We start from the raw sequence: 144,179 nt of genomic DNA on the forward strand, positions 1-144,179 counted from the left end.
GATCTCTATTGTCAGTAACAGTCTCTGCTCTCTCAGTAAAATGTACGTCTTCGGCAATGGCTGCTGAATATATAGGGCCTGGCTGGCTGCTTATAGGCTGCATGCCTCCATGTGATTCAGGGTGATCCTGCCTACCCGCCTTCCCAGAGTTCCTTGCCCCATGTCCTCACACGTGTAGCCGCCATTTTAGCCCCCCCGGCCCACATAAAATGTAGTAAATGAAGCGATTCATTACCACAAAGCACGAGGAAATTTGGAAATTTGGAGAAAATTCATGAAATTCGGAATGAATTTGACTTCGTCAGCTTCGATTCGCTCCTCTCTAATCTACATCTGAAATATTGTAGTTGGAGGCAGACTAACAGTGAAGGTATGAGAGCTTCTGCTGGATGGTGTTCCCTGGCCAGAGGCTATAGCCTTACTCACTAACATATGCTTTAGGTCCTTTCCCTGTCCCTTGGGACTGGGGTGGAGACAAGACAGCTCTTAGTCTTTAATTGGCTGATTGGTTATCAGCTTTACACAGTGAAGATCAGGATATTGCACTTCTATTGGCTCAGTGTATGCAGAAGATATATACAAATATAGAAAAATACCCTTGCATAGCAATACATTTACAGAATGAAAACTGAAACTGAGCTTGGCACCTTTAAGGCAACAGCTTCCTGAACATTGTTCATATTGCACAAGGTGACCATGTTACTGGACATCACAACTGCCCGATAGAACTAGTGCAGCATATTATTTCATTGATCTGGTGATCACTGTCAGTCCCTTTGCGGGACTGGTAAAAAGTAAAAAAAAAAATATATATATATATAGTAAAAACCTTCTGCCGGAAGGTTATTGTATTACCAAAACATATGTTGGGGCTGGTGCTCCTTCGGCACGCTGTCAAAACATTACATTGGTGGTATAAACTGCACTTTAATAGCACAGTACTGTTTTCACTTTATGTTCTTTTTAGCCTGACACTGTAGTTTAGTGCCATTGCATTCTTTGTACTTCCTAACTACTTAGGCTAGGTTCAGACTACGGAATCTCCGGGCAGAAAATTTCCGCCCGAAGATTCAGAGTGCGGCCAGCACCGACTGAATCAGTCGGCGCTATGACCGCGCGGACACTGCAGTCTCCAATAGACTGCAATGTGTTCCGCAAGTATTTCCGCCTGAAGAAAGAGCAACGCCATTCTTCAGGCAAAAATTTCCAAGCAGATTTTCCGTTCACAAATTCCGAAGTGTGAATTTGTGAACGGAAACCAGTTCACTACACTATACATTTTAGCAAGCAGAATTTCTGCCTGCAATTTCAAAGCGGAATTGCAGGCGGAAATTCCGTAGTCTGAACCTAGCCTTACAGTTCCATGTAAATTTTTCTTGTAGGTTTTTGCCCTTCAACAAAGCAGAAAAACACCAAATGAGTGAACTTTTTCGCAAGGCACTGTAGTCTTTATAAAAGAGAAATAAAAGATGTTAGGTGTGCCCAATCTGATGGGTCATCCGAGAGTCCAGTAAGTGCAGAGCCCTATAAACTACACCAAGTTTATACAAGCATAAAACTGTATGCACAAAAAGAAAAATTGAAAAGAAAATGTACTGGTTCTCACTGACTAATTTGGTAATATGGGTGAAGTAGATAATATGGGTGAGATTTATCAAAACCTGTGCAAAGGAAAAGTTGTCCAGTTGCCCATAGCAACCAATCAGATCGCTTCTTTCATTTTGCAGAGGCCTTGTTAAAAATGAAAGTGGAGAGCTGATTGGTTGTTATGGGCAACTGGGCAACTTTTCCTCTGGACAGGTTTTGATAAATCTCCCCCTATAAGTATATATATGTAATAGACTACAGGGATATAGCCTAAAATGAAATTGAATTGGCCACTCTTGCCGTGCTGTTGTTCTGCGCGCTGGATATGCGCTAATGCGCTGGATGTCCAATCCGTGTACTCAATAGATCCATAAACATGTAAATATTTAAACAATTCCTGTGACGTTGATGGTGGGTGAAACACTGTGGCGCAACTCTGCGGTCGGCAGAAATGAAACCAAATTCACTCACCCACCCTTGGTTCCAGGCACAGGACGTCTTCAAACTCCGGACCTCAGCAGATCGCGCCAGTGCTCTAGCTTGAAACAGGGAAGTCTGCTGTTAGCGAGCGTTGTCTTGGCGTGCAGGATACTTGGCTGGGTCGGTCCTTGTGGAGACATGCAGACGTCAATGAAGCACTGGGTATGCTGTTAGTCTTTGGCAGGTTGTTTAGAATATCTGATTAAAAGTGTGGCGTGGATTCAGTTCAGCATCAAACGCGTTTCAAGCCTCCTGGGCTCTTCCTCATTGATGTGTGGACTAGATGTGATTGTAGTTCTATTTATAGTTCTACTAATGGGCATACAGGAAAACCTGTAGTGGAACACTGTTATATAAATGCTTTCAGTGGCTCCATATAAAAAAAGGACTGGATACAAAAATAGAAATTTCAAGGACATGTATAAATAATGGAAAGGAAAGTGTAAATGAATGTGCATAAATACATCTGGGAATAAATAGATATTAAAATCCTTGTCCATGTCTATTCTGTTTATAAAAAATGCTCTTTAAACAAACAAGAGGTGTGGTAGTATGAACATGTAATGAGATATATATAAGAAATACATAGTAATGGAGAGATGTAAAAAGATACGGGTGAGCTATAGAAGCAACATGAGGAGAAATATGTCATGATAATATTAAAAAGTATATATAAAAAAAAAAATCATGTTAGAATGAAAATAAAATGTCTAGGTCTGCATTCAGGCCAAAAGGTGCTAAGGTGTTAAACTCAAATCATTTCACTTTCTTCCCTTGACATTTTCAAGATATGGTCTCCTCCTCTCCAATTCTTTTTTACTGTTTTTAAAGCTGTGAAATCCCAGATGGGTCGCAGTTATGTGTCTCTTTGAAATACATGGATAAAGAATGTTTTTTGAAGCCTATCCTAATATTATGTATATGCTCGCTCACTCTGGTTTTAAGGCTTCTCTTGGTCCCACCGATATACTGTTTCTGACATGGGCACGTGATCATATAAAGTATCGAAGTGCTTGTGCATGTTAAAAACTCTATAATATCATACCGATAATTATTGCTGTTAGATTTGATAGTCACCGTCTTTTTCTGAATCTTTGTTATTTTACAATTGCTGCATTTCTCACACTTCTAAAATCCTTTCAGGGCTAGCCATGTATTCTGTACCTCTTTTGTTTCCGAAATTGGCTGTTTGGTGGTGGGTGCCAATTTTAGACCTAAGTTCTGCACCCTAGTATATACTATTTTCGCTTTGTTAGGTAAAAATTGGAGCTAGTATTTTATCCTGATGGAGTAGGGGCCAATATTTGTTGATTATGTTCTCCACCTTTTTATATTGATTGTTAAAAGGTAAAATCAATTTCAACTGTTGTTCTCTTTTGTCTGCCTTGGTTTTCTCTATGAAATTGTCTTCTCTCTTTTGTTCTCTAATTTTCGCCAATGATTCTACTAATAGTGCTTCTGGGTAGTTCTTCTCTTTAACCTCCCTGGCGGTATGATTATGTGTGGAAATTAGTACCAAAACCGGTACAATTTTTTGCATTGAAATTTCACATCTCCCCTCGCCTATTTCACATCTCCCCCGTCACATTCCCCCTCCCTTGTCACACTCCCCCCCCTTATCACATTCTCCTCCCCCTTGTCACATCCCCCCTTTGTCACATCCCCCCCTTGTCACATTCTCCCCCCTCCTTGTCACATTCTCCCCTGTCCTTGTCACATTCTCCTCCCCCTTGTCACATCCCCCCCCTCCATGTCTCATTCCCCTCCCCCCTGTCACATCCCCCCCTTGTCACATTCTTCAGCCTTGTCACATTCCCCCCTCTGTCACATTCCCCCCTGTCACATTCCCCCCTTTGTCACATTCTTCCTCCCTCCATGTCACATCCCCCCTTATCACATTCCCCTCCCCCTTTGTCACATTCTTCCCCCCCCCCTTTGTCACATTCTTTCCCCCTCCCTTTGTCACATTCTCTCCCCCCCCCCCCCCCCTCGTCACATTCATTAATTCATTGTCACCTTGTCCTGCAGCAACACACACTAGGTTTGCCGGGCAGATTTCAAACCTAGTGTATTTGCTGCAGAACAAGTCCTTTCCCCTTCAGCCAATCACTGGCTTGACAACACTGCGGCTGGTGATTGGATGAAAAGGTCCTACAAGATGAATAATGAAGTGAGGAGACACCGGACCGCACAAAGGGGAACGGCATCTGCAGGGACCAAGACTAGGTGAAGAGAAGGTTTTTTATTTTCCTCCTTTTTCCTTTTACACTTAGCTCAGTGTTTTTCTACCAGAGTGCCTCCAGCTGTTGTGAAACTACTACTCCCAGCATGCCCGGACAGCTTTTGGCTGTTCGGGCATGCTTAAAGTTGTAGTTTTGCAACATCTGGAGGCACCCTTGCTGAGAAACACTGACTTTTAGTATTTGTCTTTACCTGCTCTGGCAGGCCCCCGCCACAGGAGCCGACCCGAGCAGATAATCGCATGTTTTCCCGGTGGCCGTATCACTATATCACAAAAAGCAAAAATCGCAATTCGATTGCTTTTTTGATATATCGTGCAGCCCGGCCAGCAACTCTGCAATTCTACACCGAGCGTGACTCGGGGTTACCGCTCCTGGCAGGGAAAATTAACCCCGAGTCACGCTCGGGATAACCGATAAGGAGGTTAAAGTCAATCTTAGAGCTTCTTTTTCAAACACTTCTTCATTGGTACAATTTCTTTTCAGCCTTCTGAATTGGTCTTGCAGTACATTTGAAAGCCAACATGGACTTCCGGTTCCGGCGCCATGCTGTAGAGACGTATGCCGGCTGAGCTCCTCACCTGCTCGCATTCTCCGGCGATCTAAACCCGCAGTAATTTGCTCGCAGCCCCCCCCCCCCCCCTCCCTGAGTACCTGGACGGAGGTGGGTCGCTGTATGGACCATTATCTCCTCCACACGGGCCGGAAATCCAGCAGAAGGAACGCGGGCCGTATCTCAAGTTGCCGAGGCGGTGTGGCCAAGATGGCAGACTCACCGGCCTCCAGCAGGGCCGCATCTCCTGAACCACCTGACCGACCCGAACTCTTGAATTTTGATTCCTCTGATATACCTTTTCTGGACTATGCTAAACTGGCGGTGGAGGTGGCAAAAGTTATAGTCCTGCGGGTGCAAGAAGCGGTGGTGGCCGCGATGCAAGATACCCTGCAGCAACTACAGCAAACAAACCAGACTGAGTTCTCTAGAGGACTGGGCAGAAGTCTCAGACTGGAAGGTGACGTCCCTGGAATCAGAATGCCGCCGACTATGGGACAAGGTCAAGGACTTGGAGAATCTGTCCCAGCGTAGCAACCTGAGGATCGTGGGCCTTCCGGATTCCGTCCCGGGTAAGGAACTGCATCATATCTGCGAGTCCCTGCTGCCCAAGGCTTTGGGCCTTCCCTGTCCCTGCAAAGTAGTGCAGGCGCATAGACTGGGCCCCGACCTGCGCTCGGTGGACGATAAATCTGCACCCCCGGGACTCATCATAACAGGCCGCGCCAGGTCATAGTCAAATACCTAGATTTTACAGATAAAGTAGCACTCCTCAGAGCCTTCCATCAGTGACGGGATGATCTTCTCTTTGATGGCTATAGACAACTGCTCTTTGCCGACTTCTCTGCAGAGGTTACATGCAGACGAAAATTGTTCTCCCCTCCTGTGCACCATGTCCACAAGAAGGGGATTTAATTTGCCCTGATGTATCCTGCTATTTTACGCATTTTCTACCCTAATGGCTCTATCACTACATACCGATCCCCTGAAAAGGCGTCTGATGAATTTCGGGCTTTCCTGCAGTCTCCTCCGAGAACGTTGCCGAGGGAATTGGTGCTTGATCCTGCTCGTTTACCTGGCCCTTCCTGTGGAGGGTTTTCGTACATGGTTCTTCGCAGGACACCATTAATCGCTCTCCAGCATGGGATGTCGGTCCTTGATCTCTGCTACATGATTGCGCCCTGTCATCTACCTCCAAGATTTGTCTCTGCTGGTCTTTAAGCCCCTGCGGCTGTCGTGACACCTGAGACCTTCTTTGGCTGTCCCTGAGGACCCTTCGTTTACTGACTTCTATGATTTAGCAGGTTTTTTTTTGGGGGGGAGGGGGGACTTTCGAGTAGTAGTAGTAGGGTTAGTTGTATGGGAGGGTGTTACTGGGCTGGGATTCAAGGGAGTTCTGTGGTGATGTGAGAAGAGGTGAAAGTCCTGGGCTCGGGGATGGTGAAGGAGGGGGTAGGGCTTTGGTTCTTCTATACATTCCTTTCTAGGGGTACTAATGTTGGGAGGGGGATGGGGAGGGTTATAATTTGGGGAAGCTGTCACAACTGGAAAATACCGAAAATCCAAAAATCGAGAAAAACTAAATATTGGCACTTACTTGTTATGTGTTCACTGTGTCACCTATTGTTTTACCATACTACTGTTGTGTCTGTTGCATAGGTCTCTGGGACCACAAATGGTACCTCATGGGCTACTCAGGATTAGGGGGGGCCATCTTGTCTATGACTTAGCCAAATGCTTTTGTCGCACAATGTGCTAGGGTGAGGGAGGGAAGCCTCCTATTGTTGGTATACGCTCTTAGCTTGGGAAGATGGAAGTCCATAAGGCTGCCAGAACCCAGATGGTGGTGGGGAATCTATGAGTTCTGCCTCAGCTTCTTCTGGTGGGAGGGGTATTGCTTTGGGGGTGGGGGGGTGTTTGGTTTTTGTTTGGGGAATTTTTGTTTCTTGATGTTCTGTACTACCTCTGAATACTGGTCTGCCACATTTCATACTCAGCTAACACCCCTTTTTCTTTTATTGTTTTATGAAGGTAATTTCCTGGATCGTTAAGGGGCTGCGGTCCCCTGGCAAAAGTAGCTTGATTCTGCGCCATCTTAAAGGTTTGTCTCCAGATGTGGCTCTGTTATAGGAAACGCATCTGAAGGAAGCAGATTTTTTCTGCATGCGAAAGTGGTGGGTGGGGAGAGTTGAGGGCTCTCCAGCAGTCCACCGTAAGGCGGGGGTGTTGATCTTGTTTCTTAAATCATTTAACTATGAGTTGCTGCTGGTACATAAAGATGAGGACAGGAGGCTTTGTCAGGTCCACATTTCCACATCGTCTGGGGAATTCACTATCTTTAATGCTTATAGCCGAAATGGTGATGATGGCTCGTTTTTCGAGGGTTTGGCCCAGAGGGTGGTGGGGTGCCCAGGGGGTCATGTCCTGGGACTTTAATGTGGTAATGTGCTCTGCTGAGGATAGGCGGGGCAATAGATCTAGACATTTGCCCGTGAGACCTTATGACCTCCTGTTACCTAGATGGGCGTCTTACACTGGCATGTTAGACCTGTGGCGCACGCTGCAGCCCGAGGCACGGGACTATACCCATTACTCCCACGCACACGACTCTGGTCAGGGCTTATTTCTTTTCCTCCCATTCCTTGCTCCCTAGGGTGCAGAATGTGTCCATAGATGCCCTGGTTATCTCTGACCACTTCCCCATCCTACTCCATATAGCTGACATAATGCCGAGGGGCACTGATATCCTCTGGCGGTTCCAGTGGGGCTGGAACACGATGAACAGTTCCATACGTTGCTCAAAGGGTGTGGCTGGAATATCCCCAATCTAATGCCCCACATGTTGACGCACCCCAGCTGTACTGGGACACTGCCAAGGCTGTCTTGAGGGGACATATAATGGGGTACACAGCGGCCCTAAAAAAGACCTTGGCCTCCCAATTGCCCTCCCTAAGCCAGGCGTTGAGATAGGCTTACACCCACTTTCAGGACTCCCCTTCAGAATCGTCTAAGAAAGCATGGGCTGTAGCAAAGGCAGATTACGATGGGCTGTAGCAAAGGCAGATTATGAGGCATGTGTTGAACGAAGGGACAACTACAGATGCTCTCAATTTGAAGCTACTCTATTTTGTTATGGTGGGAAGCCGGGCAGTCTCCTTGCCAGGTTCACTAAGGGTATTACCCCCCCCTCCCATATCTCTGTACTGAAAGATAGCTCAGGCATGTTACAGGGGGACCCCAAGAATATCAATGATCTTCTCCAGTCCTGCTTCCAATCCCTTTATGCTGAAGACTGCATACCGACTTCCTCTTCCTCTTTAACGGGGATGAAAAAGATGCTCTGAATGCCCTGATATCTGGAGAGGAACTTGATAGAGCAATCAAATCGCTGGTGCCTAGTAAAGCGTCGGGACCGGATGGGTTTTCGGGCGTTCTTTAAAATGCTGAGGGACCAAGTCTCGTTGACTTTGCTGTGCATGTTAAATTCTTACCTGCAGGGGGTGATCATTCCTTTCACAATGAACACCGCTTATATCAAAGTCTTGCCCAAACCGGGGAAGGACCTTTTGTCTCCTGATGGTTATCGCCCTATCTCACTTGTCAACGTAGACCTGAAATTAGTTTCTAAGAACTGGCGGACTGCCTGGCGCTCCTTTTGCCGAGGTTGATCTCGCCCCTGCAGGTGGGTTTTGTTAAGGGACGTTCGACAGTGGCAAATATTAGGCGTGTGATCACAGTGCTGGATGGGATCCAGCTCCGTCCGTCCCTCCACCCATCCCTGGCCATATTGTCGATTGACGCTGAAAAAGCTTTCGACAACGTTCGCTGGGGGTGGTTGTGGAAAGTGCTTTGTTCTATGGGATTCATGGGTCCTTTCCTGACGTTTCTTCAGGCGCTATACACAACCCCTCTGGCCCGTATCTCTACCACTGTCTTCCTATCCGCCCCGTTTACTCCCCAAAATGGCACACGACAGATGCGACAGGGGTGCCTCCTGTCGCCGCTGCTTTTCAACCTGGCTATTGAACCACTATCTAGGGTGTTGTCCACCACAGGCAGTGTTGAGGGAGTGTCGGTAGTTGGGGGCTCCATCACTCATGCCCTGTTCGCAGATTACTTCTTGTTTTTTTTAGCTGATCCGGCCCACAACGTGTCTGCGGTGTTCAGCCTCTTTTCAGACTTTGGGTTGGCATCGGGGTTCAGGGTAAACGTGGGTAAGAGTGTACTCCTAGATTTTTCCCTGAGGGGTGGTAGGCTAGAGGGGACGGATCTGGACTACATCCTCTATCCGGTACTTGAGAATAGAAGTAGGTAGAACGGCGCGGTCCCTCTATTCCCTTAATTTCCCTCCACTGATCCGCAAAATAGTTGCAGAGTTGAAGAGGTGGATCTCCCTTCCTCTACCATTACTGGCACGTTGCCATTTGATAAAAATGCTTAGATTTTCTAAACTGCTATATCCCCTGCATACTATCCCTGTCCTGATGAAACGTGCAGACGTAGCCACCCTTACCTCCGCTTTCACTAAGTTCCTCTGGGCTAACAAATGCCCCCGCATTGCCCTGAGCAAGCTTATGCTCCCCAGAGACAATGGGGGGGGGTGAACTTTCCTGATGTCCGACACTATAACCTTGCTTGCTTATATAGGCACTGTATCGATTGGGTGCGTGGGGGGGAGGCATTTTAGTAACATAGCAACATAGTTCATAAGGTTGAAAAAAGACCAGAGTCCATCACGTTCAACCTATACCCCTAATGAGTCCCTACTGAGTTAATGCAGAGGAAGGCAAAAACCCTCATACTAGAGGTTAAAAAAAATCCTTCCTGACTCCAAATATGGCAGTCAGAATAAATCCCTGGATCAACGTTCTGTCCCTATAATTCTAATATACATAACCAGCAATGTTCTTACTCTCCAAAAATGCATCCAGACCCCTTTTAGATTCTTTTACAGAGTTCCCCATGACCACCTCCTCCGGGAGAGAATTCCACAGTCTCACTGCTCTTAGAGTAAAGAACCCCCGTCTGTGCTGGTGTAGAAACGTTCTTTCCTCTAAACGAAGAGGATGCCCCCTTGTTATAGATACAGTCCTGGGTATAAATAGATTATGGGAAAGATCTCAGTACTGTCCCCTGATATATTTATACATAGTTATTAGGTCTCCCCTAAGCCTTCTTTTTTCTAAACTAAATAACCATAATTCTGATAATCTTTCTGGGTACTGTAGTCCTCCCATTCCCCATATTACCCTGGTTGCCCGTCTTTGAACCCTCGCCAGCTCCACTGTATTTTTCTTGCACACTGGTGCCCAGTACTGTACACAGTATTCTATGTGTGGTCTGACTAGTGCTTTGTACAGCGGTAGAATTATTTTCTTGTCGTGGGCATCTATGCCCCTATTGATGCACACCATGATTTTATTTGCCTTGGCAGCAGCTGCACGACACTGGTCACTGCAGCTAAATTTACTGTTAACTAAAACTCCCAAGTCCTTTTCCACTTCAGTCGTCCCTAGTGTGCTCCCATTTAATACATAATCCCAGGCCGGATTTTTCCTCCCAATGTGCATTACCTTACATTTATCAGTGTTGAACCACTTCCCAGCCCAAGCCTCCAACCTATCCAGATCCATTTGTAACAGTGCCCTGTCCTCTATTGTGTTTACCGCTTTACAGAGTTTAGTATCATCTGCAGAGATTGCTACTTTACTATTCAACCCCTCTACAAGGTCATTAATGAATATATTAAATAGGACAGGACCCAATACTGACCTCTGTGGTACCCCACTAGTTACAGTCACCCAATCAGAATAAGTACCATTAATAACCACCCTCTGTTTCCTATCACTGAGCCAGTTACTTAACCATTTACACACATTCTCCCCCAGCCCCATCCTTCTCATTTTATGCACCAACCGTTCATGTGTCAAATGCTTTGGAAAAATCCAGATATACGACATCCAGCGATTGCCCGTGATCCAGTCTGGAGCTCACCTCCTCATAAAAGCTGATCAGGTTAGTTTGACAGGACCGATCCCTCATAAAGCCATGCTGATATGGAGTCATACATTTATTTGTATCAAGATATTTCAAAATAGCATCTCTTAGAAAACCCTCAAACAATTTACATACAACAGAGGTTAAACTAACAGGCCTATAATTTCCGGGGTCACCTTTTGTCCCCTTTTTAAATATTGGCACCACATTTGCCATGCACCAGTCCTGGGGAACAGTCCCTGTTACTATAGAGTACATGAATATTAAAAATAGAGGTCTGTCTATTACATTACTTAATTCCTTTAGATCACGGGGGTGAATGCCATCTGGACCTGGTGATTTGTCTATTTTGATTTTTTGTAGGCTGCACTGTACTTCTTCCTGGGTTAGACAGGTGACCTGTAAAGGGAAGTTTGCCTTATCTCGCTGTATTTCACCTGGCATTTCATTTTCCTCGGTGAATACAGTGGAGAAGAATTTGTTTAATATATTTGCTTTTTCCTGATCCCCGTTTATAATTTCTTCTTTATCATTTTTTAAAGGGCCTACACTTTCATTTTTGACCTTTTTGCTATTTATATAGTTAAAAAACATTTTGGGGTTAGTTTTACTCTCTTTGGCAATGAGTCTTTCTGTTTCTATTTTTGCGGCTTTTATCTGTTTTTTACATATTTTACATTTTTCTCTATAGCTTTTTAATGCTTCTTCACTGCCGTCCTCTTTTAGTAGCTTAAATGCTTTATTTTTGTCATTTATTGCCCCCTTAACATTTTTATTCGTCCATATTGGTTTTCTGTTATTTCTGACCCTTTTATTCCCATAAGGAATATACATCTTACAGTGAGAGTATAAGATATTTTTAAAAGTCTCCCATTTAGTGTCAGTATTCTTGTTTTTGAGCACATTATCCCATTTTATATTGTTAAGGGCTTCTCTGAGTTGGTCAAACTTTGCCTTCCTAAAATTCATTGTTTTTGTGGCCCCTCGAGAGATTCCCTTATTGAAGAACAAGTTATATTATGATCACTATTTCCCAGGTGTCCTTCTACCTGCACATTAGTTACTCTGTCAGGTCTGTTGGTTAATATTAAGTCTAGTACGGCACCCCCCTCAGGTCGGGCTCTGCACCATGTGGACAGATAATTGTCTTTAGCTATAGTCAGAAACCTTTTTCCTTTATGAGATTCACAGGACTCAGTCTCCCAATTTATATCAAAATGTATTCTATGGAGAGAAAGATAGAGCAGAGCTCCTCATAGGGCAATACGTTTGGAACAATGTAAATATGTATAAGGTGAGGCAGTAAAACAAGTAAGTAGTCTCGCTCACCTTGTACTGTTGTGTATATAGACACAACAGCAATAAGCGCGTGGTTCAAAGTGATGGTGGAGCAGCTTCCTGGGATCAGCAGCAGGTGAAACCTGTCTGAGGAATATGATGCAAGTACTGGTGCTAGGCAGGAAAGGTACCAGGTTCTATAGTGCAATCCACCACTCAGGCAACTTCTTGGGATAAAAGGTTCGATTTATTTAGCCAAAAACATAACGCGTTGCGAAGGTTTAGACCTTCTTCATCAGATGTGCAGGCAATGTGCAATATGCATTATATACATTGCCTGTACATCTGATGAAGAAGGTCTAAACCTTCGCAACGCGTTATGTTTTTGGCTAAATAAATCGAAACTTTTATCCCAAGAAGTTGCCTGAGTGGTGGATTGCGCTATAGAACCTGGTACCTTTCCTGCCTAGCACCAGTACTTGTATCCCAATTTATATCGGGATAGTTAAAGTCCCCCATTATTATCACCTCATTCTGGTTTGCTGCCTTGTTTATTTGCCTCATTAATTGATCTTCTGCTACTTCCATTATGTTTGGTGGCTTATAGTAAACCCCTATCAGCATTTTATTATTTTTATCTCAATATATTTCTACCCATAATGACTCCACAATATTGTTTCCCTTCCGTATATCCTCCCGCAGTGTGGCCTTCAGACTGGACTTTACATAAAGACAGACTCCTCCCCCTTTCCGTTTTGTCTGATCCTTCCTGAATAGACTCTAGCCCTGTATGTTGACCGCCCAGTCACAGGTATCATCCAGCCAAGTCTCTGTTATACCCCCTATGTCATAATTCTCCTCAGACATCAACCACTCCAGTTCATCAGTTTTATTGGTCAGACTTCTGGCATTAGTCAACATGCAATCCAATGGCATATGGTTTTTCTTCCTTTGAAGCCTATCCCTATTAATTATTCTAACCCCTCCCTCCGCTCCACCCCCAGGTACATTAATAAGTCCCCCCTCTTTATCTACACTATCTTCCCCCTCTATGTTGTAGGTTCCCTCCCCCCAGTCCTTAGTTTAAACACTCCTCCACCCTTCTAGCCATCTTCTCCCCAAGCACCGCTGCACCCTCCCCATTGAGGTGCAGTCCGTCCCTACAGTAGAGCCGGTAACCGACAGTGAAGTCGGCCCAGTTCTCCATGAACCCAAACCCCTCCTTCCTACACCAGCTTCTGAGCCACTAGTTTACCTCTCTAATCTCCCGCTGCCTCTCTGGTGTGGCTCGTGGTACAGGTAATATTTCAGAAAATATTACCTTGGAGGTCCTTGCCTTAAGCTTGCGGCCTTAGTCCCTGAAATCGTTTTTAAGGGCACTCCACCTACCTCTTACTTTGTCATTGGTGCCAATATGTACCATGACTGCTGGGTCCTCTCCAGCCCCACCCAGCAACCTGTCAACCCGATCCGCGATGTGCCGAACTCGAGCGCCAGGAAGACACAGCCTTAGAATCCGAGTTGATTAAACCATGGGCACTGTCGGGTCTTTAACATACTAAACTAGGGGTCATCCCTCATACTCTTAGGGGATCTCGTATTGTACAGGACACGTTAGCGGCGTGGAAAACTGGTAGGGCTCTCATGCACTTACCCTATTCCCTTAGCAAACATATGCCCTTGTGGTCTCTCCCCGAATTCCAGCAGGGCAGGGAAAATGCTATGTACCGTCACTGGAACGCTGCGGGCATACGAACTGTCCAACACCTCCTATGCCCGTCTGCCTTGCACTACCTCTCGTATTTTGGAGGTCTTTTCGACATATGCATTGGGGCCAAAACGTATCCTCCCTTACCAACAAGTCATGGCCTTTTTGAGACCCCATCTCAGGGATCTTTCAAAGGAACACACTCACACGTCGTTCGATCACTTTATCTCCTTGACGGAGAGCACTCACTCTCTTTCAAGGTTATACCATCACCTTCAGCATAGGGGGGCGGAGGGGACCCATTCTTCTTTATTTCAGTACTGGGAGGGCAAATTGGGAAATGTGGATCTGACAGTCCCTATCCTAGAAGGGTGGTCGAAGGTATGCAAATCGGTGATTAGTGAACACTGGAGGGAGACTCAATTCAGGATAATGCATCATGCCACCTATGGCTTCACATTCCCCCGCACACCCGAGCGCCCAGATCGCATTGAGGGTTGCCCAAAATGGGGCGAACACTGTACTGACCTGCTACAGGGTCTGGTTACGTGTCCTTTTTCTCATGGCTTTTGGGCATCCCTCGGTTCGCTCCTGAACGACCGACTGCAAATATGCCTCCCGCTAGACAATGCACTACTGGTTCTCCATATTGTTCCTGGGGATAGGAGGCTGACCTTGCTTCTACATACCTTTCTTCTGCTGGCGAAGAGATGCCTTTTAGCACACTGGCTACAACCATCTGTGCCCCCTGTATCTTAGGTGCTTGTCCAGATGAAAAAATATCTCTTCATGGACTTTACTGAGATTGCCAAAACTAAAAAAAAGTCAACCAGATCCTTTTTTTAAAAATGGAGGACCTTTCTGGTGTCCTTCTGCTCTGACGCAGAGATCAACAGGGTTATGTGTCCATTTCAACATACCACGTGGTATCTGAACAGGTCATTAGCGGGATCTTTGGGGAGACTGCGAGTTATACACACCTAACTTCCTAGGGCCGTGTTCCTACTTTCCAACTCGAGCAGAGTAAAGCTAAGTTCGCCATACCACTTTCTATTGCACTATTCAACTTTTCGCACCTTCCAAATGATTGGCTTGGACCAGTTTCTATTTATGAGTAAGGGATGGCCACTTTGTGGCCTTTACTGCTTTGTCTTGGGGGTGAGGGGAGGATTTCTGGGGTTGTTTTAACTTTCATTTTGTGCCATGTATATTTTACCCTGACGGTTGCTTGACGGCGTCCATCAGATAAACTGTTTATTTGTGATTAATGTCCTTATGTTATTTCTTTTATGTGCTCTCTTGTCAGGTGACTGTCCTGGTTCACATAATGTTTGTTCTATGTCATAAGAATCCCAATAAAATTTTGTTTAAAAAAAAAAAGCCAACGTGGTAGGTGACAACTAGAGAATAAAATGAAAGAATTCCTGGTTGTCGGTTTTCTAAAAGTTTCACATTCCTGCTTCGCCTTATTTACCTTGATGGTCAGATCCAGAAATTCCACTTGGGTTCTACTTATTTGTGGAGTGAAGATGAGATTAAAAACATTATTGTTCAGCATGGTTAAAAAAGTATCCAAGGATTTGTCAGTATCTCTCCATATCATAAAAATGTCATTGATGTACCTTCGCCAGAGGACCAGGCTCTTGCCAAGTTGGGGGTTGATGGTTATCTCCTCCCAAAGACCCATGAAGAGATTTGCATAACTTGACGTGAACCTGGTCCCCATGGCGGTACTGAAAATCCATGCTGTCAGTTAAAAACCCAATTTGCAGGTGTGGGATTTCTCCTTGCTTGGTTAAAAAGTGAAAGGCAGCTTGAATTCCTTGTTGATGATTTATGCACTTATAAAAGGAACTTACATCCAGGGTACATAAAATCCAATCGTTTTCCCATTGTAGGTTTTCTATAGCTCTGATAATATCTGCTTTGTCCTTTAAATATGAAGGGATTTTTCTCACTAGTGGTTGGAGGTATTGATCCACATATTCTGAGAGATTTGTAATCAGAGATTGTATACCGGAAACAATGGGTCTTAATAGAGGTTGTTTGGCATTTTTGTGTACTTTTTGTAGTGTCTAAAATATTGAAAGTCTTTTTTCCATGCCTAATAAAAAGTCTTTCTCTGGTTTGTTTAAAATTTGATCTATAAAATCCTTATTGCACATTATTTCCATCTTGTCCGAGGATTCTTCTGTGGGATCTGATTGTAATTTTTCATAAATGTCCTGGTCCTGTAGCTTTTGGTTACATTCCTGGATATAGTGGTCTGTATCTAGGACCACAATTGCTCCTCCTTTATCCGCAGGTTAGGAAAGGATTTTATAAGTGTGGGAAATGCAGAAATTGTAAAATAACAAAGATTCAGAAAAAGACGGTGACTATCAAATCTAACAGCAATAATTATCGGTATGATATTAGAGAGTTTTTAACATGCAAAAGCACTTCAATACTTTATATGATCACGTGCCCATGTCAGAAACAGTATATCGGTAGGACCAAGAGAAGCCTTAAAACCAGAGTGAGCGAGCATATACATAATATTAGGATAGGCTTCAAAAAACATTCTTTATCCATGTATTTCAAAGAGACACATAACTGCGACCCATCTGGGATTTCCTTCACAGCTTTAAAAACCCTAAAAAAGAATTGGAGAGGAGGAGACCATATCTCGAAAATTTCAAGGGAAGAAAGTGAAATGATTTATGAGTTTAACACCTTAGCACCTTTTGGCCTTATTGCAGACCTAGAAATTTTTGGCTTTCTAACATAATTTTTTTTTTTTTTTTTTTTATATATATAATTTTTTTATATTATCATGATATAGACATATTTCTCCTCATGTTGCTTCTATAGCTCACCCGTACCTTTTTACATCTCTCCATTACTATTTATTTCTTATATATATCTCATTACATGTTCATACCACCACACCTCTTGTAAGTTTAAGGAGGCACTGTCATTGTTAAAAACTTTTCATATATTGCAGGATTATAATATGACATTTCACAATATACACCTGTTAAAAAAAATGTTACATTTTCACCTAAAACTCAAGCTCAAAATAGCTGCCACTAGGGGTCGCCTGTCTTTTAGCCAGACAGACTAGTCTAGATTTTACAGCATACTGGATACCGGCCGTAAAGCCTACCGGTATCCAGTATAGGAGATTTCTATTGAGTGTATGCAAAACTACAGATAAAGGATGTGTGGAAATGCTGGGAGCTGTAGTTTTACAACAGCTGGAGGCAACACTGCTCTAACACAGTTATTTACAAACATTGCATCTTCAGTTGTTACTAAACTACTACTCCCAGCATGCTGAAATAGTCAAAGCTTTCTCGGACTCCTGAATGACAAAGAAGTTGATCAGACATTCAGGAGTCTGTGAAAGATGAATGACACACATAGTGACAGCTATGCTGATTAGCATCCAGCTTTACTAGAAGAAGATAAAACAGATAGAACATGTATTCATAAAAATGCTGTACTTTTATCTAATAAATCCTTGCACTAATTTTATAAAGATCTATTCTTATATTTATAAATTTTATCCTGTTATGAATTCACCATAATGTCTTCTGATTACTGCAGGCAAGCTCCAAGTATCTTCCTCTGACACATGACACAGCATAAACAAGAGAGCAAAGGGTTACAGAGTAGAGAGTACTGATTGGCTGACTGCCCAGTCTTGCTCCTGTGAGGGAGACAGACTGACACGCCCCCTCCAGCCTGAACAATGAAAAAGTAACTCCCCAGCAGATAAATGCTTATATCTCTGGATATATAGTGTTACGCCGAGCGCTCCGGGTCCCCGCTCCTCCCCGGAGCGCTCGCTACACTCTCACTCCCGCAGCGCCCCGGTCAGATCCACTGACCGGGTGCGCTGCGATACTGCCTCCAGCCGGGATGCGATTCGCGATGCGGGTGGCGCCCGCTCGCGATGCGCACCCCGGCTCCCGTACCTGACTCGCTCTCCGTCGGTCCTGTCCCGGCGCGCGCGGCCCCGCTCCCTAGGGCGCGCGCGCGCCGGGTCTCTGCGATTTAAAGGGCCACTGCGATGCTGATTGGCGCAGTGGTTCTAATCAGTGTGTTCACCTGTGCACTCCCTATGTATACCTCACTTCCCCTGCACTCCCTCGCCGGATCTTGTTGCCATTGTGCCAGTGAAAGCGTTCCCTTGTGTGTTCCTAGCCTGTGTTCCAGACCTCCTGCCGTTGCCCCTGACTACGATCCTTGCTGCCTGCCCCGACCTTCTGCTACGTCCGACCTTGCTTCTGTCTACTCTCTTGTACCGCGCCTATCTTCAGCAGTCAGAGAGGTTGAGCCGTTGCTAGTGGATACGACCTGGTCACTACCGCCGCAGCAAGTCCATCCCGCTTTGCGGCGGGCTCTGGTGAATACCAGTAGTAACTTAGAACCGGTCCACTAGCACGGTCCACGCCAATCCCTCTCTGGCACAGAGGATCCACCTCCTGCCAGCCGGCATCGTGACAGTAGATCCGGCCATGGATCCCGCTGAAGTTCCTCTGCCAGTTGTCGCCGACCTCACCACGGTGGTCGCCCAGCAGTCACAACAGATAGCGCAACAAGGCCACCAGCTGTCTCAACTGACCGTGATGCTACAGCAGCTACTACCTCAGCTTCAGCAATCATCTCCTCCGCCAGCTTCTGCACCTCCTCCGCAGCGAGTGGCCGCCTCAGGCCTACGACTATCCTTGCCGGATAAATTTGATGGGGACTCTAAGTTTTGCCGCGGCTTTCTTTCACAATGTTCCCTGCACTTGGAGATGATGTCGGACCAGTTTCCTACTGAAAGGTCTAAGGTGGCTTTCGTAGTCAGCCTTCTGTCTGGAAAAGCTCTGTCATGGGCCACACCGCTCTGGGACCGCAATGACCCCGTCACTGCCTCTGTACACTCCTTCTTCTCGGAAATTCGAAGTGTCTTTGAGGAACCTGCCCGAGCCTCTTCTGCTGAGACTGCCCTGCTGAACCTGGTCCAGGGTAATTCTTCCGTTGGCGAGTACGCCATCCAATTCCGTACTCTTGCTTCAGAACTTTCCTGGAATAATGAGGCCCTCTGCGCGACCTTTAAAAAAGGCCTATCCAGCAACATTAAAGATGTTCTGGCCGCACGAGAAATTCCTGCTAACCTACATGAACTCATTCATCTTGCCACTCGCATTGACATGCGTTTTTCCGAAAGGCGTCAGGAGCTCCGCCAGGATATGGACTTTGTTCGCACGAGGCGTTTTTTCTCCCCGGCTCCTCTCTCCTCTGGTCCTCTGCAATCCGTTCCTGTGCCTCCCGCCGTGGAGGCTATGCAAGTTGACCGGTCTCGCCTGACACCTCAAGAGAGGACACGACGCCGCATGGAGAATCTCTGCCTGTACTGTGCCGGTACCGAACACTTCCTGAAGGATTGTCCTATCCGTCCTCCCCGCCTGGAAAGACGTACGCTGACTCCGCACAAGGGTGAAACAGTCCTTGATGTCAACTCTGCTTCTCCACGTCTTACTGTGCCTGTGCGGATATCTGCCTCTACCTTCTCCTTCTCCACTAAGGCCTTCTTGGATTCCGGATCTGCAGGAAACTTTATTTTGGCCTCTCTCATCAACAGGTTCAACATCCCAGTGACCAGTCTCGCCAGACCTCTCTACATCAATTGCGTTAACAATGAAAGATTGGACTGTGCCGTGCGTTACCGCACGGAACCCCTCCTAATGTGCATCGGACCTCATCACGAAAAAATTGAGTTTTTGGTCCTCTCCAATTGCACTTCCGAAATTCTCCTTGGACTACCCTGGCTTCAACACCATTCCCCAACCCTGGATTGGTCCACAGGGGAGATCAAGAGTTGGGGTACCTCTTGTTTCAAGGACTGCCTTAAACCGGTTACCAGTACTCCCTGCCGTGACCCTGTGGTTCCCCCTGTAACCGGTCTCCCTAAGGCCTATATGGACTTTGCTGATGTGTTTTGCAAAAAACAAGCTGAGACTCTTCCTCCTCACAGGCCTTATGACTGTCCTATTGACCTCCTCCCGGGCACTACTCCACCCCGGGGCAGAATTTATCCTCTGTCCGCCCCAGAGACTCTTGCTATGTCTGAGTACATCCAGGAAAATTTAAAAAAGGGCTTTATCCGCAAATCCTCCTCTCCTGCCGGAGCCGGATTTTTCTTTGTGTCCAAAAAAGATGGCTCCCTACGCCCTTGCATTGACTACCGCGGTCTTAACAAAATCACGGTAAAGAACCGCTACCCTCTACCTCTTATCTCTGAACTCTTTGATCGCCTCCAAGGTGCCCACATCTTTACCAAACTGGACTTAAGAGGTGCTTATAATCTCATCCGCATCAGAGAGGGGGATGAATGGAAAACGGCATTTAACACTAGAGATGGACACTTTGAGTATCTGGTCATGCCCTTTGGCCTGTGCAACGCCCCTGCCGTCTTCCAAGACTTTGTTAATGAAATTTTTCGTGATCTCTTATATTCTTGTGTTGTTGTGTATCTGGACGATATCCTGATTTTTTCTGCCAACCTAGAAGAACACCGCCAGCATGTCCGCATGGTTCTTCAGAGACTTCGTGACAATCAACTTTATGCCAAGATGGAGAAATGTCTGTTTGAATGTCAATCTCTTCCTTTCCTAGGATACTTGGTCTCTGGCCAGGGACTACAAATGGATCCAGACAAACTCTCTGCCGTCTTAGATTGGCCACGCCCCTCCGGACTCCGTGCTATCCAACGTTTTTTGGGGTTCGCCAATTATTACAGACAATTTATTCCACATTTTTCCACCATTGTGGCTCCTATCGTGGCTTTAACCAAAAAGAATGCCAATCCTAAGTCATGGCCTCCTCAAGCGGAAGACGCCTTTAAACAGCTCAAGTCTGCCTTTTCTTCTGCTCCCGTGCTCTCCAGACCTGACCCATCTAAACCCTTCCTATTGGAGGTAGATGCCTCCTCAGTAGGAGCGGGAGCGGTCCTTCTACAAAAAAATTCTTCCGGGCATGCTGTTACTTGTGGTTTTTTTTCTAGGACCTTCTCTCCGGCGGAGAGGAACTACTCCATCGGGGATCGAGAGCTACTAGCCATTAAATTAGCACTTGAGGAATGGAGGCATCTGCTGGAGGGATCAAGATTTCCAGTTATTATTTACACCGATCACAAAAATCTCTCCTATCTCCAGTCTGCCCAACGGCTGAATCCTCGCCAGGCCAGGTGGTCTCTGTTCTTTGCCCGATTTAATTTTGAAATTCACTTTCGGCCTGCCGATAAGAACATCAGGGCCGATGCTCTCTCTCGTTCCTCGGATGCCTCGGAAGTAGAGCTCTCTCCGCAACACATCATTCCTCCTGACTGCCTGATCTCCACTTCTCCAGCCTCCATCAGGCAAACTCCTCCAGGGAAGACCTTCGTCACTCCACGCCAACGCCTCGGAATCCTCAAGTGGGGTCACTCCTCCCATCTCGCAGGCCATGCGGGCATCAAGAAATCCATGCAACTCATCTCTCGTTTCTATTGGTGGCCGACTCTGGAGACGGATGTTGTTGATTTTGTGCGGGCCTGCACTGTCTGTGCCCGGGATAAGACTCCTCGCCAGAAGCCCGCTGGTCTTCTTCATCCTCTGCCTGTTCCCGAACAGCCTTGGTCTCTGATTGGTATGGACTTTATTACAGACTTACCCTCATCCCGTGGCAACACTGTTGTTTGGGTGGTCGTTGATCGATTCTCCAAGATGGCACATTTCATCCCTCTTCCTGGTCTTCCTTCTGCGCCTCAGTTGGCAAAACAATTTTTTGTACACATTTTTCGTCTTCACGGGTTGCCCACGCAGATCGTCTCGGATAGAGGCGTCCAATTCGTGTCAAAATTCTGGAGGGCTCTCTGTAAACAACTCAAGATTAAATTAAACTTTTCTTCTGCTTATCATCCTCAATCCAATGGGCAAGTAGAAAGAATTAACCAGGTCCTGGGTGATTATTTACGGCATTTTGTTTCCTCCCGCCAGGATGACTGGGCAGATCTTCTACCATGGGCCGAATTCTCGTATAACTTCAGAGTTTCTGAATCTTCTTCCAAATCCCCATTTTTCGTGGTGTACGGCCGTCACCCTCTTCCCCCCCTCCCTACTCCCTTACCCTCTGGTTTGCCCGCTGTGGATGAAATAACTCGTGATCTTTCCACCATATGGAAAGAGACCCAAAATTCTCTCTTACAGGCTTCATCACGCATGAAGAAGTTTGCTGATAAGAAAAGAAGAGCTCCCCCCATTTTTTCTCCCGGAGACAAGGTATGGCTCTCCGCTAAATATGTCCGCTTCCGTGTTCCCAGCTACAAATTGGGACCACGCTATCTTGGTCCTTTCAAAATTTTGTGCCAGATCAATCCTGTCTCTTATGAACTTCTTCTCCCTCCTTCTCTTCGTATTCCTAATGCCTTTCACGTTTCTCTTCTTAAACCACTCATCATCAACCGTTTCTCTCCTAAACTTATCTCTCCCACTCCTGTCTCCGGTTCTTCAGACATCTTTCCTGTAAAGGAGATACTGGCCTCCAAAAAGGTCAGAGGAAAAACCTTCTTTTTGGTTGACTGGGAGGGCTGTGGTCCTGAAGAGAGATCCTGGGAACCTGAGGACAATATCCTAGATAAAAGTCTGGTCCTCAGGTTCTCAGGCTCCAAGAAGAGGGGGAGACCCAAGGGGGGGGTACTGTTACGCCGAGCGCTCCGGGTCCCCGCTCCTCCCCGGAGCGCTCGCTACACTCTCACTCCCGCAGCGCCCCGGTCAGATCCACTGACCGGGTGCGCTGCGATACTGCCTCCAGCCGGGATGCGATTCGCGATGCGGGTGGCGCCCGCTCGCGATGCGCACCCCGGCTCCCGTACCTGACTCGCTCTCCGTCGGTCCTGTCCCGGCGCGCGCGGCCCCGCTCCCTAGGGCGCGCGCGCGCCGGGTCTCTGCGATTTAAAGGGCCACTGCGACGCTGATTGGCGCAGTGGTTCTAATCAGTGTGTTCACCTGTGCACTCCCTATGTATACCTCACTTCCCCTGCACTCCCTCGCCGGATCTTGTTGCCATTGTGCCAGTGAAAGCGTTCCCTTGTGTGTTCCTAGCCTGTGTTCCAGACCTCCTGCCGTTGCCCCTGACTACGATCCTTGCTGCCTGCCCCGACCTTCTGCTACATCCGACCTTGCTTCTGTCTACTCCCTTGTACCGCGCCTATCTTCAGCAGTCAGAGAGGTTGAGCCGTTGCTAGTGGATACGACCTGGTCACTACCGCCGCAGCAAGTCCATCCCGCTTTGCGGCGGGCTCTGGTGAACACCAGTAGTGACTTAGAACCGGTCCACTAGCACGGTCCACGCCAATCCCTCTCTGGCACAGAGGATCCACCTCCTGCCAGCCGGCATCGTGACATATAGGTCCAAGACACATAAAAATTATATGCACATGATCAGGATTGGGTCCTGAGTAACATATCACTTTTTTTCTTTTTTTTGCACTGACAGGTACGCTTTAAAGAGCATTTTTTATGAACAGCATAGACATGGACAAGTCTTTTTAATATCTATTTATTCCCAGATGTATTAATGCACATTCATTTACTCTTTCATTTCATTTATACATGCCCTTGAAATTTTTATTTTTGTATCCAGTCCTTTTTTTATATGGAGCCACTGAAAGCATTTATATAACAGTGTTCCATTACAGGTTTTCATGTATGCTCATTAGTAGAACTATAAATAGAACTATAATCACATGTAGTCCACACATCACTGAGGAAGAGCCCACTTCTGAACTGAATCCACGCCACACTTCCAGTCAGATATTCTAAACAATCTGCCAAAGACTCACAGCATACCCAGTGCATCATTGATGTGTGCACGTCTCCACAAGGACCGACCCAGCCAAGTATCCTGCACACCAAGACATTGCTCGCTAAAAGGGCTTGTCTTTCTAACGACAGACTTCCCTGTTTCAAACTAGAGCACCAGCGCGATCTGCTGAGGTCCGGAGTTTGAAGACGTCCTGTGCCTGGAACCAAGGGTGGGTGAGTGAATTTGGTTTCATTTCTACCTACCGCCGAGTCGCGCTACAGTGTTTCACCCACCATCAACGTCACAGGAATTGTTTAAACATTTACGGCAAGTGTGGGACAATTCTTGTGGTGCTCCAGCGCTTCATTAACTTTACATAATCTACCACCTTTTTCTATCTTTTCATGGATCATCGTTTCTTTTAAAGCTGTGATTATTTTTAACACAAATTGGAAGCTTTCTGTGGACAGGGTTTTTTTTTTGTTTTTTTTCAGATCAACTGGTGCTAGAAAGTTAAACCGATTTGTAAATTACTTCTATTTAAAAATCTTAACCCTTCCAGTAGTTATCAGCTGGTGTATGCTCCAGAGGAAGTTGCAAAGTTCTTTTCAGTCTGACCACAGTGCTCTCTGCTGGCACCTCGGTCGGTGTCAAGAACTGTCCGGAGCAGAAGAAGTTTGCTATGGGGATTTACTTCCACTATAGACAGTTCCTGACATGGAGAGGTGTCAGAACAGAGCACTGTGGTCAGACTGAAAAGAACTATACAACTTCCTCTGGAGCATACAGCAGCAGATAAGTACTGGAAGGGTTAAGATTTTTTAATAAAAGTAATATACAAATCTGTTTAACTTCCTAGGACCAGTTAATCTAAAAATTATTTTCCACCGGAGTACCCCTTTAAAACAGAATTTCATAATAATCTAATATTTGAAAATGGGTTTTATAATCTAGAGACAAAATTAAACATATTTGGCAAACCTGCCAAAAATAATTGTAAATGCTTTCTTTTTTTTTATTGTTTTACTGACATTTGCATTCTAAGTAATTATATGTAAACATTATGTCAATAAGGAAATCTCAGTATCTGCCAATAAAGAAAACAATTCCTTAATCCAGTATATATATAGAGTTGCAGTAGAAGTTTCCTTCACTCCAGTGTCTGAGTGTCTGATGTACTGAGATGGTATGTATCATCAAGGGGGGGGGGGAGAGAATGTGCAGCATTAGAAAATAGCAGGGGTATAGATCTTAAATTTACAGCGCGTCAGTTTTAGTGTCAGAAAAACTTCAGATTTTCTAAATGTTTCCGAGCTCAGCTCTTCGCTGGCTATGCATGCTCACTGCCACTCCCTTCATTCATTCATGGACGGTCAGACCCCCACCGATTCGCCAGTTATCCTTTATGCCGTGGATAGGGGATAACGTAATAATAATATTAAGAATGCTCCTTTAAAGGGGTACTCCGGGAAACTAAACCCATAGCCCATTCTTTCCCCCTCACCAACCTATTTGTTAGTCTAAATATATTTCTTTAGCTATATAGAGCAGTTTCTCTCTTTCAGCTGTCACTTACATGCAGGGAGTGAGAGAAAGACATCATATTCAGATCCTGCTTTTCTTGCAGGAGGGTGGGGGCAAGGTCTCAGTGAGGGGTTTACACAAAGACAAACACTATGTGATTTCTTTACAGCCCCAGCTCCTCTCCCCCTCCCCTCCCTGTGTGAGGAGCTTGCCGGTGAGAGAAGCACAGTGAAGATTCTCAGTCACAACTCAGCACATAACGCTGCTCTTTTTCTGCTGTAGATCTTATTACTGACTGCTGCCATTCAGAGCATAGCATGATTTATTTTTGAGGGGGGAACGATAGTTTAAAAGAAAAGACATGTAGTGTGTGCTGCTGACAGCAACACAGCATGCACACAGATGGTGAAAGCAATGGGCTGGAAGCTACACAGAGCTGCACTGACTTCTGGGAGTTGTAATCTGGGCTGCAAGCAAGGAAAAAGAATATTAAGGAGACAGGGCCCAAAGGATCTGCTAAAACCACATGTATAACTACAGGGGACACAGAACAGGTATCGTGGTGGCTTTGGGGCATTTTTATTTTTCTTAACTTCACCAATGCACCCCTTTAAGGAAAACTATCAAACTATGTTACAGTTCTGTTTGTCAAGTTGTAGTAGCTCAATTTTGTCAAAAGGATGCTTTCCATCACAGTAACTATTGAGATACTTTTATTAATTTTCTTATCTGTCCTACAAAAGCAAAAACTGTATTCTGATTATTATGAGTTCCAGCGTCCCTATTGTTCCAGTGAGCTGCCAAAGGCATAACAGAGAAAATAAAAGAAAGGCATAGAAAATGTCCTCAGACAGTAAACGTGTTATATTTGAAAGTGATAAAATAAAATGCATATTTAGAACATAACTGAAGGAGTTTACGGGAGATTTATCAAAACCTGTGGAGAGGCAAAGTTGCCTAGTTGCCCATAGCAACCAATCAGATCGCTTCTTACATTCTTAACAAGGCCTATGAAAAATGAAAGAAGCAATCTGATTAGTTGCTATGGGCAACTGGGCAACTTTGCTTCTCCAGAGGTTTTGATAAATCACCCCCAATGGCCCTCATTTACTATTGCAAACCCGACATGTTTTGTCGGGTTGTGCACCAGATTCTGTTGCATTGCGCCAGAAATTCTGTCTTGAAAAAACTCTGACTAACTCTCCATTTTGCAAAGAAAACACGAAAAGGGGCGTGTTCTCGTCATTTTCACAAAAACCCAACATATTTACTAACGTTTCCACATAAAATGTGGTGGATTTGAGCTGAGCAAAACCCTACGGATCAGAGCCTGTGTATAAAAAAAGCAAGGTGTAGGGAAAGTGGAAAATGAAGAAAACCTTAGTAAATACCGTGAAAAATAAATTGTAGGGAATTAAAAACCACAAAGAAACCTACACTCCACTCTTAGTAAATAAGGGCCAATGGGGGACATGTATCAAAGATTTTACCCCGTTTTGTGTATTTTTTTGTGCAAAATTTTGCGCAAGCCCTTTTTTGCGCATTTTTTTGCGCACGTTTTGGTAGAGCATGCCCTCCAGATGTGGCCGAATCGGGGTACCTTGGAGTGACATCTATAGTATGCATGGATTTATTAACTGTGTACTTTTCCTTTACACCAAAAATTTTGCCGCAAGAGCTGTTTATTTTGCGCAAATATAAGCCATCTTGGACTTAACGTAGCAAGATGCTCTAAATCATCGATTCTATTTTCCAAAGAGTGGATTGAGGAGATTACTATAGTTACCCGCAATTTATGAAGCTCATTGAGCTTGATTGATAAATTTAGCGCTCCTGCGCATAATTTAGAATTCAAGAAAAGGGGTAAACAGCTTCTACCATACACAAATAATGTTAGATGTCCCCCAATGTGTACATATTTAGAATGGCTCTCTGAAAATTTTATTTTTAGTTTTGATGAAGCATTTTATCTGTATTTATAATCTATCTAATCCTAGTCTCTCACGAACAATATTCCTCTACAGATGCACAGTGTTTGGAGAATGCGACCTCTATTGGTTCTCTTCTTCCTGCTGTTCAGTGTGTCATTTGCTACACAGATATGTAAAGAAGGGGAAACCTGTTCTGTATTTACATGTGGGGCTCCGGGGAAGGATGGTAAACCTGGTGTCAATGGGAAAAATGGTCTTAAAGGGGACAAAGGAGACCAAGGTGAATTTATATTGTTACAATTTCTAAGGAATTATTAAATTATACCATATACCATATATACATGGAATGTTATATCCGTGAACTATTTACCATATTGATCGCAATTCAAATGATTCCATTAATGTTGTAAAAATAAACAGCAGTTTATCCCTAATTTTCATTAAGCCTATAATTTTATTTACTTTAGGACTACCTGGAATAAAAGGCACTGCTGGGCCACCTGGACCACAAGGAAAACAGGGGCCTCCAGGACCGAGAGGTGAAAAAGGAGATAGTGCAACTGCAGGTAAAAAGTCACTATAGTGTACATTTGTCTTTAACCCCTTAAGGACCCAGCCCAAATATACCTTAAGAACCCGGCCATTTTTTGAACATCTGACCACTGTCACTTCAAGCATTAATAACTCTGGGATGCTTTTACCTTTCATTCTGATTCAGAGATTGTTTTTTCGTGACATATTCTACTTTATGTTAGTGGTAAAATTTTGTTGATACTTGTTTCATTTCTTGGTGAAAAATTCCAAAATTTAATGAAAAAATTGAAAATTTTGCATTTTTTTTACTTTGAAGCTCTCTGCATATAAGGAAAATAGACATCCCAAATAAATTATACATTGATCCACATACACAATATGTCTACTTTATGTTTGCATCATAAAGTTGACAAGTTTTACTTTTGGAAGACATCAGAGGGCTTCAAAGTTCAGCAGCAATTTTCCAATTTTTAAAAAAATTTTCAAAATCGGAATTTTTCAGGGAGCAGTTCAGTCTTGAAGTGGATTTAAAGGGCCTTCATATTAGAAATACCCCACAAATGACCCAGTTATAAAAACTGCACCCCTCAAAGCATCCAAAATGACATTCAGTAAGTGTGTTAACCCTTCAGGTGTTTCACAGGAATAGCAGCAAAGTGAAGGAGAAAATTCAAAATCTTCATTTTTTACATTCGCATGTTCTTGGAAACCCAGTTTTTGAATTTTTACAAGGGGTAAAGGAGAGAAATCTTCTTAAAATGTGTAACCCAATTTCTCTCGAGTAAGGAAATACCTCATATGTGTATGTCAAGTGTTCGGCGGGCGCAGTAGAGGGCTCAGAAGGGAAGGAGCGACAATGGGATTTTGAAGAGTGAGTTTTTCTGAAATGGTTTTTGGGGGGCATGTCACATTTAAGAAGCCCCTATGGTGCCAGAACAGCAAAAAAAAAACATGTCATACTATTTTGGAAACTACACCCCTCAAGGAACGTAACAAGGGGTACAGTGAGCCTTCACACCCCACAGGTGTTTCACGACTTTATCTCGAATTTGGATGTGTTAATAAAAAAAAAAATTTCACTAAAATGCTAGTTTTCCCCCAAATTAAAAATGTTTACAAGGATTAATAGGAGAAAATGCCCCCCAAAATTTGTAACCCCATCTCTTCTGAGTATGGTAATACCCCATATGTGGACGTCAAGTGCACTGCGGGTGCACTACAATGCTCAGAAGAGAAGGAGTCACATATGGCTTTTGGAAAGCACATTTTGCTGAAATGGTTTTTCTAGGGCATGTCGCATTTAGGAAGCCCCTATGGTGCCAGAACAGTTAAAAAAAAAACACATGGCATACTATTTTGGAAACTACACCCCTCAAGGAACGTAAAAAGGGGTACAGTGAGCCTTAACACCCCACAGGTGTTTGACGACTTTTCGTTAAAGTTGGATGTGTAAATGAAAAAAAAAATGTTTCACTAAAATGCTGGTTTTCCCCCAAATTTTACATTTTTACAAGGGGTAATAGGAGAAAATGCCCCCCAAAATTTGTAACCCCATCTCTTCTGAGTATGGTGATACCCTATGTGTGTACGTCAAGTGCACTGCGGAAATTTTGGAAACTACACCCCTCAAGGAACGTAACAAGGGGTACAGTGAGCCTTACCACCCCACAGGTGTTTGACTACTTTGGATGTGTACATTTTTATTTATTAATTTTTTTTACTAAAATGCAGTTTTTTCCCCAAATTTTAGATTTTTAGAAGGGGTAATAGGAGAAAATGCCCCCCAAAATGTGTAAGCCCACCTCTTCTGAGTATGGTAATACCCCATGTGTGGACGTCAAGTGCACTGCAGGCGCACTACAATGCTCAGAAGAGAAGGAGTCACATTTGCAAATTTTGTTGAAATGGGGGGGCATGTCGTATTTAGTGCCAGAACAGCAAAAAAAAATTACATTTGTAAGTACATTTCTTTGGAATAAGGACTTACCTCATATCTGGACCGGTCACAGAAGAACAGGAGTGCAGTCAGGGGCCTTGAGCTTCAAAATCGCTGCCTGTGGAGCCAGAGCAGTGGGACCCCCCCTTAAGGGGCATTACATGGGGTAATTATAAACATTACATGGGATAAGTTACTAAAATGGGGTACAGTGGGACATAAAATTATAAAACAGGTTATGTTCCTAGAATGATGACCCAGAGCATAGCCAAAACTAAAGAATATGCCCACCCCAAACCCTATGCTCTGAATCATCATTCTGGGAATGTGATGTGTGTGGCCGTCCCTAACCTGTTACCTCAAATGCGCACCCCGCTCAGGTGGAGAGAGAGCGCTGCGCATTTGAGGCAACATAAAAAGTCCCTGATGATAGTGACTCAGTGACCTATAACCCGGTTTTTTGAAAAAATACCACCAGAGGTCTTATCAGTTTATTTATTTATTTTTTGCTGAAATTTTTTTTGGGCCAATTTAGTGGTTTTATGGGGTTAAAATTTGGAATGTACTCTGGACTTGGTACATTGGGGTCAAATTATGGAAAATTAAAATGAAAAGGGAAAATCTAGTACCGCATGGAAGTGTGATACTCCATGATTCAGTTTTTAATGCAGAGGCCCGGATGATCGGGGCAAGTGTCACATTGATAGGTGGTATCCTTCCGTATCCCACTCCTGTGACACACTCTGCATTTTTTCTGGGTTCTAGGTTCGTCCCTTCTTTCCAGTGTGGGGAATCTCACCTTTAAAGTGTTGGCCTGGGACGATGCTGGCACCTATTACTTCAGTTCCTTCTGAACTTCGGCCTGCTCTTTCGCGGTCAGCAAAGATCAGGGCCTTTAGGACTTCTTCTTGAAACTGGAGGAATGTCCCTGTGCTGCCAGCGTTCTGGTACAGTACAAAAGAGTTGTACATGGCAGCCTGTACCAAGTAGACCGCAACTTTCTTGTACCATATACGTGTTTTCCGCATGGCGTTATATGGCTTCAGGATTTGATCAGAAAGATCAACTCCCCCCTATATACCGATTGTAGTCCAGAATGGTGTAAGGGTGTGTGTGGGGGGGGGGGGCGGGGATGTATGTAGTGAGTGCTTGGTGTAACTATTAGATATAAAGGTGTGTGATTAGAAATCACACACCGTTATATAAGGGAGGGAAAAAAATTGCGGACAAAAAAAAAAATGGGGGGCAAATGCAGCCCCCTAAACCCCTAATAGGGCCCGGGTCACACTGAAAAATTTGTGGTGGATCCTTGGGGACCTATTAGGGGGTCAGGAGGGGGATTATTTTTTTTTTTACTTTTTTTTTACTTTTTTACACTCACTCCTACTTTGCCCTGGAGTGTATTCTTTCCCTGCTCTGTCCCTGCAGATCTTCTTCCCTGAGGGGGCTCTGATCGCACAGAGGGGGGTCCCTGGCACCTTCGAGCAGCTTTGCCCGCTGACTGAACTCAGTTAACGGGCAGAGCTGCAAGAAGATGCAGTTAACCCCTCCCCTGCCGGCTGCTATTGGCTGGACGATCGTCCAGACAATAGCAGCGCTCCTGGGGGGGTGACGAAATCGCCACCTCCCCATAGATACAGTGGGTGATAGGGGGTGTATTGTACACCCCCGATCACCTTGTAGCTCCGGGTCATCGGGTCACACGTGACACGTATGACCCGAATCCCGGCAGATCGTTAGTGTGAATTCACTAACAATCTGCCACGATTGCCGACACGGGGGGGTCTGATGACCCTCCTCGGCATTTGCACGGGATGCCTGCTGAACGATATCAGCAGGCATCCCGGTCCGGTCCCCGCCCGGTACGCGGCAGGGACCGAAATTCCCACGGGCGTGTGGATACATCCTGGGTCCTTAAGTACCAGAAAGCCAGGCCGTATCCATACGCCCTAGGTCCTTAAGGGGTTAAAGGGAACCTGTTACTCGGTTTTAGCTTATAAGACTTCTCACACTCTGTCATGGGTCTTTAAAAAATCATTCCTACCATGTCCATAGTTTAGCAAGCTGTTGGTGCAACCACAGAAAAAGAACTTTGATCCAGTTACACGGTATATGATAATTACTACCAAGTAGCCATCGGGGCAAATTCATTACTGTAACTAGTCAGTTCCTACGTCACTAACAAATAGAGAAACAATATGGTTGCACATCCACAACTTGTGCAATGATCTAATTGCTTCTTACCATAATTTCAAAAACTAACAGGTTGTTTGTTTACTTTTTCCCACGTCAAGGCTACATGATAAGAACGGGTCTGTAAACTAACACTTGCGTAGCGCCAGATGGAGACCACTGCTGCTGCAACACCAAACCCACAAAGGGAATGACCCAGTGGCTAGGCAGCTCCACTGCTACCCGACCACCTACCATGAGCTCCCTGCCAGAGGGCTGGGAGAATGCTAGGAGGAAACTGTGGTGAACCACCAGGTGAAATGGCAGGACCACAGATGTAGCGGTGTGAGTGGTGGGATCAGATGGTATTAACCCTGGGGGCTGGATGGCATTAACCCCTAGTGTTCATGACGCCAGTGTGGTTTTCAGGTTCCGAAACACCACACGCCCAGATTCTCAGCTATCCCAATTGCTAGAAGTGAACTGAGAGTTCACAACCAGTTATGGTCAAACGGAGGCTTTACTGAGTAGAAGACAGGTGTAATTATCTTCACAGCTAAGGCCAGAATTCCCAGAGAGATGAACAGGACCCAGAGGACTTCACAGCTTGCTGGACCAATATACTTGTAGTTAACTTGACTTGAAATTAGACATGACTTGACAATGTGCAGGACTTGACTAGTTGTAGTGACAGCAGACATAGACTTGAGACTTACTGGAGAGACTGTAGCTTTTGGTGTCTTCCAGATGCTGATCACTTGCACTGAGATCTCTGTTGGTTGCTGTCTGAGCAAAGACTGGTGGTACAAGAGAAAGAATTGTAATGGCCACCCCTTTATATAGTGGGGGGCTGGACTAAAGTGCATTGGGTCTAAGGTTAAGCTGGTGTTCTCTGGGAGAACATGTGACAATAAATCATGTGACAACATAACATGGGACAGACTTACACAGGTCCTTGAGACCCCCCCACAGGTCCCCTATACATAGGGATCCTGTCTACGCATTAAAGTGACACACACACCTTTATAAAACCAACAGGGGGAGACCTTGCAGGGGAGCCCCTAGGTCACTGAGGGACTCAACCTGACAGGGCCTAAAGGTAGTACAGGATCATGTCCTGTACTGGGACATCACAAAACCCTTATGCAGTCTCCTGCTGATTAAAAACACCTGAGCTAAATAGGTGGTGTTGAGTGCTGGCTATGAAAGAGGGGACAGAATACAAATGTAACGCACGAATATTGAAACAGAACATGATCGCACATCCACAACTTGTACAATGATCTACTTGTTTCTCCGCATAATTTCAAAAACTAACAGGTTGTTAGTATACCTTTTGATAAAAACATGCAAGCCCACTGAAAAGTCAAGTTACTAAAAAAAAAATATATAACAGCCTAAAAACACTTTGGCCCTGATTTACTAATGTCAACCTGACTCTTTTTCTCGGGTTGTGCGACCAAATATGTGTCGCATAGCCCATGCGACACTTTGTGTGACACAATTTCCCAACAAAAGATATCATCACTCTGGTTTGGGCATGGTTAGCCCAAAAAGGGGCGTGTTCCCGACAAAAAAGAAAAAACACTCAGAGTATGATGAAAAACTAACAGGAAAACGTGTGAATTTTGCTTCAGCAAAACCCGACAGCTCTGAGCTGTCGGGAAATTACCCAAAACCAAGTGAATCCTACTCCCATCATGGAACAGGGTTTGTTCCATGTTGTGGGTAGTAGTACAGGGGCTGAGGGATTGATCGCATTGGGTCTCACTTCTGAGACCCGATCCCATCAGAAGTTATTAAGCAGGGGAGCCGGCAGCATGCTCCCCAGCGATGTACGATGTATTTTACTTTCATTTTTAAATTCCCCGCCAGGAACCCTGATTGGCCAGTACTGAGGAGCCATTCAGGGCTCCTTACGGGTTCTCAAATAGAAGAGCTGTGGTGGGGAAAGATATGTAGAATCGCTGGGGGGTGGTATATGTCTGGCCCCCCACAGCTTCTATATATCTTGCCCCCTTCTGCGCTATCATATACTCATCACAGTGCATGTGTATATATATATATATATATATATATATATATATATATATATATATATATATATATATTCCCCCACGCTATCATGTTCCCCCCCGCAGTGCATGTGTATATATATATATATATATCCCCCCGCAGCGCAATCATAAGCTCCCGGCAGCGCTATGATTGACAAGCATTCTTTTAGCAGTGCATCTGGCTGGGAAGCCGGCTGCCCGATGCGCTGCTCAAAGAATACTTGTCATTCATAGCGCTGTGGCGGCATATGTGTTTAGATGCGTTGTGGGGGCCAGATAATGCTATATGTCTACCCCCCACATCGCTTCTATAATCATATGCCTCTGCAGCGCTATGAATGAAAAGCATTCTATTACCAGCGCATCTGGCTGGGAAGCCGGCTGTCCGATGCGCTGATAAAAGAATACTTGTCATTCATAGCGCTGCAGAGGCATATGTATATAGAAGCGATGTGTGGGGCAGACTTATAGTGTTATCTGGCCCCCAAAGCACATCTATACACATATGCCACCAAAACCCTATGAATGACAAGTATTCTTTAAGCAGTGCATTAGGCAGCCAGCTTCCCGGCCAGATGCGCTGCTAATAGAATGCTTGTCAATCATAGAGCTGCCAGAGCATATATGTATACATGCACTGCGGGGGGCATATGATAGCGCTGCAGGGGGAATATATATATATATATATATATATATATATATAAACGGGCTGCGGGGGGCATATGATAGTGCTGCGGGGAATATATATATATATATATATATATATATATATATAATATACATGCGTTGTGGGGGAATGTATATATACACATGCGCTGACGGGGGGAATGAATATATACACATATGCTGCAGGGGGACAAGACATATAGCGCAGCAGGGGGCAAGATATATAGAAGCTGTGGGGAGCCAGACATATACAAAACCCCCAGTGATTCTATATATCTTTCCCCACCGCAGCACTTCTATTTGAAAACCTGCCGGGAGCCCTGAATGGCTCCTCAGTATCGGGCATTCAAGGCTACCGGAAGGTAATTTAATAATGAAAAGTAAAAACACACTGTATATGGCTGGGGAGGAGCATGCCACCCGTTCCCCTGCTTAGTAACTCCGTGCGATACAAAAAAAACAGATAAGGGCGACAGATATCTTCCCTGCGACAGAAAATAAAATAGAGACATAGAAACATAGAATGTGTCGGCTGATAAGAACCATTTGGCCATCTAGTCTGCCCAATAATCTGAATCCTATCAATAGTCCCTGGCCCTATCTTATATGAAAGATAGCCTTATGCTTATCCCATGCATGTTTAAACTCCTTCACTGTATTTGCAGCGATCACTTCTGAAGGAAGGCTATTCCATGTGTGGTATGCCTCGGGGGTATGTAGAGTAGTTGGGGTGTTGCTGTTCTGGATAATAAAGGGCGCTGTTAACCCTTGTCACTCGTGATGCCAGGGTAAGGGTTAAATACTGTAATGGTGCTGGGCCTATTGCCACCCTTCCCAAGAGCGATATGTGAGTGCGTAATAAATGGATTGTCCATAACCACTGTTTAACTGAAAACTTGCAGGAACTTTTACTGAAGACTTTTGGTAGCAGGCAATATCAATAACAGTCCAGATAACAAAGTCTTTGTAGTTGAGCAGCGATTGACAGTTGGTTGGGATCAGATAAGCTCAGTTTAGCTTTAGGAAGATTCTGTTGCATAGATCTGCTGGATTTAGGGGTGCGTTTAGGTCCAGTGATCTTGTAGCGGGGAATTATAGATATATAACCGCTGTGGTATAGGCCGAGGCCGCAAGGCTTTGGCCTAGTAAATGTACTTGTAAGTTGCGGAGGTCCTACCTCATTCAGTGACAGAAACCCAAGAGAGCGATCAATGGCCGCAGATCCCTTATATGGGCAGGGGCGGGCCGTTTTGGATTGGTTGATAACAACTGTCACTCACTGTTACACGGCATTATGGGTGAACACGTGACTTAAGAACCACCTAAGGTCCTTCAACATACCATAGAGTTCTGAGTAACGGGTCAAATGTTCTAAGGTCCTGCGACGCCAAACAAGTGAGTAATGAAATATACATATTTACAATGACAATATTTATAAATATTAACCTACTAAGGGGTGACTAGGGGCTAACCAGGGAAGGGGACCCCCACAGTCCTAGAGACTCTGACTTTGGGGACCCCCCCATCAAGGCACAGTATGAAATACGGTGCCGTGACACCACACATGCATCCACTACTGTCTCAGTAATGTAATACTTCCTGATATTACTTTTAAACCTTTGCCCCTCTAATTTAAAACTATGTCCACTTGTGGTAGTTTTTCTTCTTTTAAATTTGCTCTCCTCCTTTACCATGTTGATTCCCTTTATGTATTTAAAAGTCTCTATCATATCCCCTCTGTCTCTTCTTTCTTCCAAGCTATACATGTTAAGGTCCTTTAATCTTTCCTGGTAAGTTTTTTCCTGCAATCCATGTAGAGTATCTATATCCTTTTGGAGATACGGCCTCCAGTACTGCGCACAATACTCCAAGTGAGGTCTCACCAGTGTTCTGTACAGCGGCATGAGCACTTCTCTCTTTCTACTGCTTATACCTCTCCCTATACATCCAAGCATTCTGCTAGCATTTCCTGCTGCTCTATTACATTGTCTTCCTACCTTTAAGTCTTCTGAAATAATTACTCCTAAATCCCTCTCCTCAGATACTGAGGTCAGGACTGTGTCAAATATTCTATATTCTGCCCAAGGGTTTTTACGCCCCAGGTGCATTATCTTGCACTTGTCCACATTAAATTTCAGTTGCCAGAGTTCTGACCATTCTTCTAGTTTTCCTGAATTATTTTCCATTTGGCATATCCCTGTTACATATCTTTGTGTCATCAGCAAAAAGACATACCATCGAGACCTTTTGCGATATCACTAATGAAGATATTAAACAATATTGGTCCCAGTACAGATCCCTGAGGTATCCCACTGGTGGCAAGACCTTTCTCTGAATATTCTCCATTGACTACAACCATCTGTTGTCTGTCATTCAGCCACCGTCTAATCCAACAATATGGGAGTCCAAGCTCAGTGACTGTAATTTATTGATAAGTCTTCTATGTGGGACAGTGTCAAAAGCCTTACTAAATTCTAGATATGCGATGTCTACTGCCCCTCCGCCATCTATTATTTTAGTCACCCAGTCAAAAAAATCAATAAGATTTGTTTGACATGATCTCCCTGAAGTAAACTCATGTTGTTTTTCATCTTGCAATCCATGGGATTTTAAATGTTCCACAATCCTTCCCTGCGACAGAAAATAAAATAGAGACATAGAAACATAGAATGTGTCGGCTATTACGAATATGCTAATTTAGCGAATATATGACGAATATTCGTCCATATATTCGCGAAATATTGCGAATTCGAATATGGCCTATGCCGCTCAACACTACTTATAACTTGATTTGCCTCTTTCTGCCTAGTCTTGTAGATTTCCCTATCTTCATTGCTCTGGGTTGTTTTATAATTACTAAATGCTATCTTTTAGTTTTTTATCATTTTGGCCACTTCTGCTGACTACCACAGTGGTCTCTTCCTTTTCCTGCTTTTACTGACAAGTCTAATGCAGTTTTCTGTTGCCTTCAATAATGATTCTTTTAAGTAGTCCCATTTCTCCTGGATTATATGTAATCCATTCCAGTCTAATAGGGACTCATTTTTGACTAATCTCATTTTTGAAAAGTCTATTTTTCAAAAATCTAAAACTTTTTTTGTTTTTGTTTTAACTCCTTCACTGTTCTTATATTAAACCACACTGACTGGTGATCACTAGATCCCAAGCTTTCGTCTACATAACATCATATACCAAATCCCCATTTGTGAACACCAAATCCAAAATGGCCTCCTTCCGCGTTGGCTCCTCAACCACTTGTTGTAGAGATAATCCCAGTAGAGAATTTAGAATATCTCTACTCCTGGCAGAACTAGCTATTTTGCTTTTCCAGTTTATATCCAGAAGATTGAAGTCTCCCATAATGATAACTTCTCCTTTCATTGTCATTTTAGCTATTTCTTCAACTAGTAGATCATCTACTTCTTTAACTTGGCCAGGTGGTCTGTATATCACACCTACACGAGTTACTGCATGATTACCAAACTGCAATGGGTGTCAGATTAGTAAATCAGGGAGAAAAATACTTGGAGTAAACCTGAAATCACTCCAAAATAAACACTCCATTCTTAGTAAATCAGGGCTTTTATGTATAAAAAGCTAGGAACTCTAAATATTCAATAAACCCCACTAATAGAAAACAATGTATTTAAAACTTAACATTTAATACGTTCAATTTAGAAACTAGATAATATTAAAAAAAAAAAAACTATTAAAAAGACAATAATGTTAACTATAGCAAAGTTATCACCTAGGCCCCAGTAAATGTAAACAGTGTGTACTATTACACTCATCACCCTCAGGTATAAAATGCTGTCAACAGACAAGTATTGGTGATTAGGTCTCTGTTCACATTTGTAGTAGCGGTGTTAAAGAAGAAGGTCAACTCCAGGGATCAAACATGGAAGGGGAAAACTCATCAGCAAACTTCCATAGGTCCTGTGGTGCAGTGTTTAGCATGTATCGTGCCCAATGAGTGGATGGCAGGGTAGGTTAAGCACAACCTCTCACTTTGGGTCTCACTGAACCCTCTACTGGGTGCTTGCTCTTAAAAGGGCCACCCCGTAACACTTATCCCTAATTATACCCTACACTGGCCCTGGTGACACCAGTTCAAACAAATGGCAGCAAAGGCCAAAAGAAAGAACAGCTACCAAACGGTAATTATTCTAGACACAGGTTTTCACTGGCATGTCCAGTTTCCCAAGTGGAACCGTATGGTAGCAACTGTAATAAACAGATACAGCCTGGTGTTAACTTGTGGCTAATGTGTGCCTCTGAAATCAATACAACACTCTCTTATGTTTAAAACGTACCTGTTATATCACAGAAAAAAAGGAATCTTATATATCACTAGGTCATGCAGATGCTTTACATTTCTTTTTTTTTTTGTCTAGCTTCTGAATATGGCTTTGTACTGCTGCTCACTCATTCTGTAATCCACTGCTCAGGAAGGGGTGTGTCTGAGGCAAGCACTGAGCCCGCCCTCACTCACCATGCATTCACTTCCTCCCTGAGATTGCTGTGCTGGGTCTCTTTATCCAATCAATACAGGCTACTTTGCAACCCTCTCCTTTCTGTTTTTAGATAGGAGTCTGATAAGACAGGACAGGGTGTGAGCACAGAGGAAAGCTAGTCCTGCTCTAACTTCCTGGACCTTGTCACAGCCTGTGCTTCAGCTAGGACATAGATGATACTGCAGCCAGACAGAATTATGTTTTGGATGGTATGGGGACCCCTAGTGGTCTTTTTTTATAAGACACTATTTCAGAAAAAAAAAAATATATATATATATATATATATATATATATATATATATATATATATATATATATATATATAATATGTATATATATATATAATTTATAATAGGAATAAATTATATTTGAAAGGTTAAAGGGTTTATCCACCATAAGGTGATTTTAGTATGTACCTGCCAGACAGTAATGGAAATGCTTAGGAAGGATCTGCACTTGTCTTGGGGCTAAATTGCTATGTTATGAGATTACCATCACACTGTGGCTTTGCTTTTTGTGAACTGGTATTTCTTGTTTGCATTTTCTTCTTTGCCAACAAATCCCAGAATTCCATTTTCCTCCCTCCCACACATCAGCTACCCCACACATTGAAACATAAATGAGCTGCATCCATTCAAAAGTCCTGTGGTTTTCAATCAGGGTGCATACAGCTATTGCATTAGTTGCAGATTGATCTCTCTCCCACGAAGCGACCGCTCCATCCATTGAAGCAGGACAGGCTACTTGTCATCAGCTGACTAGTGATGTCAGATCTCGGCCGCATTGCAACTTGGAAAAATCTGAGACAACAGTCATTTTGTATGCTGTTAAAAATATTGGTGTAAAAATCACAGAAGAATTGTGAGAAAACCGTCACACACAGGTACAGACACTATATTATGAACTACACTAACTTTACAGCCCCTGTAACCTAGTCAAATAAAAAAAAAATCCTGGAATACCCCTTTAATTCTGTGCCAAGATGTACAACATATAAAAAGTTTTTGTGAATTTAAATAGAGAAAAAAAAGACATGGTCGCACATCTACAATTTGCACAGTGATCCTAAACTTCTCAGCAAAATGTATTAAACAGGTGGTTAGTTTACTTGATGATCATGAAGTGCAAGCCCACTAGCCACATCACGGCCACCTGTACGTAGCGGGTCCCTAACATCCCTAGCATAAAATGGCTCTGCACTGAGCAGCAACCACCACCGCCGCAACACCAGTGTCCACAGTGAGAACAACTCTCTGGCAGAGCAGCCCCAACGCCACCCCACAGACAGCACCATGGAAGCAATGGCTACCGCAAAGCACAGTGGGCAATTCCCCCTGTTTGCGGTGTTGTGACCGCTTAGTGCAGTGCCATTTTATGCTAGGGATGTTAGGAACTGCCTACTTATAGGTGGCCGTGACGTGGCTAGCAGGTTTGCACTTCATGATCATCAAGAACACTGGCAACCTGTTAGTTTAATACATTTTGCCAAGAAACTTAGGATCACTGTGCAAATTGTAAATGTCCGACCAGATCTGTTTTTTTTCTCTATTTGAATTCACATTATCAAAGTTTTTGATTCTGTCAGTGCCCATTTTAGTTATCCTCCAACTTCCCCGACCAATCCTAATAGAGGGTACGTGGTCACCTATTTGATGTGAAGTGAAAAAATACAATAGAATATACAGCTGGGTGGCTAAATTAGGCATGTTTAACTCTCTGTTCATTCCAAACAGCCCCTCATGACGTCAAACGTCAACTGAAGGGTTGTATATTGCTTGTTATTAAAGCATACCTGTCAGAGCCCCCCCCCCCCCAAAAAAAAAAACAGTTATATGTTGCTCAGTATCTCATCCTAATCATGTATATCTAATCTTTATGTTTCTACGACCTATATTTCTTTCAGAATTACCACAATTGCTGAGTGAGGTTTCTATCCATGCAGAGGCATGGAGCGTGTCCCGCTCTTCTCCTCACTGTGATGACTCCTCCCACTATCTCACTCTGGTCTGACTCACAGAGGGCCCTGCAGCCCTGTCAATCACTCATGGTGTTCATGACATGTGTCCCAGGAGGCAGGGGGACCACTAGTGGCCAGTTTTTTGACTGGCCTTCTCAGTATGAAATACTGAAAATTTTCTGATGCAAGAAATTAAAAAACATATTGAGGGACATTTATCAATCTTTGCTTATGTATTCTTTTTTTTAGTAATTTTTTCCTTACCTTTTTTTTGCTTATGTGGGACTTATTTATCAACTGGTTTCAGCCTGTTGATAATTTTCTTTCACGTAAGCAATTTTTCCTTTTTTACTTTGGTAGTAGCTTTTTCTGCTCCATGTTTGAGATGGAGTAAATGTAGTCAATTTTTAACCCTGTTGCGACTGTCGCAGTTAATAAATACCAGACTACCCGTAGTCCATTTTAAAATTATTACTACGTAGTTAATTTTTGGAAAATTTGCTTTTCTCGCTTTCCAGTCAAAATGTCGCACGAAAAATCGCGACAATTATAGTAAAGAAAACCTGACTAACCCCGTTGATAAATGTCCATAATTGTTTTTGCTAGCATTATAACATATCAAAAGTTATTGTATCTGACAGTGCCAATTTAAGTTCCTTCCACCAGACTCACACACTTCCTTTCCCATCATGGACCCATACTCTGTATCTCTGCAAGTGCATGATAGGTATACCCAGTGCAAATACTGTGCACGTGATCTCTTCATGTGACCTGGTCATAAACTCTATCCATAGGAAATCTTAAGTTCCAGGCCATTAGTTCCCCATACGAACAGCTAATCTCGACCTTGTGTGTTACCGTAAGGGCTGTCAGCCCATGCACATATAATCCAACAGCCTATGTCCCTGCCAGCTGTTATCCTAGCCTAAATGACGGAGCTACACACTGGATCATTTGGACTGTAGATAACTTTTTCAATAAACAAATTGGTTAACATAAGTAACCGGATGTTGTTGATTTATTATACCTTAAAGCGTACCCATCAGATCCAACAAAAACACATTTTTTTACCATATCACTCAGTACCTAATCCTGACCATGTACATCAAATTTTTATGTGTCTAGCCCCTTTATTTTATTGCACTTTTAATTTAGCTCACTAGTCTGAATTCCTCTCATAGGGAGGGGGCGTGGCCTCACTTTGCAGGTCTCCGTCCCCTTCCTCAGTATGCTGTCTGCTCACATGTCCCCTAGCATTAGCAAAACTACAACTCCCAGCTTGTCCTCACTGACAGTAGCGGGACACAACCTGACAGTGGGAGGATTTTTCCTCCAGCTGTGAGCCCTGCGCTCACAGCTGTCTATCAAGGAAGTGTGTCCATGAAGTAGTTGGTGACGCATGGACACAGCAGGACTAGTATGTGTCCAAGCAGGCGGGGGGGGGGGGCAGTTGTTTGACTGGCTTTTTCAGTATGAAATACTAAAAATTTTCTAATGAAAGCAATTGCAAAACCTATTGGTTTTGAATGCTTTTCATACGGGTCCATGGTGACCCGGAATATAAGGGGGATCGCGGTTGTCCAAGACAAGGGATAGGAGTGAAGTGGCAGGGGTGCCACCCCTTCTATCCCTGCTATTGGTCGTCTAGAGCGACGACCAATAGCAGATCGGGGCGGGGGGGTTAACTTTCGGTTTCCCCATTCTGCCCACCCACAATAGGCCGGACAGAACGGGGAAACTGAGGACCGGCACCGAAGTCCACTTTGGAGGCTGCGGGTGGCGATCGGCAGCGGAGATGGACGGCGATGCAGCTCCCTGGATCCTACGGAAGCCGGTGAGTTGCCTAGCAACATCTGGAGGGCTACAGTCTGAGACCACTACACAGTGGTCTTTAAACTGTAGCCCTCCAGATGTTGTAAAACTACAACTCCCAGCATGCCCAGACAGATGTTTGCTGTGTGGGCATGCTAGGATTTGTAGTTTTGCAACAGCTGGAGGGCTGCAGTTTGGAGATCACTTTGCAGTGATCTCTAAACTGGGCCCTCTAGATCTAGCAAAACTACAACTCCTAGCATGCCCACACAGCAGTTTGCTGTCTGGGCATGCTGGGATTTGTAGTTTTGCAACATCTGGAGGGTCACAGTTTGGAGATCACTGTGCACTGTGATAACTGTAGCCCTCCAGATGTTGCAAAACTGCAAATCCCAGCATGCCCAAACAGCAAACAGTGTTCCTCCAGCTGTTGCAAAAGTACAACTCCCAGCATGCACGGTATGTCAGTACATGCTGGGAGTTGTAGTTTTGAAACAGCTGGAGGTTTGCCCCCCCCCCCATGTGAATGTACAGGGTACATTCACATGGGCGAGTTTACAGTAAGTATCCTGCTTCAAGTTTGGGCTGCGTTTTTTGCCGCAGCACAAACTCCTGGCGGGAAACTCACCATTACTCGCCAGTGCGAATGTACCCTAAAAACACTACACTACACTAACACATAATAAAGAGTAAAACACAACATATCCACCCCCTTACACTGTCCCCCCCCCCCCCCCAATAAAAATGAAAGATGTATTGTACGCCAGTGTTTCCAAAATGGAGCCTCCAGCTGTTGCAAAACAACAACTCCCAGCATTTCCGGACAGCCACTGACTGTCCAGGTATGCTGGGAGTTTAGCAACAGCTGGAGGCACCCTGTTTGGGAATCACTGGCGTAGAATACCTCTATGTCCACCCCTATGCAATCCCTAATGTTGTCCTCAAATGCGCATGGCGCTCTCTCACTTCGGAGCCCTGTCGTATTTCAAGGAAACAGTTTAGGGCCACATATGGGGTATTTACGTACTCAGAAGAAATTGCACTACAAATTTTGGGGGGCTTTTTCTCCTTTTACCACTTATGAAAAGGAAAAGTTGGGGGCTACACCAGCCTGTTAGTGTAAAAAAAAAATTACACTAACATGCTGGTGTTGCCCCATACTTTTTTATTTTCACAAGCGGTAAAAGCAAAAAAAGACCCCAAAATTTGTAACGCAATTTCGGAAATACCCCATATGTGGGGGTAAAATGCTCTGCGGACGCACAATAAGGCTCAGAAGTGAGAGTACACCATGTACATTTGAGGCCTAAATTGGTGATTTGCACAGGGGTGGCTGATTTTATAGCGGTTCTGACAATACCCACATTTGACCCCATTTTGGAAACGACACCCCTCATGGAACATAACAAGGGGTATAGTGAGCCTTAACACCCCACAGGTGTTTGATGAATTTTCATTAAAGTTGGATGGGAAAATTTCACGTAAATGCTGGTGTTACCCTAAATTTTTCATTTTCACAAGGGAAAATAGTAAAAAAGCCCCCAAAAACTTGTAACCCCATTTCTTCTGAGTAAGAAAATACCCCATATGTGGATGTAAAGTGCTGCACTACAATGCTCAGAAGAAAAGGAGCGCCATTGGGATTTTGAAGCGAAAATTCGTCCGGAATTGAAGTCCACGTGTGTTTAGAAAGCCCCCATAGTGCCAGAACAATGGACCCCCCCCCCCTCCACATGTGACCCCATTTTGGAAACTATACCCTTCACGTAATGTAATAAGGGGTACAGTGAGCATTTACGCCCCACACGTGTCTGACAGATTTTTGGAACAGTTCCAAAGATCTGTCAAACGTCAGTGGGGTGTAAATACTCACTGCTCCCCTTATTAAATTCTCTGAGGGGTGTAGTTTCTAAAATGGGGTCACATGTGGGGGGATCCACTGTTCTATTCTTGTGAAACACCTAAAGGGTTAACACACTTACTAAATGTCATTTTGGATACTTTGAGGGGGGCAGTTTTTATAATGGGGTGATTTGTGGGGTATTTCTAATATGAAGGCCCCTCAAATCCACTTCAAAACTGAAAACTGGTCCCTGAAAAATTCAGATTTTGAAAATTTTGTGAAAAATATGAAAATTGATGCTGAACTTTGAAGCCCTCTTATGTCTTCCATAAGTAAAAACATGTAAATTTTATGATGCAATCATAAAGGAGACATATTGCATATGTGAATCAATATATAATTTATTTGTAATATCCATTTTCCTTATATGCAGAGAGCTTCAAAGTTAAAAAAAATGCTAAATTTTCACTTTTTTCATCACATTGTGGAATTTTTCACCAAGAAATGATGCAATTATCGACAAAATGTTACCACTAACATAAAGTAGAATATGTCATGAAAAACTATCTCAGAATAAGAATGAAAGGTAAAAGCATGCCAGAGTTATTAATGTTTAAAGTGACAGTGGTCAGATGTTCAAAATATGGCCGGGTCCTTAAGGTATAAATGGGCTGGGTCCTTAAGGGGTTAAAAACTGGGATACTGACTACAAAGATAAAAATGAACTTTTATAAAGAAGTTATTATAAATTGACATGTAACACCAAGAAACAAGATACCAATACTTTCATTGTGTTGTACAACCAAAAAATTACCGCATAAGATGCTGGATAAATTGTGGAAAAATAGTCACTCAACAAAATGAATTGATCCTATTGCAATTAATTATAGAGTAGGGGGGATAGCATCAGATGGAGCCCGGGCAGCTGCAGAGTGATGCCAGCCCGGGCTCCTTTTAACATCTTACAGTGCCGCAGAGTTTCTATATCCCATACTGTAGTATCAAATTTCCCGCCGGGTCCCGAGATTGGCTGCTCGGTCCCGGCCAATCACGGGACCCAGCGGGAAATGTGAAATTACAGTAGAGACTAGAAAAACTCTGCGACTCCGAGGTATGTTAAAAGGAGCCTGGGCTGACATCACTTTTCAGCCGCCCAGGCTCTGTCAGATCCTAACGTCGCTACCCTAACTTAATGACAGGGACACTGATTTACATCCCACCATTGTCTCTCACCTGCCCGTGCTGCACATCTCCCGCCCGCTACCTACTACAATACTTCAACTCCCAGCATGCCCTCACTGTAAGGGCATACTGGGAGTTGTAGTCTTGCAACAATTAACAGACAGATGGGAGATGTGCGGCATGGGCTAAGCTAGGGTAGCGGAGTTAGAATCAGACAGAGCCTGGGTAGCTGCAGAGTGATGCCAGCCCGGGTTTCTTTGTACAGTTGTAATATCATATTTCCCGCTGGAGCTGTGATCACGGCTGCCAGAGGGAAATATAAAAATTTGCTCTCAAAAGCCGTTTTGTAAGCCAGCTCTGGGCTGGCTTACATTTACAGAGTTTTTGAGGAGTTGCGACTTTTTGTGCGACTTTTGCACTTGATAAATCCCTGACCACTGCAAAGTGAAAAATGAAATTCACTTTAGTAAGCTCTTTTGTAGCTTTTTGCTAACAGCCAAAAAGTCGCACAAAAATTTGCTTAGGTGCTAATGCGACTTTTTGTACAACTTTTGTAAGCATAAAAAGAGCTCTAAATCCCTTGATAAATCTCCCCCTAAGTCGTTTGCTGAACCACAGTGCAGTCAAGTCCAAGGTGTGTGTCTGGAGTCCAGAGGAGGCCTAAAATCTGTTAAGCAGCCACAAGTCTACAAGTCTATTACCCCCAAGTCTCAGTCAGAGCTGGTAAGCTACAAACGGGGTATAGTCAGTCACAGTCAGTCAAGTCAAAGTCAACCTGTCTTCAGTCAGCGTGGTCTGCATCACAATTGTCCCAGTCCACTGCAAGTCCCAGCAAGCCCTAAGGTCTCTGAAGTCGCTGGTCACCTCCGTGGGCCTGGCAAAGCTGTATAGACTTTTCCACCTGTCTTATTCAGTAAAGCTACCGTTGTTCTGTAACTTGGCGTCGGAGTCATTATTGCCCCCGTGCCTAGCCCAGGATACCACCTTCGAGTGGTATTGAGGATAAACCCCACCCTGGCATCATGAATACAAGGGGTTAATGCCATCTTCCCCTAGGGTAATTCCATCTACCCTGCATTACACCCTCTACCACAACTTTTCGCGTCACGAACAGGATACGGGTGTGCGCCTTATGCCTAAAATACCCCTCTAGTCTGAACTGTGTCCAGTATTGCAGAGTAAAACACACGAGCAACAAAAATTGCACCAGAAAGTGTACGGGACTTTGTCTGTGAAAACTTTATATCAAGAGGCGCTTGTGAAATAGAGGGGGAGGTGAAGAAAAGACAGTTTTTTGCCATTGTGAATTGTAGAGAGCCTGTAGCTGAAAGGGTTAACTTGGTCCTCCCCATCATTCTCCCCCAGTGACACCTCTTCAGTACAGCGAGGAGGAACCAAAGAGTGTTGCACAGGGGAAGATTTTTCCGACCGGACCAAAACCGGAAGTTCCCTGGGCGCAGCCATATTGGAGGCTCCGGCTGCTGCGCTCTTCTCCGCTGTCATCTGTCAAGCACCCGCTGCAGCGCAAACTCTGCAAAAACCAACAATTGTCAGTATCAAGTCTCCGATGCCCGTAGCCATCAGTATTACCACATTACTGCCTGAAAGTCTAGTCGCAAGACAATCCATAACCGGGTGCCTGCAAAATAGAGGGGGAGAATCCATTACAGTACCCCCATTAGTCAAGTCAAAGCTGCTGCAGCGCTTCAGCAAGCATCTTAAAGGGGAACCCACCTTATTCCTCTTAAAGCGACAGCGCTCTCAAAAATCAACAGAATGTCGGAACCTAGCACCACAGATCAACTGGGTACTAGCACCCCTTCATCTCCAGCAGCGAGGTCATCACCTGCTCCAGTATCCAGGGCCTTATCCCCCCTGCCTGTAGTCAACATCAACAGTCCTGGTGTTCCAGCGCCTGCACGGTATTCATGGGGAACCCTGTTCTCCCTACCTACAATGGAGACCCCTTCATCTTGAGGGATTTCAAAGAGTGGATCCAGAGTTTGTTTGTTTTTTACTCTTTTCCTCCTAACCAACAGTTGGAATTGCTCACAGGACAACTCCAGGGACCAGCGCTAGAAAAAGTCTGCACCTGGCCAAAGATATGTCTCCGGTTATATATATACCTTGAGAGTGTATGCTGTAGCTCTGCAGAATGCCCTAGAGACTGTATAGAAATTAGATGGTATAACTCCCGAGCAGGACAACAAGGTGTTAATGGACAGATTTATTGATGGGGCTCATAATAAGTGAGACAAAGCCAAGCTGAGAATGTTAGAGGTCCAAAACCCCAACATGTCATTCCCCGCTTTCAAAAGACTGGCTATCCAAGTGATTGAGTCAGGAACTGAGTTAGAGGAAGTTTGTACACCCCTTACACCTGTTCAAGAGCCACTAGGGGTGGTAGCTAGACCTATACCACCACTGTCACCAGCCATCGCCCCAGTGTCATCTACTTTGCCAGTCACCACAGCCTCAGATCTACAGAGTGCTAGGCAGGACATTGAACAACTGACTAAGCCTGTGAAGGAGCTTGCCACCCGGGCCACTCCACCTGACCGTGAACTGCCCTTGCCTAGAAACCTGCCCCTGCTCCTGCTCCCCGCAATTTCAATTACCGTAATCCCTCACCCAATAAATACTCAGAGACTCAAAGACCTTTTTGCATCTACTGTAATAAGTCAGTACATTGGAAAATGAGGTTGAGGACCGACCCTCAGGAAAACAGTCATCAGGTCCAACCCCCCCCCCCCCCCCCAATTATCTTAATCAGGACTCTCACTTCATGTCGCCCCTTTGTAAAAGTAATTGTAGAAGGTGTACCTTTAGAGGCATTAATAGGGTCACAAGTGTCTACCATACCTAAAAGTGTTCTTTATCAGCATTGGGATTCTAGTTTATTGTGTGAGCCTGATGATGTTCATTTCAGAGTAGTTGCGGGTAATGGGCAACCAGTCCCCAAACATGGATACTGGGAGCCAACAATTCTATTGGGAGAGCATGTACTTACCGGGCAGGGAGTTATTGCAACTAATGTGACAGATAAGGGGTCTGCTGAGTTTATATTGGGTATGAACATTATGAAAAAAATTTCACTGAAGTGTTGGATGCCTTGCATGCCTCTCTTCCCCATATGTCCCCTTCAGGCCAGCGGGCTGTGCAGCACCACTCAAAAGTTCACAAACAAGGTGAAATCTGCAGAGTACGAGTTCAAGACATCAGGTCGGTGACTTTACAACCCTATACAGAGACCATCATCTGGTGTTGTGCACGTCCCGGAGTCAAGAGTAGGGACTATCAGGCCTATGCAATTAGAAGATGATCCTCTTGTTCGAGCTGAAGAAGCCTTGTCACTGTCATCAATGGCAGAGTCCCGGTGTGGTTAGTGAACCTGTCTGATTCTGCTACTCAGCTCAGTTGTACCTCCTACAGTTAAAGGACATTGTGACAGAACGCCTGGTGGCCCAACAGCATGCCGACCAAGTGGCCAAAGGATCAAGTGCGAGCCCTCCAGAGCCCTGGTGGGCGCAACTCCAGGTGGGAGACGACACTACTCCAAGGGACCAAGTCAACAGCAGGAAAAATTTACAGCTTTAAAACAGGGTTAGATACATTCCTGGAACAAAATAACATTAATGCTTATGAAGAAATATAAAATCCCATCCCTTCCCCAATATCGCGCCACACCCCTACCCTTCAATTCCCTGGTTGAACTTGATGGACGTATGTCTTTTTTCAACCGTACTAACTATGTAACTATGTAACAATGTCACCGAAAGGTACCATGAGGCTTTCAACAAACACCCCACAGACTTCGGGCATGTTTCCATGATCCAGCACCGAATCCTCACAGGTGACAGTCCACCTATCAAGGAAGACATCGCCCGGTCGGGCCAGGCATGTACCAGACTGTCAAGAAGATGCTGGCCGACATGGAAGAGGTGGACGTGATCCAAGAAAGTCAGAGTCCCTGGGCGGCGCCACTTGTCCTGGTCAAGAAGAAAGACGGAACCATCCTCTTCTGTGTCGACTACAGGAAACTGAACAATGTCACACATAAAGATGCCTACCCTTTGCCAAGGATCGAGGAGTCACTCACGGCCCTCGGGTCAGCCACTTACTTCTCCACCCTAGACTTAACCAGTGGATATTGGCAAGTGCCCATGGCTGTGGAGAATCGGGAGAAGACCGCCTTTGTAACACCCATGGGATTGTTCAAAGTTTGAAAGTATGCCATTTGGGCTATGTAATGCCCCCGCTACGTTCCAGCATCTGATTGAACATTCAGATGGGCCAGGCACGTTTCCAAGTGTCTTATTGTACCTGGACGATGTCATTGTGTATTCCAAGTCCTACCAGGAACACCTCAGTCATCCCTCAGACATCTTTCAAGTCTTAATCAAACATGGACTGAAGATTAAACCGTCAGAGTGTCATTTGCTCAAACATCAAGTCCATTAATTGGGTCATGTAGTCAGCGCAGAGGGAGTCCAGCCCAATCCTGAAAACGTGGAAGCTGTCAAGAACTGGCCTACCCTGCATATGGTGAAAGATGTCAGGAGCTTCTGGGATTTGCCGGCTACTACTGCCGCTTCATTCCACACTTTGCCCAAATTGCAGGACCCCTCACAGATCTCCTGCAGGGTACGGTGAAGGAGAACTACAATGGAAGACTACCTATTGAATGGGCCGAAGAGCAAGCGACAGCTATATACTGATGCCAGTTTTGGAGGTCTGGGAGCTGTCCTGTCCCAAGTCGAGGAAGGACAAGAGCGAGTGACTGCCTATGCCAGTGATAACCTGCGAGGAGCAGAGAAGAATGATGAGAATTACAGCTCATTCAATTTGGAACTTCTCATCCTGGTATGGGCCGTGACCAAAAAGTTCAAAGACTATTTGGCTGCCAAGCATTTTACTGTCTACACGGATAATAACCCGTTGGCCCACCTGAACACTGCCAAATTGGGTGCCATCGAAAACAGCATTGGGCTTTGAAATCAGCCAATTACAGTTTCACCATCAAGTACAAATGTCAATGCCGATGTACTGTCTCGGATGACCCCCGGTGAAGAAACACCCGTCGAAGACGGGGAGATGCCCCCATTTTACCAACAGTTCGTGAAACAGAATGTTGTGACCGCCCTCATGGACAGTGAACCCAGTTCTGAAAAGGTTAAAGAAGACCTATACACCTGGAAGACTCTTCAGGCCGAAAGCTGAGTCATGGGGGATCTTTTGGACTAACTTCTAGCGAAAAAGGTACCAACCTGTCTATGCCGGGCCCAGTGTGATTATGAGCTGAAACGTCTGTGCTGACAGAGGAAGCAACTGTTTGTGCACAAAGGACTGTTGTACTGAAATTCTTTGGATCCGGTCTCTGGTGATTGACTTCATCAGATTCTGGTTCTCCGAAGAGACGCGCCGATGGTCCTCAATAGCTACCATGACCAGTCGGGACACTTTGGAGTCCACAAGACCGAAGCTACTGTAAGGCAAAGATTCTATTGGATCAGAATGGGGAGTGACATTGAGAAATGGTACAGTGAGTGTGCAGTCTGCAACGTCACCAGGAATGTGCATAAGGATGCAAGAGCACCCCTCCATTTCATCCAGAGTGAAAGGCGCAACCAGTTGGTCGCGCTAGACCATGTCAAACTGTCTCCTAACCGGTCCATATATACTTATGTGTGGTGCTGGGCAGCGTCCGTTGCTGCCATGGCGCTGTGTCTGCGGGCGGGTGCGGCCCATAGACTGGTTTGAGTGGCATTGGGGCCGCTCTGCTAGTGGGTCGTTCCCCCTGTGGGCACTGGTGTCGCGGCGGTGGTGGTCGCCGCCCAGTGCTGCGCCATTTTATGCTAGGGACGTTAGGGACCCACTCTGAATAGGTGGCCTTGATGGTGGATCATTACTCCAAATGGGTTGTCGTAGTACCCATTAAAGATCTCACAGCCAAGACAGTGGCCCAGATGTTCTACTCCAAATATGTGCAGATCCTTTAGTGTCCGGAGTCTGTCCTAATGGACCGTGGAATGACTTTCAAGGCCCAAGTCTTCCAAGAGCTATGCCAATTCCATGCCTGCAAGAAACTCCGGACCACCGCCTACCACCCTCAGGGGAATGGTCTCTGTAAATGCATCAATCAAGCCTTTATCCATATGCTGCGAGCAGCCTCTGTGTAAAGACAAGAAGAGTGGCCCTGACTACTGCAAAAAATGCTGGAGATCTATTATAACACAGTCCATTGTTCTACGGGGTATACCCCTTTCTACTTGATGATGGGGCGACATGGGCAGTTGCCTAAAGACCGGACGTTTGGGCTACAGGCCCCGATCAATAACTCTCCGCAAGCCTCTCTTGAGTGGATCTCTTACCATCAGAGAAGGATCCAAGAAGCCAAAGAAATTGTCAGTAATAAAATGGGCGAGGCTCAACAGGGACAACAAGAGGATTATAACCAGCATGCCTCTGCCAAACCCTTCAATTGGGTGATAAAGCCTTGCTACGAAAGTTCCCAAGAACTCACAAATTGGACTCCATCTGGGAGACAGAACCCTATATAGTGACAGCCATACCTTACCCCAAATCCGATGTATATGAAGTATACATGTATATGAAGTACAGAAACCTAGGTATGAGCCACAGGTCGTATCAAGTTTTGTCTCAAAGAAGATCTACCTGTGCTCCCAGCATCGTCTCATCCAGATGTCAGACCTGCGAGGGAATACATTCCTGGTGAGGGGATCCACCCATCTATGGATTTCCCCATGTTTTCTCCAAACCAGCCGGCAATCTTCTGTGTGTCTCCAATCTCAGGACTAGTTCAACCCACGTTAGCCACCACACCAGTCCTGTCACCGTTTGCTCCGGCCTATACACCTGCCTCTCGAGTGCCTACCATGTCCCCAACATCTCCTGCACAAATGCCCGCTATTTTGAGTCCAGCAAGTCCTGAACTGATCCCAGCTCCTGAGTTCGTTGAAGAAGAGTCGGCTGCAGCTCCAGAAGTCCCAAGAGCTCCAGATGCTCCAGAGGTGGTGCTGCGCAGATCCCAAAGGTCAACATAGGGACAGTTACCAGCCAGGTACAGAGAATAGTGATAGTACCTCACATCATATTTAGTCAGTCTAGCATAGTTAATGCTAATGTCAGTTCATATATAACTAATTTAGTGATGTACATAAAGTTTTGTGCATAACACAGCTAACTAGAATGTCTAGATTAGGACTGTAGCTAAACTGTGTATTTCCAGTCCATAATGTCAAATGTTCACATATCTAACCTCTTTCCTGTTCTCGTGTATAGGGTGCTCTACTGGCCAGAGGGTTCCCCTGCAACTTAAGTAAGGCATGTATAGTGACAGAGATGCTATGTATAAAGGTAATACTGTTCTAATGTCTATAACATGCATAGAGTTTTGGGGAGTAATAGCTTTTGCCGATGGGACCCAGCAGCTAAGGCATCGGGTAGAAAGCCTCCAGCAACCCGGTCCGCACCAAAACGTGTTATGTCTGCAGTTACAAGGTTCATAAATCCACATGTTGTACTCCCCTCACCAAGGGAGCATGTATGGACATTGTTGATTAATGCTACATGGACTCGTCCCAGTTTTATTGTCCACTACTCAGACCTGTGAAGGACATTCTGAAATAATGCCCCAGGAAATGTTGTCACCACTAGGCCTCAGTGGCCACTTTCAGTCGTCTGCCCTCCAGGACTTGGCACCGAGGATGGCTGTGTTTAAGAGGGAGAGTTTGTGGTGGTCCAGTACAGGAGTTGTACACTTGTACCCATGCTGCCTGTCAGGAAGCCTCCCTGCAGTGTCCCTTGCATCTGTTCCCCTTGTACAGTTATTTTTATGCTATGTAATGTATATAAAATGTTGTAGCTTTGAGAAAAGTTGTCATGTGGTTAAACATCTGTAATGTTATTATAACCCAGCTAGGTGTCAGTGACCATTTGACCAAAGGGTTACCTATGGGACCTCACCAGAGTCTCCCCTATATAAGCCCTGAGAGGAGTCTCTTCACTCTCTTGGAGCTCTGCTCTCTTTGGAGACTAAGTCTTTGCTGAACCACAGTGCAGTCAAGTCCAAGTCAAGTCCAGAGGAGGCCTAAAGTCTGTCAAGCAGCCACAAGTCTACAAGTCCACTACCTCAGTCTCAGTCAGAGCTGGTAAGCTACAAACGGGGTATAGTCAGTCTCAGTCAGTCAAGTCAAAGTCAACCTGTCTTCAGTCAGCGTGGCCTGCATCACAATTGTCCCAGTCCACTGCAAGTCCCAGCATGCCCTAAGGTCTCTGAAGTCACTGGTCACCTCCGTGGGCCTGGCAATGCTGGATAAACTTTTCCACCTGTCAAATTCAAGCTACCGTTGTTCCGTTCCGTGCCTAGCCCAGCATCCAGCGGTATACCTTCGGGTGGTATTGAGGATAAACCCGGCCCTGGCATCACGAATACAAGGGGTTAATGCCATGTGCCCCTAGGGTAATTCTATCTGCCCTGCATCACACCCTCTACCACAGCTTAACTTAACTGGAGGATGAGAAGTGGGGGACCAGCTTTCTTTGAAATACCTTGGCCATATTGGCCATATTGAGGACATCACACACGAGTCTGGTGTAAGTCATGGAAAATTAAAACAGAACGTAGCCTTATTCTCATGTGCAAATAACCAATTTTTAATAAAGTGTTTTGATAACAAGAAATAGCAGGTAAATTCAAACTGATTTAAAGGGGTTATCCAGGAACAGAAAAACAGATCTAATTTCTTTCAAAAACAGCTCCACATCTGTCCTGAGGTTGTATGTGGTATTACAACTTGGCTCCATCCACTTCAATTGAATTAAGCGGCAGAAACACATATTTGTTAACAACCAATGTAAAAGGGATGGATCATATCTATTACATCAAACAATAAAGCAAAAAGCAAACAAGCAAAAAGAGAGATGCAGCATAAAGTAGTGGATTAAATGAAAGTAGAAAGTCAAAGTCTCATTCAGTCCATTGGGGCAGACTGATTTCATCCAAAAAATCTGCCTTGTTTCATGTTGTAAGATCACTCTATCCCAATGGGAATTTGACAGGCTTAATGCCACAAAAAACAGGAAACAATTTTACGTGATAGGAAATACATGTATCAATTTCTTTCTGATATCTTCTGAAAATAATTACAGTTAACATATTTCTAACCTTTTCCTCACATGTGGACATAATTGTGCCTCCATTTTTTTGGTCCTTGCAATAAATGAGCATACAGTTACATGCAGGCAATGGACACAGGGACAACATTTTGACATTAGCTGCCTGAGATAGCTAACAGTCACAGCTAGCTAGCTCAGGAAAAGTCAGAATAGTCTTATGTACGCAGTTGCTATGAGTGGCCAGTTAAAGAGTACCTTCCATGATCTTGTTAAATGTTATAATCCTCCCAGTTTACTGGCCACATCGTGATGAACCACCCCAGCCTTTATTTTAATTATTTTTTTCATTTTCTACCTTGATATTGCTCTGTATTTTCTGCTCAGTCTCAGATTCACAGACTGGGAAGGGGCATTACCCATGTGACATCATATGAAGCCATACAGGGGAGAACTTCCTCCCTCCCTCTGCTACACACAGCCCAGAGCAGTTCAGTGTGTGAAGCGTACGGGTGTGTCCCTCTTTTGTACTCCAGAGACTTCCAGCAGAGCAGGTGGTCCATCAGCCTTCCCAGGAGTGTCGCAGGCTCCTGGGGAGAGTCTCCCTGCATGGAGCCCCGGGATTCCCAGGCCTCCACTTCCCATTCTTCCAGGCTGGCGGGGGGTGGAGAGAAAACAGCTACAGCTATTTTTCCGGCCGGAGGGAGAAGATCCAGCAGAGTCTGCAGCAATGCAGGCTCTGCTCCTCCGGCAACGGATGCCAGCCAGAGATCTGGTGGACGGAAGGCAAGGAGGAGAAGTGTGGAGATGTAGGCAGAGAGAGGGCCCAAGGAGTCCAGCGCCACCTACTGCTCCCGCATGGCCGCGCAGTTTGCTGGGTATGATCAGTGCGGCAAGGAGCTGAAGTTGACCAGAGAGGATCTTCGTGGGGCACAGAATCTGGTGAACACAGGATCCAAAACGATCAGGCCAGAGCTAAAGAAAAGGATCTCTGCATTGAAATCAGAGATTGTGAAGCTGGAGAAGAGGAGAGCAGAGATCATGGAGGTGAGCAATCTCTTTAAGGAGAAGCTGGAGAACGACAACCGGTTTGCCACCATGAAATCCCCAGGTAAGGTGAAGGTGGAGGTGGATGATGGGGAGAGTAGTGGCGGTGAAGATAGTGAGGATGGCGGTGAATGTGTAAAGGAGGAGGAGGGAAAGGGAAGTGTGCAGGTTGTGGAGGAAGAGTTTGTAGCTACTCCATGTAATACGCAGACCACCAAGACCACCCAGGACAGCTACATAGAGCCAGCCTAGGTGGCACTTCCTTTGAGTGAAAGTGAGGAGGATGATGTGGAGAGTGAGTCTGGGGGATTGCTGAGAGCGATTGTTATGCAGGAGTCCCCAGCCCACCTCCAGAATTTTACATTTGGAGATGACCAGTGCGATGATGTGGCAGTGAAGCGAAAATCTAAGAAGCAGAAGACCAAGGAGACAGGGCAGTACATATTTGTTCCTTTCCAGCAGTCAGGGCAAGCTGCAAAGCTGGTTCAGACTGCTTGGCCCCCCAGACTGCCAGACCGTGTATCTATAGTGGAACGGGGCCAGCATGGGGGGTACAGCATGGCATCAAATATGGTTGCGGACGCTATAAATGTGAATCCCACCCATCATGTCGATAGGGAAGGGCAGGATGGGTTTATGGTGGGCAGAGGCAAGTTACGCTGCCGTGTGCTCAGGGGGAGATTCCCCGAGTGCTTTGGGCACTACCGGCGCTGCAGGGCACTCCCCTGTGAGGGGGGGTTTCCGGGTGCCAGCGGAGGGTCCGGGTGCTCGGGGTGATGGTCCTCCGAGTACAGTATGTTCTGCGGGCGCAGCGGGGCACTCCTCTGTGAGGGGGGGCGGAAGTGTCCAGGCACCTGGATCAGCCGCAGAGCCCGTGCAGTTGAGCAAAGGAAAAGAGAGTGTGGGAGGAGCTGGGGTGCGCTCGGAGGGGCAGCCCCAGACTCCAGAAGTTACATCATCCCTGGAGAAGAAGCCATCAGCGTTGACCCCAGCAGCTAAGCCGGCACAGAAATTCTTTCTTAAACCAGCTACACTACAAGTCCCAGCCAGCCCAGAATTTGTTAGGCAGGATGCTAAAAGTGTAAGATGTGAGAATGATGGGTGTAGTAGTGTTGTGGATGAGAGGAGTGTATGTAGGAATGGTAGTGGTATGAATGGGAAGTCTAGTTTGGATGAAAATAAAGATGATGAGAGAAGTGGTGGGAATGGTGTTATTAGTGGTTCTGGGTCTGGGCCTGGTCTGGCTCCCCCACTCCCCCCCCCCCCCCCCCAACCGGTAGTGACTGCTCCGAGGAGCTATGCCAATGTCACGGCCGGGGGTTCAGGGGGGTCCCCGGCTCTGTCCGGCACTGGAGGCCATTTGCAACAGCGCCTCCTGGAGGCTCTGTGTAGGGGCAACAGGTCGAGGGAAGGGATGAGGTCGACCTGTCTTTCTGGATAGAGAGGCACGGTCTGGGGGCTTTCCGAGAGCGGAACGGTCTGGTTCCTCCCGACAACCGGACAGGACAATAATCGTAGGAATGTGGTCCGTCTGATTTGGAGGGGTGAGGATGCGTGCCCACCTTGCGCAAAAGTGGTTGAGCTCCTCCTGCAGATGGAATTCAGGGTGCGTGACATCTTTGCCCTGATTCACCCGAGTTTGATGTCAGTTTCGTTCGGCCAGAGGGTCTCAAACTCTTCTGGTCAAACTACGAAGTGGCAAAGAACGAGCCTGGCTGGCGGGATTTCTCCGTAAAGGCGATTTCCCGTCAGAACTGTCAAGAAGGTGACAGTTTTGACCCGTAACAAGTCACTTTCTTGTTATGACATCATGACCTGGCTCGGACGGTATGGGGATGTGACAAACACGCCCAAGAAAAACTTGGACGAGCACGGGATCTGGTCCGGGGCCTGGACGTTTTCTGTCAAACTCAAGCGTTCAGGGAGTACGGTTGCCCACATTCCGTCAGCCGCCTTCCTTGGACGTGATACAATCCAGGTCTTCTACCATGGGCAGCCTAAGGTCTGTCACAGGTGTGGCAGCCCCACCCACTTTAGCGCAGCCTGTACTGTGCAGATCTGCGCTTTGTGTAGTGGGGTGGGTCATCTGGCCGCATCCTGTAGGCAGATCCGGTGCCACCTATGTGGTGTCCTCGGACACCCTTTCAGCCATTGTCCTAGCACCTTCGCCCGTGCAGTGGCCGCTCCAGCTGAGTAGAGCTGTGAAGTTGCCTCGGCTGGGGAGGGTAGGGATGGGGGCGCAACAGGGCTAGTGAGGAGGAAAAAGGGCCCTGCCAAACTAAGGCGGGAGGAAAATCATAGGAGGAGTAGGGAGCTGGAGTGCCCAGGTGACTAGGGTAGCTCTGGCCCCATCTCCTGAAGAGGGCCCTGTAACCACTGAAGCCCTGGAGGAGAATATGCTGGATGAGGAGATCAGGAGGCTTCACAGAGAGGAAGGCAATATGGCCGACCCTTCCGATTCCTCCCACTATGAAAGTGTGGATCAGGAGAGTGGGGTGAGGCCTAAAAAGAAAAATAAGGGCAAAAGAAAAGGGAGATAGAAAACTTCAGAGCCCTCTGTTCCTTGTACTACGGGCCAGATCCAAAACGGAAGCCTGACTGCCCCCCGCCCTTGATTGACCTGTCAAACCGGTACCTCGTCCTCGATACCATCTCCTCCCCCTCCTTGGAGGGGGAAGGTGAGGGCGAGGTGCCCAGGGAGAAAAAGCCTCTGGGGGGAACTGGGCCCTGTCCTGTTGAGACACCTTCCTCAGAGGGCAGGGCTAGACCGGGGCCAGACAGAGACGGGGACCATATGGATCAATCAGAATCCAAGAAAAGGTCCAAAAGCGGTCCTGTCTACTCTTCTTCTTCGGGGATGAGGGGTCTAAGAAGAAGGGGAAACAGAAGTAAAGGGTGTGGCCATCTAATTTAATCACCCTGTATGGCGGCACTCACCCCATTGACGCTGGCATCTATTAACTGTGCCAGCATAAAGTCTGATATGGCTAGGTTTGCAGCCTTTGATTTTCTCGGCCGTGTTGAAGCCGACATTTTCTTTTTACAGGAGACCAGGTTGTCAGATCTAGCCTCTCTGGTAAAAGCCAGAAGAGAGTGGAGGCACGGTCCCTCCCACTGGTCTCTTGCGGCTGAGCCGTATAGTGGGGTGGCGGTCCTTTTTACCGCTCCTGTTGAATGCCGATGGGTAATTGAATGAGAAATGGGGAGGTTCCTTATCTTAGATGTCTTCATGAAGGGACAAGAGCTCCGGCTCATTAACATCTATGCCCCACAAACCAGGTGGGGCCATAAAGATCTCTTTATGAAGATTAAGCCCTTTCTTTTTACGAGTCGGCAAGTGATTTTTGGAGGGGACTTCAATAATGTCACGAGGTCCCAAGATAGGAGAGGTTCCAATAGTACGCTAACTTCTGACAGTGTGGCCCTTAATAATATAGTTAGGGAAGCACGCCTAGAGGATGCCCACATCTGGAGCCCCTCAGGCCTCGCGGGCTTCACCTTTCATTGAGGTAGCTGCATGTCTAGGTTAGACAGGTTTTATTTAAAGGAGGAAGCCATCTCTTCCGCAGTGTCCGTGGTTGAGGTGGAGTTCTCCAATCACTGCATAATTTTGTTTTCCTTGAATGTTTCAAAGACCCCCCCCCCCGGATGGGTAAAGGTTATTGGAAGCTGAATTCGTCCCTCCTGGAGGAAGCGGAGGTAAGACAGTCCTTTGAGGATTTTCTTCAGAGTCAGGTACCTTTACTGGACCTATGTAGTAGTAAGTCAGAGTGGTGGGAGATATTAAAGAAGTGGGTTGCGGGGTTCTTCCGCCAGCTATCGAGCATCAGGTCCCTGAACAGGTATCGCCTGTATCAGGGTCTGAGGATGAAACTCAAACTTCTCGTCTGGACTGGAGTGAAGTCCTTGATGATGAGGTGTCAGTACGATAGACACGCATCTTTGGTTTTTGAGAGGGATTATGAGAGGTACCGCTCGCCGGAACCTTACAGAAACTGCAAGATGTCAGTGAGTAGTAAAGTCATTTCAGGACTGATTGATAGTACAAGGTCTCTCAATCGGTCCAGATCAGGGATCTTGGAGGTCGTCAAATCCTTCTACTTGCACCTCTTGGGAAGGAAGAATCTGGATTGGGATGTGATGTCGGGTTTCCTGGCTGAAGCCATTCCTGAGCCAGGGGTAGACCCCTCTCTTGGCGTTTTAGCAGAAGAGATCAGGGAAGAGGAAGTGAGACAGGCGATCGAGGGGCTTGTCCCTAAGAAGTCACCAGGTCCGGATGGCTCAACATCTGAGTGGTACAGAACCTTTAATGAGTCTTTAGCTCCCCTCTTGACTGAGGTATTCAATGAGTGTCTCTCCTCGGGCACTCTGCCGAAGTCAATGAGGAGGTCAGCCCTGATTCTTCTCACAAAGGGTAAATATCCCAGCCGTATTGAGAATTGGAGGCCCATAGCTCTTCTCAATACGGACAGGAAGCTTCTGGCTAAGATACTGTTTAATCGGTTGGTGAAGTTTGCACCCCGGCTCCTTTCGGAGGCCCAGCACTGCACTGTTCCAGGCCGAAGCACCTTAAGTGCTATCCTTAGTGTCAGGGAGGCAGTGGAGCGGAGTATTGCGGTTTTCTGAAAGGGGTACTTGTTGTTGTTGGATCAGGCCAAAGCATTTGATCGGGTGAACCACGAGTACCTCTGGTCCGTCCTCCTGAGATATGGCTTACCGAGTACTTTTGTTAATTGGCTTAAGATCTTGTATGCAGGGGCATCTGGAGAACAGTTGGTCTGGCCGCTCTTTTGAGGTGGGGTGCGGAGTCCGTCAGGGTTGTCCTTTGAGCCCGCTCTTATATGTGTTCGCAATCGATCCCTTCCTTAGGAGGGTGAGTCGCGGACCATTGGCAGGAGTTGGGATGAGTCTGGCGGAGCCGGGTGTCACCCAGGGAGTGGTGGCGTACGCTGACAATGTCACTATTTTTGTCTCCTCGAGAGAGGAGGTCGATGTGGTGATGTTGGAGGTGGACAGCTACTCAGAGTGTGAGTGTGTCAGGATAAGTGTGAGAGTCTCTGGCTGGGAGGGAGAGATCCCACTTTTGATCTCCCGGACACCCTTCCAGGGCCCCAAGAATCAGCAAAAGTCTTAGGCATTACATTCGGCTAGGATGATTATCCCACCAAAAACTGGGATGGTAAGCTCCAGGATGCCACTCAGAGGGTGAACCAGTGGAAAGGTTGGTCTTTGACCTCAGGGAAAGGGTACACCTGATCAAATCGTACCTGCTCCCCTTGTTTATCTATCTGGGCATTGTATGTATCTTGCCAGAGGCTTACTATACTAGGATCTACAGCCTGTTTTTCCAAGTGTTATGGGGGGAACAGGATCAACCTAGTCAAGAGGGAGGTTACATACCGCACGAGGAGACTAGGGGGTTTATCTATGGTAAACTCGGTGGTGTTCTTTACGAACACCTTCTTGAAAGCTAACCTTGCAAACCTCTGGAAAGAGAGGGCTCCTCCATGGGTAATCTCCTGCAGGGAATGGTTTCAGCCTTTCTTCCAGGAATGGGAGAGAGAAGGGCGAGTGAAGGACCTCCATATGCCCCACGGATATCTTCCGGCTTATGCTACCCCGACTCTGAAGGCGATACATCGGTGGGGTCTGGGAGTGTGGGAGATCAGGACCCAGTCAAAGCAGTTCCTTGATAAACGGGTTCTATTGACCCACTTCCAGAAGCCTCTGGTGCTCAGGGACTGCCCAGGTCGGGATCTGAGGGTGGGATTGTACCTTTTAAACATGAAAAGGATCCCCCAGAAGTTTTGGGACTTGGCCTGGTGCTGCTTTCAGGGGAAGCTATATGTAAGGGACAACCTGAAGTACAGGAACTCTGATGACTGGGAATGTCACCGAGAAGAGTGCAGGGACACGCTGGAAAGCATGGACCACTTCCTGCTTCATTGTCCCTTTAATATAGGGGTTTACAACAGGGTGGGTGCTTCCATCGGCTGAGTAAACTTGCCGGCCTTATCTATCCGGAGTGGGCTTATGGGGCATTCAGGACCCTGGGTGGCCGAGACCGGGGCACTTTATTCTTAGTTAGTTTAGTGATTAGGTACTACACATGGAATTTAGTGTCGACCCAACAGAAAATCCTCTCTGACGTGGAGGTCTGTAGGAATATCATCGGTGACCTCGGGAAGATCAGGTCTTTGGAGTCTTTGGAGTCTTGGTACCAGTAGGGCTCCTCTCCTATGGAGAGGTTTTTCTTTGGATGTGCCCTAGGTGCTAGGCCCTTAAGGTAAAGTACCTTAATTTTAGTTAGGGATAGTGTATATATGTTTGGGTGAATATGGGGTCAGTTTCATGAAGGGATAGCAATAGGGTTAGAGTCTGATAGGGAAAGGAATTAAAATTTACTTTTATCAGGATTGCCATCCGTCTTCCTGGTGGGGGGCTATGCATGTCACCTTAGCCTTTTGTTTTGTCTTCTGTGGATAGACTGTAAAGGGCTTGCAGGCAACCAAACTTGGGCTTTGTGGGGTTGTGTACTGTATTGTTGTCATTGTTATGTTTGGTGTGTATACATTTTTCTGTATTATTCTGTATATATATTGTTATGTTTTATTAGGTGGGTATGGGTGTATTTTAGGTTGGGTGGGTGTTTTTTTTTGGGGGGGGTGGTCTGGCATGGGTCAGTTATGGACAAAACATGGACAATCAGTGTTCTATGGACTCTGACCCATGTCCAGAGGGGATGGTGGGTGATTTGGCACTTTTTCTTCTACATTATATGTATATGTATTAAGTTATATTATGTATAAGTATTTATGTATAGCTATTTTTGTATAAATATTCATGAGTATTTTGCACATTGTTATGGTTATTTTAGGAGAGGGAGGAAGGCAGTCGGACGAGTTTTTCAGTTTGATAGTTCTATGGTATTATTATTTAATTAATTTTTAATTTTTTTTATGTTAATGTCCTAGCGTAGACAGTTTCCTTTTTCTGCAAGTTGGAGTTATTTTAAGTTAAGGCAGTCAGCCATACTTTCGTTTGGAAAAGAGAATGGAAAAAAAAAAGAAGAAAATTTTTCGTTTTACAAGTTGGATTATTTTTTGTTAAGGCAGTTAGCCATGATTTTCTTTTGTTATCTTAGAGGGGGGGAGAAGAAGAAAGGGGGAAAAAAGAGAGAAAATGTATGTAATGTAGTTTATTTATTTATTTATTTTTGTTATGGCGAGGGAAGCCTTATTTATGTTTATAAGGATATGGAATATGTGTGTGTGTGTGTTTTGGACTTAGGTAGATCATTATTTGTTAGATTACCTGGGCTGGCCTGTTTGAGTTATTTTGAGACAGAAAGTCTGTATTTACGTTAAGTTTTGCAAATTTTTGTTACAGTCAATTGGACTTGTTTTGTGTTCTGTAAGGTTTTTAAAATTGCTGCATGAACAATAGTTAGAAATGTCTATGGCTAAATATCAATGCCATGGATACAACAATGATAATTTATTTATCGTAGTGTAGTCATTATATTATAAAACACCATGGATACAAATGTACTAGTAACATCTCCAGAATCACTTAGTCCTGTGATAGAGCAGGGAGCATTAGATGTGTACTAAACTGTATACATTAAAGGGGTACTCTGGTGGAAAACTTTTTTTTTTTTTTTGTAAATTGGTGCCAGAAAGTTGAACAGAGTTGTAAATTACTTTTATCTAAAAATGTTAATGCTTACAGTACTTAATAGCTGCTGTATACTACAGAGGAAGTTATTTTCCTTTTTTGAATTTCATTTCTGTCTGACCACAGTGCTCTCTGCTGACACCTCTGTCCATGCCAGGAACTGTCCAGAGCATGAGAGGTTTGCTATGGGAATTTGCTCCTGCTCTGGACAGTTCCTGACACAGATACAGAGGTGGTCAGACTGAAAAGAGATTCAAAAAAGAAATGAACTTCCTGTGGAGCATAGAGCAGCTGATAAGTACTGGAATGATTAAGATTTTTTATATAGAAGTAATTTACAAATCTGTTTAACTTTCTGACACTAGTTGATTTAAAAAAAAAAGTTGTTGTCCACCAAAGTACCACTCTAAACATGTACCAAGGTGTTACATACAGCCCAGTTACAGCAGTGTGATCTGATACCACATTGTAGCCCTGCAGATGGACAAGCTTGTGTTCTGATCCAAGACGTAGCCTACTTGTGACTACACAGACCAAATTGATTTTCTATGTCAATGGCTTAGCAGCTTTGAATTGAAATGGAAGGTTACCGCACAGCCAGATGAAAGTCTAAATGAAAACCACACTGATTTGCATATTAGTATGGTTCACTGCCACATTTTGTCTGATATCTGAGAACCAATCTCAAGCAGAATACACATATTTTGGAATTCATTTGGCAGCCATTATGTTTTTTTTTTTTTTTAAACTGCTCCAATTTTGCAAAATAACAGCAAAACCACAATACCATTCCTGTAACACCAACAGAAACCTGTGTGAACACTGCATAAATATTTTGACAAAAATGTACTAAAATTGCTACTACATTGATTGTTAATGATGGTCTTTATATGTTTTTAAATGATTGTCTGCACATAGTATATGCCACAATTATATACTGTCGTTATTACCTCCATATACTGTAAGCTGTAAATTATTTTATTGTACGGGTTGCCATATTGCAGTTACAAATACCATATTTTACAGCAACTGAAGCCTTAAAAAAAGAAATGTCAACTTTAACCAGTAAAGTGAATTCTCTACAATCAAAAGTGAATCAACAGGAAACAGGTATTTATTGTCCAGAAATAATTTGTACCATGTTTTTCCAAAGTTGTGGTTAAACAGAAGCTTTTTTGCTGCAATTTTAGAAAATGGGTACATGCAGTAGCGAAGCCTTAGGCTACGTTCACACAGTGTTTTTCTAGGCATATTTTATTTGTAAAAATGTGTCCGCATTTCTTTTAACATCATTGTGCTCTATGTAAGTCTATGGGAACGTGGTTGTCTGTGCACACAATATGTAAAAATACGGCCACATTCTTTACAGCTGCGTAAAAAAGTGACAAAATACTTATTTTTACATATTGGCCCTGATTTACTTAAACCCGAGCATTTCATTTACTAATCTGTCGCCCATCTCTGGGTTTTTTTTTTGTCGCACGGGTTTAAATTCATTTATTCTGCACTGACAGGCAGTATTGCCAAGATGATTACAGAAATATCCAATTAAAGATAGGAAAGTGAGAAGCAAACACACAGAACAGAATAAGATATATGGGTCAAAAAGAATTTAAAAAAAGTTGTACAATGTAACATGTTGAAAGGCTGCATTCACACAGCCATCTGTCTCTATACATTCAGACTACATTAGTGCTTGTACTACTACCCCCATCATTGAACAGGGTCTGTTCCATGGTGGGGGCAGTAGTACAGGGGCTGAGGGATTGATCGCACCGGGTCTGACTTCTGAGACCAGATCCGATCAGAAGTTATTAAGCAGGGGAGCGGGCTGCATGCTCCTCCCCAGCGATGTACAATGTACTTTTACCTATATAAATGCACTGCGGGGGCAAGACTTATATAGCGCAGCAGGGGGCAAGATATATAGAAGCGCTGCCAGGGGCCAGACATATAACCCCCAGCGATTCTATATATCTTTCCACACCGCAGCACTTCTATTTGAAAATCCCCCCGGGAGCCCTAGATGGCTCCTCAGTACCAGCCATTCAGGGCTCCCTGTGGGGAATTTAAAAATGAAAGTAAAAATACACTGTACATCGCTGGGGAGCGGAGCATGCCGCCCGCTCCCCTGCTTAATAACTTCTGATCGGATCGGGTCTCAGAAGAGACCCGGTGCGATCAATCCCTAAGCCCCTTTACTAATGCCCTCAACATGGAACAGACCCTGTTCCATGATGGGGGTGGGATTCACTCGGTTATGAGTAACTTCCCGGCAGCTCAGAGCTGTGGGGTTTTGCTGAAGAGTCTTTCATCATACTCGGAGTATTTTTTCTTTTTTGTCGGGAACACGCCCCTTTTTTGGCTAATTACGCCCATTCTGATGGGTTTAAAAACCACACTTAGTGATGGTATTTTGTATAGGGAAATTGCGTCACACAAAATGCCGCATGGGCTATTCGACACAAATTTGGTTGCACAACCCGAGAAAAAGAGTCGGGTTCACATTAGTAAATCAGGGCCATTGTGTGCACAGACAACCATGTTCCCATAGACTTACATTGAGCACAATAATATTAAAGGGGTTATCGACCATAAGGAGAATTTAATATGTACCGGACAGACAGTAATGGATATGCTTAGAAAGGATCTGTGCTTGTCTTTGGGCTAAATGTTGTGAGATTACCATAATGCTGTGGCTATCTTTTTGTGAACTGGGTATTTCCTGTTGAAGTTTGTACTCTCAAATTTCAAATCCCATAGTTCATTAATTGTAAGTGTGAGGTCACTTTTCTCCCTCCCACACATCAGCCACCTCACTCATTGAAAAACAGATGAGTTGCATTCCATTCAAAAGACCAATGTTTTCTGTTTTTTCATTGGTGGAAAATTCTCTCTCCCACCCAGCAGTCACTCTACCCATTGAAGCAGGACAGACTCTCTTTGCACACCTGACTAGTGATGTCATGTCTCGGCCACACTGCAACCTAGGAAAACTCGAGACCTGAGTAATTTTTTATGCTGCTAAAAATAAATATTGGGGCGAAAATCACAGAAGAACTGCGATACCACCATCACACACAGTTATAGACACTATATTATAAACTACACTAACAGCAAAACCCCAATATAATTCCTATAACACCAGCAGAAACCTGTATGAACACTGCATAAATATTTTGATATTACTAAAATTGCTATTACATTGATCGTAAATGATGGACTTTATATGTTTTTAAAGGATTGTCTGCATATTATGACATAACATATGCCATAAAATTATAAACTGTAATTATTACCTACATATAAGTTGTAAATTATTTTATTGTAAATTATTTTATTGCCACATTGCAGTTACAAATACCATATTTTACAGCAACTGAAGCCTTAAAAAAGGAAAAGTCAACTTTAACCGTTAAAGTGAATTCTCTACAATCAAAAGTGAATCAACAGGAAAACGGTATTTATAGTCAAGAATTATTGTACCATGTTTTTCCAAAACAGTGGTTAAATAGAAGTTTTTTGCTGCAATTTTAGAAAATGGGTACATGGAGTACAGCCTTAGGCTACGTTCACAGTGATTTTTCAGCCATATTTCATGTTTAAAAATGTGTCCACAATTTTTTAACATTAATGTGCTTAAATAAATCTATGGGAACATGGCTGTCTGTGCACACAATGGCCCTCATTTACAAAGACTGGAGTGTCGGTTAGGTTTTTTTTTTCAGTGTACTCGTCTTTTTTTTCCTTGTGATTTACTAATCTGTCGCCCAATTTCCCTTTCTTTCTGTCGCAGTTTTTTTTTCTGTCGCACAAAATGTATTATGTGCGACAGAAAAAAAGTCTCTGCAAATTCTGACTACATTAACAGGGTCTGTTCCATGTTGGGGGTAGTAGTAGAGGGGCTGAGGGATTGATCGCACCAGGTCTCACTTCTGAGACCCGATCCGATCAGATGTTATTAAGCAGGGGAGCGGGCGGCATGTTCCGATCCCCTGCAATGCACAGTAAACTTTCATTTTTAAATTTCCCACCAGAAGCCCTGAATGGCCGGGACCGAGGAGCCAATCAGGCCTCCTGGCAGGGTTTTAATATAGAAGCTCTGTGGTGGGCAAAGATGTATAGAATCGCTAGGGGGGTATATATCTGGCCCCTCCAGCGTTTCTATATATCTTTCCCCCTGCTGCGCTATATCAAACTTAGTGCCCGCTGTGCTTGAATAAATGTACTGCCCCCCAGCGCTATTATATATCTATACTGACCACCGCTGCGCATATACTGACCCCCGCTGTGCATATTTATATATACACTGCCCCCCCCCAGCTGCGCATATTAATATTTATATTTTCTCCCTCCCCTTGCTGCCATTGAATGAAAACTCTATTAGCGGCGGAGCGGAAGGCTGCTGTCCGCTCACGCTGCTAAGAGTTTGTGATTCATAGCGGGCAGCAGCTGCATATCATGCTGTAGGGGTCACACATATGGATATATGTCTGACCCTCACATCATACATACATATGAATGACAAGTAAAGCAGTGCAGGGAGGCATGCGCTGCTGCTCCTAATAGCTTACTTGTCATTAATAGCGGTGAGCCGGCATTTGTATATGTATGATGTGAGGGTCAGACATATATCCATATGTATGACCCCCACAGTATGATAAGCAGCTGCTGCCCGCTATGAATGACAAACTCTTCCGCTCCGCCGCTAATAGAGTTTTCATTCATTGGCAGCCAGGGGAGGGAGAAAATATGAATATTAATATGCGCAGCTGGGGGGGGTCAGTGTATATATAAATATGCGCAGCGGGGGTCAGTATATGCGCAGTGGGGGTCAGTATAGATACATAATAGCGCTGAGGGGGCAGTACATTTATTCAAGTGCAGCGGGTACGAAGTTTGATATAGCGCAGCAGGGTGAAAGATATATAGAAACGCTGGAGGGGCCAGATATATATCCCCCCAGCGATTCTATACATCTTTGCCCACCACAGCGCTTCTATATTAAAACCCTGCCAGGAGCCCTGATTGGCTCCTCGGTCCCGGCCATTCAGGGCTTCTGGTGGGAAATTTAAAAATGAAAGTTTACTGTACATTGCAGGGGATCGGAAAATGTCGCCCGCTCCCCTGCTTAATAACATCTGAACGGATCGGATCTCAGAAGTGAGACCCAGTGCGATCAATCCCTCAGCCCCTCTACTACTACCCCCAACATGGAACAGACCCTGTTTCATGCTGGGGGTAGCAGGATTTACTCCATTTTGAGAAATTTACCGACAGCTCTGAGCTGTCGACTTTCTGTGAAGCAAAACTCACAGGTTTTCCTGTGAGTTTTCTTCACACTCGGAGTGTTTTTTCTGTTTTTGTTGGGTTCACGCCCCTTTTCGAGTTAAACACGCCCATTTTGTAGGTTAAAAAAAAATCTCGGAGTGTTTAAGAAAATGTAGGTTGTGCTCCTAAATTTAAGTCGCAGATTTGGTCGCAAGCGGGATGCGACCAAATTTTAGGCGCAATAACCGAGAAAAAGCGCTGGTTACCCTTTAGTAAATGAGGGCCAATATGTAATATGTTACATATTTTTATATATTGTGTGCACAGACAACCATGCTCCCATAGAGCACAATAATGTTAAATCACCATAAGATGATTTTAGTACGTACCTGCCAGACAGTAATGGACATGCTTAGGAAGGATCTGTGCTTGTCTTGGAGCTAAATGGCTATGTTGTGAGATTACCATAATGCTGTGGCTATCTTTTCATGAACTGGGTATTTCCTGTTGAAGCTTGTTCTCTCAAACTACAAATCCCATAGTTCCTTGTTTGTAAGTGTGAGGTCACTTTACTACCTCCTTCCCACACATCAGCCACCTCACTCATTAAAACACAGATGAGTTGCATTTAATTCAAAAGACCAGTGAATTTCTAACCAGGGTGCCCACAGCTGGTGCAATTGACTGAGGGGGCCGTCACTTCAAGACTCACATCAAGAAATGTGGGAGTCAGATCATGATTGTAACAGATGGAGGTGGAGAAGTGGATCCTCTGGACTTGTGTGGACGATGGTGTAGGCCGTACCAGGGAGCGGAGTCTAAAGTGCCGCTGGTATTCACCAGAGCCGGCCACAAAGCAGGAGGGACTTGCTGCAGCAGGCGGCACCCAGGTCGTTACCCCTAATACAACTAATCCCCACAGGCTGCCAAGGTGTGACGTGGTGCAGGAAGGATGAGACAACTCGTAGTCAGGAACGGCAGGAGGTCAGGGCTGGCGGCACTGTAGAAGGTCAGGTCACGTAGAAAGAGATCAGAAGGCAGGCGGCACAGGAGCAAGGTCAGGATACGTAGCAAAGGTCAGATACATGGCAAGGAAAGACACAAATGAACGCTTTCTCTAAGGCAATGAAGGCACAAAGATCTGGCAAGGCAATAGAGGAAGTGCTGACACTTATAATTTCACTAATTTGTAAGAACCACTTAAGGGCGTACTTGCCCTAGGAAGCGACCACGTGTGCGCCAGTAGACAGAGGGAGTAGGAGCATGGCAAGGTAAGTTACAGGCCGATGGATGCCTGCGACCGCATCCCGACATGTGGACAGCGGTTCCGGCAGCACCGGGGGACAGAACAGGGGTGGGCTCGCGATCAGCATGTCTGTCTGCAGCGTAACCCCTAACAGTACTACACCCCCCCAGGTCTCCCCATCTTTTTAAGCCGCAAAAACCTGAGAACCAGATACCGATCTAAGATGTTCTCTTCCGGCTCCCATGATCTTTCCTCAGGCCCCAAACCTTTCCAATCCACCAAGAAAAAGCATCTTCCCTTAACGGTCAGATGCACCGGAGATTTTTCAGGGAGAGCCAGTTGAGGACCAACTGCTTAAGGAGGGAGACATGGTTCGGAATGTGAAGGGAAGGTGGCAGATGGAGTTTGTAAGAAACCTGGTTAATTTGGTGCAAGACTTTGAAAGGACCAAAGAACCGTGGACCCAGTTTGTAAGAGGGTTGCTTCAGACGAACATATTTTGACCCCGGGAGAAAAAACTGGTGGTGACCTCCTTTTCTTGTCTGCCTGGGACTTCACGCGGGAGGAGGCGAGAGCTAAAGAGCGCCGAGTATCTCGCCAAATGGCTTGGAAGTCCCAAACCAGAACATCAACTGCTGGTACTCCAGAAGAGGCAGGTAGAGGAGGACGAGGAATCTCGATGGTTGTAGGAGAACTCCGCACATGATAACAGATTACCAAATGGTGAAGATAGTCCCCAAGAATTTGGTTCACCTGCTCTACCTGGCTGTTGGTTTGCGGGTGATAATCCGATGAAAAGGTCAATCTGACCTTGAGGCGAGAACAGAGGGCCCGCCAAAATTTGGAGATGAACTGAACCCCTCTGTCAGAGATGATGTGAAGCTATAGACCATGCAAGTGGAAAATATGTTGGAAGATTTGATCTGCCAATTGAGGAGCCGAGGAAAGTTCAGGCTGTGGAATAAAATTAACCATCTTAGAGAATCGATCAACGACCACCCAAATGACTGTGCAATTGGAGCAAGACAGCAGATCAGTGATGAAGTCCATGGCTATGTGGGTCCAAGGACACTTAGGGACGGGCAGAGGCTGTAAAAGACCCGCCGGCTTATTACGAGGTGTTTTGTCACTGGCACAGATAGCGCAGGAACGGACAAAGTCAGCAACATCACGCTCCAGGTACGGCCACCAGTAATGACGGGAGATGAGCAAAATAGACTTTTGTGTTCCTGGGTGCCCGGCCAGAAAAGAGGAGTGTCCCCAGCTCAACACGCTCTAAGGTGAATTGGCACAAAAGTCTTTCCTGGGGGAACTTGCTGAAAATTGACCAGAGCTGCCGAAATCAGTCGATCAGGAGACACAATATGATGAGGCATAGATTCCTGGCCCACCACATAGGAGGCTCTGGAGAGTGCATCGGCTCTGATGTTCTTGTGCGCCGGTCAAAAATGAATGAGGAAATTAAACCGGAAAAGAAAAGTGACCACCTGGCCTGCCGAAGGCTCAGACGTTGTGTGGACTGTAAATAGAGAAGATTTGTATGTTCCATTTAGATATTGACAGGATGAGCTGACCCTTCTAACAGGTGATGCCATTCTTTCAGGGCGAGCTTAATGGCCAAGAGCTCACGATCTCCGATGGTATAATTCCTCTCAGCAGGAGAAAATGTTTTCGAGAAGAATCAGCAGTTCACCATTTTGCCCTTGGAGGATTTCTGGTTTAAGACAGCTCTGACCCATACAAAAGAGGCATCCACCTTGAGGAACAAGGGCTTTTCAGGGTCAGGTCTCGTCAGGAAGGGTGCAGTGGCAAATGCTGACTTCAACCAAGAGAATGCTTCTTCCGCTGCAGATAGGGTTAGCACCCTTCTTGGTAAGTGCTACTATGGGAGCTACCAGGGTTGAGAAGTGCGGAACAAACTGCCTATAGTAGTTGACAAAGCCAAGGAAGCGTTGTATAGACCGCAGGCTCAAAAGTCATGGACAGTTAGGAGCCGAAGACAGCTTGTCAGGGTTCATCCGGAGACCTTGATTGGAGACAATATAGCCGAGGAACAGCAGACTGGTCTTCTAAAAGATGCATTTCTCAAACCTGGCATAGGAGGCGCTTGCTCCGAAGGCGTCGCAGGACCTGTCGCACATGAGTGCGATGAATCTCTAAGTTGGGTGAGAAGATCAAGATGTTGTCCAAGTACACCACAACGCAAGTGTAAAGGTGGTCCCGAAAGATATCGTTAACAAATTCCTGAAAAACAGCCGGGGCGTTACAAAGGCCAAAAGGCATCACAAGGTACTCGTAATACCCATCACGAGTATTAAAAGCCATCTTCGGATTCTGATGAGGTTGTATGCCCCTCGCAAGTCCAGCTTGGTAAAAATCTTGGCCCCCGTAGATGGACAAAAAGCTCTGAGATCAGCAGAAGGGGGTACCGGTTCTTGATGGTGCTAAAAAAAAAAGCTAAAGCGAGGACCCAAAGGAGGTGAAGAGCTGGACCGGCATGTTCATGCGAGGAGAGGGAGTATTCACACCTAGGGACACCTCTCCCACGTGTCCTAGGTGCATGCATTTCCCAGACGCTGAGGCCGAAGAGGGCAGTTATTGCGAAAAGGTATGAGCAGGTTCACCTTCCTGGCAGAGTTCCTCCTGCCTCTCAGCAAAACGCACAACAATGAGAGTAGCCAACAAAATCAGCTCACTCAAGGAAGATGGTCGATTTCTGCTGGATTGTCCTTTCTTGCACACAAGGCTGCATCATTCCAATCCAACTCAGAAGCAAGGGTACGGAATTGGACCATGTAGTCGCCTACAGAAGAGTCCCCTTGTCGGAGATTCAGGAGCGCGGATTCAGCCGAAGATACCCGTGCTGGCTCCTCGAAGACACTGCGGATTTCAGAAAAGAAGGCTTGCAGGTTGGATGTCACAGGATCTCCTTTGTCCTAGAGAGGAGTAGCCCAGACCAGTGCCTTGCCTGAAAGAAGGCTGACCACGAAAGCCACTGTAGCATGTTCAGAAGGAAACTGATCGGCCATGAGTTCCACGTGGATGTTGCACTGACATCCACGGATGTTGCAGTGACAAAACCTCTGCATAATTTAGGGTCCCCTTCAAACTTGGAGGGCAAAGACAAATGAAGTTTGGGACCAAGGGATACCACGGAAGGTGCGGTAACCAAAGGAATCTCAGGAGTGGGTTGGGGGGAGCAGGTATGGTGAGGAGATGTTCCATCATGGCGGACAATTGGTTCAGTTGCTTGGCCTGTTGTGCTAACTGTTGCGATTGCTGAGCCACAACTGTGGAGAGAACTGCGACACTAGGCAGAGGCACCTTGGCAGGATCCATGGCCGGATCTTACTGAAATGGCTGGAGATGTAGAAGTGGATCCTCTGGACCTGTGTGGATGATGGCGTGGGCCGTACCAGGGAGTGGAGTCTAAGGTGCAGCAGGTATTCACCAGAGCCCACTGCAAAGCGGGATGGACTTGCTGTGGCAGGCGGAACCCAGGTCACTACCCTTGATACGACTCGTCCACACAGGCTGCCGAGGTGTAACATGGCTCAGGAAAGATGTCAGGGCTGACGGCACTGTACCAAGGTCAGGTCACGTAGCAAGAGGTGAGAAGGCAGGCGGCACAGGAGCAAGGTCAGGATACGTATCAAAGGTCAGATACACAGCAAGGCAAGACAAAATTAACGCTTTCTCTAAGTCAATGATGGCACAAAGATCCGACAAGGCCATAGAGGGAGTGCTGACACTTATAATTTCACAAATTTGCAAGAACCAATTAAGGGCATACTGGCCCTTTAATTTTCTTAGAGACATCATGCGCGCCATTAGACAGAGGGAGCAGGAGTAAGGCAAGGTCAGTTACGGGCAGGCAGACGCCTGTAACCGCATCCAGACATGCGGACAGCGGCGCCGCCGACACTGGGAGACAGAACAGGGGTGCGGTCATGGCCACAGCGTAACCCCTAACAATGATGAGGACAGATAAAAAGAACGGGCCCCTAGGGTGGATCATGGGGGGCCCCAGCTGTTGGACTCCTTGTGATCAGACACTTATCCCCCTATCCTGTGCATCGGTGATAAGTTCAATTCCCCGGACTACCCCTTTTTTTTTTCTTTTTTTTTTTTAAATAACAATTTTTATTATTTTATAACACAAAGATATAATAAAGCAATGCTGCCTCTGGGGGCAAGAATAACGACAAAGCCTAATGCAGATACAGCAAGATAAAAATGCAACATTAGTATAAGTATCAACCATAGTCGTAGAGATAAAGCGTGTCTCAGTCTATACAGAGTTACTGCATATCAGAAAGTAAAATATATGTCCACCATGAAAAAGGAGGGAAAGCATTATAATCCCCAAGCAAAATAAACAAAACCAAACAAAAAGGATAACAACTGTGAACTAGTGCTCTCCAGTGTGCCAGAAGGCAAATCTGTGCAGCCGTCAGACCACAGTACAATGACAAAATATAGGCAAGACATACAGTTAGGAAACCAGGAACAAAAGAATCACAAGACAGGACAACAAACATTAATTTAATCAGGAGGAGAGAGATTCCAGTACCTCGAGTACTCCCAATGAGCCCTTTAACGCCTCCAACGAATACCATGTAGTCCATTGGTACTTGACCATCATATGCTGCCTGTCCTCTTCAGTCATGACATAATAATATATGATAATAATAATAATAGCATGCCCTTTGGTAAAAAAAAATGATTTGGCGTGCTTGTCAGGGTCCTAAAGTGTCTCCACTGATTCAAAATGTCGCAACAAACACTTCACCCCCGCTAGAATAGTTAAATGAATACCCTTGATAGCTACAGAAGAGGTGCAAGAAGACGACGGAGAACAAGGAATGTAGTGGAAAATATAATTAATGGAGTTCTAAAGCAATATCTTTGTGCCAGACCCTACTTATAAGAGCACGTATGGCGTCCCAGAAAGGAGTCATCTTTGCGCACTGCCAGGGGTAGTAGTATGAGGGTATTGTATCTCTCAGTAAGGCGCTACGCTTTATATCAGTCGGGAGTTCAGAGTATTTGGAATGGATTAGGGCATTAAGATTCCAGGGAGCTTCTAACTGTCGGTCGAGCTCTAAATCAGAAAAGTATGAACAACCCAAAACCCAGTCACTAACATATCTGAACAATGCTGCTAGATTGTACGTGCGGAGGCACAGCATCTGGAGAAAGTGCCAAAGTATTGTAGCTTATCTTATAACAGACGGACATGTTGTGTAGGTGAATCAAGAAAAATAAGCATATCTTCAGTAAAAAGTTTGAGTTCTTTGGAGCCAATTTTAATTCCGATAAAGTCAGGTGCACTTAAAAGATGACACACCAGGGGTTCCAAAGCTAAATCAAAAAGTAAAGGGGACAATGGACAGCCCTGGTGCGTCCTCTTACGCAGCGTTATCAGCGTTAATACACCAATCCTGGTGTATTAACTCTTGCAAGAGGAGCAACATAAACTGTGTCAATATAAGAACGAAAAGTTCCCTGAAATCCAAAGCTATCTAGAACATCCCCCCAGCCAAGTCCAGCTAATGTTATCAAAGGCCTTCTCAGTGTCTATGGCCAACAAGGCTGGGGGAGTCCTGGATAACGACAAATGACTCACTATGTCCTGAGCTGCAATTACCGTCCTGATGTTGGTCACTGCGGATTGTCCTTTAATAACTCCCACTTGGTGCGATCCTATTAACCTCGGCAGAATATTAGCAAATCTATCAGATAAAATTTTAGAAAGTAGCTTACAGTCTTGATTTATCAGGGATATCAGCCGATAGTATGCTACCAAGTCAGGGGGTTACAGTACCTTGATGTAAGCCTTATTACTCTAGGGAAGCATTTGTTTTGCATCAGGATATAATTGAATACCTCCACAAGTAAGGGCGAGACTTCCTCGTCAAAAATATTATAAAAATCTGTGCCAAACCCATCAGGGCCAGGCACCTTTCCTTTCTCAAGTTCCCGGATGAGCCCTTGATGTCCTCCAGACTAATCGGGGTGTTAAACGAGCCCAACTCATCAGGGGTAATATTAGGCAACCGCAAAGAGGTAAGAAAGGAGAGGCCCCCCTCGCGATCTAACAAATCTCCTGCATATAAGCATTGGTAGAAATCACCTAATATGGAATTAAAGAGTTTAGGGTGTGTATGCAGTATGCCAGAGTCATCCTGTAAACGTCCAATATCAGTGACCGGTCTCTACCCTCTAGCCAGATTTGCTAGCATTCTTCCCTCTTTGTTGCCGTATTTGTAAAACATGTCAGCCCTTTCATCCCTAAAGAGAGCATCCAGACGCTCCTGGAAATCAGCACTAGCCTGTTCCCAAGCTGTCTTGTTATTGTTTGTAGGGGAGGTAAGGTAAGCTGTATATGAGGTCCTGAGAGTCTGGGTGGCATGGTGAAAGTGAGATTTGACCTCCCTTTTTTGTGTGCAACATAAGCCATGATTTTTCCCCTCAGCACCGCCTTAGCAGTGTCCTAAAAGAGGCACGGATTATCAGTGTGTTGGGCATTTGTACTCCATCCACCAGTCCTTCAAATGAGCCTGAAAAGCCGTATAAGTGGCAAGTGCAGAGGGGAAACGCCACAAAATGTCCGTACCCTTAGGTGCAATGACCCTGAGGATAGAAAGTATTTGATATGCGACCAGGAGAACCATACTGGGGGGGAAAAAAGTATATTCCCTCTCATCAGGGTGCAGATATCTCCAAGTGTCCGTCAGTTGAACAACCTGCATGAGGCCTCTACTTCTACTATGCCCAGACCCAACATATCACCTTCTATCTTCCACACTGAAATGAAAAGTATTGAAATCACCTCCCACAAGTATGTCTCTCTCGGGATCTCTCTGGAGAGTGGACCGTAGGGCGCGAAAAAAAGGGCGCCTGTACATCATGAGGGGCAAATATATTATGCAAACTCAATCGACCTAGAGGAGAGTCAATAACTATATGACACAGTCTACCTTCTGTATCTGTATCCTGAGAGATAAGGGTATGATATGTTTTTCCCCCCCAAAAAAACCAAGTGGAAACTTAGCCTTAGGGATGCAGTCCAGGGGTGGCCTTTTTTTTTACCAAATTGGTGGGTTTTTCTCTGGAAGACCTTCATTGTTGTAATAACTGCTTAAACATTTATATATAATGTGTGCTGTGTAAAATTTAACCCCTTGGGGACCAAGCCCATTTTGCCCTTTTCGTTTATGCACTTTTGTTTTTTCCTCCTCCCCTTCTAAAAATCATAACACTTTCAATTTTGCACCTACAGACCCATGTAAGGGCTTGTTGTTTGCATCACCAATTGTACTTTGTAATGGCATGACTTATTTTATAACATAATCTACGGCGAAACATTTCGTAATAAAAAAGATAAATTTCATTAGATACAATTTTTTCCATCACTGCAGTATCTTTTTTATAATTTTTTTTTTAATGGTACCCTATGAATATTTTTATTAATAAAAAGGTATCTCCATCACTTTTTTGGATCTCTAAAGTCCAAAAAAGAATAAAAACCGCCTGCAAAAACACAAAATTCAAAACCAACATGGCGTTTTTCTTGGCGTTTTTGCTCTCCCATAGACTTCTATGAGAGGAAAATGCGATTTCAGGGCATAAAACGCCAAACTAGGTTTTTGTAGGGCGTTTTGAAAATCCAGCCTCTGAGCCTGAAATTGCTGAAAAACGCCAAAAGGATTTAAAAAAGCCAAACTGAAAAACGCCAAGTGAATCGGGCATTTTGCAGTTTACTATTGACTTGCAGCTAATATCTGGACGCAGCGTTTTTTGCAGAAAAAATGCAGTGCGGGAAAATTGGCGTTTTTTACTGCGTTTTTGCAGAAGAAACTTCAGTGGAATTCCAGCCTTAAAGCGACGGGTACACTTTAAAGGGATTTCTCCACTAAGCAAATTTGGTAAAAATGAGATGTGACCATTAGAGATGAGCGAACTTACAGTAAATTCGATTCGTCACAAACTTCTCGGCTCGGCAGTTGATGACTTATCCTGCATAAATTAGTTCAGCTTTCAGGTGCTCCGTTGGGCTGGAAAAGGTGGATACAGTCGTAGGAGACTCTTTCCTAGGACTGTATCCACCTTTTCCAGCCCACCGGAGCACCTGAAAGCTGAACTAATTTATGCAGAATAAGTCATCAACTTCCAAGCCGAGAAGTTCGTGACGAATTGAATTTACTGTAAGTTCGCTCATCTCTAGTGACCCTATATATATGTATTTTTATATATATATATATATATATATATATATATATATATATAAATATATATATATATATATAATGGACAAACAAAAGGTAGCAAGCAGATACCTAGTAGACCCAATTAATCAATGGGTTTTGTCAGGCTCTGTTGTCCGTCATGCAGCAGACTGTCTGGCTATGTTTTCCGACCCTGAGCGGAATCTGCGATGATGGCCCTAAATGGAGCCTCCAGTGCAGATGTTAACATTTCCCTAAATACACCAATTTATGCCCCATCACAAAAAACTAAGGGGGAGATTTATCAAAACCCCTCCAGAGGAAAAGTTGCCTAGGTGCCCATAGCAACCAATCAGCTTGCTTCTTTCATTTTTAACAAGGCCTCTGCAAAATGAAAGAAGTGATCTCATTGGTTGCTATGGGAAACTGGGAAACTTTTCCTTTGCACAGGTTTTGATAAATCTCCCCCTAAATGTATATATAGCATCACTATACTAGAGTGAAATAATCTCTCATAACAACTCCACACCATGAGGGCATATAACTACCACAAAGACCAACAAAACTAAGAATATGACTTTTGGACGAAGGTGCACGCGAGAAATGGGGCACCAGGCCAAAATATAGGGTGTACCAGATGCCAAGTGCTAGAAAAGGCTCTGGTGCTAGTTTACACAGGCCCTTTGAAAAGTCTTGTTCAGTACATGCCACCTCAATGAGTCAGATGTATATGGCAGGTGATTTTAACCTCTTCAGGACATAGGGCGTATGGATACGCCCTGCATCCCGAGTCCTTAAGGACCAAGGGCGTATCCATACGCCCGTGGGAATTCCGGCCCCCACCGCTAGCCGGTTGGGGACCGGAGCCGGATGCCTGCTGAAATCGTTCAGCAGGCATCCCGGCATATCGCCCAGGGGGGTCATTATGTCCCCCCATGTCGGCGATCGCCGCAGATCGCTGGACAATTCAGTCCAGCGATCTGCGGCGATTCCGGGTCAATCGGGTCTCCAGTGACCCGGTGACCCGGAATTACTGGCTGTTCGGGGCCGTCAGAGCCAGAGCCTGCAGGGGTGAGGTGGCACTGGTGCCACCTCACGATCGCCCTGATTCGTCGGCCGGATTACCGGCCGACCAATCAGGGCGCCTGCTGCGGGTGTCACTCTCGCACCCGCTCCGCCCCTCTTCTGGAGGACGTGAGCGGGTGCGGGACGTGCACCCCGGGTGCTGGGGACCCCGATCCCTGGCGCCCCTGTTGGGATCGGGGCCCCAGGAGCAGCTGCGGCGGCGGAGACGACGAGGGACTGACCTGTGCGGCGAGGATCGTTGGAGGTGAGTGACAGCCTCCTGCTGTTGCTTAGCAACAGCTCCCAGCATGCAAAAAGGGCATGCTGGGAGCTGTAGTTATGCAACAGCAGGAGGCAGACCACCACAACTCCCAGCATTCCCTTATGGGCATGCTGGGACTTATGGTTTTGCAACAGCTGGAGGCACATTCTTTCTATGGAAAAGTGTACCTTCAGCTGTTGTATAACTACAACTCCCAGCTTGCACAAACAGCTAAAGTGCATGCTGGGAGTTGTAGTGGTGCATCTGCTGGTTGCATAACTACAACTCCCAGCATGCCCGTTGGCTGTCGGTGACTGCTGAGAGTTGTAGTTTTGCAACAGCTGAAGGCACACTGGTTGTGAAACTCAGAGTTTTTTTTAACCTAACTCAGTGTTTCACGACCGGTGTGCCTCCAGCTGTTGCAAACTACAACTCTCAGCAGTCACCGTACACCATGCACCGTACATGCTGGGAGTTGTAGTTTTGCAACAGCTGGAGGCACACTGGTTGTGAAACACTGAGTTAGGTCACAAACTCAGTGATACATAACCAGTGTGCCTACAGCTGTTGCAAAACTGCAACTCTCAGCATTCACCGACAGCCAACGGGCATGCTGGGAGTTGTAGTTATGCAACAGCTGGATGTCCCCCCCCAATGTGAACGTACAGGGTACACTCACATGGGCGGAGGATTACAGTAAGTATCTGGCTGCAAGTTTGAGCTGCCGCAAACTTTCTGCTGCAGCTCAAATTGCCAGCGAGAAACTACTGTGAACCCCCGCCCGTGCGACTGTACCCTAAAAACACTACACTACACTAACACAAAATAAAATAAAAAGTAAAAAAACACTACATATACACATACCCCTACACAGCCCCCCTCTCCTCCCCAATAAAAATGAAAAACGTCTGGTACGCCACTGTTTCCAGAACGGAGCCTCCAGCTGTTGCAAAACAACTCCCAGTATTGTCGGACAGCCGTTGACTGTCCAGGCATGCTGGGAGTTTTGCAACAGCTGGAGGCACCCTGTTTGGGAATCACTGGCGTAGAATACCCCTATGTCCACCCCTATGCAATCCCTAATTTAGGCCTCAAATGCGCATGGCGCTCTCACTTTGGAGCCCTGTCGTATTTCAAGGCAACAGTTTAGGGTCACATATGGGGTATCGCCGTACTCGGGAGAAATTGTGTTACAAATTTTGGGGGGTATTTTCTGCTTTTACCCTTTTTAAAAATGTAAAATTTTTGGGAAAACAAGCATTTTAGGTAAAAAAAAAATTTTTTTTTTTACATATGCAAAAGTCGTGAAACACCTGTGGGGTATAAAGGTTCACTTAACCCCTTGTTACGTTCCCCGAGGGGTCTAGTTTCCAAAATGGTATGCCATGTGGGTTTTTTTTTGCTGTCCTGGCACCATAGGGGCTTCCTAAATGCGGCATGCCCCCAGAGAAAAATTTGCGTTCAAAAAGCCAAATGTGACTCCTTCTCTTCCGAGACCTGTAGTGCGCCAGCAGAGCACTTTTCACCCCCATATGGGGTGTTTTCTGAATCGGGAGAAATTGGGCTTCAAATTTTTAGGGGTATTTTCTGCTATTACCCTTTTTAAAAATAAAAAAATTTTGGGAAAACAAGCATTTTAGGTAAGAAATTTATTTTTTTGTACATTTGCAAAAGTCGTGAAACACCTGTGGGGTATTAAGGTTCACTTTATCCCATGTTACATTCCCCGAGGGGTCTAGTTTCCAAAATGGTATGCCATGTGTTTTTTTTTGCTGTTCTGGCACCATAAGGGCTTCCTAAAGGTAACATGCCCCCCAAAAACCATTTCAGAAAAACGTACTCTCCAAAATCCCCTTGTCTCTCCTTCCCTTCTGAGCCCTCTACTGCGCCCGCCGAACACTTTACATAGACATATGAGGTATGTCCTTACTCGAGAGAAATTGGGCTACAAATACAAGTAAAAATTTTGTCCTTTTACCCCTTGTAAAAATTCAAAAATTGGGTCTGCAAGAACATGTGAGTGTAAAAAATGAAGATTGTGAATTTTCTCCTTCACTTTGCTTCTATTCCTGTGAAACACCTAAAGGGTTAAAACGCTGACTGAATGTCATTTTGAATACTTTTGGGGGTGTAGTTTTTATAATGGGGTCATTTATGGGGTATTTCTAATATGAAGACCCTTCAAATCCACTTCAAACCTGAACTGGTCCCTGAAAAATACTGAGTTTGAAAATTTTGTGAAAAATCGGAAAATTGCTGCTGACCGTTGAAGCCCTCTGGTGTCTTCCAAAAGTAAAAACACGTCAATTTTATGATGCAAACATAAAGTAGACATATTGTATATGTGAACCAAAAAAAAAATGTATTCGTAATATCCATTTTCCTTACAAGCAGAGAGCTTCAAAGTTAGAAAAATGCAAAATTTTCAAATTTTTCATCAAATTTACGGATTTTTCACCAAGAAATGATGCAAGTATCGACAAAAATTTACCACTATGTTAAAGTAGAATATGTCACGAAAAAACAATCTCGGAATCAGAATGATAACTAAAAGCATTCCAGAGTTATTAATGTTTAAAGTGACAGTGGTCAGATGTGCAAAAAACGCTCCAGTCCTTAAGGCCAAAATGGGCTCCGTCCTGAAGGGGTTAATGATATAACTGATTGTCTTTTTTAATTTAATATAATGTATATTTGAAAATGCTATAGTAATCCTTTTATTTACTATCATTTTGTGCAATATATTCAAACACATATTCTCTTTATTTTAGTTTTATTATTGGTAAAGGGGGTGTATTCAGTTGGAGAAAAGATCTTTGTTTCAAACGGTGAACAGACAAATTACAACACTGCGAAGGCTGTCTGTGTCAAGAGAGGAGGTCAACTGGCTTCACCACGGAATGCGGTGGAGAACGACGCTGTAAATAGAATTCAAACACAGCTTAATGCTCGTCCATTCCTGGGTATAAATGACCTACAGCAAGAAGGAATTTTCAAATATCCAGATGGTAAAAACATTGCCTTCTCAAACTGGAGTGATAAGGAACCAAATAATGAATTTGGAGTGGAAGATTGTGTGGAAATGTATGAAAATGGAAAATGGAATGATAAGAATTGTAATGAAAAACGTCTAATCGTCTGTGAAATTATTGTAAAAAAATAAATAGCCCCCTATAGCAATGTTTCTCAAGCACGGTCCTCAAGTACCCCCAACAGGTCATGTTTTCTGGATTTCCTTAGTCTTTCACAGGTGATATAATTATGGTCAGTAAATAAGGCATCACCACAGTTATATCATCTGTGAAAGACTACGGAAATCCAGAAAACATGATCTGTTGGGGTTCTTGAGGACCGCGCTTGAGAAACACTGCCTTATAGGCATTAAAAACGCATGCATGTACTCAAATCAAACACGGATCAGAAATCATACAAAACAAATTTAATAAACTAATTTTATCCTGCCGTTTTGTGAATCTGTCCATTGTTGCTACAAATTGTTGTTTAAATATATATAGACTGAGGATAAAGCTATGGCTACACAGGAGGATTTGTCATGCTACTACTATGTGTGGGCTGGGCTTAGCACATTAGAATTATGTAGAAAGTGTTCAGATGCTGCTGTACCAGGGCAACCATTGTTCGGGAATTAACTGCAATAGGCACCAAGCAAGAACATGCGGATTTACACCCTTTTTGATTTCAGTTTATTTTAATGCAGTGCATGAGCATAATATGTTCACAACTCATTGTACAGTAACAGTCATTATGTAGCATTCAGGGGTGCAAGGCTGGGCATCTGAAATGCAGATGAAGTGAAGCGGAAACCAGAGGAAAAGTTGTCAGCTCCCTGCTCCACCATTCACTCATTGGCTACAGGCTTTAGAGCAGAAGAGTGGATAAGAGACTTTTGGTATTCTGTAATTTACCATTCTTCATTAACCAACAAAATGACTCTGCCTAGTGGAATTGAAAAAACTACAAAACCCCCTCCTCCACCTTCTTTTGCATACCGACACAAGAGGAAGGTGTAGATGAGCAAGGCCAGTTTTGCAGCACTTAATTGACAAGTTCCTTGCTTTCACCAAACTTCTCATGTTAGCTCCCTCTGCGGGTAAAGAGTTGGAAATATGACAAGCTATAGTTAATTTTTTTCACATTTTGTGACAAATAAAATTTTTTAAAAATATTTCCAAAATATTTTAAAAATGAGAAAGTGTTATTTAACCTCTAAAAAAAAGATAAAATAACATTTGGTAAAACATTCCCAAGGCCTGAGCCTCCTGGATGCAATCTCTGGACTGGCAGGCGCCATGATGTGATGCCATCCCACCTACCCAGGGAACCTGTCCCTGCGGCTCACAGGCTGCAGGTCTGAACAGAAGAACAGCAGTGGGGCACTCATACAGTATGTGGGCATAATTACAGTATGGGGTCACAGTGGGTATCAATGGGGACACAGTCAGCATTATTACAGTATGAGAGGCACAGGGGCAATATAACTGTGTGGTGCACTACTGAGGTGATGCACTTTTCATGATGTCATGGTAGCGTTAACAACCATGCTCCAAGGTTTAGGCAGTTCTCCTGGGCCAAGCGTGGGGGACAATAATGAGCGCAGATGCAGGGTAATGGAAAACTATCTTTTACTGAGGCAGGAATGATGTTAATATCATTAATAGATCAAAGCAAGGGATTTGTACACTTAACTGAATATTAGTTTCTGTAGACAGTGACTTTTAGGCTTTAAACTTGTGACTTGAGACCACCCACGTTAACTTGGGTCTGACTGTTGTAATTTTACTCAGAGCTTTAGCTTACCGCCAGGGACCAAGAGTTGTAGACCATGGGACCAAGAGTTGCCTGAGACTTTCTATCTCCTGCTATCCAATACTGCAGGCTGGACCTGTGCGATGGGGTTCTTGTAGATGCGTGGTTATTGACTTTTGACATTTCCTCAGGACTCCTTCAGGTTTTTCTCCTGACTTCTCTCCATACTGTACCTCAGCTCACACTTCTCTCCTCCAACTGACTAGCTTCCCCTCCCCCCCCCCCCCCCCCCACACACACACACTATATAAGGACTTGGCTAGAAGGCACCCCATTGGGCATTAGGATTAAATGGTTTACTGCATGAAATCCCTTAAAGACACAGTAATACTGATAATCATGTACATAATACAAGATAACAAAATACAATATACGAAGCCCAGAACAGTGATACTGGAAGTGCCACAGGCAATGCTAAGCTGACAGGACAAGATACTTTACTGGGTCACCACAACTGTATGGGGGCATTACTGTATCATGGTACAGGGGCCATTATTACTGTATAGTGGCAGAGTAGGCATTATTACAGTATGAAAGGCACAAAAGGCATTATTACTATATGGGTGGGCATAGAGAGCATTATTACTGTAAGGGCAGCACAGGGGTTACTAATACTGAATGTGGGGACAGAGAAGTCAATTTTACTTTGTGTGGGTACAGGGTGCCTTATTACTGTGTGGTGAGCACAGGGGGTATTTTTGTTACGCCTAGCGCTCCGGGTCCCCGCTCCTCCCCGGAGCGCGTACGGCGTCTCTCTCTCCGCAGCGCCCCGGTCGATTCCGCTGACCGGGAGCGCTGCACTGTCATGGCCGTCGGGGATGCGATTCGCACAGCGGGACGCGCCCGCTCGCGAATCGCATCCCAGGTCACTTACCCGTTCCCGTCCCCTGCTGTCATGTGCTGGCGCGCGCGGCTCCGCTCTCTAGGGCGCGCGCGCGCCAGCTCCCTGAGACTTAAAGGGCCAGTGCACCAATGATTGGTGCCTGGCCCAATTAGCTTTATTGGCTTCCACCTGCTCCCTGACTATATCTGACCTCCTCCCATGCACTCCCTTGCCGGATCTTGTTGCCTTGTGCCAGTGAAAGCGTTTGTGTGTCCATAGCCTGTGTACCAGAACTTCTGCTATCCACCCTGACTACGAATCTTGCCGCCTGCCCCCGACCTTCTGCTACGTCCGACCTTGCTTCTGTCTACTCCCTTGTACCGCGCCTATCTTCAGCAGCCAGAGAGGTTGAGCCGTTGCTAGTGGATACGACCTGGTCACTACCGCCGCAGCAAGACCATCCCGCTTTGCGGCGGGCTCTGGTGAAAACCTGTAGTGACTTAGAACCGGTCCACTAGCACGGTCCACGCCAATCCCTCTCTGGCACAGAGGATCCACCTCCTGCCAGCCGGCATCGTGACAGTAGATCCGGCCATGGATCCCGCTGAAGTTCCTCTGCCTGTTGTCGCCGACCTCCCCACACTGGTCGCCCAGCAAGCCCGACAGATTGCCCAACAAGATCACCAGCTGTCGTACTTGACCACCATGACACAGCAACTCCAGTCGCAGCTACAGCAGATTCAGTCTCAGCTACAGCAGCAGCAACCATCTCCTCCGCCAGCTCCTGCACCTCTTCCGCAGCGAGTGGCCACTCCTAGCCTCCGCCTGTCCTTGCCGGACAAATTTAATGGGGACTCTAAGTTTTGCCGTGGCTTTCTTTCGCAATGTTCCCTGCACTTGGAGATGATGTCGGATCAGTTTCCTACTGAAAGGTCTAAGGTGGCTTTCGTAGTCAGCCTTCTGTCTGGAAAAGCCCTGTCATGGGCCACACCGCTCTGGGACTGCAATGACCCCGTCACTGCCTCTGTACACTCCTTCTTCTCGGAAATTCGAAGTGTCTTTGAGGAACCTGCCCGAGCCTCTTCTGCTGAGACTGCCCTGCTGAACCTGGTCCAGGGTAATTCTTCCGTTGGCGAGTACGCCATACAATTCCGTACTCTTGCTTCTGAACTTTCCTGGAATAATGAGGCCCTCTGCGCGACCTTTAAAAAAGGCCTATCCAGCAACATTAAAGATGTTCTGGCCGCACGAGATACTCCTGCTAACCTGCATGAACTCATTCATCTAGCCACTCGCATTGACATGCGTTTTTCTGAGAGGCATCAAGAGCTCCGCCAGGAAAAAGACTTAGATCTCTGGACACCTCTCCCACAGTCTCCATTGCAATCTGCGCCTAGGCCTCCCGCCGAGGAGGCCATGCAAGTGGATCGGTCTCGCCTGACCCTGGAAGAGAGGAATCGCCGTAAGGAAGAGAATCTTTGTCTGTACTGTGCCAGTACCGAACATTTTTTGGTGGATTGCCCTATCCGTCCTCCACGTCTGGGAAACGCACGCTCGCACCCAGCTCTCGTGGGTGTGGCGTCTCTTGATGCTAAGTCGGCTTCTCCACGTCTCACGGTGCCTGTACGGATTTCTTCTTCAGCCAGCTCTTCCCTCTCAGCCGTGGCCTGCCTGGACTCTGGTGCCTCTGGGAATTTTATTCGGGAGTCCTTGGTGAATAAATTCCGCATCCCGGTGACCCGTCTTGTCAAGCCACTCCACATTTCCGCGGTCAACGGAGCCAGGTTGGATTGCACCGTGCGTTTCCGCACGAAGCCCCTCCTAATGTGCATCGGACCTCATCATGAGAAAATTGAGTTTTTGGTCCTCTCCAATTGCACTTCTGAAATTCTCCTTGGACTACCCTGGCTTCAACACCATTCCCCAACCCTGGATTGGTCCACAGGGGAGATCAAGAGCTGGGGTACCTCTTGCTTCAAGGACTGCCTTAAACCGGTTCCCAGTACTCCCTGCCGTGACCCTGTGGTTCCTCCTGTATCCGGTCTCCCTAAGGTCGTTATGGACTCTGCCCGCCTTAAGAAGTGCCTCTCCCCCCCTCCCAGTCCAGTCAGGCAAGCCTCGGTGCCTCCTCATGGCCCTCGTCCTGGTGTCACACTGCCCCGTGCCAGGCCTCGCCCTCTGCCCTCCCTCCCCATTCCCACTCCTGCTGTACTGCCTGCCGTTGAGGAATCCCTCCATCCTTTCCCGGTATCCCAGGGGAGGCAGTTACCGGACAAAGAGAAGGGGAGACCTAAGGGGGGGGGTACTGTTACGCCTAGCGCTCCGGGTCCCCGCTCCTCCCCGGAGCGCGTACGGCGTCTCTCTCTCCGCAGCGCCCCGGTCGGTTCCGCTGACCGGGAGCGCTGCACTGTCATGGCCGTCGGGGATGCGATTCGCACAGCGGGACGCGCCCGCTCGCGAATCGCATCCCAGGTCACTTACCCATTCCCGTCCCCTGCTGTCATGTGCTGGCGCGCGCGGCTCCGCTCTCTAGGGCGCGCGCGCGCCAGCTCCCTGAGACTTAAAGGGCCAGTGCACCAATGATTGGTGCCTGGCCCAATTAGCTTTATTGGCTTCCACCTGCTCCCTGACTATATCTGACCTCCTCCCATGCACTCCCTTGCCGGATCTTGTTGCCTTGTGCCAGTGAAAGCGTTTGTGTGTCCATAGCCTGTGTACCAGAACTTCTGCTATCCACCCTGACTACGAATCTTGCCGCCTGCCCCCGACCTTCTGCTACGTCCGACCTTGCTTCTGTCTACTCCCTTGTACCGCGCCTATCTTCAGCAGCCAGAGAGGTTGAGCCGTTGCTAGTGGATACGACCTGGTCACTACCGCCGCAGCAAGACCATCCCGCTTTGCGGCGGGCTCTGGTGAAAACCTGTAGTGACTTAGAACCGGTCCACTAGCACGGTCCACGCCAATCCCTCTCTGGCACAGAGGATCCACCTCCTGCCAGCCGGCATCGTGACAATTTTACTGTATAAGGACCACAGAGTGTAGTATTACTGTATGGGAACACACAGTTGTGAAATTATAACATAGGGGCAAAGGGGGCATTAAATCAGACAGGGACACAGAGGAGATTAATTCTGTGTGGGGGCATGATTACATGGGGCAATGTAACATAGAGCATTATTACTGCATCGAAGCATTATTACTGTGTGGTAGAAAGTGGAAGCATAATGTGGAGTACATTAGTCATTATTAATACATGAGGGTACTATTGGGACATTATTTCTACATGAGATTACAGTTGGGGCATTATTAGTGAATGGGAACATAATTTAAACATTATTACTGACATTAATAGAGAAGCAAACTCTGCATATATATGTTGCAGTTAGGAAAAGTAATCGTGGGGTCTAAGTGAGTCACTGAATGTAACTGTACTCTTATAACTTTTATAGTCTGCAGAGCCTAGGTAATACTAGTAACTACCACTATATGGTCACTGTTGGGGGAATATTGGTTATATTGGTCTTTAGGTTACGTGCAGTGTGTGGTCATGGTCTGAATAGATCATTTTGGCCCCTGTATACACTATTAAGTGCAGGGCTGTATTATGTAGGGATACACTAATATATATATATATATATATATATATATATATATACATACATATATATATATATATATACACACACATTACATAGTTTAGTAATAGTTTATTACACCTGCACTTTTGAATAATAAAAATACAAAAAATGCCAAAGCTGCTGCTGTTCATTATAAAAGTGGGACCCTGCTTACCACTTATTTTGTCAAACAATGTAAGTCAATAAAAAACAGTAGCGCTGAATTATACGTGTGATTATCCAATATTGTTCCAATATAATGTATCTCTACCCCTTTGTGTATTCCCAGACACATTACAATGATATTATGGCAGCTTGATAATGGATTGGATTCTGTGTATATTTGCATGCACATCTGTTTATTAACCTCTTCAGGAGGCAGGGCATATGCATATGCCCTGCATCCTGAGTCCTTAAAGGACATCTGCAGCATTACAAACTCTTATCCCCTATCCTCAATATAGGGAATAAGTGTTTGATCGCGTGGGGTCTGAACGCTGGGGCCCCCGGCGATCTCCTGTACGGGGCCGCGGCTCTCCCGTGCAGGGGGCGTGACAGCCGCAGCATGACGTTGCAGCCGGCACGCCTCCTCCATACATCTCTATGGGAGAGGCGGGGAGGCAGCATTCGTGCCTCTCCGCATCCCCCATAGAACTGTATGGGGACGGGGAGAAGACGGGGCGTCACCGTCGACCTCTAAGTCGACGCTACGCGCCTTAGCGCTCACCATGAGCGATTTTGGCGGCGCCCCAATAGGGAGATCGAGGGGGGGTCCCAGCGGTTGGACCCCCCGCGATCAAACACTTATCCCCTATCCTGTGGATAGGGGATAAGTGTAATGCTGCTGCAGTTGTCCTTTAAGGACGTAGGGCATACAGGTACGCCCGTGGGAATTCCAGTCCCCGCCACTAGCCGTTCAGGGACCAGGATGCCTGCTGAAATCATCAGGCAGGCATCCCGGCACATCGCCGAGGGGGGTCCTGAGACCGGCGATCTGCGGCGATTTTGGGTCATCCGGGTCTCCGGTGACCTGGAAAATAAGGGGGATTGGGGGTGTCAAAGACAGTGCAGTGTTTCCAAAATAGAGCCTCCAGCTGTTGCAGAACAACACCTCCCAGCATTTCCGGACAGATACTGACTGTCCAGGCATGCTGGGAGTTTAGCAACAGCTGGAGGCACCCTGTTTGGAAATCACTGGTGTAGAATACCCCTATGCAATCCCTAATTTAGTCCTCAAATGCGTATGGCGCACAATAACATGCGAGTGTAAAAAAAAGGAAGATGTTGAATTTTCTCCTTCACTTTGCTGCTATTCCTGTGAAACACCTAAAGGGTTAACACACTTACTGAATGTCATTTTGAATACTTTGAGGGGTGCAGTTTTTATAATGGGGTCATTTGTATATTTGCATGCACATCTGTTTATTAACCTCTTCAGGAGGCAGGGCATATGCATATGCCCTGCATCCTGAGTTCTTAAAGGACATCTGCAGCATTACAAACTCTTATCCCCTATCCTCAATATAGGGAATAAGTGTTTGATCGCGTGGGGTCTGAACGCTGGGGCCCCCGGCGATCTCCTGTACGGGGCCGCGGCTCTCCCGTGCAGGGGGCGTGACAGCCGCAGCATGACGTTGCAGCCGGCACGCCTCCTCCATACATCTCTATGGGAGAGGCGGGGAGGCAGCATTCGTGCCTCTCCGCATCCCCCATAGAACTGTATGGGGACGGGGAGAAGACGGGGCGTCACCGTCGACCTCTAAGTCGACGCTACGCGCCTTAGCGCTCACCATGAGCGATTTTGGCGGCGCCCCGATAGGGAGATCGAGGGGGGTCCCAGCGGTTGGACCCCCCGCGATCAAACACTTATCCCCTATCCTGTGGATAGGGGATAAGTGTAATGCTGCTGCAGTTGTCCTTTAAGGACGTAGGGCATACAGGTACGCCCGTGGGAATTCCAGTCCCCGCCACTAGCCGTTCAGGGACCAGGATGCCTGCTGAAATCATCAGGCAGGCATCCCGGCACATCGCCGAGGGGGGTCCTGAGACCGGCGATCTGCGGCGATTTTGGGTCATCCGGGTCTCCGGTGACCTGGAAAATAAGGGGGATTGGGGGTGTCAAAGACAGTGCAGTGTTTCCAAAATAGAGCCTCCAGCTGTTGCAGAACAACACCTCCCAGCATTTCCGGACAGATACTGACTGTCCAGGCATGCTGGGAGTTTAGCAACAGCTGGAGGCACCCTGTTTGGAAATCACTGGTGTAGAATACCCCTATGCAATCCCTAATTTAGTCCTCAAATGCGTATGGCGCACAATAACATGCGAGTGTAAAAAAAAGGAAGATGTTGAATTTTCTCCTTCACTTTGCTGCTATTCCTGTGAAACACCTAAAGGGTTAACACACTTACTGAATGTCATTTTGAATACTTTGAGGGGTGCAGTTTTTATAATGGGGTCATTTGTGGGGTATTTCTAATATGAAGGCCCTTCAAATCCACTTCAATACTGAACTGGTCCCTGAAAAATTCAGATTTTGAAAATTTTCTGAAAAATTAGAAAATTGCTGCTGAACTTTGAAGCCCTCTGATGTCTTCCAAAAGTAAAAACATGTCAACTTTATGATGCAAACATAAAGTAGACATATTGTGTATGTGAATCGATATATAATTTATTTGGGATGTCCATTTTCCTTATAAGCAAAAAGTTTCAAAGTAAAAAAAACATGCAAAATTTTCATCACATTTTGGTATTTTTCACCAAGAAATGATGCAAGTATCGACGAAAATTTACCACTAACATAAAGTAGAATATGTCATGAAAAAACAATCTCGGAATCAGAATGAAAAGTAAAAGCATCCCATAGGTATTAATACTTAAAGTGACAGTGGTCAGATTTGCAAATAAGGGCTGCGTCCTTAAAGGGGTACTCCGGCCCTGAGACATCTTATCCTCTATCGAAAGGATAGGGGATAAGATGTCTCACCGTGTGGGTCCCGCCACTGGGGACCCCCGCAATTTTGTATTCCCCATCCACCTGTTTGAGCTGACATCACGATACTCCGGCCCCGTGGTCGCCACCCGGCTGTTTGTGAGCTGGCACCACGGCATGCAGCTCAAACAGGTTGGTGGCGAATACAAGATTGTGGGGTCCCCAGCAGTGGGACCCCCGCGGTGAGACATCTTATCCCCTATCCTTTGAATAGGGGATAAGATGTCTTAGGGCCAGAGTACCCCTTTTAGGTTAAAATTAGCTGCGTCCTTAAGGGGTTAAAACTTGTCGTGCGGTAATAACTCAATTATGATTTATGAATTATGGTCATTAAAAAATTATTAATTATGAAAAATTTTAAATTATTCAAATTATTAAAAATATCAAAATTATGACCTGGTGAATTGTAGACAAAGCCAAATAGAGATGAGCGAACTTACAGTAAATTCGATTCGTCACGAACTTCTCGGCTCGGCAATTGATGACTTTTCCTGCATAAATTAGTTCAGCTTTCAGGTGCTCCGGTGGGCTGGAAAAGGTGGATACAGTCCTAGTAAAGAGTCTCCTAGGACTGTATCCACCTTTTCCAGCACACGGGAGCACCTGAAAGCTGAACTAATTTATGCAGGAAAAGTCATCCACTGCCGAGCCGAGAAGTTCGTGACGAATCGAATGTACTGTAAGTTCGATCATCTCTAAAGCCAATCAATACAATTCACATCTGAGTCCGACTATTTCCTCAGATATCAACAAGTTATTTTTATGACGTGATGACATTAACGCTTAAGGAGGTAGTTTTGCAATATACAATAATACACAGGTATTATAAAGTATGCAGATTTATTGGTTATAATTTTATAAACATAAATGATTAATAAACACAATGATATATGCAAATGCATATCAATTAGATATATTAGTAAACATTACAAGCTTGTTAATTGACTACCTATAGTAGAACAATACATGTGAGTAGTAAGTAACTTGTTACAATATAATAAAAGCTATTAGGTTAGGAATATCATAAAAAGGTTACATATCACTCTATTCAGAGGAACCTCATGATATTAAGATGGGCAATATCTAATTATAGACATCAATATGGAATGCTAAATACACTCCGCCCCCTTCTAACCAACTACAAATCACATGACTCCATGAATGGGCAGATCCATCTAAAGATATAAACATGGAAGATCTATAATATACTTCCCCATTCTGAACTATTTTCTATACATGATCTTGGTAAGACATTAAGACAAATAGCAGAGTTTTATGATCTCGCGAGACTATATTTTAGGAGGATGAACTTGAAACAAGTTTCCTGTGTGGGAAATATACTTCTAACACTTAGTTTGGCGAGTAGGAATTCTGTCAATCTAAGCAATTATTTAATGCTTTGATAGATTATGAGTCTTGATTTTTCTGCAGGTAGAATGAAGTCTCACATTATCCTAAAACTATAATCTCAATATGGAGATAACTAATTATTTTATTTTATTAATTTATTTGCCAACCTAAATGGTATAATTCCATCCACATTATCCAAATTGGTCTTAATTAAATGGAATACCATTTTTGTGTCTCTTACCAAGTCTATGTAAGAACCTCGCTTCGGCTCTTAGGAACGCTGAATGATCCATCTCATTGTCATGGATAGCCATTGGTCTGGTACCGTGTGATCAGTCCGACTGCTGGGATCTCACATGGCTTTCATGGCTTCCATCTTGTGGACCTCTTTCAGTGGAAGACCTCTTTGTCTGTCCTTTACAGTCTACAGTCTACAGCACAGTTCCTAACATCTGGTTTACCAGACTTTTTAATTAGTTAGACACACCCTCCTAAATTGGAATTCCCCAATGAATGTAGGTTGGGCGTGTACGAATGGTAATGACTATGACAACACCATAATACGCAGAATGCATTGAGCATATCACCCATTAGGCCTTTCCTGTCAATGTAATATCACCAACCCATCCGCTAGGGGGTGCTATTGCATAAGCAATTAGCATCAATACCATTAAGGGTTAACTCTCAATAACTGATCTTAAACCCACATTCCACACTTGACAGATGGAGCCATAATTTAATAGGGGTGACACATGTAAGTAATTAAAACCTGGATTCTCATATACATTGAGTCACCAATTAGACATTTAAATTTATTGGAAAGATAATAATACAATGGATGTTTCTCTGACACTGATGTGTGAATATCTAGAGAATGTAACTGGTCCCTCTTATCTTGTCTTATCCAAACAGCCATAAATATCTAAAGAGAAAAGAAGTATTCTACTCCCAGACTGGCACTTGAATAGGAGAACTTAGAATACATTGTAGTCTATTTAGAACATACACAAAATGGACAACATCATGCTATTATGCTTTGAAACACATTAAACATAGTGATTACCAAGTAGAACTGGATGTCTGGCACTTCACCTTAGCAATGTGTGATTCCTGTGAATATGGATGCAGGAATGGGAATGAGCACTAGTAATAGAGCGTGGAGGTGCCGATCATCAGAGATAATGGCAAATCTCAAATATAGAAGAAAACAGAAGATCGCACTCCGCGTTGGCTAGACGAAGTGCACTTGGTGCAGGAAACGGACACCGTCCCAAGGAGGCGCCCCCGCATCTGTATCTTTTGTACCTGCCTTTTATGTCTGAATAAAGAACCTTGAGCTATAGTGGTGAGTGCGATCTTCTGTTTTCTTCTATATTTGATATTAAACATAGTGATTCATTTTTGGGGCCTAATTAGCACAACAAATCCCTCCTTTAAGCTTATCCACTAGGTTATTAGAAGATTGATTAAGCTGAAATACAATAAAGGGCTAAATGCTCCAAATCATTGGATTGGAGAACGCAAGTTTTACCTTGGAATAAATGAATCACAACTTAGTGTGTACTTTTACGACACGTATCTAACGCATAAACTCTATGGTTAGTTTACTTCACTTCAAGTATGTTATTTTACTTGTATTAATAGTGAACGCGCCAGTTCATAGAACGCATATTGTTATAAACAAAAATTTGATGACTACTGTAGAGAGAAAAATCGTTTCGTCATAGACTTTCTGGAAACGTGTCTCTAGTTAAATATTTTCTTTGGTCCTCCAATTTAAAGTAATGGCTTGTTTATCAGGCACTTGGCAACTCGAATAAGCGAGCGGTGCTTTGGCATCATGTCTTCATGTCTGCGACCTCAATACGTCATGTTGAACCTGGTGTGATGTACTTCGTATGCGGCTGACGAATCTCTTGTCCCTCCTGGATACATCTTGGATACATCTGGGTTGGCTCTGACTGGATGTCTCTTGTGTCTCGGTTTGCTCTGTTCCCAGGATCTCTTGGTTCCAGATAAAAGTACATTAGGATTACGCCATCTGTCCTTCCATTCACACCTGATCCCATCTCTGGCTATCACCTAGGCTTAAGAAAACAGACAGTATGAGCAAACATCGTAACATAGACTTTATCAGACATACACTTGCCTATTTTAGGCCTTTTGACTAAATGCCATACATCAGCTAGTAGCTAAGTTGAGGATACTTCGGTTTCTACCAAAGAAAACAAACTACAGGGTGATCATGAATAGATTTAACTATCCATCCTCTGTTAGGCTATTACTGCCCCTGGTTTTATGTCTATTTAGAATAATAATCCAATCAATACTTGACACTACCTCTAAATAGAGTTACATATGTTCAATAGAACACAGTGACAAGTTAGTTACAGATGAGAGACAAAAACAACATGGGTTAGTAACAACTGCTCATTTTCATTTTTACGATACCCCCGCCAATTATATGGAATTTATGATGTGTCTCCCTCTTCAAATTTGGAATTGTTTTATTTACAGTTCCGGCTCTTATGGATCCCTCTGGGTTGTTCATGGCACAAAGCACAGCTACTTTTCTTTGCTGTCTTTAAGACTGAAATAAACAAAACTCACACATACATCATATTAATGATCCTGAGGAAAAGTTTGATTAGTAATCAATCATTATTAAATATTGTTAGCATGATTGACTTGCTATAATGATTAATTCAAATAAGCAATTTGTTTCATTCACTGGACACTCCTGTCTCAGCTATAAAACTTTTCTTCTTTTAATTCACTTTAAGAATTAAAGAAATCTCATTGAGTATGAGATAAATATGCTAAGGAAATTACTCTTCCCTTCCATCAGATTGACTTAAGAAATCAACTCATAGCGCAGCGCTGCGACCTCTGACCTTTTTACTGACATGTACATAGGACTTAGGAATGTGCTCATTCCTCCCTCCCATCTCTAGGATGGTGGGCAAAATTCAGGGACATACAGCCTCTGCAAGAACTGATTGCATACATGACACAGCTCTGTGATCCCTGGAAACAAATTGTGGTTCTGAGGAATGTGCTCCTCACCCCTCCCCTATTTTAGGAGACTTTTAAGGCATTTTAGGGTTAAGTAACAAAAAGCTATAAATAGAGTTTTGCACTTTTTTATCACAAAACAAATTAACTGGTTTCAGGTACTATGCTATATGGACAATTTTCTATGAAAGGGTATCAACCTTTCAATGTTGCATAAACAATGGTTGGTAACATCTGTAAAAGATTTCTGATCTTTACTCATTATTTTGAATTGCATACAATAAATTAAGTTTCTTCTAACTTCACTGTCCTGTGTCTACACAACAAAACACTCTTTACTTGGCCTCAGCAAACACCCATAAGACGATGCACCTATCTTATGGCTGACCATTACAACATGGATGACTACAGAATATATAAGCCAAAATGTTGTGGACAGAAAATATGCAACAATAAAGAGCAATCCGTACCAAAATTTAACACAATATGGCAGCATTAACTACAATTTCACTATGGCAACCGAGTAACATATAAAAAAAAAACAATACTAGATGGCAACCTAACTGGCTGGGACATATATGAACACTAGTAGAACACATGTATATCTAACCATGCATACCATGGCTGCCTTGGGTGAGAAGACCATGACCAATCTAATTATACTTTGGTAATATTAACCCAATATGGAATTATACAACAAGTTAGCGTACCAGCCTTCCAATTTAGCATCCACAATCAAAATGATGGGCACTTCGTAAAATGTCATCCTGGATCCCTTAATAGATCTGCAGAATTCGTCTATTAAGAAATTTTACAGTGACAAAAACTATAATTTACATCCAAAACTAGACGGGAATTTAAGTGAAAGCTAGACCAGTATTTCACTAAATAATTCCTACTAACAATTGGATTATGAAATGTAAATAATTTTACACATTATCAAAGTATACCATGGCTCAAAACAAAATAATTTAGCTATGCCCCAAAAAAAAAATCTATAAGCAGAGAAAAATCTAATTATTTAAATGCAGTTACTCTTTTTAGAGAATCCCCCCCCCCCCTTCTGCTCTATAAACACGGGGTCAACAGCGTCACAACCTTTCAGAGGGAATTGACATACAACTTTTTCTCCTCCCTGGATTACAAAGAACTGGTAAGTGTTTACTTTAGAACTTACTATACAAACAGACTTAGCTTGCAAATGTGTTTGGAAACAGTATTCTGCTGTCCAGCACCAAACCAGTTTTCAGTCAAGGTACTTCTTGGAAGAAACTCACAAATATGTGACAAGACATTTTAAAATCTGAAACGATTAATCAGATATAGGTAAACAATACAATCCCCCCTCCTTTGGGATTTATATATCTGCAACAATTGCAGATTATACAGTTAGAATTCTGCAATACATTTTTAGCAAGAAACATGTTTACTCCAACTTGCATATATTGGGTTAAACTTTATCATACAGTTTTCTATTATCCTTCTGCCACACCCTGAGCTACTTAACTCAACCTCCCTGTAATCTGGGACCTCAATAAAAATCAACTACTGTGATTTGAGTCCATTACACTTATGTGGGTAAATCTCCAACTGTTGAAGATGGTGGGCCAGGAATTAATAGGAAGGTTTCTGAGTCAAAGGACTAGAACCAGACCCTACTGCCTAGGCTAATGATACCTAAATATGTTCCCTATGTCATCTTGAACATCTTGGGACAATTTTACAATTTATTTCAGGTGATAAAAAATCAATTGTGTTTAGCATAGACAAAACTACTTCCTGCAGTTGATTTACTTGTCATGCTCTAGTTACATTCGTGTAATAACACTTTATAGCAACAAACTCATCTGTGGCTCTGGTATGGGTTTAACACCTTCAATACCAGACAGTGATATTGACTATGTATAGACCACACCCTTCTAAGGGTTTGTATACATAATCTGGCTTTAGGCATTCTGATGCCAACAAAGATATACATGACAACTTTGGACTCACTGTTACCTTCACAACCACTAGATGGCATACTCATTAGAATAGTTTACAATAACCAAACTACACATGGCTTAACCACACCCTGCCACTGCTAACACAATGGAATGCAATGCTTAGCATGGAATAACACAGAGTTAGTTTAGCACAGCCACACTTAGTAGTATTGCAAAATTACTTCCAAATAGCGTTAAATCATTAATCTGTCATCTCACAATCATATCTCAGCAGTGCCTCAACTTGTCGTGCGGTAATAACTAAATTATGAATTATGAATTATGGTCATAACAAATTATTAATTATGAAAAATTTAAAATTATTAAAATTATTACTATGGAATGCAATGCTTTGCATGGAATAACACAGAGTTAGTTTAACACAGCCACACTTAGTAATATTGCGAAATTACTTCCAAATAGTGTTAAATCATTAATCTGTCATCTCACAATCATATATCAGCAGTGCCTCAACTTGTCATGCGGTTATAACTCAATTATGAATTATGAATTAACGTCATAACAAATTATTAATTATGAAAAATTAAAATTATTAAAATTATTAAAAATATCAACATTATGACCTGGTGAATTGTAGACAAAGCCAATCAATACAACTCCCATCTGAGTCCGACTATTTCCTCAGATATCAACAAGTTCTTTTTATGACAGGATGACATTAATGACATTAACGCTTAAGGATGTAGTTTTGCAATATACAATAATACACAGGTATTAAAAGTATGCAGATTTATTGGTTATAAGGTTTTAAACATAAATGAGTAATAAACACAATGATATATGCAAATGCACATCAATTAGATATATTAGTAAACATTACAAGTTTGTTAATTGACTACCTATAGTAGAACAATACATGTGAGTAGTAAGTAACTTGTTACAATAAAATAAAAGCTACTAGGTTAGGAATATAATATGAGAAAAAGGTTACATATCACTCTGTTCAAAGGAACCTCATGATATTAAGATGGGCAATATCTGATTATAGACATCAATATGGAATGCTAAATACACTCCGCCCCCTTCTAACCAACTACAAATCACATGACTCACAATGACTCCATGAATGGGCAGATCCATCTAAAGATATAAACATGGAAGATCTATAATATACTTCCATCCCATTCTGGACTATTTTCAATACATGATCTTGGTAAGACATTAAGACAAATAGCAGAGTTTTATGATCTTGCTAGACTATATTTTAGGAGGATGAACTTGAAACAAGTTTCCTGTGTGGGAAATATACTTATAACACTTAGTTTGCCGAGTAGGAATTCTATCAATATCTAAGCAATTATTTAATGCTTTGATAGATTATGAGTGTTGATTCTTCTGCAGGTAGAATGAAGTCTCACAATATCCTAAAACAATAATCTCAATATGGAGATAAATGGATTAATTAATTTATTTAATAAATGTATTCACCAACCTAAATGGTATAATTCCATCCACATTATCCAAATTGGTCTTAATTAAATGGAATACCATTTTTGTGTCTCTTACCAAGTCTATGTAAGAACCTCGCTCCGGCTCTTAGGAACACTGAACGGTCCATCTCATTGTCATGGATAGCCATTGGTCTGATACCGTGGGATCAGTCCGACTGCTGGGATCTCACATGGCTTTCATGGCTTCCATCTTGTGGACCTCTTTCAGTGGAAGACCTCTTTATCTTTGTCTGTCCTTTTCAGCCTACAGTCTACAGCACAGTTCCTGACATCTGGTTTACCAGACTTTTTAATTAGTTAGACGCACCCTCCTAAATTGGAATTCCCCAATGAATGTAGGTTGGGTGTGTACACATGGTAATGACTATGACATCACTATAACACCCAGAATGCATTGAGCATATCACCCATAATGCCTTTCCTGTCGGTGTAATGTCACCTACCCATCCGCTATTGTATAAGCAATTAGCATCATTACCATTAAGGGTTAACTGTCAAAAACTGATCTTAAACCCACATTCCACACTTAATGGATTGGAGACATAATTTAATAGGGGTGACAAATATAAGTAATTAAAACCTGTATTCTCATAGACATAGAGTCAAAAATTAGACATTTAAATTTATTGGAAAGATAATAATACAATGGATGATTCTCTAACACTGATGTGTGAATGTCTAGAGAATGTAACTGCCCCCCCCCCCCCCTTATCTTGTCTTATCCAAACAGCCATAAATATCTAAAGAGATAAGAAGTATTCTATTCTGAGTGCCGGGATTTATTCCAGTTTACTTTACTAATTTTACTCGTGCACCACGCCAGTCCATGTCCCGCCCTACATTTTGAACTCTGTATTCTACTCCCAGACTGGCACTTGAATAGGAGAACTTAGAATACATTGTGGTCTATTTTGAACATACCTAAAATGGCTAACATCATGCTATTATGCTATGAATTAAACATAGTGATTCAGTTTTGGGGCCTAATTAGCACAGCAAACAATACTAGCTAAAAAAATATATACCCGTATTTACCGGGTTATAACACGCACTGGTCTATAACACGCAAACTCATTTTTCCAAGGAAATTTTGGTAAAAAAGGTTTTTTTACCAAAATATCCTTGGAAAAATGAGGGTGCGTGTGTGTGCAGGTGTACCTCGATAAACTGTTTCTGGCGGCTTCTGCAGTTCAATGATTTAAAGCAAGCGCTTTAAATCATTGACGTGCAGTGACTTCTGTGGGGCCAGAGTGCCACTGCTCTATTCCCTCCCCGTTCCCGGTTTTATAGTTAAATATCCTGCCGCCGCCACAGCACAATTCCCTCCCCATCCCCGGTTTTATAGTTAAATATCCCGCCTCCGCCCGATTCCCTCCCCGTCCCCGGTTTTATAGTTAAATATCCCACCGCCACCACTGCCCAATTCCCTCCCCGTCCCCAGGCAGAAGCTGCTGCATTTCAATGATTTAAAGCGTATAACATGCAGATAGACTTTAGGCTAAAACATTTTACATAAAAAATGCGTGTTATACGCCGATAAATATGGTATATATTGGGGACATTTATCATGCTTTTTACACTGCTTTTTGGTAAAAATTTGTCACAGATTTGTCACACTTTCTCTTTTTCACTTTACATTGGTAAGAGATTTGTCACGATTCGGCTAGCTGGATGTGGATCCTCTGTGCCAGCGAGGGATTGGCGTGGACCGTGTCGGTGGACCGGTTCTAGGGTTGCTACTGGTATTCACCAGAGCCCGCCGCAAAGCGGGATGGTCTTGCTGCGACGGTAGCAACCAGGTCGTATCCACCGGCAACGGCTCAACCTCGCTGACTGCTGAGAAGGCGTGGGACAGAAGGACTAGGCAGAAGCAAGGTCAGACGTAGCAGAAGGTCGGGGCAGGGGGCAAAGTTCGTAGTCAATAGTAATAGGAGGAGGTCAGGAACACAGTAATGGTAAACACAGTAGTAGCTTTCTCTAGGCACTAAGGCAACAAGATCCGGCAAGGAAGTGCAGGGGAAGTGAGGTAATATAGCCAGGGAGCAGGTGGAAGCTAATTAGGCTGATTGGACCAGGGACCAATCATTGGTGCACTGGCCCTTTAAATCTCAGAGAGCTGGCGCGCGCGCGCCCTAGAGAGTGGAGCCGCGCGCGCCAGAACATGACAGCCGGCGACCGGGACAGGTGAGTGACTTGGGATGCGATTCGCGAGCGGGCGCGTCCCGCTGTGCGAATCGCATCCCCGCCGGCAATGCAGGGAGAGAAACGCCGCGAGCGCTTCGGGGAGGAGCAGGGACCCAGAGCGCTCGGCGTAACAAGATTTATGAAGTGCGACTTTTCTCAAAAAATCACAGATTTTGCGGATAGCGCTCAATGACACCACAAACATACACCAGCCCAGACCTGGCTTACACAACTGGCTGTAGACAGCAGGTTCAAAGTCGCACAGGTAAATAAGTCACAGAAAAGAATTCACAAAGTGATTCACTAAGGTGTAATTTCACAAAAATGTGTACTAGCACCAAGTTTATCACATGCCCTGCACCATTTAATACATTTGGTGCATGTACACTCCAGCTACACAATCAAAACCTGTGTTTAACATCAGTGCAACTACACTGACTTTGAAAAATGTCCCACAATGAGTTTATTAAAAAAAAAAAAAAAAAAACCTTACTGGCACTCTGAGGACATATAGATCTCCTTGGGTGCTAGTATCCTTATGAGAAGTCTGTGTTGTTCAGTGGGCTGCTGCAAGACTGGCCCTTTTGGAAGGATCTCAACCTCGCAAGCCCCCCAAAGTATTCCACGAGTTTGCGCTGTTAATGATGTCACTACAGGTCAGTTTGCACACAAAAAACCTAAGTGTTTCGGATAATTCTGATTTCCTTTGTCAGGGATGGTGAACCAGTATTGTTTTAGTAAACAGAGTTGCACAGAATTTAAAGGACAAGTCTCATGCTCAAAAACTTATCCCCTATCCGAAGTATAGGGGATACGTTTTGGATTGCGGGGGTTCCGAGCACTGGGGCCCCTCGTGATCTCCTGTTTGGAACCCCATTGCACTAGCACAGGAGCGTGTCACGACCCCCGCCATATAGTTCTATGTGAGAGCCGTTCGGCAATCTTTTCCCCTCCCATAGAGCTATAAAGAGGGGGCCTCCACTTCGGGCGGACCTGGGGCTCCAAAAAGGAGATTGCGGGAGGCCCCAGCAATCTGAATCTTATCCCCTATCCTTCGGACAGGGGAAAAGTTTTTGAGCATGAGACTTGTCCTTTAAATTATCTGGCTGCTATAGTATCATTGTAACATATCTGGAAACATACATTACATTATACATTATATTGGTACAAGGTGAATTAAAAAAGAAAAAAAACCACAAGGTTTCTCTTTTCAGCAACTCTCTCTATTATCCCCATACTCTGCAGTAACCCTTTCTATCCCTGCAAATTTTAACTGGGTGATCCCTAACCTGAGTGCACTGACCGGCTGTGCTCTCTGAAGTGTGTGTGTGGAAGGCATGGGTAGTGCTTCCGATATAAAAATTACCACAAGGGCATAACACCACTAAGTTTGTTTTACAGCAAATGAGTTCATTAACATTAAATGGGTATTCTGGGTTTCTACATGTTATCCCCTATCCAAAGGATCGCGGGGGTCCCTAGCGGGGGTCTCGGTGCAGCCTCCAGCATTCATGTCTATGGGAGGGGGCGTGACGGACGATAATATGTATGTGGTGTGGCACGGGGCGTGAGGTGAAGTGTAAGGGTCAGATGGTGTTGCCCAGGGGTAGATGGTATTATCCCCTTCGTGTTTGTGACGCCAGGGCGTGGTTTGCCTATGTAACCACCCGAAGGTAGTACCGCTAGTTCCTAGGTTAGGCCGGGGCAAATAATAGTCCAAGGCCAGGTTTAGGTTAATGGTAGCTTTTACTGAGGTAGACAGATGATACAGTCTATACAGTTTAGCCAGGATCCCAGAGATGTGACCAGTACTACGGGGACCTTGCAGCTTGCTGGGACTTGCAGTGACTTGAAAGACTATAGGTGCAGGCCACGCTGACTACAGTTGACTTGACTTGACTGAAGATGATGACAGATGATAAAGACGACTTGACTTACTGACTTGTGGCTGCAATTTAGGTTGAGGCCTCCAGATGTGCTGGACACTGACTCTGAGACTTCTGGATGGGACTGAACCTCAGCAGGAAAAGAATCACAAGAGAGCGAATGCAGCTCCCCCCATCTTATAAAGGGGGATGTGCAAGGAGCCCATAGGCTACCTGCGGGTCACCTGGTCACCTGGTGCTCTCTGGGTAACAAACATATGACTTAAAACATGACAAACATTATCATGTGACTAAAAATCATGTGACCAATGTCAAAGGTCCTTTACACTTAATATAAAACCTAATCACATTATGGGGGAACACTGCAAGAGAGCCCTGAGGACGTACAGGGACTCAACCTGTCAGGACTGTAGGAGCATATCCCGTACTGGGACACCACATGTAGAAACCCTGAATATCCCTTTAACTCTTTCTCCACCAATGATAAAGCCCTTACCTGGAATACGCTGTTTACATCATGTACAATTACCACAACAGTGATTACCAGTAAGTGTAGCTCTGAAGAGAACCAGTTCTTAGACTGTCACCTCCAAATCTGCTCCGAACTAGTGTAGCTTTTACATTTTTTTACTTCTGCAGAACATAATAAGGGGAAGCTGTTTTGTGATCTATTGGGAATTATGTTATAACAGCCCTGCAGAATGTGAAGTTTGCACCCTTTTCAATAATGTTTGAATTGCATTTTATGACTGCATCTTGTGCCTTGCAGGTGGAGTGTTAAAGAGGTACTCCGTCAGAAAACATCTTTTCCCCTATCCAAAGGGTAGGGGATATGATGTCTAATCATGGGGGTCCTACTGCTGGGGACCCCCGCGATCTACGCTGCGGCACCCCAGTCAACCGGTGCACAGAGCAAACTCCGCTCCGTGCAGGAAGACAGGAAACTACAGCCGCCATGCTACCTCCCATAGACTTGAATAGAGGGAGGGAGCGTGGTGTGAAGTCATGAACACGGAAACTCCAAGCTTCTGGGTCCCAGATGCCGCCGTTGCTGGCCCGGAGATTGGGGGGACACCCGTGATCAGACATCTTATCCCCTATCCTTTGGAAAGGGGATACGTTTAACCTCATCCCCATGCACACACAACATTCAGTTACAGCGATAGTGTTAGGTAAGCAACTCCAGAACATCACTGAAGATCCTACAGAAAGGGAGGCCTTAGCTTGGGGTTACACTACAGAAATTCAAAGGATACAAAAGTACGAAAATTCAGTTGCCGCAGAGTCCCATTGACATCAATGGGACTCAGCTGCACAGTGCACACAATACAGAATTTAATCTATATAAAATCTGTGGCTGAAATTCCACCGCCAAAAGAATGATCTTTCAGAGGAATACAAGCGGAAAAATGTTGTCTACAGGGAAAAAGAGATGACAAAAAAAAACACCCGCATCCAAGAAAAAAGGAATCAGTCAGGCAGAATTAAACAGTTGCAGTTGGAACGGACTGCAACCTCCCCCCCCCCCCCCCCCAAAAAAAAATAAAACCCTATACCCAGAAAAAGCTGGGGGCAAGCAGCAGCACCCTAAAGCAGAGCTGTAGCTAGCTCCTTTTGACCTCGTGGGATTGGGGTTGGGCCAGTGGTCTGTTTTGGATAAGATTGGGTTCACCTATAAATTTGGTCTGGGCCAAGCACAACTAATGACAAAATTGTGCCCTTTGTGGACCTGTCACAGATCTCTAACAAAACAACATCTTGTGACGTTTCATCAGTGCTGGAGAGTGACTCTTCGTGAGTCGAGAGTTTGCCATTTTCGGTGTCATGTGATTTTAAATAAAAATTTGTCTATTTGACACACCGATTACAATGTGTTGTGTCTTTATTTTACATTCTTTGGTTTCATTCATTTGACTTGGGAGTAAGGGGTCCATCACATATTCAAAAGTCACAGAGCCGGACATCTGTCTGGGCACACAGGACTGGAACCTGCTAAGTGAGTGCATTTTTGGCACAGAGGATGCCCCTACTCTGGCACAGAGGATGGAGCAGAGGACAGTATAACTCCCACATTTGTGAGCTCATCCATGGACTACAGGTACCTTGAAAAGAAAGAAGAAGGAAAATAAACATGTGTCGCAGAGTTTATCTACATGAATTTAAGCAAGGTTTCCTACAAGCTGCTACAGTAAGACGTTTAGCAGAAATATTGCAATATTGCAAGAAATACCTCCTTCATTCCCTCATCTGTTAAGGGACCAGCTGATATTTTTCTATTTCGATATGCCTGAGCTCACTGTGAAATCTGGGCATTTGTGGAAAGGTGTAAGTGGGGCTTAAAGGAAATCTGTCATCAGAATCACCCGCACTAAACCTGTTACACAGGCTTGTAGTGCGGGTCATTACCTCATTAAAACTGTGCAGTGGTTCGCCAGATATCTTCATTTTTAGTTATATGGTATTCCCAGGCTTGGGACTCAGTGGGAGGTCCGCAGCATCAGCACGGACTCGCTTACGTCATTTTTGCCGGGTGGAGTGGCTGCCCGACTCATGAATATTCATGGTTGCCTCATCGCAGTCTTCCTGCTGGTGTAGGTCACGTGGGTAGCGCCGCGCGCCGTACACCCGGAAGCGGCATTCTCCTGCATATCTATCTATGCAGGAGAACGCTGCTTCCGGGTGTACGGCGCGTGGCGCATGCGCGGCGCTACCCACGTGACCTATATTCATGAGCCGGGCAGCCGCTACGCCCGGCGAAAATGACGTAAGCGAGTCCGTGCTGATGCTGCGGACCTCCCACTGAGTCCCAAGCCTGGGAATACCATATAACTAAAAATGAAGATATCTGGCGAACCGCTGCACAGTTTTTAATGAGGTAAGAAGCGTTTTAATCAGGATCACCCGCACTACAAGCCTGTGTAACAGGTTTAGTGCGGGTGATTCTGATGACAGATTTCCTTTAATGTCCATTCACTTCAATACCCTCATGGACAATTTCCTGTGAAAGAAGCATATTAGAACACATCCCCCATACTTTATATTGAGCCTCTGCATGAAGACTTACCCCTGTTAATAATGTAACTGCCCCCCCATAGAGCAGTGTTTCCCAACCAATGTTGGGTGTTGTAGTTTTGCATCAGCTGGAGGCACACTGGTTGGAGAATACTGCTACCGAGCCCAGAAGCCTGAGGGGACAATAAGGTCTCTCTTTCCTATATATTAGGGGAAACATTATAGTTGCCCTGTTGCAGATTTTGCATTGGGGCCCAACATCTCCAAGTTACATGTCTGAGGTCTTTACATAGGCTTAAAGGGGTACTCCGGGTACTCAGAGCCTGTCATGCCTGTACAGCCTTCGGCTATCCCCTCATGCTGGAAGTTGCTTTGTAATATGTTGTGCTTGCTTTATAAATTTTTCCAGCTTGTTTACTCTTAATAAAATTAAGCATAGTCGGCTGTAGAATTTGTGAGGCCTTAGGCGAAACCCAGACATGAGGCCCCTGCATCATTTTCTGCAGACTTCACATAGTGATCCGATCGGCTCACTGAGATACTGAGACCAATATTACCAATAATACCAGTATACAAGGAAGAATATTATCACCATACATATTGCCATCATACTGTTACTGACCAAATCCTGAATACTGAGACCAATAGTGGGTATTTTTATTGGGTGGGTATGGTGCTGCCTTCGGGACTCGAGGAAAGTAGAATTACGGTAAATAAAATATTCACTTTCCTCATCGTCCCTCTGGCAGCACAGGGATCTAACAAAGACCAAAAAGGGAGAGATTATTCTTTACAAACTGCAGACAACATTCCGGTGATGAAGGCTGGGTTCGAGGTCTGAATCTGTAGCCTGTAGTGCCTGGCAAAGGTGGAGGATGAAGCCCAGGAGGCCGCATTGCAGATATCCATTAACGAGACTTGCTCTCTTTCTGCCTATAAAGCAGCAGTGGAGCTCTTTTCCTTCACTAGTGTAGGCTTCCACAATAGTAGTGCGAATCCACCTTGCGAGCATATCTTTTGAGGCTTTGTTACCTCTGTTGAACCCAGCTGGTAACACAAAAAGATTTTCATCTTTACAAAATTTCTGTATTCGGTTCAGATAACAGGATAAAGCGCGTTTTATATCCAACCAATTAAATCTTCTCTGCTCATCATTGGTAGGATCTGGAAAGAAGACTGGTAAAAAGGTCTCTTTGTTGATATTGACAGAGGATGGTACTTTAGACCAGAAGGTAGGCATAATTCTAAGCTTCACCCCCTCCGGTAATATTTTTAGATAGGGTTCCCTGGAAGAAAGAGCCTGCAATTCTCCAACCCTTTTGGCTGAGGTGATAGCAATCAAAAACCAAGTCTTCATGGATAGCCATTTACAATCCACTTCTTCAGTAAACTTTATGGGAGGTTTAGTAAGAGCGTTTAGTACAAGGACCAGATCCCAAGAAACTACTGGAGGACGAACTGTAGGCCTTAACTTCCTTAATCCTTTGAAAAATCTTGTGATGACAGGCTCATTAGCAAATTTCCCGTCTGACATAGCATTGATGGCTATCATGTGTACTTTTAAAGTATTAGGTTTTAATCCCTTGTCATAACCATCTTGGAGAAATAGCAGAATAGATGTTACAGAGAACTGGAGATGGAAATGGCTCAACCAGCTTAAAAATCTTTTCCAGAGTCTAGAATATACAAAATTGGTAGATTATCTTCTGGAAGACCTCAGCGTGTCCACTACTTCAGTAGAAAATCCTTGCTGGATTAACCTGTCCCTCTCAGTAACCAGCCCGTTAGATGCAACTTCTCTGGATGCAGGTGTAGAAATCCCTTCTGAAGCAACAATTCTGAAATTGTAGGCAGCTTGAAGAATTTCCCCTCCGCCAGCTGCAGAAGGACAGGGAACCAGGCTCTGCGAGGCCAAAATGGAGTCAACAGGATCATGGTCGGACAATCTATCAGGATTTTGCTGAGAACCTTGGGTAGGAGTGGAAGGGGGGGAAACATGTAGAAAAACCTCCCTTTCCATGGTATTGAAAAGGTGTCCAGGACATCTGGATGATCCCACCTCCTTAAGTATCCGAACTTTTCCAGTTTCCGGTTTTCTAGAGTTGCCATCAGATCGAGATCTGGAACACCCCATCTGTCTGTCAAGATCCTGAAGTAGATTGGATTCAGGGACTATTCTGTTGAAAGTAGAGACTCTTGGCTCGGTAGATCCGCCTGGTGATTGAGCACACCTTTGATGTTAATGGCTTTGAGTTCTGTCACTACCGGCTCTGCCCAAGACATAATCTGGACACAGAGCTTCTGAAGTAGTAGACAACGCATACCCCCTTGCTTGTTTATGTAGAAAGTTGCGGTTGTGTTGTCTGTCTCTTGGAGACATAAGGTTCGAAGTGGTGCAGGCCTAGGTGAATGGCTTTTAACTCCCGGAAATTGGAAGACTTTAACTTCAATGCTGTTGACCAGACACCTTGAACCCACTTATCCTCTAAATGGGCACCCCACCCTGTGGCAAAGGCATCTATAGTAATGGTCACCTGGTGGCTGCTGAGAAAATTCTTTCCTTGTAAAAGGTTTGAATGATTGGTCCACCACAGGAGGTTTTTCCGTACCTTCAGGGACAGGGATAGGAGAGAACCCAACGCAGTCCATTTCTTGTTCCAACACTTGAGAATTTCCCTGAAATGGGCTTTTGCCCATGGTACCGCTTCTACGGTGGCCGTCAACATTCCCAACACACTCATAGCTTTCTTGACTGTTACCTGTGGGGAATGGCAAATTCTCAGCACCTCACTCTTTATCTGCAGAACCTTGTCTTCTGGCATAAAGATCTTCATTTGCTGGAGGTCTTTAATGAGCCCTAAAAAAAGAATGCATGAAGTAGGACAGAGTTTTGATTTTTGGAAATTCACTAGAAATCCCACTTGTTTCAGCAACTGAAGACAAGAATGAAGATGAAGCTGTAAGTTTTCTGGGTTGTCGGCAATGACTAGCCAATCATCGAGGTATGTAAGATTCTTATCGTCTGAAGACAAAGTGCCGCTACCAGGACTACTACTAACTTCGTGAAAATTCTTGGAGCCGGCAACAAGCAAAAGGGAATTGCTTGGAATTGGAAGTGAAGGATCTTCTGATGTACACGGACCGCCACTCATAAATATTTCCTGTCTTCCCTCCTGGCACAGGGAGGTATGCATCCTTTAAATCGAGGCACACCATGACTTCTCCTTTCTGAACAATACTGTAAAGTGATCTTATAGGGGGAGATTTATCAAAACCTGTCCAGAGGAAAAGTTGCCCAGTTGCTCATAGCAACCAATCAGATCGCTTCTTTCATTTTTAACAAGGCTTCTGCAAAACAAAAGAAGCGATTTGATTGGTTGCTATGGGCAACTGGGCAACTTTTCCTTTGCACTGGTTTTGATAAAATCTCCCCCATAGTGTCCATCTTGAATCTTGTTTTTATCAGATGTTTGTTCAGGAAACGCAAGTCTGTTATCAAACACCACTTGTGATCTGGTTTTGGGACAGGAAACACGCATGAATATACTCCTAAAAATTCTTCTCCTGGGGGAACTGGTTCCAGAGCCCCCTTGTCCACAAATTCTGTCAGAAGAGAAAGAACTCTGAGATTTTGATTGTGGTTTAGAAGAAATCTGCTTCTTGGCACATGAAGAAACTCTAGGGCATATCCTTGACGGATAATCGGAAGAACCCATGGATCTGAAGTTATAGACTCCCATTCTTTGTAGAATCTTAGAAGCCTTGCCCCGACCAGACCTGTGCATCTTGCGTCATAACTCTGATTTAACGGCTGCTGCTCCAGACTGCTTTTTATTTTTGTTTTTAAACCTATTCTGGAATTTCTCTCTCTGTTCTGGTATTGTCTCTTATGGAACCCAGATCTGGAGCCTTGTCCCTGAAATTTCCTGAAAGGCTTATGAAAGGACTGAGGTAACGCCAATTCTTTGTCTTTCTTATTTTGTTTCAGTACTTTATCCAGTTGCCTCCCGATAAGCCTTCCTGGTTCAAAGGGAAGTGAACAAAAGTGAGATTTGGAAGATATGTCACCGGTCCATAGTTTTAGCCAGATGGTTCTGCGTGTGGAATTAGCCACCGCCATGCTTTTAGCCACAATTTTCAGGACATCAAGTGAAAAATCACAAAGATATTCTGCCACAGATTTGAGGGATGAGAGTTGCTGGCTTAAATCTTGCCTCAACACCACAGGACCACAGACCCGGAAGGATGCGCAATAGGAGCCGACAGGATTGCTGCCGAAGAAAGTTTAATAGCAGGATAACGAACCAGGTAAAACCCCTGGGACCCCTCACCAGCAGAATCGGACCCTGCTCTGGCATAAAACAACTGGATATAAGTGCAGCACAGCTGCAATGTACTCTAGCTATACATGAGGATGCACCATCCACCAGGACCCCGCACCAGTGGGATTGGAAGGCCCGAGACCCCGCACCGGCCTACATTTCAGTAAAGACCCCGCAAGACCAAATCCTATGGAACAGGATGATCCACATGTGGTAAGGACTAGAAAAACACACAGTGTTCTTTGGATGCTGGGACCTTTTTATGGAGCCTCTGGCCCATCCCAGCAGTTAATTAATTAACTTATTAGTTATTCTACAGGATGGTCCTGATTCGGGATAGGGAACTGGTATATCCCTTCCGTGCTGCCAGAGGGACGATGAGGAAATTACCAATAATACCAGAATACAAGGAGAAATATTATCACCATACATATTGCCCTCATACTGTTTCTGACCAAATCCTGTATACTGATACCAATATTACCAATAATACCAGTATACAAGGAGGAATATTATCAGCATACATATTACCATCGTACTGTTACTGACCAAATCCTGTATACTGAGACCAATATTACCAATAATACCAGTATATAAGGAGTATTATTATCACCATGCATAGTACTGTCGTACTGTTACTGACCAAATCCTGTATGCTGAGACCAATAATACCAGTATACAAGGAGGAAATATTATCACTATACATATTAGCATCATACAGTTACTGACCAAATCCTGAATACTAAGACCAATATTACCAATAATGCCAGTATACAAGGAGGAATATTATCATCATACATATTGCCCAGGAGTACAGGTGTGTATAGGTGTACAGGAGTAACAAGGGGTCTACATGGGTGACAGTGGGGTGTACAGGGGTAACAGAGGGGTGTACAATGGTGACAGGGGTGTAGAGAGGTGACAGAGGGGTGTACATGGGAGACATGGGTGTACAGGGGTGTATAGGGGTGACTGAGGGGTGTACTTGGGTGACACAGGGGTCTACAAGGGTGACAAAGGGGTAAATAAGGGATGACAGAGGGGTGTACAGGGTGATAGAGGAGTAATGAGGGGTGTAGATGGGTGACAGAAGGGTTTAGAAGTGTGACAGAGTGGTAACAAGTGACGTAGAAGGGTGACAGAAGGGTGGGGGTGCAGTACCTGAAGCCAGTGGCAGATCCAGAGTTTAGTCTCGTGAGGGGGCACTATTAGAGTATTTTGCAGAAAATAAGGCATTGCTTACAGAACCGAGAGGATACTGAGTATGAGCAGTAGCGATGCTAGGGTTGGTGTTACCTGGTGCGGTAGAAAATGGTGTGTCCCGGCACCCCTGCCGGGACACCCTGATTGAGAATCACTGCCCAGTGTAATGTATGCCGGATATCTTTGGCCAATGCGTCCCCTTGCACCAGCGTGACTGAGGCTATCCCACCCATTGAAACACAGTGTTTTCTAACCATGAGCCTACAGCTGTTGCAAAATTGAAACAGGACTTCCTCTGATCATCTGACTAGTGGTGTCAGGTCTCGACGCACTGCAACCTGGGAAATCCCGATACATAAGTAGTTTTCTATGCTGTTAAAAATAAATATTGGGGCGATAATCACAGAAGAATTGTGAGACCACCATCCCACACAGGTACAGACACTATATTATGAACTACACTAACTTTACAGCCTCTGTAGCATAGTCAAATAATAAGAATTCCTGGAATACCCTTTAATACTATGGTGGCAATAGTGAATAGCTTGCAGCACATGTGTGCTGTTTGGACACACCCTACAGTAGGTACAATATATGGAATGAGTAATGGTGGCTCTCTACAGTTCATGAGAAAGCCCAATGTCAATCCAGATAGGTAGAATGTAAGTGGCCCAATTTTATAAAAAAAAAAAACACACAATTTCAAGTCAGGCTCTCAGTTTGCTAAAATTATATCCCTTTCCCCCTCACTTGTAACCCTCTTGTCAAGACAGATTAGCTTTATTCATCATTTAGTCGTCATTACAAGTCAAACAATAAATTACAATCACACAAAGCATGACAGTACAATATACAGCACATGTTCCCTAAGCTATACACCGTACCACATGCTACACTAACACTTTGCTCCATCACTCGATATCAAAGAAACAAAGTTGAAAAACAACAACATATTACAGTCTGTGATCACGCAGGGGCGTGGGATCAATGGGGGGAGGGGGAGGGCAGATCACAGGGTCAAACTACTGGGCAAACGTATGGGGAAGTAGGGGAAGCAGAGGGGCGATAATCCTCTTCTTCATCGACATCCGGACAGTCCAAGATGGAATAGTCTCTAAGCTGGCTGTGGACCATCCTGCGGCAGTACTGGTCAGACGTGTCCTCCCTGTGGTAGTTGAGGCAATTCCTGGCCAGCCATATAGTGTGCTTAAAACAGTCCCTAAGGTGCCAGGCTTCCTGGATGGCCTACAAGTTGTGAACCACAGGAAAAAGTCCATAAAGCACCGAATGGTATGATAGGTTGTTCCTGGGTACCAAGTCTCTAAGTTCCAGTTCCAAGGCGTTCAACAGTAAAGGGGCACTGCCAAAAGATGTGCATAGATGTTTACTCCACATAGGGGCACCTGGGGCAGTACCTGGCTTCGCACAAGCCGCAGGCATGCATGAATGACCTCAGAGATAGTCCCCCCTGAATGGCCATCCACGACAGGTCCTTGTGTCCAGTGGTTAGCCTTGCAGAGGAACGAGCTCCAGCAAGTCCTTAGCTCTAATGAGCTTGTAAACAGTCTTAGGCTTCCACAAGTCGGGCTTGAGTCCCTCCCAGTTGGTGTTCCCCTATGAACTGGACGACATCCCCATAGAGCCATGGAGTTTGCCAGTTGTAAGGGATGGAGCTGTCCCACTTGTCCCAGCTGATCCTCTTCCAGTGGGGCAGGAGAAACAAGAGGGGCATGGATCTGCCCATGAAGCCTTTCTTTTCGACCAAAGTCCTCTGCACCCTGACACATGCAAAAGAAGCCCACAGCAGAGTGGGGATATCAGGGACTCCCTTCCCACCCTTGCTGGGCTCCTTGTACATAACAATCCATTTAACTCTGTCCATTTTGCCCCAGATAAAGCTAAACACAGAATGAGTGATGGCCTGCCGGATAGACTCAGCAAACAGCTCTATAACACAAACAAAAAGAAGAGGTGAAAGAGGGCAGCCTTGTCTGACCCAGGAAAGGACAGGAAAGGGGTCAGTCTTCCAGTCGTTCACCAGAACCGTGCTGCAAATGTCAAGACACATCACGGTAACATAAAAGCAAAACATCTTACCCATACCCTTGCGCAAAGCATGAGAGGCACGTAAAAGGCCTTCTTCTGATCCAGACTGACCAGGGCAGCACGGGCACAACAGTCCTGGATTTAATGGATCGTGTCTCTCACAGGGGCAAGGCTGTCGGCAGGGACGGAGTGACTGGCCGGTCCATTCGGACATTGACCGAAGACCCGGCCGGGAAAAGGGCCCGCTGTTCCCCGCTTGTCATATGAAATCTTTTTTTTTTTCAAAACTTTATTTAAGAGTTATAAAGGCATTACAAGAAATCGGACTCGTAGGTCCACAAACATGCAAAGTACAGGGTAAATCTCAGCACAACAAGCGCATAACCCAACTTTAACAAACTAGCGTGGATTTATACATTATATCATAAGGGTACTAGAAGAAAAAGCCGAGTAATTCACAGTGAATAGTAATAAACATCAGGCATAAGTAACGCAGGGTATCTGAAGAGATGGCATTAGTACCTAGATCAAGAAGCACTCAGGTCCCATCCCGGGTTTCATCAACACTCCTCCCACCCTCCTGCAATGTGTCTTGTAGCCCCGACCATACAAGGTATGTGGCAATATTAGACCTAGTCATTTTCAATCTGTCCAGGATCATGAGTTCCATTGTACAAGTGGGAATAAGTGGGGTCTTAATTTCAGCCATAGACATAATATCCCTAGACTTGCAGTTTTTAGCTATGGACATTCTAGCTACGGACAAAATGTGAAAGCATATCAGAAGACTCGAGAATGATAGTGTTTCAGGGTGGAGTGACAGAAGGGCTACTCCCGGGCCCCAGGTAAAGGGCTCGCTGATTAGTGATTGTAGCAAATCATGTATGTGTTCCCAAAAGGTCAGTAATTCCGGGCAGGACCACCAGACGTGGAGTAAGGACCCCAACGTCTTCCCACAATGCCAACAGAGAGGGGAGGTACCGGGGTAAATACGGGCTAGGCGGGTAGGTACCATGTACCAGCGGTACAGTAGTTTTCTAGCTGATTCTAGGTGATTAATATTGTGGGATAGTCTAGTAGGTAGTGTATACACCCCCTCCCATTGATCCCGCGAAATAGAGGTACCAAGGTCCCGTTCCCACGCTATCTGGTAGCTTAATTCAGAGGGCGCTAGCGGGGATAGCAGAGCACGGTAGGCTTTGGATACTCCCCCTCTAGTCGAGGCCGTGTTCATAATATAAGTGTGATACGGGGTGGAAGGTGATACAGGGCTCCACCGCAAGCACCGCAGGAGGTGTCTAATCTGCAAGTACTTATAAAAGTCACTATTAGGTATGTGAAAGTCAGCGGAGATTGTATTAAATTCAGAGAGTGTATCTCCGTGGCTGATATCACCCAAGGTCTGTACCCCGGCTGACATCCATGAGGAAAGGTTAGTGTTGGGCAGGAGAGACTGGATAGCGAACAGAGGTATATTACAGAATGATCCCAGGGAGATAATATCGTGCCTAGTAGCATGCAACCACACCGTCAGGCTAGCTTGTCTGGTAGGAACATAACTTGATTGGAAATCTCGTTGTAGATATACGGACCACAGCAAGGACCGTAAAGAGGGTACTCCCAAAATATGACGTTCAATATCAACCCAATGGGCAGGGGACTCAATGTCCCACCACAGTTTTATTTGCGCTAGGATAGCAGCTCTATAGTAGGACACCAAATCAGGGCATCCCAAACCCCCACATCTAACTGGTCTGTATAGGATGCTCGCTGAAACCCTGGCTCTAGAGTGATTCCATATATAGCCCATAAGTAGGGATTGCAGAAGAGAGGAAAGAGGATAGGAATATTACGGAATAAGTATAGAATCTTAGGAAGAAGAAACATTTTTGTTACGGCTATTCGCCCCAGCCAGGACATGGGAATCGGTGCATATCTGGCTAGCTCCAATTTAAGTTGTTTAGTAAGGTGTTGTATATTGGTGGGCAAAAGCGAGGAGACCGAGGACGTAAGTATAACTCCAAGGTAAGTAATGCTATCTGATGACCATACAAATGGATATAAGGATTTAAGAGAAACAACCATATCAGGGTCTAAATTGAGGGGAAGAATCACAGATTTCGTGGAGTTCAGTTTATAGTAGCTCACAGCGCTGAAAATTTCCAGAAGGTCCATGACTGATGCCAGTGAGGTAGTTGGGTTCGTCAAAGACAGGATCACATCATCAGCAAACAGTCCAATGCGGTGATCCCGATCTCCAATCGGTATGCCTTTCACCTCAGTAGAACTCCGTATTGTTACGCCTAGCGCTCCGGGTCCCCGCTCCTCCCCGGAGCGCTCACGGCGTCTCTCTCCCTGCAGCGCCCCGGTCAGTCCCGCTGACCGGGAGCGCTGCACTGACATGGCCGTCGGGGATGCGATTCGGACAGCGGGACGCGCCCGCTCGCGAATCGCATCCCATGTCACTTACCCGTCCCGGGCCCCTCCTGTCATGTGCTGGCGCGTGCGGCTCCGCTCTCTAGGGCGCGCGCGCGCCAGCTCTCTGAGACTTAAAGGGCCAGTGCACCAATGATTGGTGCCTGGCCCAATTAGCTTAATTGGCTTCCACCTGCTCCCTGGCTATATCTGATCACTGCCCCTGCACTCCCTTGCCGGATCTTGTTGCCTTGTGCCAGTGAAAGCGTTTAGTGTGTCCAAAGCCTGTGTTACCTGAACTTCTGCTATCCATCTTGACTACGAACCTTGCCGCCTGCCCCGACCTTCTGCTACGTCTGACCTTGCCTCTGCCTAGTCCTTCTGTCCCACGCCTTCTCAGCAGTCAGCGAGGTTGAGCCATTGGTAGTGGATACGACCTGGTTGCTACTGCCGCAGCAAGACCATCCCGCTTTGCGGCGGGCTCTGGTGAACACCAGTAGCCTCTTAGAACCGGTCCACCAGCACGGTCCACGCCAATCCCTCGCTGACACAGAGGATCCACTACCTGTGAGCCGAATCGTGACAGTAGATCCGGCCATGGATCCCGCTGAGGTGCCGCTGCCAAGTATCGCTGACCTTACCACGGTGGTCGCTCAGCAATCGCAGCAAATTGCCCAACAAGGACAGCAGCTGTCGCAGTTGACCGCCACGTTACAGCAACTTCTGCCTCTGCTACAGCAGCAACCATCTCCTCCGCCAGCTCCTGCACCTCCTCCGCAGCGAGTGGCCGCTCCTAGCCTCCGCTTGTCCCTGCCGGACAAATTTGATGGGGACTCTAGACTCTGCCGTGGATTTTTGTCTCAGTGTTCCCTGCATATGGAGATGTTGTCGGACTTGTTTCCTACAGAACGGTCTAAGGTGGCGTTCGTAGTGAGCCTTCTTTCAGGAAAGGCCTTGTCTTGGGCCACACCGCTCTGGGACCGCAATGATCCTGCCACAGCCACAGTCCAGTCCTTCTTCGCTGAGGTCCGTAGTGTCTTCGAGGAGCCAGCCCGAGCTTCTTCTGCCGAGACTGCCCTGCTGAACCTGGTCCAGGGTAATTCTTCAGTGGGCGAGTACGCCATCCAATTTCGTACTCTTGCTTCCGAATTATCATGGAATAACGAGGCTCTCTGCGCGACCTTTAAAAAAGGCCTATCCAGTCGCATCAAGGATGTGCTGGCCGCACGAGAGATTCCTGCCAACCTGCAAGAACTTATCCATTTGGCCACCCGCATTGACATGCGTTTTTCTGAGAGACATCAAGAGCTCCGCCAGGAAAAAGACTTAGATCTCTGGGCACCTCTCCCACAGTATCCGCTGCAATCTACGCCTGGGCCTCCCGCCGAGGAGGCCATGCAAGTGGATCGGTCTCGCCTGACCCAGGAAGAGAGGAATCGCCGTAGGGAAGAAAATCTTTGTCTGTACTGTGCCAGTACCGAGCATTTCTTGGTGGATTGCCCTATTCGTCCTCCACGTCTGGGAAACGCACGCACGCACCCAGCTCACGTGGGTGTGGCGTCTCTTGGTTCAAAGTCTGCTTCTCCACGTCTCACGGTGCCCGTGCGGATTTCTTCTTCAGCCAACTCCTCCCTCTCAGCCGTGGCCTGCTTGGACTCTGGTGCCTCTGGGAATTTTATTCTGGATTCTTTTGTGAATAAATTCCGCATCCCGGTGACCCGTCTCGTCAAGCCGCTCTACATTTCCGCGGTCAACGGAGTCAGATTGGATTGCACCGTGCGTTACCGCACAGAACCCCTCCTGATGTGTATTGGACCCCACCACGAAAGGATTGAGTTATTCGTCCTTCCCAACTGTACCTCTGAGGTCCTCCTCGGTCTGCCATGGCTCCGGCTTCATTCTCCCACCCTTGATTGGACCACCGGGGAGATCAAGAACTGGGACTCTGTCTGCCATAGGAAGTGCCTCTCCCCCCCTCCCAGTCCCGTCAGGCAAGCCTCAGTGCCTCCTCATGGCCCCCGTCCTGGTGACACACTGCCCCGTGCCAGGCTTCGCCCTCTGCCCTCCCTCCCCATTCCCACTCCTGCTGTACTGCCTGCTGTTGAGGAAACCCTCCATTCTTTCCCGGTGTCCTCATCCCAGGGGAGGCAGTTACCGGACAAAGAAAGGGGGAGACCTAAGGGGGGGGTACTGTTACGCCTAGCGCTCCGGGTCCCCGCTCCTCCCCGGAGCGCTCACGGCGTCTCTCTCCCTGCAGCGCCCCGGTCAGTCCCGCTGACCGGGAGCGCTGCACTGACATGGCCGTCGGGGATGCGATTCGCACAGCGGGACGCGCCCGCTCGCGAATCGCATCCCATGTCACTTACCCGTCCCGGGCCCCTCCTGTCATGTGCTGGCGCGCGCGGCTCCGCTCTCTAGGGCGCGCGCGCGCCAGCTCTCTGAGACTTAAAAGGCCAGTGCACCAATGATTGGTGCCTGGCCCAATTAGCTTAATTGGCTTCCACCTGCTCCCTGGCTATATCTGATCACTGCCCCTGCACTCCCTTGCCGGATCTTGTTGCCTTGTGCCAGTGAAAGCGTTTAGTGTGTCCAAAGCCTGTGTTACCTGAACTTCTGCTATCCATCTTGACTACGAACCTTGCCGCCTGCCCCGACCTTCTGCTACGTCTGACCTTGCCTCTGCCTAGTCCTTCTGTCCCACGTCTTCTCAGCAGTCAGCGAGGTTGAGCCGTTGCTAGTGGATACGACCTGGTTGCTACTGCCGCAGCAAGACCATCCCGCTTTGCGGCGGGTTCTGGTGAACACCAGTAGCCTCTTAGAACCGGTCCACCAGCATGGTCCACGCCAATCCCTCGCTGACACAGAGGATCCACTACCTGTGAGCCGAATCGTGACACGTATGTGTTGAGCTAAGGGCTCCATAATGAGCGCAAATATCAGGGGTGACAGAGGGCACCCCTGACGGGTGCCATTAGAGATTGGGAAGTTTTTGGATAACCCCCCCCCATGTATACCCTTGCCGAAGGCTTGGCATAAAGAGCCATCAAGGCCCCAATTAAGGGTTCTGGGAAACCAAACCTCCGCAACACCTCCCTCAAGTACCCCCAGTGCACACGGTCGAGCGCCTTCTCCGCGTCCAGAGAAAGGAGCTCTTATTTACCACAGAGATGAGATCTAAAAATCGTCTAGTCCCATCCACAGTTTGTCTCCCCATAATGAAGCCCACTTGGTCTATTGAAACTTAGGTGGGAAGAATGGCAGCTAAACAATTAGCCAACAACTTAGCATATAGTTTCAGGTCCCCGTTTAGGAGAGAGATAGGGCAGAAATTGGCCGGGAGGGTAGGGCTCTTCCCCGGCTTGGGCAGGGTCACTATCACCGCAGACAGCATCTCGTCAGGTATAAAACCCGAGCTAGCAATTTCATTATACATGTTTAAGAGATGGTGAGTTAGTAGAAGGGCATGTGTGAGGTAAAATTCGTTGGTGAGTCCGTTGGGGCCAGGCGATTTGGCATTGTTCAGGGATTTAATTACAGATAGGACCTCATCACTAGTGAAGGGTAAAGATAAGGCATCAGTTTGCGAATGAGAGAGAGTAGGAAGGTTAGCAGAAGACAAGAAAGTAGAAATAGTTGAGGGAGTGGGTTGAATAGTGTCGGGAGAAGAGGAAAGATTATAAAGATCAGCGTAGTAGTGAGCAAAAGAGGCCGCAATCCCTTTAGGGTCCACAATCCTTCCCCCATTATCTGTGTTTAAATATGCTATCCTATTGTGTTGTTGCTTTTTTATAATTTGTCGAGCAAGTAGAGCACTAGGTTTGTTTGCATGCCAGTAGAAGTTCATTCACAGTTTACGCAAAGCCAAATCAAAGCGGTATAAGTCTAGCTTGCGCAGTTCCGCCGTAAGGGAGGAAATGCGTGTCGTAATGTCAGTTGATGCTGCGATTTTGTTACGTCTGTGCAGGTCGGCCAGTTCAGTATTAATAGACAGCCTCTTAGCAGCCGTGGCTTTCCTAAGGTGAGTGGTTTGATTAATCAGCTGGCCCCTAACCACAGATTTAAATCTACACCACAGGGTAGAACATAATGGCACAGAGCCTTGGTTCACACCAAAATAGTCAGAAATGGCGGAAGACAATTTAGGCTGCATCTCAGGGGATTTGATCACATATGGGCTTGCACACCACAGTCTATCTCTGGGTTTCGCCAAGGAGTCTCGAATAGACAGCACTATGGGTGCATGGTCCGACCATGTAATCGTCTTGATCAAGGTATGATGCAACACTTCTAAAAGGGGGTTACTAACTAAAAAATAATCAATTTTGGAATAGGTTTTGTGGGGGTGTGAAAAAAACTTAAAATCATGTTCTGTGGGGTGCATAACTCGCCAGGCATCATAGAGACTATATCGGTGGATGGTTTGGAAGATGGGGGTAGGTTCTGTAGTCGATTTGGTAGAGGACGAGTCCACAGATGGCCAAATGAGACAATTAAAATCTCCCATCACTATAACTCTGTCATGTGGGGCAAAGGCCGACCTGCGCAGAACCGTACGGAGGAATCCCGCTTGTTTGACATTGGGGGCATACACTCCCACCAGGACATAAGGGGTGTTATTAAGTGAACATCGTACAATAATAAAACGACCCCCAGGGTCTACGTTAGACACAACATTGGTAAATGCTATAGAGTTCTTAAATGCGATGGATACACCGCCCCTTTTGCGAGGAGCCGGGGCATGCAACACAGTGGGATATGATTTATGATGTAGTCTACTAGTTTCTTCCAGTCTAAGATGCGTTTCCTGGAGGCACAACACGTCTGCTCCCAGACCACCCGCCTCCCTCCAAACCATAGACCTTTTAAAGGGCGAATTGAGTCCCTTACAGTTCAGGGACACAAATTGTAGTGTCATAACAATACAAAAAAACACTGGCTAAATACAATGATATGAGACCTAGAAACAACTAGCAGCCAAGGTGTCTTAACTGCGTCCAGAAGCCTGAAGTCCGCTGAGTACACAGTTTAAAGGTAAAAGGGTACCATGCAGGGAGGAAAGGGCAGAGGACGAACAAAAAAAAGGTAAAATGAAAACAAGAACAAAAGCAACAACACGTAAAAGGAGACTGAAAAGTAAAGGGAAGAAGAGTGCATGGAGTACGCTCTCGGAGGGTACATTGTAAACATAGACAATGTGATAAACCATGGCTAAACCGGCAATATAGTCATGCAAACCAAGGAACAGTAAGAACATAGACATCAGCATCATAACTAAATGGCGAATATTTCGCACATAAGCCGCCTATTAGGTAAAGCGAATGATAAATGGTAATCTTAATAGATAAAGAACAACCAAAGGCAGCAACAGTAAGTATACATTACGCAAGAAATGTCCCATCAGGAGTTAAGTCGTCTTCCTCTTTTTCTTAGAGACAGTGATCCATTCTTCGGAGATTCTGGTAGCATCTCCCCTGTCGGAGGACGGAGGAGCAGGTGCATTTTGGCATAAACCCTAGTCCTGGCAGAGTCTGAGTAAATGAGAGGGAGAAGACGCAATATGTTTGGAGCCGTCATAGGTAACGATGACCTTCACTGGGAAGCCCCATTTGTAGCTTATGGAGCAGTCTCTCAGGATGCGGGTGCCTTCCGCAAACTCCCTCCGTCTAGCTAGGGTGGCCGCGGACAAGTCAGCGAAGATGGAGAGGGGAGCAAACCTCTCAGGTAGGTTGGCAATGTTGCACTTCTTTAATATGAAAGAAGTGCATCCGCAATATAGTGTCCCGAGGAGATGAGGTAGGGACAGACTTGGGCTTCGGAAGCCCGTGTGCCTGATCTATGAGGAGGTCCAGAGAAGAAGCTTGTGGCAGAATAGCGGAGAAGTAGTCCGTGAGGTAGGCCCGCAGGTCCTCCGTCTTAACTCCCTCAGGAAAGCCTCTGACTCTGAGGTTATTCCTGCGGGATCTATCCTCCATGTTAGCCACTTTCAGCTTCAGCAACATAAGTTCCTCATCCATAGAGTTCACAAGATCAGCCGTATCATTATGGGAGTTAGTGACCTCCGCCATCTTGCTTTCAATATGGGAAGTTCTGGAGCCTAGGGAGTGCACTTCTTGTTGAATGCTGGTCACAGCAGCTTGCAGGGTGTTCTGGAAAGAGGAGTGTTAATCAGCCAGCAATGATTTCATGGTCACAACAGTTATAGGTGCCGCTGGGTCATCCACAGCGTGGGCCTGAGTACCCTGCAGAGTACCAGGAGATGAGGCAGGAGAGCGTCTCTGACCCGTCGACCCCATGCTAGCGGGAGAGGTTGCAGGCTGCCCAGAAGTGTGTGCGGGCGAGAGAGATCCCATTAAGCTCGCTGACGAGCTAGAGGAAGCAGGGGACGAGTTGCAAACTGGACTCACCGCTACAGGCTGCAGAGTGGGAGAAGCAGTCACCGAGGTCAGCGCAGGAGAAAGCCCGGGAAGCCCAGCGCCATCTTGGGTTCTGTCAGCCGCAGGGAAGAAGGTGGTAAGTTTAAGAGGGCTTTTCTTCTTGTTCCTGGTGCGGGCCATTCGCAGGCTGGTGTCGGCAGATGCCGGGAGTATTCAGAAGCAGGATAAGTCCCTTAGTTAGTCAGTCAGTCGCGTGATGCTGGAGTAGAAGCCGGTTACATACGGAGCTCCACTCTTAAGCGACCGCTGCCATGCGTAGCTAGCCACACCCCCTGTCATATGAAATCTTAATATATATATATATTTTTTTTTTTATAGCCGGGACCGCGGCGGCCGCCAGCGGCTGGGCCCAGAGCTATTAATGACATTCCGGTCCCAGACAGCTACTGTGACAGCGGCTGCCTGGGAGAGGCGCTTAAGTCACACCCCACGGTGACCTGAACCTCACGTCTAAGTGCGGCAGCACCGGGTTTCCCTGCTGCCGCCGCTGGACGCCTTTGTGCCCGCCCTACCTGTCCTAAGTGTACGGAGCCTCTTTTGTCCTCAGTGTGCCCGCACTTCTTGTCCTTAGTGTACGGAGCCCTGCTTGCCCTCAGGTACAGAACCCTGCTTGTCCTCAGTGTACAGGGCCCTGCTTGTCCTCAATGTACAGAGCCCTGCTTGTCCTCAGTGTACAGAGCCCTGCTTGTCCTCAGTGTACAGGGCCCTGCTTGTCATCAGTGTACAGGGCCCTGCTTGTCCTCTGTGTACAGGGCCCTGCTTGTCCTCAGTGTACAGGGCCCTGCTTGTCCTCAGTGTACAGGGCCCTGCTTGTCCTCAGTGTAAAGGGCCCTGCTTGTCCATAGTGTACAGGGACCAGCTTGTCCACAGTGTACATGGCCCTGCTTGTCCTCAATGTATGGAGCCTCGTTTGTCCTCAGTGTATAGAGCCCTGCTTGTACTCAGGTACATGTCCCTGCTTGTCAAGAGTGTACATGGCCCTGCTTGTCCTCAGTGTACGGAGCCTCGTTTGTCCTCAGTGTACCTGCCCTGCTTGTCTTTAGTGTACGGAGCCCTGCTTGCCCTCAGGTACAGAAACCTGCTTGTCCTCAGTGTACAGAGCCCTGCTTGTCCTCAGTTACAGAACCCTGCTTGTCCTCAGTGTACAGGGCCCTGCTTGTCCTCAGTGTACAGGGCACTGCTTGTCCTCATTGTACAGGGCCCTGCTTGTCCTCAGTGTACAGGGCCCTGCTTGTCCTCTGTGTACAGGGCCCTGCTTGTCCTCTGTGTACAGGGCCCTGCTTGTCCTCAGTGTACAGAGCCCTGCTTTTCCTCATTGTACAGGGCCCTGCTTGTCCTCTGTGTACAAGGCCCTGCTTGTCCTCAGTGTACGGGGCCCTGCTTGTCCTCAGTGTACAGGGCCCTGCTTGTCCTCAGTGTACAGGGCCCTGCTTGACCATAGTGCACAGGGTCCTGCTTGTCCTCAGTGTACAGGGCCCTGCTTGTCCTCAGTGTACAGAGCCCTGCTTGTCCATAGTGTACAGGGCCCTGCTTGTTCTCAGTGTACATGGCCCTGCTTGTCCTCAGTGTATGGAGCCTCATTTGTCCTTAGTGTGCCCGCCCTGCTTGTCCTCAGTGTAAAGGGCCCTGCTTGTCCTCAGTGTAAAGGGCCCTGCTTGTCCTCAGTGTACAGAGCCCTGCTTGTCCTCAGGTACAGAACCCTGCTTGTCCACAGCGTACAGAGCCCTGCTTGTCCTCAGTGCACAGGGCCCTGCTTGTCCTCAGTGCACAGAGCCCTGGTTTTCCTCATTGTACAGGGCCCTGCTTGTCCTCAGTGTAAAGGGCCCTGCTTGTTCACAGTGTACAGAGCCCTGCTTTTCCTCATTGTACAGGGCCCTGCTTGTCCTCAGTGTACAGGGCCCTGCTTGTCCTCAGTGTACAGAGCCCTGCTTGTCCTCATTGTACAGGGCCCTGCTTGTCCTCTGTGTACAGGGCCCTGCTGATCCTCAGTGTACAGGGCCCTGCTAGTCCTCAGTGTACAGGGCCCTGCTTGTCCTCAGTGTACAGGGCCCATCTTGTCATCAGTAGACAGTGCCCTGCTTGTCCTCAGTGTACAGGGCCCTGCTTGTCCACAGTGTAAAGGGTCCTGCTTGTCCTCAGTGTACAGGGCCCTGCTTGTCCTCAGTGTACAGGGCCCTGCTTGTCCTCAGTGTACAGGGCCCTGCTTGACCATAGTGTACAGGGTCCTGCTTGTCCTCAGTGTACAGGGCCCTGCTTGTCCTCAGTGTACAGAGCCCTGCTTGTCAATAGTGTACAGGGCCCTGCTTGTCCTCAGTGTACATGGCCCTGCTTGTCCTCAGTGTACGGAGCCTCGTTTGTCCTCAGTGTGCCCTCCCTGCTTGTCCTCAGTGTAAAGGGCCCTGCTTGTCCTCGGTGTACAGGGCCCTGCTTGTCCTCGGTGTACAGGGCCCTGCTTGTCCTTAGTCTGCTTGTCCTCAGTGTACAGGGCCCTGCTTGTCCTCAGTGTACAGGGCCCTGCTTGTCCTCAGTGTACAGTGCCCTGCTTGTCCTCAGTGTACAGGGCCCTGAGGACAAGCAGGGCTCTGTACACTGAGGACAAGCAGGGCTCTGTACACTGTGGACAAGCAGGGCCCTGTACACTGAGGACAAGCAGGGCCCTGTACACTGAAGATAAGCAGGGCGGGCACACTGAGGACAAACGAGGCTGACTGTGCCATCATGTAGTGAGCGCTGAAAGGCAGGTACTCTGGTGGAAAAATTCTTTTTTTTAAATCAACTGATGCTAGAATATTAAACAGATTTATAAATACTTCTATTAAAAAATCTTAATCCTTCCAGTACTTATTAGCAGCTGCATACTACAGAGGAAATTCTTTTCTTTTTGGAATTCTCTTCTGTCACGACCACTGTGCTCTCTGCTGACACCTCTGTCTATGTCAGGAACTGTCCAAAGCAGGAGAAATTCCCCATAGCAAACACATGTGTCACGATTCGGCTGGCAGGAGGTGGATCCTCTGTGCCAGAGAGGGATTGGCGTGGACCGTGCTAGTGGACCGGTTCTAAGTTACTACTGGTATTCACCAGAGCCCGCCGCAAAGCGGGATGGTCTTGCAGCGGCGGTAGTAACCAGGTTGTATCCACTAGCAACGGCTCAACCTCTCTGACTGCTGAAGATAGGCGCGGTACAAGGGAGTAGACAAGAGCAAGGTCGGACGTAGCAGAAGGTCGGGGCAGGCAGCAAGGATCGTAGTCAGGGGCAACGGCAGGAGGTCTGGAACACAGGCTAGGAACACACAAGGAAACGCTTTCACTGGCACAATGGCAACAAGATCCGGCGAGGGAGTGCAGGGGAAGTGAGGTATACATAGGAAGTGCACAGGTGAACACACTAATTAGGCCAACTGCGCCAATCAGTGGCGCAGTGGCCCTTTAAATCGCAGAGACCCGGCGCGCGCGCGCCGGGACAGGACCGACGGAGAGCGAGGAGGGGAGGAGCGGGGACCCGGAGCGCTCGGCGTAACAGTACCCCCCCCCCTTGGGTCTCCCCCTCTTCTTGGAGCCTGAGAACCTGAGGACCAGACTTTTGTCTAGGATGTTGTCCTCAGGTTCCCAGGATCTCTCTTCAGGACCACAGCCCTCCCAATCAACCAAAAAAATTTTTTTCCCTCTGACCGTCTTGGAGGCCAGTATCTCCTTCACAGAGAAGATGTCAGAAGAACCGGAAACAGGAGTGGGAGAAACAAGTTTGGGAGAGAAACGGTTGATGATGAGTGGTTTAAGGAGAGAGACATGAAAGGCATTGGGAATACGAAGAGAAGGAGGAAGAAGAAGTTTGTAAGAGACAGGATTAATCTGGCACAAGACTTTGAAAGGACCAAGATAGCGTGGTCCCAGTTTGTAACTGGGGACACGAAAGCGGACATATTTAGCGGAGAGCCATACCTTGTCTCCGGGAGCAAAAATGGGGGGAGCTCTTCTTTTCTTATCGGCAAACCTTTTCATGCGAGATGAAGCCTGTAAAAGAGAATTTTGGGTCTCTTTCCATATGGTGGAAAGATCACGAGTCACTTCATCCACAGCGGGCAAACCAGAGGGCAAGGGAATAGGGAGGGGGGGAAGAGGGTGACGGCCGTACACCACGAAAAATGGGGATTTAGCAGAAGATTCAGAGACTCTGAAGTTGTACGAGAATTCGGCCCATGGTAGAAGATCTGCCCAGTCATCCTGGCGGGAGGAAACAAAATGCCGTAAATAGTCACCCAGGACCTGGTTAATTCTTTCTACTTGCCCATTGGATTGAGGATGATAAGCAGAAGAGAAGTTTAATTTAATCTTGAGTTGTTTACAGAGAGCCCTCCAGAATTTTGACACGAATTGGACGCCTCTATCCGAGACGATCTGCGTGGGCAAACCGTGAAGACGAAAAATGTGTACAAAAAATTGTTTTGCCAACTGAGGCGCTGAAGGAAGACCAGGAAGAGGAATAAAATGTGCCATCTTGGAAAATCGATCAACGACCACCCAAACAACAGTGTTGCCACGGGATGGGGGTAGGTCTGTAATAAAGTCCATACCAATCAGAGACCAAGGCTGTTCGGGGACAGGCAGAGGATAAAGGAGACCAGCAGGCTTCTGGCGAGGAGTCTTATCCCGGGCACAGACAGTACAGGCCCGCACAAAATCAACAACATCCGTCTCCAGAGTCGGCCACCAATAGAAACGAGAGATGAGTTGCAAGGACTTTTTGATGCCCGCATGGCCTGCGAGGTGGGAGGAGTGACCCCATTTGAGAATCCCGAGACGTTGGCGTGGAGAAACGAAGGTCTTCCCTGGAGGAGTTTGCCTGATGGAGGCTGGAGAAGTGGAGATCAGACAGTCAGGAGGAATGATGTGTTGCGGAGAGACCTCTACTTCCGAGGCATCCGAGGAACGAGAGAGAGCATCGGCCCTAATGTTCTTGTCGGCAGGGCGAAAATGAATTTCAAAGTTAAAACGGGCAAAGAACAACGACCACCTGGCCTGGCGAGGATTCAGCCGTTGGGCAGACTGGAGATAGGAGAGATTCTTGTGATCGGTGTAAATGATAACTGGAAATTTTGATCCCTCCAGCAGATGCCTCCATTCCTCAAGTGCCAATTTAATGGCCAGTAGTTCTCGATCCCCGATGGAGTAGTTCCTCTCCGCCGGAGAGAAGGTCCTAGAAAAAAAACCACAAGTAACAGCATGCCCGGAAGAATTTTTTTGTAGAAGGACCGCTCCAGCTCCCACTGAGGAGGCATCAACCTCCAATAGGAAGGGTTTAGATGGGTCAGGTCTGGAGAGCACGGGAGCAGAAGAAAAGGCAGACTTGAGCCGTTTAAATGCGTCTTCCGCTTGGGGAGACCAGGACTTAGGATTGGCATTCTTCTTGGTTAAAGCCACGATAGGGGAAAAATGTGGAATAAATTGTCTGTAATAATTGGCGAACCCCAAAAAACGTTGGATAGCACGGAGTCCGGAGGGGCGTGGCCAATCTAAGACGGCAGAGAGTTTATCTGGGTCCATTTGTAGTCCCTGGCCAGAGACCAAGTATCCTAGGAAAGGAAGAGATTGACATTCAAACAGACATTTCTCCATTTTGGCATAAAGTTGATTGTCTCGAAGTCTCTGAAGAACCATGCGGACATGCTGGCGATGTTCTTCTAAGTTGGCAGAAAAAATCAGAATATCGTCCAGATACACAACAACACAGGAATATAAGAGATCACGAAAAATTTCATTAACAAAGTCTTGGAAGACGGCAGGGGCGTTGCACAGGCCAAAGGGCATGACCAGATACTCAAAGTGTCCATCTCTGGTGTTAAATGCAGTTTTCCATTCGTCCCCCTCCCTGATGCGGATGAGATTATAAGCACCTCTTAAGTCCAGTTTGGTAAAGATGTGGGCACCTTGAAGGCGATCAAAGAGTTCTGAGATAAGAGGGAGGGGGTAGCGGTTCTTTACCGTGATTTTATTAAGTCTGCGGTAATCAATGCAAGGACGTAGGGAGCCATCTTTTTTGGATACAAAGAAAAATCCAGCTCCGGCAGGAGAGGAGGATTTGCGGATAAACCCCTTTTTTTAAATTTTCCTGGATGTATTCAGACATAGCAAGAGTCTCTGGGGCGGACAGAGGATAAATTCTGCCCCGGGGTGGAGTAGTGCCCGGGAGGAGGTCAATAGGACAGTCATAAGGCCTGTGAGGAGGTAAAGTCTCAGCTTGCTTTTTGCAAAATACGTCAGCATAGTCCATATAAGCCTTAGGGAGGCCGGTTACAGGGGGAACCACAGGGTCACGGCAGGGAGTACTGGGAACCGGTTTAAGACAGTCCTTGAAACAAGAAGTACCCCAGCTCTTGATCTCTCCTGTGGACCAATCAAGGGTTGGGGAATGGCGTTGAAGCCACGGTAGTCCAAGGAGAATTTCGGAAGTGCAATTGGAGAGGACCAAAAACTAAATTTTTTCGTGATGAGGTCCGATGCACATTAGGAGGGGCTCCGTGCGGTAACGCACGGTACAGTCCAATCTTTCATTGTTAACACAATTGATGTAGAGGGGTCTGGCGAGACTGGTCACCGGGATGTTGAACCTGTTGATGAGAGAGGCCAAAATAAAATTTCCTGCAGATCCGGAATCCAAGAAAGCCATAGTAGAGAAGGAGAAGGTAGAGGCCGATATCCGCACAGGCACAGTAAGGCGTGGAGAAGCAGAGTTGACATCAAGAACTGTCTCACCTTTGTGCGGAGTCAGCGTACGTCTTTCCAGGCGGGGAGGACGGATAGGACAATCCTTCAGGAAGTGTTCGGTACCGGCACAGTACAGGCAAAGATTCTCCATGCGGCGTCGTGTCCTCTCTTGAGGTGTCAAGCGAGACCGGTCAACTTGCATAGCCTCCACGGCGGGAGGCACAGGAACGGATTGCAGAGGACCAGAGGAGAGAGGAGCCGGGGAGAAAAAACGCCTCGTGCGAACAAAGTCCATATCCTGGCGGAGCTCCTGACGCCTTTCGGAAAAACGCATGTCAATGCGAGTGGCTAGATGAATGAGTTCATGCAGGTTAGCAGGAATTTCTCGTGCGGCCAGAACATCTTTAATGTTGCTGGATAGGCCTTTTTTAAAGGTCGCGCAGAGGGCCTCATTATTCCAGGATAATTCGGAAGCAAGAGTACGGAATTGGATGGCGTACTCACCAACGGAAGAATTACCCTGGACCAGGTTCAGCAGGGCAGTCTCAGCAGAAGAGGCTCGGGCAGGTTCCTCAAAGACACTTCGAATTTCCGAGAAGAAGGAGTGTACAGAGGCAGTGACGGGGTCATTGCGGTCCCAGAGCGGTGTGGTCCATAACAGAGCTTTCCCAGACAGAAGACTGACTACGAAAGCCACCTTAGACCTTTCAGTAGGAAACTGGTCCGACATCATCTCCAAGTGCAGGGAACATTGTGAAAGAAAGCCACGGCAAAACTTAGAGTCCCCATCAAATTTATCCGGCAAGGATAGTCGTAGGCCGGAAGCGGCCACTCGCTGCGGAGGAGGTGCAGGAGCTGGCGGAGGAGATGATTGCTGAAGCTGTGGTAGTAGCTGCTGTAGCATCACGGTCAGTTGAGACAGCTGGTGGCCTTGTTGCGCTATCTGTTGCGACTGCTGGGCGACCACCGTGGTGAGGTCGGCGACAACTGGCAGTGGAACTTCAGCGGGATCCATGGCCGGATCTACTGTCACGATTCGGCTGGCAGGAGGTGGATCCTCTGTGCCAGAGAGGGATTGGCGTGGACCGTGCTAGTGGACCGGTTCTAAGTTACTACTGGTATTCACCAGAGCCCGCCGCAAAGCGGGATGGTCTTGCAGCGGCGGTAGTAACCAGGTCGTATCCACTAGCAACGGCTCAACCTCTCTGACTGCTGAAGATAGGCGCGGTACAAGGGAGTAGACAAGAGCAAGGTCGGACGTAGCAGAAGGTCGGGGCAGGCAGCAAGGATCGTAGTCAGGGGCAACGGCAGGAGGTCTGGAACACAGGCTAGGAACACACAAGGAAACGCTTTCACTGGCACAATGGCAACAAGATCCGGCGAGGGAGTGCAGGGGAAGTGAGGTATACATAGGGAGTGCACAGGTGAACACACTAATTAGGCCAACTGCGCCAATCAGTGGCGCAGTGGCCCTTTAAATCGCAGAGACCCTAGGGAGCGGGGCCGCGCGCGCCGGGACAGGACCGACGGAGAGCGAGTCAGGTACGGGAGCCGGGGTGCGCATCGCGAGCGGGCGCCACCCGCATCGCGAATCGCATCCCGGCTGGGGGCGGTATCGCAGCGCACCCGGTCAGTAGATCCGACCGGGGCGCTGCAGTAGCGAGGATGTTGCGAGCGCTCCGGGGAGCAGCGGGGACCCGGAGCGCTCGGCGTAACAACATGCTGCTCTGGACATTTCCTAAAATGGACAGAGGTATCAGCAGGGAGTACTGTGGTCGTGACAGAAAAGAAATCCAAAAAGAAAAGAATTTCCTCTGTAGTTTGCAGCCGCTAATAAGTACTGGAAGGATTACGATTTTTTTAATAGAAGTAATTTACAAATCTGTTTAACTTTCTGGCACCAGTTGATTTAAAAAAAAAAATTCCACCGGAGTACACCTTTAAGGTGAGTGAAGGCTGGAGCCAAGTTGGACTGGGTATCACAGACAGAGATCCCAAGTTGGCATAAAAAGGAGGAGGATGGTTCAGTGTTTTTAAGCATTTGGTGTAGTTAAGGTGATTGGCATTGTCATCCCTCAAAGTACACCATAGCCTCAAGCGCACTGCACCCCCTATTCTATTGCAAATATTCATGTACATACTGGGCAGGAATAGGGGTGGGGAAGAGGTGGGGCCAGGGGTGGAGTCTTGCTGGGGGCCCTTGCTTTATTTGGTCCGGTGGCCCTGAGTGGTGTCAGTCCGCCCCTGGCTGTCGGCAATCCTGCAACCGGGAATGCCGCAGGTCTGGTCCGGGTGAATGATCTGCCCGATGACAGACTTCAGCCTGTTGGCTAGCACCTTGGTGAGGATCTTGTAGTCCGCGTTCAAGAGAGAGATGGGATGCCAGTTTTCCAAGTCACATCTCTCCCCCTTCCGCTTATACAAGATAGTGATCATCCCTTCCCTCAACGACGGAGGCATTCCGCCCCCCACCACCATCTCCTCATACACCTCCAACAGGTCCGGACCGATCAGGTCCCCCAGCGCTACATAGATCTCGGCAAAGAGAGCGTCACTGTCTAAGGGTCCTGCCGGACTTAAAGGATTTAGCGGCAGAGAGCAGCTTCCCCACCGTCAAGGGATCATCCATGGCCTCGGCACCTGCGGGATCAACAACATTAGTGATACCTGACAGGAACCTCTCGGTGGCTTCAGGGTCAGATGTCTTTGGGGCTTAGAGATTGTGGTAGTAGTCTGCGATGACCCCCATCACCTCCTCCTTGCCCTTCTGCATGTGTCCAGTCTCGTCTCTGCTTCCTGAAAAAGAAAGAGTTAGATTTCTCACTCTTTTCCTGGTTCTCCACCTTGGCACGAAAGATGGTTCACTTGGATTCCTCCTCAAAGTGCCTTTTCAAGCTCTTTTTGGTCTCCTCCAGCTCCTCCCTGACGTCCCAACCGCCCCGGAGCAGATCTTGCAGTGACCACAACTCCTGAAGTCCCACTTCTTCTCTCATGCCTGTTGTCTGCTTTTTGCCTGAAAGAAACAGCGAAATTCGACTTTAACATACTCCCACCAATCGCTAATACAGTTGATGAAACATTTATTATTTTGCCACACAATGTAAGCATCTCTAAGTTCCTCCAGGACCTCCTTCTGCGCCAACAGGGCACAATTCAACTTCCATTAGCCAGGGCCAGATGGGAAACCAAGGCCCACAACCCCCTGAAATCGAATGGCCCTTTGGTCAGAAAAGAAGCAGGGGACCATAGAATGCTTAACCTGCTTGACCGTTCTAGACATGAATATTAAGTCTATCCGAGAATGGAGTGAGGCCCTGTACACATACATATAAGTTATGGAGCCTTTCCCAATGGATCCCACAGCGTCCTGCAAGGATGCCTTTGTCACAATCTCAATCAGCAGCTTGGAGGAAGGGTCCAGTCTGGCAGATGTGCTTGAACTGCGGCCATCCACTTCAATGATGCAGTTAAAATCCCCACCCAACACTACTGCCCTAATGGTTGCGAGCTGAGTCCGCAGGGTCTGGAAAACCTCCAAGCGACCACCCCCCGTCAGGAGAGGCATACATATTGACGAGCCGTATGGGCTCCCTCGCCCAGGAGCCATCTGTAACAAGAAGTCTGCCACAGACAAGCTCCCAGACGGAATAGAGTGTAAAACTACCTCCCCTAACGAGGATGGCCACCCCTGCAGACCTGCTGTCACGCCCACCAGACCAGTAGGAAGGGCCATGGGACCACTGCCTGGCCAGATGGTTGTAGGAACTAGAAGAGGGCAAAGCACATTCTTACAACATATACACATCACACATCTGAGAATCTAAAAAGGTAAGCACAGTCTGACGTCTAATCCTATCTCTAATACTCCATACTTAAGATGTTGAGATTAGCCATGGGGAATAAAAAAAGGTTAGTGCAGACGATACTCGTTACCAGTCTAGTCGGGCGGATCCTCCTGACCGATGTCTATCAGCTTCTGTGGGTTCTCCAGACTTCTTTCCAAAAACTCGTCGTAGACAGGGCACATTCTGTGGCACATCAAACAGCTGGTGGACCTCTGGGTCAGCTAACAGCTGCTCCACCGACTGTGCTATGGCCTGCTCCATCTCCTCTTCCTCCTCATCTGAATGCAGGGGAGTCTCACAGGCCTCGATGATCTTTTTGTAGGACTCGACTTCTGCGTTGTCCTTTCCTTTCCTTTTCCTCTGCTTGGTACCTGGGGGAGGAAGCAGAGGATATTCCTCCTAAGACAGGGCACAAGCAGCTGGAGGTGGGTTAGGTGCTGCTGGACCAAGAGTGAAAGGAGGCAGGGTGGGGCAGGGTGCGGAAGACAGTGGCCCTGAATTCAGGGGGGGGGGGGGGGTAGTGGAAAGCTGTCTCCTTGGTGGGAGTGGTGGGAGGGGTAAGGGCAGAGCGGCAGGGGTGTATTAACAATCTCAAGGTTACAAGTCCATCTCCAGAGATCTAGATTTGCCTTTTTCCAGAGTAAGCAACATTATCAATAAGTTTGCAACCCATGGCATTGTAGCTAATCTCCCTGGGCGTGGATAGGAGAGAAAAATTTATGAAAGGTGTCAATGCAGATTAGTCCGGATGGTGGATAAGCAGCCCCATACAAGTTCCAAAGATATTCAAGCTGTCCTGCAGGCTCAGGGAACATCAGTGTCAGCGCGAACTATCCGTCGACATTTAACCCCTTAAGGACGCAGCCCTTTTTCACCTTAAAGGTGTACTCCGGTGCTTACACATCTTATCCCCTATCCAAAGGATAGGGGATAAGATGCCTGTTCGCTCCGGGTCTGATTACGGTCGACCGCAGGGCCCCCTCCCGTAGGCTTGCATTGAGGGGCGGAGCATGACGTCACACGGGGGCGGGGGCGTGACGTCACACGCCGCCGGCCCTGTGGTCGACCGTAATCAGACCCGGAGCGAACACGCTCCGGGGACTGATTACAAACAGGGTGCCGCGTGCATGATTGCGGGCGTCCCAAGCTGCGGGACTCCCGCGATCAGGCATCTTATCCCCTATCCTTTGGATAGGGGATAAGATGTGTAAGCACCGGAGTACCCCTTTAAGGACTGAACCCTTTTTCGCAATTCTTACCACCGTCGCTTTACGAATGAATAACTCGAAAACGCTTTTACCGAATATTCTGATTCGGAGATTGTTTTTTCGTGACATATTCTACTTTATTTTGGGGGTAAATTTTCGGCGTTACTTGCATCCTTTTTTGATGAAAAATCCCAAAATTTCATGAAAATTTTTAAAATTTAGCATTTTTCTAAATTTGAAGCTCTCTACTTGTAAGGAAAATGGATATTCCAAATAAATTTTATTTTTATTCACAAATACAATACGTCCACTTTATGTTGGCATCATAAAATGGAAATTTTTTTGCTTTTTGAAAAAATTCGAGGGCTTCAAATAAAGCAGCAATTTTCAAAAATTTCATGAAAATTGCTAAATCTGAAGGGCCAGATGTTACAGAACTACAACTCCCAGCATGCCTGGGTAGTCTAGGCATGCTGAGAGTTGTAGTTTGGCAACATCTGGAGGGCTACCGTTTGGGCACCACTGTAACAGTGGTCTCCAAACTGTGACCCTCCAGATGTTGCAAAACTACAACTCCCAGCATGCCCAGACAGCCTTTGGCTGTCTGGGCATGCTGGGATTTGCAGTTTGGCATTTCTAGTGGTTGCCACAGTAAAGATCACTTTACTTTCTCTTTCATTTTCTGCCTCTAGCACCCGATGCCTTGAATGTGTGCAAGGCATCATGAAATCTGTGGATTACCAACGGATTTTGGGTTGCACTGTACAGCCCAGTGTCAGAAAGCTGGGTTTGGGTCCGAAATCTTGGGTCTTCCAGCAGAACAATGACTCCAAACATAGGTCAAAAAAGCACCCAGAAATGGATGGTAACAAAGCGCTGGAGAGTTCAGAAGTGGCCAGCAATGAGTCCAGATCTAAATCCCATTGAACACCTGTGGAGAGATCTTAAAATTGCTGTTTGAAAAAGGCACCCTTCCAATAAGAGTGACCTGGAACAGTTTGCAAAGGGAGAGTGGTCCAACATTCCGGCTGAGAGGTGTAAGAAGCTCATTGATGGTTATAGGAAGCTGTGGTATCCCGGTACAGGACATGGTCCTGTACCATTCCTAAGTCCCCTCAGGAAGAGTCCCTGTAGTCCATAGGGCTCTCCTGCAGGGGTCACCCCTTGCTCACCTTATATAAAAGCATTGTAAATGTATTGTGCATATTGTTCATTATGTATAAAGGTTGTACAAAAATGTTTAGGCCCTTCCTGGGTCATGTGATCTACTGTCATGTGATGTACCCAGAGTTCCCTGGGTACAGGGCCTACAGGCTTTGCAACCAATGGGCTTTAGTCCAGACCCCCTTTTATATAAGGGGCTTTAGTCTCTAAATTCTCTCTCTTATTTCCTGGATACAAAGCAAGCACAATCTCAGCATATACTATACCAGACCCTGCTACACCGTTGCAACACCCCAGCCACCACATAGCTTTTGGCATCCTACGAATAGGATACGAATGTGTGCCTTTAATAACTAAGCTACCCTGATCACCCGCAATGAAAAACGGGTGTACACCGTTATTGCAAGTGCCATAGTCCTCCCCCTATTCAGAAATGTGTATTCAAAACTGTGCAGGATTGTCGTGTGCCACGACTGAAATTTTGCGCTGAAAATTGTACAGGACATTGTTGCTGAAATTGTGCATTGTCGGGGTGCTAGAAAAAGTAAGGGGGGAGGTGAAGAATTCTGTGTGATTGCTGCCATACCTATTTAACCCCTTAACGACCAAGGACGTATATTTACCTCCTTGGCCGGCTCCCGCGATATAACGCTGGGTCACGCGGTGACCCCGCATAATATCGGGTCGGTCCAGGCATGTATATGAAGCAGGGACCTGGGGCTAATAGCGCGCGGCATCGATCGCGGTGCCGCGTGCTATTAACCCTTTAGACGCGGCGTTCAAAGTTGAACGCTGTGTCTAAAATGAAAGTGAAAGCTGCCCGGCTGCTCAGTGGGGCTGATCGGGACCACCGCAGTGAAAATGCGGTGTGTCCCGATCAGCTGGGACACGAGCGGAGGTCCTCTTATCTGCCTCCAGCGTGTCCCTTTCGTGAATGATTGCTTCAAGCCTCAGATTAAAGCTTGAGCAATCGACCGCCGATAACGCTGATCACTGCAAAGCTATGGCTTTGCAGTGAACAGTGCTAGCAATCAGTGTGTGCAGTGCTATAGGTCCATATGGGAGCTATAACACTGCAAAAAAAAGTGTAAAAAAAAGGTAATAAATGTGATTTAATCCTTTCCTTAATAAAAGTTAAAATCACCCCCCTTTTCCCATAAAAAAAACACCATGTAAATAAAAATAAATATAAACATATGTGGTATCTCCGTGTGCGTAAATGTCCGAACTATAAAAATATATCATTAATTAAACCGCACGTTCAATGGCGTACGCGGAAAGAAATTCCAAAGTCCAAAATAACGTATTTTTGGTCGCTTTTTATATCATGAAAAAAATAAATAAAAAGCTATCAAAAAGACCGATCAATACAAACATGGTACCACTAAAAATGTCAGATCATGGCACAAAAAATGAGCCCTCATACCGGCCCGTACACAGAAAAATAAAAAAGTTATAGGGGTCAGAAGATGACAATTTTAAACGTATAAATTTCCGTGCATGTAGTAATGATTTTTTCCAGAAGTACGACAAAATCAAACCTATATAAGTAGGGTATAATTTTAATCGTATGGACCTACAGAATAAAGATCAGGTTTCATTTTTACTGAAAAATGTACTGCATAGAAACGGAAGCCCCCAAAATTTACAAAATGGCATTTTTTCTTCAATTTCGTCGCACAATGATTTTTTTTCCGTTACACTGTAGATTTTTAGGTAAAATGACTAATGTCACTGCAAAGTAGAATTGGTGGCGCAAAAAATAAGCCATCATATGGATTTTTAGGTGCAAAATTGAAAGGGATATGATTTTTAAAAGGTGAGGAGGAAAAAACAAAAGTGCAAAAACCGAAAGGGGTTAAGTTAAAGTTAGAGTTAAAGTTAGTGCCAGGCCTTCCCGCACGCGTGAACAGATGCAGCTCCTCCCCACTGATCCTCCGCAGTCATGCCTCCAGTGCCGGCCGGAAGGAACGAAAAGTTTCCCCCTGTGTTGCCGTGGGGAAGGATTTCTTGCCCGGACCAAACCGGAACCAGCAAAAATCAAAAGCTCCGGCATTACTATAGTGCATCCCGGCTGCATAGACTCTGCAAACATCGGGACAAGGGTCCGGGCAGCACAGCGGTCAGCAGAAACCTCAGAAGCAAGCCACACAGATCGCCGCAGCACGCCGCAACTCATCTTAAAGGGCCAGCATACATTAATTGCCCAGCAGCAACAGCGCACGCTATCAAGACTACAGGTCAGTGCACTCAAGCTTCCCTGTCGTCCTAACCAGCAGCACAAGTGGGGTGTTTCTGCCCCTGTGAAGCTGGCAGGACGGTGGAATTTTTTATTCCGCCCAAGAAATTAACATAATTGAACCCCCCATATAAGGCCTCCTCCCCAGGCCACAGTGCTTTTTTTCTGTCCTGTGCTGGACAGCAGGACGGGGCAGGCTCATTAAGCCTGCCTGGATTTATATATTTTTTATACATATGTTCTGCAGCGTGGCTGCTTATGTTTGGGCTTTTTAGCCCTTTCCTTTACAGGTCTGACCTGTGCTTATCTCCTCGCAGCGCTTCTCCGGTGCGATGCTCTGTGTCAGTGCATTCCCCGTTCGGATATGCGCTGTTTGGGAGCTCCGTACCTGGTCAGTATTCAGGTCGGAGCTCTGCTCTGAGATCGCTGTACCAGCTCCCCCTTTTGGCGCTAGCGGTGTCGCGTGCGCGGCCGGACGCCGGGACCGGAAGTGCATCACTTTCCACTTCCGGCCCGGCGTATTCTCTGGTAGTCTCTGATATTCCGAGTTTTCACTGCGAACGTCTACAGGACCCTTTTCTTCCCCCTCGACAGGAAAGTGGACTCCCTGCTCAGGAGGAATTACTCTGCTGCCTCAGCCTCTGCTACGGTGGCCATTGCCTTTAATGAGGTGGCCAATTTCATCAAGGATCGTATCCTAAGGATCCAGTCCGACATCGATGGTAATGTTCCCAGAGAAGACATTCTGGACTTGTTCAGCACCTTGCTACTAGGTGCTGACTTTCTTTGTGAGGCCACTCAGCTGCATCTAAAATTGGCCGCAAAGTCTATGGGACTATCCTCTGCAAGCAGACGCCCCTTCTGGTTACGCCCTTGGGTGGCAGATACCACCTCCAAGATAAACCTTTGTGCCATGCCTCTTGAACCCAATAGGCTCTTCGGGTCCGAGCTGGACCGAATTATGGAGGGTTTTGCGATAAAAAAGGCAAGTCCCTTCCTGTGCAGACCTTTCGTGGCCGCAGTAGAGGCCGAGGGGGCAGATCTCAGGGCTCCGCTGGGATCCAGAGGTGCCAAAGTCAAAGATCTAAGCGTGGTGGCGGACGCGGTCGGGGCAAAGACCGCAAGTCTGAGCTATGACTCTCACCCAGATCCCACCAACGTCTCCCCTCTCCCTTCCCCTCCAGAGGTCCTGACAGAAGCTCTGTCTCCAGTTTTTTCTCCAGTAGGAGGCCGTTTGAGTTTATTTCTCTCCACTTGGATGAAGGAAATCCAAGACCCTTGGGTTCTAGAAGTAGTCCGGTCGGGCTACAAAATAAAATTTGTCTCCCCCTCACCAAGGAAATTTTTGTTAACAAAAAGACTCCCTCAACCAGAACAATCCATTCTGGAGGAGTCGGTACTATTGTACCTAGAGAAACGGGCCCTAGAGGAGGTTCCTCTAAACCAAAGAGGCCTGGGAGTATACTCCCCTATATTTTTGGTACCGAAGCCCTCGGGCACTTGGCGAATGATCATAGATCTTCGCTTTCTGAACCGTTTCATAAAGAAAAGAAAGTTCAGAATGGAGACTATTCGGTCAGTCACCAGCATTCTGAATCCTCTAGATCTGATGGTCACCATCGACCTCAAGGACGCCTACCTGCACGTCCCCTTACATCCTGCTCACAGGAAATTTTTGAGGATTGCTGTCACCATAAAGGGTATGGTAAAGCATTATCAGTTTGCCGTGCTGCCCTTCGGGATCTCTTCCGCTCCCCACACCTTTACAAAGGTTGTGGCTCCGGTTGTGGCCGCCTTAAGATTAAAAGGCCTGGAAATCATCCCTTACCTAGACGACTGGCTTCTAAAAGCCGCATCTCTAGACATAGTGCAGTCTCATCTTCAACTGGCTCTGGATTTTCTCCAGCATTTAGGCTGGATCATAAATTGGGACAAATCAGAGATCGTCCCCTCTACCTCCAGAAGGTTTCTGGGGTTCATAATCGACTCCTCTCACATGACCTTATCTCTGACCCCAGAGAGGAAGGAGAAAGTCGTAAGAGCCGCCGAGTTCTTAATGGTTCCTCAAAGGGTCTCCATCAGAACTCTGATGAAAATGCTAGGCCACATGTCAGCGTCTGCAGAGGCAGTACCTTGGGCCCTATGGCATCTCCGTACACTTCAAGATCAGCTCTTGAGTGTCTGGAATCGCAACCCCAAAGGGTTGGACAAAAGATGTTCCCTGTCTGTCGAAGTCCGTGCATCCCTCAGATGGTGGACAACTCTGTCAGATGGGAAGTCCTTGATTCAACCTCATTGGATCATTCTGACCACGGATGCCTCCCTTGTAGGCTGGGGAGCCCATCTGGATAAAACTCTGGTACAAGGTACCTGGACTTCTCAAGAGAGACTCCTCTCTTCCAACATGAGAGAGTTGAGAGCAGTCCGTCTAGCTCTCTATCACTTCGCTCCCCTAGTTCTAGGGCAAGCGATAAAAGTCCGTTCAGACAACACGACTGTAGTGTCTTACCTAAACAAACAGGGAGGCACAAGGTCCAAAGTTCTCCTCGAGGAGACCGGACTAATTCTCTCTTGGGCAGAGACCCATCTATCCCACCTCTCAGCAGTTCACATCAAGGGGGATGTCAATATAGTTGCAGACCGTCTGAGCCGCGGTCTTCCAGTCCAAGGGGAATGGTCCCGAACGAGGATATCTTCCACAAGATAACCCAGAGGTGGGGTATGCCAGAGATAGATCTCATGGCAACTCGTCTGAATGCCAAGGTGAACAGGTTTTGCTCTCTTTACAAAGAAGACAATCCTGTGGCAGTAGACGCTCTGTCCATTCCATGGAGGTTCAGGCTGGCCTACATTTTCCCTCCACTTTCCACGATACCGAGGGTATTGATGAAAGTCAGGCAAGACCAGACCTCAGTAATCGCCATCATACCATTCTGGCCAAAGAGGTCCTGGTTCACCCAGCTCATGAGGATGAGTCAAGGGTGTTATTGGAGGCTTCCCCACGTGCAGAACCTTGTGTCTCACAACACAGGCTCCTGCCTAGATCTGAGGAGACTCAATCTGACAGCCTGGAGATTGACAGGACCCTACTAGGTAGTGGTCTCTCTTCGGAGGTCTTGAGAACCCTTGCTCACTCAAGAGCAGCATCTACTAATAGAGCTTACTCCAGGATAAATCGGATTTTCCTACAATGGTGTGCTAAGAAAGAGGTAGTTGCCTCAGATCCTCCTCTTTCTGCTTTGCTTCAGTTCCTGCAGGATGGCCTTGACAAGGGTCTTAGCCCATCCACTCTAAAAGTGCAGGTTGCTGCACTCTCTGCCTCTCTAGGCAGATCTTTATCTCAAGATCTCCTAATCAAGAGGTTCCTTAAAGGAGCCGAAAGACTTAAGCCTACAGTCCTTAGGCCTATTCCCCAATGGGATTTGTCTGTCGTTCTCAAGGGGTTGAGTTCTCCCCCCTTTGAGCCTTTGGACCAAGTGGACTTTAGGTACTTGTCCCTTCAAGTAACCTTTTTGTTGGCTATAACCTCAGCCAAGAGAATTGGCGAGCTTCAGGCCCTAGCGGCTTTTGAGCCTTATACTCTCTTTTTACAAGACAGAGTCTTGTTGAGATATTTACCGACCTTTGTTCCCAAGGTACCAACCTTTTCCAATATTAACCAAGTTATCTCCTTACCAGTTCTGTGCTCAGACCCTTCCTCTTCTGAGGAAGCTGCTAACCATTCCTTGGACATTTCAAGAAGTCTCAAGATATACATCTCAAGAACTGGTGAATTCAGAAGATCCGAAAACCTTTTAATTTCTTTTTCAGGACGGAACAAAGGTCTAAAGGCCTCCAAACCCTCTCTGAGTAGATGGGTCAAAGAGGCAATCAGGGAGGCATTTATAGCTCAGGAGCTAACTCCTCCTTCTTTTGTTACTGCCCACTCTACCCGGGCAGTTGCTACCTCCTTTGCTGAAAGAAGGTCTGTTCCACTAGAACAAATTTGTGCTGCTGCCTCCTGGAGCACACACAACACATTTATCAAACATTACCGGGTCAATGCCAAACGTATGGGAGAACTGGCCTTTGGGCGTTCCATCCTAAGTGCCGCTCCTCCTTAGTCCCTCCCTATTTGTGTTTGTTACTTGCTAAGTCCCCACTTGTGCTGCTGGTTAGGACGACAGGGAAGCGTTAATTTCTAACGCAAATTTGTTTTCCCTTAGTCCTAACAGCAGCACACAAATTTCCCGCCCTTGTAGTTTGTATAATTTTGCTTGTTATTAAAGCACTGTGGCCTGGGGAGGAGGCCTTATATGGGGGGTTCAATTATGTTAATTGCTTGGGCGGAATTAAAAATTCCACCGTCCTGCCAGCTTCACAGGGGCAGAAACACCCCACTTGTGCTGCTGTTAGGACTAAGGGAAAACAAATTTGCGTTAGAAATTAACGCTTCTCTTAAAAGGCCCGCACACCCAATCAAGTCGACAAGATGTCAGCTCCTACTCCACCACCATCACCTGACCCACAGGATGGAGGTGCTCCCGCGACCCCGCCAGAGGGGTCACCACAGTCTGCAAGGAGAATGTTGCCCTCTTCACCTCCAGTTCAACATTACACCCTGGGAGCTCCTGTAGCCGCACCTGTCTTCTCGGGGAATCCCGTGCTCCCCACCTATAATGGGGATCTTTTCACCCTGCGAGACTTCAAGGAGAAGATACAGAGTCTCTTTCTTTTTATTCTTTTCCCCCTAACCAGCAGGTGCAATTGCTTACGGGACAGCTACAGGGATCAGCATTGGAAGAGGTCCGCACCTGGCCAGCCTCCGACAAGGCCACAGTGGAGCAGATTTTTGAGGGACTATACCAAGTGTTCAAGTCTCACTCCCCATCTGAGGTACGTCTACGCCTGTACGAAAGATGGCAGAAACCAGGTGAAACCCTTTGGGCCTATGCTGTAGCGTTGCAAAATGCGATAGAGCCTAACTTGTCTTTCCCTGCCTTCAAGAGGTTGGCCATAAAAGTCATTGAGTCAGTGCCCGAGGCAGAAGAAGTTAGTGCCCCTTCCACTGAAATGTTAGGAGCCTCTGCCAGGCCAGCACCACCATCACCGCCTGCTCCTGCACCATTACCTGCCCCTACAAGCCCTGTGGCCTCAGACTTACAGAGTGTACGACAGGACATTGATCAGTTAACTAAGGCCGTTAAAGAACTGTCTAGCAGGTCTAGTCCACCTAGTCAAGAGACACCTCCACCTAGAAAACCTGCTCCCTGTCCTGCCAATTCACTTCATTACTCCCCTGTTAGGCCTCCAGGGACTTAGAGACCCTTCTGCAACCATTGGAATAAAGCCGGGCATTGGAAAAGTCAGTGTTGGGCTTTAAACAGGAATCCCCTGAGGTCGAGGACCGCCCCTCGGGAGCATCGTCACTAGTCCAGATGCAACATGCACCAAGTCAGGACTTTCCCTTTACGTTGCCCCATGCCCTTATGTGAAGGTTATTGTGGAGGGGGTGCAGTTGGAGGCACACATTGATACGGTTTCCCAAGTGTCTACTATCCCTAGAGATGTTTTTTATAGATATTGCGAGCCCGAATTATTGTGTGAACAGGATGATGTGGACTTTAAAGTGATGGCAGGGAATGGGAAACCAGTACCCAGGCATGGGTACTGGGAGCCCACCATTCAAGTGGGAGAGTATGTCCTCCGAGGACAAGGTGTTATTGTAACAAAT

General features: G+C 46.0%; 1 protein-coding gene across 1 annotated transcript; it reads left to right on the forward strand.

Annotated features, from left to right (window-relative positions):
- Positions 1-25,605: 25,605 nt before the first annotated feature.
- LOC130283190 (pulmonary surfactant-associated protein D-like) lies at positions 25,606-82,887 on the forward strand. The gene is made up of 5 exons (XM_056532394.1): positions 25,606-25,740; positions 27,585-27,683; positions 64,676-64,759; positions 67,026-67,109; positions 82,496-82,887. The coding sequence occupies exons 1-5, from the start codon at positions 25,713-25,715 to the stop codon at positions 82,885-82,887; spliced, it is 687 nt and encodes a 228-aa protein (XP_056388369.1). The 5' UTR covers positions 25,606-25,712.
- The last annotated feature ends 61,292 nt before the right edge of the window (positions 82,888-144,179 follow it).

Source organism: Hyla sarda, chromosome 7 (genome assembly GCF_029499605.1).
Source record: "Hyla sarda isolate aHylSar1 chromosome 7, aHylSar1.hap1, whole genome shotgun sequence".
NCBI lineage: Eukaryota > Metazoa > Chordata > Amphibia > Anura > Hylidae > Hyla > Hyla sarda.

What these genes read in the sequence shown, in the direction of transcription:
- LOC130283190 (XM_056532394.1), top strand. Translation starts at nt 25,713, where the DNA reads ATGTATAACTACAGGGGACACAGAACAG. An exon ending in CTACAGGGGACACAGAACAG is followed by an intron (nt 25,741 to 27,584) that starts GTATCGTGGTGG and finishes TATTTACTTTAG; the next exon opens with GACTACCTGGAATAAAAGGC. An exon ending in AGTGAATCAACAGGAAACAG is followed by an intron (nt 64,760 to 67,025) that starts GTATTTATTGTC and finishes CATATTTTACAG; the next exon opens with CAACTGAAGCCTTAAAAAAG.